General features: G+C 39.9%; 1 protein-coding gene and 1 long non-coding RNA gene across 2 annotated transcripts; both read left to right on the top strand.

The window, feature by feature from the left end:
- The first annotated feature begins 15,372 nt into the window (after nucleotides 1–15,372).
- On the top strand, nucleotides 15,373–23,078 carry LOC144458993 (uncharacterized). The gene is made up of 3 exons (XR_013488308.1): nucleotides 15,373–15,419; nucleotides 18,200–18,253; nucleotides 22,865–23,078. It is a non-coding gene; the product is annotated as an uncharacterized LOC144458993 (long non-coding RNA).
- A 20,932-nt stretch (nucleotides 23,079–44,010) lies between these two features.
- Nucleotides 44,011–123,587, top strand: map2k5 (mitogen-activated protein kinase kinase 5). The gene is made up of 22 exons (XM_033617653.2): nucleotides 44,011–44,496; nucleotides 44,761–44,809; nucleotides 46,369–46,436; nucleotides 53,364–53,433; nucleotides 54,179–54,219; nucleotides 55,802–55,869; nucleotides 55,992–56,040; nucleotides 58,219–58,283; nucleotides 69,681–69,720; nucleotides 69,831–69,899; nucleotides 70,606–70,687; nucleotides 71,902–71,963; nucleotides 74,588–74,636; nucleotides 74,747–74,820; nucleotides 75,879–75,929; nucleotides 76,027–76,098; nucleotides 79,932–79,961; nucleotides 85,888–85,914; nucleotides 86,273–86,305; nucleotides 98,627–98,688; nucleotides 99,806–99,851; nucleotides 121,878–123,587. Exons 1-22 carry the CDS (start codon nucleotides 44,365–44,367, stop codon nucleotides 121,986–121,988), a joined length of 1,350 nt encoding a protein of 449 aa, XP_033473544.1. The 5' UTR covers nucleotides 44,011–44,364; the 3' UTR covers nucleotides 121,989–123,587.
- Nucleotides 123,588–127,793: the final 4,206 nt, after the last annotated feature.

Raw genomic sequence — 127,793 nt, 5'->3', positions numbered from 1 at the left:
TGGAACACGAATAACTTACCGGGGTATCAAGGGATGGACACATATTCTGACTTCATGACCACTTAAGAGGACAGGAGTTACCGCCTTTTTCTTTTCTTCTCCCTTGTTTACTATGGTGGTAAATCTGAGCTGATTATTCTTTGGTGCTCCTGGTTTCAGTAAAATGAATTGAATGATTGAACTGTGGAGAATCTAACTGAGCTAACGATGTGTAGCATCTCCATATTGAAAAAAGATTAAACATTTATATTTGTATGCACGATCTAAACAGCTAACCAACGTGAGCTCAAGTGGGTATCCAACAATCCGGTTTTATTACATCCAAAGAACTTCTATAAAAATGAACTGCTCAGCAGCCAGACCAGGCTTCTAATTGAGACAGGCCTTTATTTGTCAAAATGTGTAGCCAAACCAGGCTAATAGAAGGGACGGGGTGTTTAATTGGGACTAGACTTTTACTTGAAGTTTTACACTGCAGTAGTCACAGATATTTATCGGCTCTGGCTCCGATCAGCAGCGATAGAAATACAACACCCGGGTGAACGCACTAATTTTAGCCTCTTTACCGGTGAGATACAATGACACGCCTGCACAAAATACCGTCCGTCTCAAACTAAGTAGCGCTGAAATAACGTTACAAATTGGTCTGTGCTGAGTTTGAAAGAGAAGCTGAATAGGTAAGAGATATAAAGATGTTTACCCTGGCCTCCAAGCTTCTTTCTAATGTTTACTAACCTGTTTTCTGGCCTGTTTGTGACGTTAGCTTGACACAGTAGAAAACAGAGGGGCATGCTTGTCTGCTGCAGAGCCGTGTTCACAGCTCTGGTCTACTGGCAAGAGGTATATAGGCAATAGGCTATTTTAGCTTGTCTTCCTGTGTTTAAAATACCTGTGTACACAAGCAAGTTTTGGTGGAGAAGGGTTATTAAACACAAAAACATGAGAAAATAGGTCCCAGGTTCAAAAACACCAAGTTTTCCTTTGATGTCAAACCACATCTGTTTCTCAGTAACAATTAAGGTTATTTTTTTACCCAAATTCACTTTGTTGAGCTTAATCAATCAAATATGGAATAATTTCAACATTAGAAAGTGACTTGACTTTACAGCTTAATGAGTTTTGTTAGCATGAAACGTACTTAAAGGCAGTCATTACAGATGTCTCTGGAGACACTTCAGGTTCTTAGTCTCTGTGTTCTTCTGTAGTTTGGGGATTTCCTGGTCTGTAGTGGATAATTTGGCACTGTCCTCAGAAGCAGACAGAAACAGTAATTACAGACCCAAAGCAGACACTCTAGGCTCTTCACTTATTGCTGCGTTACAAGTTAATGCAAACCATAACCGTTCCTGCCGTCACAGAGGCACGACATGGCTTTGAATATGAATGCTGGCTTTGTTCTGATGCCCGTGAGGTAAAGACGGCTGAACAACCTGCGAGGCATGTCAGGAAACACTTCACTGTGGGGACAAATAGTTTAGGTGTGTAAGGATATCGGTTGTTGAAGTGAGAGAGAGCAGGAGGTTTTAATTCTGCTGGTTCCCTCCTTGTAATATCTGTATTTATAACAGTCACTGCAGTGGTAAAAATCTTCATCATGAATTATTTAACATTTTAGTACTATACATATACGACTGTGTGTTGGCATCAAAAGCTGAAGCAGAAACTTCTGCACAGTCAGCTTTTCATTACATCTCCACCACAGTCTCCTGTTGTTAGAGCCCAGTTCTGCCTCAGCTTCCTTCCACATAAACAAACTTAATAATTAAACACACACGGAGCTGAGACTGTATATGTGTACGTGTGTGTGTACATACTGCTGCTGGATAGGAGACTGCTTTGTTTCTCAAAGGATTAGCACACTACTGGAGCTGTTATCTTAAGGTATACGGTGTACAGTCAGCAAAATAAAAACAGTTTTATACAGTTTTTGAACACAGTTTTTAAGCTATTTGACTCATTGGTTTGAAAAGAATGTGTATTCTTTAATATATTGGCAGTTTGTGAGCACTTAGGTTATAGAAACATAGACAGGTGTACACAAAAACTTCTATTCTGGAGATTTTTGTAAAACTCTGACCAAGATTTGTGCCAGAAATACAGTTTAATGTACTTCAACTTACTTATTAGAAAGTCATGTTCTTCTGAAGGGTAGCTCGAGATCACTCTAAACAAACACAGTGCTAAACAGTACCTTAAAATGGTTCTTTGGCCTGTAATCATAGGGGAACCTGTTTTGGTGCGACACAACACTACACAATTATTTTTGATTTTTTGAGCCTAGGGTCCCTTAAGTAATGCCAGAAAATACAATTAACGAGTCAATATGCTTCTAAATGTATATTGACTCGTTAATTGTATTTTCTGGCATTACTTAAGGGACCCTAGGAATAATGCCAGAAAATACAATTAACGAGTCAATATGCTTCTAAATGACACTTTTACTTTAAATATTATTGAAATATTAATCAGTTCTTATGAATCGTTGGACAGGTTATCATGTCCTCTGTTGGAAGCACTGGAATATTTGTCATGTACATGGGGGCAGGAGGTTATGAGCCACTGGTTTAATGTGTTATCCTCACGAAATACACTGTGTCTAAACTAAACTAAATTAAAGCTGAAGAACTATTAAAGTACCTCTAAAGAATAATACAGGGACTTTAAAGGTTCTCTTTAGAGTTTTTCCCTAGTAAAGTAAATAAACTAAGATAAAGAACCAGTATAAAACCTCCTAAGAATAATACAGAGGCTTTAACGGTTCTCTACTTGTTCTTTAGCTTAGTTCAGTGGTTCTCAAATGGTGTGCCGCACCACACTGGTGTGCCGTGGGATTTTGTAATAACCACACATTTTTATTGCAATATTCAACTGGACCTATAAAAGGAGTGAATGAATGAATTTTTAATTGACTGTATCAGTATGTAGTGCGCACAAATTTCCTAAGAAAGAGGCAAAATCTACCTTAAAAAAAAGTATTTAATTTAAAAAAAACAAACAAACCTTCATGGGGAACCTATTTGTGGCCATTCATGCGTGGGAATTTTAAGTGTGTGACACATCCAAAGCCCTGATTGGCAGCCAGTGTGAGGGATGATAACATTTAAAAGGAGACAATGGATCGCTTTATTGTACGGAGCAAATTACAACAAAGCACCAGCGAAGACGACCTGCCACTGAAAGAAAAGAAAAAAACTGTCTGTACAGTACCTGTCTTATTTTTCTTATTTCTATTGTCTTATGTCATGGTAAGAGTGACACGTGTTATAGAAGCTGTTGTGCACAGATATTGCAGGTGTGCCTTGAGATTTTGGCTTGACAAGTTTATTTTAGTTTCCTGGGGAAAGAACCAGTAGAGAACCTGTAAAGAATAATACAGGTGCTTTAAACGTTCTATATTGACTCTTTATCGTAGTTTAGTTTAGTTTATTGGGGAAAGAACCAGTATAGAACCTCTTAAGATCCATACAGGGGCTTAAAGACTTCTTTGTGTAGCAGTGGTGCTATATAGTGCCTCATCCCACGCCAAAGAACCTCTAAGGAACCAACACTTTTTGTGTGTAAATATAAAATAATTTCAGGTTAATGCTCTAAACTAAATAAAGACCTGGATGGATCCTGTCCACAGGGTTGGTCAGTGTATCACAGTCACACAGAACATGGTATCAGGTAGCAGACACTGTTGTTTTTTTCTTGAGAGCGTGGGGAGTGGTTCCTGTCTGAGTGAAAATCATTTATAAATCATGATTTGTTCCACACAGACTGAAGCCTTTTTAAAAATGAGTGCAGAGTAGGAGGATGGGAAACGTGTTCAAGTGCATTATGTTCTGTTATCACTGAAACATCTAAATATTTTCACTCATAATGTTATGTCTGCTAAAACCCTCACAACTCCCCACATTATCTCATAAATAGAACCAACCATTTTTTTTCATTATTATTTGGATGAACTGTGGCGTGGTATCACTCACAGCTCATGTCACAGAGGAGGTACACCCAAAATTTAACATGTGTCTGTTTAGTCCTTACTGTTTTCAATTAAAAACAAATGCACCCATACAGAGGAAACCATAATTCATTCAGCAGATTCAGTGATAGTTACTATCAGCAGCAGCAGGGTTGTTTTAGCTCAACACTGCCATCTGCTGGCTGCAGGCATTACTGATGGGCCTGACACAAAGGGAACTACATTAAAACGAGGAACTCAAGCGTGTTGTAATGGCTCCAAACCATTATTTATTTAGTTAGTTTTGAGATCATTTTGCATTTATTTGATAACTGACACTAGAGAGATGACGCAACACTATTATTAGTTTGAATGTGAGCCCGTGTGCTTGTATCACTGTGATGTGAAAATGATCATCTGTAACAGGACAGATCCAGTACTGACAGTCTGTATTCTCTCAGTCTGTGCAGCACACACTCAGCTGAAGATATTTAACAAACTAAGATGTACATACAGTTCAGACACACTTTAAATACAGCATGTCTTCTTGTATTTTATGTAAACAAAGACAGTTTTTCTAATATTTTCCAGTTGAACTGATCAAGACGTTTTAAAGTTAACTTTTAAATCTACAGTTGGTTTGTGAGGCAAATTTTTTGTCATGCACCTTTCACTGTGCACTGTGAAAAATATTATTAGGGTGCCGATTCAATCACTGCACAAATATCAAACCCATTTAGCAGCAGATTCATATATGTGTACCTGCATTTGTCACTCAAACACTTAAATTAAAGGGACAATTCACCTCAAAATCAAAAATATATTTTTCCTCTTACCTGTAGTGCTACTTATCATCGAGACTGTTTTGGTGTGAGCTGCGACATGTCTGTCTTCTCTCAAATGTAATGGAACTAGATGGCACTCAGCTTGTGGTGCTCAAAGTGCCAAAAAAATGCATTTGAAAAACTCAACAGCAATGTCTCTTTCTAGAAATCATGACCCGGTTACTCAAGATAATCCACAGACCTTGTTGTGAGTAGTTTCATGTAGGAACTATTTTCTTTCTACTGAACTACACCCACCAACTGTATCACTGCACACAATGAAGCGTGCATCTACTGCTAGCTCACCTAGCACCACTGAGCTAGCTAACGCTACAGCTCAGCCCAGGAAGACGCCATTCATGTTTACATCTTGCTGTCACAAGCCTCTCGTCCACGAGTAGATGCACACTTCCTTCTGCACTGTTATACAGCTGGTAGGGTAGTTTGGTAGAAAGAAAATAATTCCTATTGTCATGGCCAGCTCAAAGAACATGACAAATATTGTTTCAGCAATTGAACAAGTACTTTATTTGAGAAGTAACACAAACAACTACAAATGTCAAAAGAAGATGAGGTGTGGCTGTCAGTGAATCACACAGAGTAAGTTAGGTACATATTTAGAGGCCGTTTACACGTTGCCGGCTATTTTCATAAACGGACATTTCACCGTCTCCGTTTTCAAAAAATTCTTCGTTTACACTTACCCGTGTATATATACACAAGAGCATGCCAAACCTGTAGGTGGCAGTGTAACGAGAAGCTCAAGCCTTCCATGTATCCATTGTCACCATAGCAACATAGGTCGCACTCATGGGTCGCACTTTTGACACAGGTGCAAGTTCCGGCGCATACTGTGACGTCGGCTGCCTATAACTCCGTCTATCTCCGTTTATCTCAGTTTACATGCAAACGCGCAACCGGAGTTTTCCAAAATCTCCACTCTGGCCGGAGTTTTTAGAAAGACTCGTTTTCAGAGGAGAAATCTCTGTTTGCGTGTAAACGAAGGGTACAAACGAAGGAAGATGTCTCCGTTTATCAAAATCACCGTGTACGTGTAAACAGCCTCTCATAGTGCTGGGAACACCAGGCCTCAGGTGTTTCCAATAACCAATGACCTGACCACACCTGCAACACAAAGACAAAACAATCAGCCAGCTCAGCAGCCACAAGAGGCAGGGTCATCACACTACATGAAACTGCTCACATCATGGTCTGTGGATTATCTTGAGTTACCGGGTCATGATTTTTTTGGAAAGAGACATGCTGCTGAGGTTTTGTTTTTTGTGTGTGTGTGTGATTTGAGCACCACGAGCTGAGGACCATCTAGTTCCCTTATGTTTGAGAGAAGGCAGACATCTCTACAGCTGATATCTGGATTAATAAACAGCACTACAGGTAGGAGGAAAAATATGTGGTTTTGATTTTGGGGTGAACTGTCCCTTTAAGTGAATAATCATTAGCCTGTTAGTGTTTAGGCCCTCATGGTTACAGCTAATAGTGATTAAATGAACATGAGTGTATGCAGTGAAACAAAAGGGCTCGGTGCATCGACAGAGACGTAGGAAACATGGCTCATGTTGTCTGTTGAATTGATACGACTCAGTGTCAACGAGTTGCACAAAGATGAACAGATGAGTGCCGTCAGCTCTGTCTCCACGTGAAGGTCACACTGGAGCAGGTGTTGACAGCGAGAACATTTGTTGGTAAACAAATCCATCTTTGCAAAGGTCACCATTTGCTTCATGTCATCCTCCCTTAGTCTCTCTTTATCCTCTCCTTATCTCCTCGTCTCTCCCTCGTTGTCACGTCTCTGCCCTCTTCCTGCTCTTTCCTGCTCTCTGTTTACTTCTCTGGCTGCGGCCTGAGTTATTTTCATGAGGAATGCCTGTCATTGGCCGGTCACAGCTCCGTCTGCCAGGCAGGGAAAAGCGCAGACTGCAGCATTATCAGCATTCAGTAGCCACCAACCTGATTGCACGGCCACGGGTGGCTACGTTACAGCTGTCTCTGGACAGCAGCAGGTACCCGGCCCTGCATGCCAACCAAGATGGGCACCCACTTCTCCAACCGGCTGCCGTTGGACCTCTGCCCGCATGTCACCCACACCCACACACACACACACATACACACACCAGCCAGTACTAGCCAACACTCATCCCCCCCGTTGTCAGCTGTACCACCCGTGCAGGAGAAGAAACTGTCACACTGTCTCAACTGAGCAGACGTTTTGTTCCGACAACATTCATAAGCACCTGGCCAACACTTATGTTCAGTGCAAAAAAAACATGCATATAAGATGTTCGAATGCAAGCTGGTTGTAAGAGAATGTTTGGTGCAGCAGGGAACAAGAAAAAGAGTTTAATTTTGCACCTCGCAGCAATTTTCTGCTCTTTGGTGCAGTCTTTTCTCTCCTGCTTCCCAAAAACACCTCACACTATCCAACTTTAATGTGTAGCAATGCTTCTACTGTTGAATCCTGGTGTTAATAATAAAGATCAAAGCAAGAACAGGTCAACATTAAACCCCAAAGAACAGGAAAAAAGAACAATCAGAGGAGCGGTGGAGAGAGTGGGGAAGGAAAGTGGTGGGAAAAAGAGGCAGTGAGGGAAACATATTTACTGACATCCATGGGCTGTCACCACTCTGATTAATGGTGGTTGGAATCCCTGCCTGGTGAAAAGGTGTTGTTGGGGTGTAGAGAAAGCCCAGGCGCTGACCTAGAACTAATAGCATTCGACTTGAACAAGCTGTCCAACCTGAGAGAGCGGGCTCTGCTGCTGCTGCTACAGCACCGGGCTGGAAAGAAGAGGAAATAAGAAAAGTTAGAAACATGGAAAGAAGGTTCACATGGAAACCTTTGAACTTTGAGCACCTAACCTGACTCCACGCTGTGTCCAAAATCACTTTGTTCACTCACTGACTGTTCTCTACATAATACACACGAAATAGTTTACACAAGTAGTGAGCAGTAAATCTCATTTTGTGCTTTCAATTTCAGCATTATAAAACATGATCAACTGATTGCTCGGAGGACTAACTGAAGCATTAATGAGCTTTAAATGCCAGAAATATTAAGTACTTAATTGTTTTGTGGTTGATTCATCCAACCGTTACTTGTATGCTACACCAGTGTTTGATTCATCCTGACAGAGAGGGGCAAAAGTAACAATGTGCAATGTCAATTCCCGCTCTGATTACGTCTGACTCATTTATCCAATGCTTTAAAAAATGGTTGGTATTGGTACAGGACATTTATATGTTGTTCACAAAAAAAAATAGGGTCACTCTAAATAAATGCATCTTTGTGCTAAGGGGAAATACTAAACAGTTATACTTTCATCCCTGCCCTCCTCTACTCAGGTAACAGTTTGCAGGATATTGACTAATGAGCTTAGCTTCCGAAATTCTGGCTATGGTCTTGGTGGTATTCTGCAAAGTAGTGTTTCTTAAGGCTAATTCTGATTTATTTATTTATACCGTTTAAGATTACAGGGACAGGTGTGATAACAGCTACAGAAAAACACATACAGTACAATAAAACAGGGACAGCAGTACTGTACAGAGAACAAAGTGCACTTCATACGAGCACATAAAATACATAAAATCAGGGAGAACAGTACATAAAACATAAAAACAAAGCACAGTTCAGATTTTATCCTCCTGAGACCTTAACTTTTGTTTGGTATGTATTTTTAATTTCTCCTAGCTACTGGGATCAGTAGGACCTGATAAGTATAAAAAAAATAAACATTGACAACGACAATAAAGTCCCAAAGTCTTCAAATGAGTACTTCCTAATTAACAGTGTCTAAGCTTGTTACTGTTGCTAAAACTGGTCAAATTTGTCACCATATCAAACTACAAACATTATTAATCATAAATAAACAAGTTTCAACCATAAAATGTGATCAGGTTTTGGACCTTGTCGACTTCTGTGTCGGGATCGGCTGCAGACTGACTTGGCACAGATGGCTGCCATCTTGTTTTTACACAGATTAGTGTATTGTGCTCTTACTACCACTAGATGCCACAAAAAAGTGTCCACGAACAAGGACAACAGGTGTGAGTTAAGTAGAATGAAGTATAAGGTCCAGTAAACCCATAATTTGATGTCCTCATATGAGGACACGGTCTGAGGTTAAATAAATGGTCACACACTTGATTGTCTTTATGCGGTGATTTTAGATTATTTTCAGATGAACAATATGTGTCACAGTCTCTGATAAGTGTTGACATACTGTTTTCGTGTGTGAACTACTCTGCTGTCTGAAGGCATACCTGCTCATAGGTGTTGCACAATCCCCTCTTGTTTTAGATCTAAATTGTCTTTCGTCAGTTGTTTCCTGTCAAGTTAGGTCTATTTGTATCGCCCACAATGTCACATAGAGATAGTACAATGTTTTAATTGGGGTGCAGGGCCACAGTACTGGCTCCTGACAGCTCAAGCTCCTGGAAAAACTCCAGAGAGCAGGAAAAAAAGAAAAGGAGAAGAAATTCAAAAGTGATTCCCTTCGTCTGAGTGTCCATGTTTAGCCACATGTTAGTACTGCTTCCTTGAAAGCTTGGCCCCGTCATGCACACAGGTCAGCTCACAAACACAATCACCACCAGCAACTGCTCACGCTTCCCTGCAACACAACATAAAAAAAGGTCTTGCTTGAAATAATCTGCAGCGTATTTGCCAGGAACATCATCCTGCAGAAGTTGTTTTTGCTGAGGGCAACAGCAAGCCCAACAGCTGGGACATAATGAAGCTTTCAGGCACTTGTTCTCCCATCGTGTAGCGCCAGCCCCTGTCTGCTTCCACCAGATGTTCCATGTTTTCCCTCCAAAAGGCTCTGCTGCCAAACTGGGACCGATCGTGAGCAAAGCGGGAACCAGCTAGCTCCACAGTTGATTCATGATTATAGGGTGATAGCTGGGTTAATTGCTTGTTTCGTGTTTATTGGGCGAGGCCCTGTCACTTGGTTGTCATCTTTTGTGTAGCTGAGAAAATCAGTTTGACAGTAACTAGAGCTGCTGTTATCAGTCTGGCTGGTCTGGAGTCAGTTGGGAGTAGATAAACATGATGTTATTGATTTGTTTTCAAAGCTCAGGGGAGCTGCCGTCATGAGTAACAGAGTTTGTTGATTAAAGATGTTGGGAAACTGTGTCGTCACGTGTCCTCAAAGCGGGATGTCCACTGACACAGGAAATACTCCACCACGCTAAATTAGTGCAAGATGTTAGGAGATGCAGGAGCAGCGTTATGTGTGTGACTCAGCGCTGATCACAAGCTGCTGAACCAGCCAACTTCACAGAGTTTAGGGATTCAGCAATCTCTCTGATATAAATTAGAGCTGCTGAATCGGAGCTACAAATAAACAGATCACAGCAGGCGTTGGTTAAACTGTGCTGTGTGAAGAGACCACAAAGCTTCATAGAAGTAACTACACAGGTTTACTGTCTTTTCGTAAGTCCTTATAATTTCTCGTTCACATCTGTCCTTGACTTCATGACATTTTCCATCAAGGTCAAGTAAAAGAGTTTAGGAAATATATTTTTGTGGACCATTCGACTGCAGCCACAGACTTCGAGGCTCCTTCCCACTAAGTCCACAAGGGCTTAGAGCTGTCCCACTGTCAAATCACCACATGCATGAAAGCTGTCCTGCAGATTGGTTGTGCCTTTTATACACACTTTCCTTAAGTCCACATTCCTGCAGACTTTGCCTCAAGGACTAACCAACAGTTCATTGGGTTGTGACGTTAAATACAGGGTTACAGATAAAACAGGAACTGAACATGTAAGAATAAACACATGGCTCGCTGGTGTTTCATCACCAGAACTAGCAATTTGTCCCATGATGGCGTGATGATGATTTCCGAATATGCTTTCAGGCAGTCAGTCCCTTAAGCTTCTTGGCTGTGGAGATGGGAACAAACAAAAAAAGGAAAGTAAAACGTCTCAACCCCACAGTTGTGCATCATTTGTAATTTGGTGTCATCTAGATCAGTGGTTCCCAACTGGTGGGACGTGGTCCATTCTGAATGAACCGCAAGTGACTTGGAAACATGTCAGGTTTATTAAAAAAAAAAACACTTTATTTTTAAGTACAGTGAATTTGAAGTACTGTGTCCTGCTGCAGAGTGACTGACTAACGGACAGCTACTTAACAGAGACAGCAAACTAGCTGGACAACATGGCCAAACCTAAGTATGACACTGAATGTATTACACTGTGCAGACCTTGAACGAACGACTAAGGAAAAATCTGGACCCCTTGGCTGGGCCATAAGGGAACCATTGATATGGACTTCCATTGTGGAGATGGTTGTGGTTAAAATATCATTGTTGCCCATCATGGCAGCAACCTAACAACCCGCTAAGTGACACCAGTAGTGAAGAAGGCAACAAGCTGAAGAAGGAGGCCTTTTAGGCTTGGTTGGCCCAGGAGTTTCCTGAAGAAGCAGACAGGTACCGTGCAGCTGAAAGGGCTGCAGCCGCAGCCGTGATGGTCACCAAAACAAAAACCTGGGTGTGGGAGGAGTTCAGGGAGGCCATGGAGATGGATTTTCGTTTGGCCTCAAATAAATTTTGGCAAACCGTAACATGACTCAGTGGGGGAAACTGGAATGCTTTGCTTAGCCTGCTGCCCCATCAACCAGGCCCTGGATAAGTGAAAGATTATGGATAGACGGATGGGTGGACAGATGCTCCTTTAAGGTGAGCCATGTGGGAAATTCTGAAGCAGCTATTTCTAACCAACACAGGCAGCTACTGACCATAACAAACACATATGCCCATATTTCTCAATAATCAGTTTGAAGACATGACAGCCCCATCGGTTCGAGATTTGTCAAAAGAACATTGATTACTTGTTAGAGGGCCGAATGCTTCAAAGTTTCTTACGATGATGAGATATATTAGTCACATTATTCCGACCTCTGTGTCAGCCCTGTTGATGAGGGCTGACACAGAGGTGAGAGCTGTCGTGTTTGCACAACACTCACATGGAGACCTCAGAGCAGAATGGCTGCAGTCACAGAGCTCTGCTTCCTGCTGTTTGCTCTCATCAACATCATTCATGCAGAAGAACTCATCATCATCAAGGAGGAATGGGACTCCTATACCTTCGACCTCCCCAAAGAGGTCAGCTCCTGCCTGATCTCCAGATTTGTTGGTGCGGAGAAGCTTGTCCTGTGGAACAACTCTGACCTCTGGTCCAACAACTCCACAATACCTCAAGACTGTCAGTTGTCAGCAGGGAGAATATTTTCTCTTAAATGATCCACAATCTGATCCATTCAGACTCCGGCCTGTACCAAGAGGAGTGTTGGACTGAGGGGAAAATGACCTGAGAAAAACAGCAGTGTCATAGTTTGTAGGAAAAGTATGACCAGTGTCCAGTGGCGTAAAGGATATAAGAAAGAAGAACTATGGACCAGAGTTTTTGGGGACAATATTGGCAAACATTAGTAAGCAACAATCCTGGTGAAGGTGTAAAAGAAACAAATGTTACAGCCTCTCAAACCTAATCTTTGTCATAATTTATATGTGTCTTAGCTAATTAATGTTAGATGTCTAACGTTAGCACAAATGTAAATTACTGAGGCAAATTGCAAGGCATTGTAGCATATGGTCAAGTCCTAGATCAGCAGATATTTACCCAGCTGACAGACCATGTCACTGAGTCCAGTCATAATAATAATCAGAGCCATTAGTAAATTGTTCTAGTTATAATATGATTATAATCTGTTCAGTGGTAATAGGCAAGCATCAAGTAATGTGTGCATCAAGTAATGTGTGCTTTTCAGTCTGGTGGAAGGATATGACAACATGACAAAGATATGATGAGTCTAACCCGGTCTCACCTGGTCATCGACATCCGACACTGGGGCAGTGACCTCTGGTGTCAGACAGACAAAAAAAGCCGACCTTTAATGTCAGCATGATACGTGGCAGGTCGCTGTTTAATGTCTCCCGTGACATTAGGCGGAAATACAGCGGGACAAGAACGAAAATTAAGGCGGTGAAAGACCAAATAGGTTGAGTGGGAAGGGTCCAACAAACACAGACTTTAGATTATGAAGCCAAACCATATTCTTTTTTCCTAAACCTAACCACGTGCATTAGTAGTTGAAGGGGTGTTGTACCAACGTAGTGCGTTTGTTATGAAAGAGACTGTATGTAAACGATAAGTTTCCTGTGAAAACAGAAGTGCATTTTGAAAGTAGACAATACATGTAACAGTCAGAACTTGACACGGCGTCCCAGAACATCAACAACCAACGCACCCAGGATACCTTGCATGTATCTGGACGTGGAAAGTCCATGACCAAACATCGATATGTGACGAGGTCGGGGTGAGAATGTGTTGCATGAGTCATAGTGTGATTTGCCATGCCGCCAAAAGAACAGAAACCAAAGTCTGGCTCCTGGAACGCTGGCACTAATGACCTTCCTTCTTTTTAGTTTCCTTGGTTTTAGGACTCATTACTGAGGCGCTCTTTGACGTGACGATCAAGCATTTTTAACTTCTTGAACTTGTTGCAACATTTTGTATTCTGTGGCTTTGGTGCTTGGTAACTGGAGGTATCCATAGCAACAGCACTTGCTACAGTTGCGGCTTGCTAACAGTTAAGCTAACGGATATCCATGAGTTGAACTGACTTCATTCAAACTTTACAGAAGTTAAGTTCCTCTTTTTACTTGTGGTAAGTGGTCATAAATTAAGTGCACATTTTGAGGTGTTGTGACCTCAGTACAGGAAACGCCCTTCCCCAGTGTCACTTAGCTGGTTTGGTTAATTTTACATAGTGTAACAGCTAAAGTGTTTAAACTTTGCTGAGCAGCTGTGTCAAAACTTGGGAAATTTATTCACCTACATTTTTGTACTGACTCGTCGGTATCTGACTTATACTCGTACACAAGCACGAAATCCTACGTAAACTTTAATAGGCCGGTGTTTTAGATAAAATGTTGCTGAAACATTATTGAGTCAAAGGGAATAAGATGTTCTTTAGAGCTACACCTAACATTGTTTCAATTGTCTATTAATTTGACCATTATTTTTTGATTGATTGTGAGTCTACAACAAACTATTGACTCAAAATGCCAGAAAATAGTGAAAAATTTAAAATGCTTATCATGGTGTACCAAGGTGATGTCTTCAGATCACAAAGAGCCAGCAACCCATACAGTATATGTTCAATTTACAATGATAAAAAACTGAAAAAAAGTATCCCCAAATTGAAGATGACCTAAATGATTAATCACTTACCAAAAAGTGTTTTGTAAAACGAGTTGATTAGCTAATCGATGAATCAATCAATAATTTCAACACAAACCGTTTTTATTAATACAAGGCCACCAGTTTTTAAGTCAAAACTGTCATCTGTTTGGAAATGCTGATCACTTTTTAATTAGGGTTTACTGTGTGTGTGTGTGTGTGTGTGTGTGTGAGTGTGTATTATGTTGTGATGCATTTTCGGTTAATTACACCAACTCATCTACCCCTTGCCAGTAAAATCATGTTGCAGGCTAACTGAATTAATTGAGACTAGATGTTTTTACATATGTAATTAATTTAAATCATATCATTTATGCTTTGTTCAGTTCCTGTTAAACTGAAGGGGGACGCAGTCAAACCTTGTTTTCTTTTTGGGCAAATGAAGAAATCTCTATGGGCTATCCAGTCACTGATCAATGCACATTTAGATGTTTAACATCTGGCAAGCCACTGGAAATTGGCTTCTATGGCAACATTGCGTTGCCATCATCCTCCCATCATTAGCTTTCACCATTGCCCCGGGGTTCATAATGTCGTTAGCTTACATAGAGTCGCAGTAAAGTGATGTTACATGACGTTTCTCAACTCCTTTTATTGAAGAAGCCTGCCATGCAGCCTGCCTGTCCTATTCCATGGGCACCACAGGGAAATAAGACATGATGAGAGCAGAGGCTTGATGACATGAGGTTTAAAATTTCTTGCGTCAAACATCATTTAATTTGGGGATTAGGCGAATAAAAAGCATCACACAAGCTAGCAGGAAAAGCTTTCTAGCAGTGGTGTAATTTTACGTGCTTGTGGAAAATGGGCTATAAAGGATTTGGTTTGGAGCCAGTTGGCCTACACGAGCTTTTATACAATTTTCAGTCTCACTTCTGCAGCCAGACGTTAATCTGCTACATTTTCTGCTCACATCTGTATGGAGCACAAAAGATTTAACACAGATATTCAAAGTTGCACCATTGCTGCACTAGTTTTAATCGAATGTGCAGTCAAAATGATTAGCCACAATGACTGAAATTATGTAGTTGTAATTACAAACAGATGGGAGGCTTTATTTGCACTTAAGGCGACTGTGTGCATGGGAAATGCAGTGTGAACAAGAATAATTAAGAAGTTAAAGTCCTGTTTTTTCCAAGTTGTGTTTAAATAATCAACGCTATGATGTAAATTTGTTTCAAATTAGCTATATAGTTATATGAATGCTTTGCCTGGAGCGACCATCACCTTCCAGCCTTGAGGTTGTGAAGACAGAGATTTTTTTTATTTATTTATTTATTGAGACCTCAGTTTGTTTGTTTTCCAGAGGGAAGCAGTGTGTAAAGGCTGCGTCGCCCCATGCTGAGATGTTTCACGATACCCGAGGGCTCATTGGGATTAAAGTGAGTCGCACAGTACTTTCTGTTTTACCACTGCATTTCTCTTGATATATGTAAAGGAGAACAATGCTGTTTGATAATGGACTCTATACCATGGGGACCAATTCATTTGTAGTTTAGGAGAATAAACAGGTTACCATAGTTCAATCAACCCCAGCCTGGGAATTTAGACTCCCCAGGTGATCTTGAGATAAATATGAGGGATCATAAAAATATGAAAAGAACTATTAAAAATAAAACATATTTCTGTTACACAACTTTTTCTGATCTTGCTCTGAACCCCTTAACCTGTGATGAAAGGTCAAAAGGTGATATTGCATCATTGCAGCAGGTCACAGGTCTTTAAAAGAAACATAATCATTTAAAATTGGACAGATGTTTTTCATAAAATGGTGTTTAGTTATCTTTTTTTCATGAGCAATTTTCATTATTTTTACATGACAACTAATACACCAGAATTCTTATATAACCCACCTAACTATGAGGGCTGCAATCACCAGTGCACTGATGCAAGTAAAGACGGAAGTAGAGCCACGCTGGGATGGTGGATGGGTCAAACAAGCACAGGACTTTCCCCCAGAGAGACTGGTGTATGTGTCCTGTGTGAAACCAAATTAACTTTATTTTAAGGTATGTCATCATTGTGTTTCTTTACCAATGTAATTTTATGTTAAGTATGTAATGTGACACCACTCATGCAGCACTGATTTATAAAGTGTCATATGAACCGCTGTATGAGGATTACAAGTTATTATGGCTTAGTGGGAATTAACAGTAAATATTGATTTGTGCATGCTCCCTAAAAAAAGCCAAATGTTCTAATATAACTTAAAAAAACTTAAACTTCAGGCATTTTATAAGAATTACACATATTCATGGTCCACAGAGGATTTATGAAATTAACTTTGCACCACAAATAATACAAATACATTCACTTGTACAAAGAAATTGATCAAAATCTAAATGATTGATCACTAAGGAATTGAATGAGCTTCTTCAGAAGATGAACTTCTTGCATTCTGGAAACTCCAACTTTTCTCTGCACGGTAACACCCTCAGGCCAAAATGTCAGCAATGCACACACGATTTTTTTTTTTTATGAAATGTGTTGTGGATAATTATGTTCATCTGAGGACAAATTCTAATAATTTCTGTCACTTCTTCTTAACCTTTATTGAGCTGGAGTCATTTTGTCTCAGTATTTTAGTAACACCTGGCTCATTGTCGGAACCCATCGGCTGTATTCGGCATCTGACTTCCGGCAGACGGCGATACAGCCTCTGGGGGCAGACCCCCGATTTTTTGGCATTCCAGTTTGATTTGGCCGGAGGAGGCGAATTTCCGTTTCCGACTTCCGTTTATATATAAGTAAATATGCTGAACCATTGCAATGGATTTAGAGTTTGCAGTGACGCCAATTATGTTCCGCCTCGTTAGTTCACCGCACGGACCGTTTAACCTGGCAACAACTGCAGCCGGCTCAAACGTGATTGGTCAATATCACGCGGACTACAAACAGCCTACAACTGGAAACCAGGGCTCTTCCACTCTTCTTCCGGACTCTACATTCACTGAATGTAGACTCTGTATATAGAGACTACGCTTGGCTAAACTCACATAACTACAGACATTAATTACTGACACAGCCACAGTCTTCTGTCGGCCACTGAGCAACTACACTGAGGCACTACTCTTTAAACTTTCCTCATCCAGTTTATTTATTTATTTATTCATTTTATTTATTTCTTTATTTTTATCCTGCTGGATACTGTCAAACTCTGACTAGGTCTTCCAAATTTATCCTAAAATCATCTGTACTACTACTCTGTATTACTTTGAAATTTACTGAAAATATTTATGCTGATTATTGCAACCTGTTCTCATTCCCAAATTCTGACGTTTTGTCACGCCCCTCAGCGTCTCATAGCGACACACAGGGCAATCCTTTTGTGTACAGTATCTATGTGATACACTGCTGAAATACATTGTAACACACAGTTACATGTGAATCAGTAACACGCAGTTAATCTTGTAAAACATTGGCAGTTAGGTTTAGGCAACAAAACTACTTGATTAGGATTAGAAAAAAATTCTCAAAATATTTTGGGTTAAAATAAGCACGCTTATTTTGTTACATAACATGACATAAATACATGACATGAAAATACTTGACGTGAGTGAAGTCAGTGTGCAACAACCATTTGTAAATGTAACATTAAAACTACACTGAATATGGTTTTACATGGTTCTCCTGGGAAAAAATCCCAGTTTAGTTTGACCCATCCACCTTCTCGCTCTTTATGCTACGTCAGTTTCTATCAGCGTTAAGTTTTGCTGCGGATGTTTTACACTGAAGTTAGTTGAAAGCCTGGTGTATCTCAAAGTGCTGAGGACTGCCTTTGGGCGTGACTAAGTGTCTGTAGTTGACGACCTGGGAATGAAAACAGGCTGTTTGTTTTGGTGAATTGACCTTTCCCTCCATTGCCACCCTTCAGGCCTTCTACTACCTCAAGGGTCCAACAATCAATTATTAACCAGTACGTTCTGTCCACTCTGATATAGTGTAATGAATATTACCACCTCTAGGGGGCACTAGTGGGTGTAAGACTTTAGTGTTCAACCTGATGATGAGAACAATTAACAAACCAGTTTCATTAACTTAAAACAGACATCATTTTTTTAAACTTTAATTTGTATGATATTCATACATGTGAAGTAATAATCAGAGGCTGATATGAATGTTGTTTTGTGTCTTCTAAAAATCTAATTTCTTGTTGATGCAGCTCTGACTTCCTGTCCCTTAAACCAGTTGGTCGACCACACAGGGCCACAACAGGGTGAGTTGTTTGCAGTTTACTCAGTGTACAACAGAGGTCACTAGAAGCTGCTCTTGCATGAAGCTGGCACATCCTCTCCATCAGAGCTGATGTGTCACACCGACTGCTGTGGACTAAAGTTTCCCAAAAATGCTGCAGTTGTGAAAGTCTTTCTTTAAGCTACCATTAACAAACAGCTTGTATCTTATTTCCACCCTATCTGATTCAGCAAACCTGCAAGCACAGGCGTGCTTTATTTATGCTGGTGGATTTTATGCATGACAGTTTTGCTGAGGGGAAAAAAAGTTCCTCCTCCCCGTCTTCCCCATGTTTCCCCCATTGATTTTGGCGTTGCTTTGATGTGAATCTGCGCCAGAAGTGTCACTTAGATGAATCACTGTTAGTCCAAGCTGGCATAGCTCGGCACTGACAGAAGGGAGAATTCCACGCGGATCAAATAAATACAGATGTGAAGTAATTAGTTGTATTCCCAAGGAGCCTATTGTGGGTATGTTAAAGATGCTAGGGATCAGCTGGCTCTCCCACTAGCAGCTTTTATCAATTTAAAAAGGAACGGAAACTAGGTGGGTCATAACCCATGTGGCTTGGTACGAGTCACACGTCCAACCTGGAAATTAGACGAGGTGAAGTGTCTGTGATGCTTGGAAATTTAAACCGGAGCTGACTTTAGTGATTAACGACAAACTGGCCTCTGCTCTCACAGAAACTCAACAATAAAAACTCTTTTAAAAAAATATTGGTACAGCAGATTCATTCCAAGGTAAATGTAGCAGTGAAGTTCATGCACCACTAGCCTACTGTTTTGCTAAAACTGGCCTTATATTATTCGTAGCCATGACCAGGGGACAGTTACACAGAGGCTTTTGCTTCCCAGTTTTCTTAGTATGTAATAATGTCCTTTTTATTTAACCTTGATTCAGCCAACCTTAGAGCAAATTCTTATTTCCAGTGTCACCCTGCATGACAAAAAAGGAGTCTTAATTAGTGAAACTGACAGAAAGGAGGATAAACATAGTAAAAAGCAGCAAAGCACAGAAAAAACAGGCACATACAGAAACATATGGATTTCTATATCTACTTCATTTGAATTAAAGGTCCAGTGTTTAGGATTTAGTGGCAGTCAAGCGGTAAGATTGCAGAACTGAAACTTCTCCCGTTTACTAAGGGTGCGAGCAACACATTCTCACTCCGACCTCGTCACATATCGACGTTTGGTCATGTACTTTCCACATCCAGATTAGACGTGCAAAGATACCCTGGGTGCGTTGGTTGTTAACGTTCTGGGATGCCGTGTCAAGTTCTGCGTTTTACATGCATTGTCTTTTGTCAAAATACACTTCTGTTTTCACAGGAAATTTACTGTTTACATACAGTCTCTTTCCAAATAAACGCACTACGTTGGTACAGCACCGCAAATTCATGTTTTTTTTTTTTCCTTCAAGAACAAACGCACGTGAACTTCGTTCTTGTCCCACTACATTTCACCCGGATGCCACCAAGTGCCGTTAAACTATAAGGCTGACCTGCCACGTATCATGCCGTTGTTAAAGGACAGCTTTTTCATCAGTGTCTGACACAAGTCACTGCCCACGGAAGATTTTGACGACTTTGGAGTAGGAGAACTACAGTGACCAATGCGATAACGCGAATGGCCCTGTCTAGAGCCAGTGTTTGATTTGACCGCTCAGAGCTACTGTAGAAATTATATAGTGGACTCTGTGACGAGAACCCACTGGATGTGTAAAGAGAACTGGATACAGTGCTGGAGGCAGGGCCCTGTTCATTCTCATGAAAGTTGCTAGTGGTGCGTGAAGCCAAGAAGTTCAACTGTCATGTATAAAATTATCCAGATGATGGCACTACTTCTGCACTGTGTGACACAGACATGGATGGATGATTGAAAGGGCCTACCAGGTACAGGTCCAGGGGGCCCAAAGTGTCAGGGGACCCCCGGGCCTTCACCTGCAAAATGTCACTAAAATTAGTACCGACAAAGAAGAGACTCAAAATGACCACAAAAAGATGCAAATGAACTGCAAAGAGACAAAAAGTAACTAAAAAAAGGTGTTCCGACCTGGATCTGAACCAACTGCAGTCACATGACACATTGTTTGGGTTAAACATGAGCATGTTACAGTCCTGGAGGATTATTAATGTGCACCTCCTCCTGTACTGCCTTAATATGCACATTCAGCACATCCAATGCATCAAAACATTGTTTTCTAGTTGGAGCCGCGCCTGGTTTTCAAACTGTATGGTTTGACTAAAATGAACAATGACAGCAATATAATCCACGATGAGCAGCGCTAAAATCAACCTGTGTAGTTGTCCCTCCATTGTGACATTAGAAAGTGTCACATTTATCTTGCAAGTGTACTCTTCTTCAACATTTGCTTTACTTCCTGGATTTTTCCCACATGGAAATTCTGACCAATCCAGAGCAGCTTTCTCGTGCAAGGCATTTTATCTGGTCCGCTTGTAAATGCTGCCATGAGAACACGAACCAACTCTAGACAATTATAGAACTTTGTAACAAAATTAGTCCCTGATTCAGACCAAAGCAAGACAACTCTAGGTCTGAAAGCACCCTAAATCCTACACACTGGACTTTTACATTTTATACCAAATGCCTCATCAGTTTTCCAACAGACAGCCCCCTTTAACAAGAATCAAACAAAGTACAGTATTCTGATGGTCGTGTATAAATAGATTTTACAAGAAATGCAGTTGTTTTGATGCATTGCAACATTCTGAAAATCACATCAGGCCAGAGGCCTCCAACAATTAATGTAAACCACGCTTTGATCTTCACTCCGACCAAAAACACATTTGAAAAAGCGCCGCTTTAAGTGCATCATCTTATAACAAAGGGAGTGTACGTTTGCCAAACAATACTGCCATTACGATTAATGCCACCTCCTTGTGAAATTGAAACACACTTTTTTCTTTTTTGCTCTCGCAATTATAGGCCCCTTCAGGAGGGGTATGTATTTATGCCCAGCAGTTAGCAATGCATTGATTTAATACGTTTCTAATCAGGACATACAGCTTCAGGGCCTGAAATGTTAATTTTTCCTGCTGCTTACAAAGTAGCCTTTGATTTTCTGTCACGGCAGTAATTACAGTGTTTTGCCACTAGATAGGGAGAGAGCTTTGTCTCGTCTAATTATGAGGTAATCATTGCTGTAGTGCCAGCATGTTGTTCTCACCTTTTTGTTAATACTATTTTAATTTTATTTTTACAGCTTCCGGCTGTTACCTTCCCTTCTAATTCACACTGTGACACTGTTAACACTGTGTGTGTGGGTGTGTGTGTGTCTGAGTGTATATTTGGAGTGTAGTAGCCTAGTGACTGTAATTGTTGTGGTATGGGTGCTGTTAATTACTGGAGTAAACGGTTGAATCGCGGCCAGGGCCCTTTGTGGTTGCAGAGTGGGGGGCAGCAGCAGAGAGAGACAGAGGGCTGGAAAATTGTTTTTACCATCTGGGGACCGAGGGAGAGAGAAGGGGAAGCAGAAAGGAGAAAAGGGGAGCAGCGGCAGACAGAAAGGCCCAATTGGTGGCCAGAGCCTAAGGGTCCGGGGGTCCATATGGAAGGAAACACTTTGCCTTGCGCTTTATTGCACACCTTGCTGTTTTAATCAATGGCAAGCCTGTTCACAGAGCCTAGAGCAGCAGTGGTTGTTTCTCATTGTCTCGCTGCTACTTCCACTTTTCCTGCTCCACTACACCCCAACACTTCTTACCAAATCTCTGAAGAGCTGTGCAGTACTTTCAGGCCTCTCTGGAAGCCGGAGAAGTGGATGTGCTGCGGTGAAAACGTTTGCACTATGTGCGATGTAAAAAAGCTCCTATTTTGTAATGATGATTTGATACGCTTTTGGCTCCTGGCTGCGCTGTTCTAATTTCCCAGCAAAGCAGGGATAAGAATGTAGACGCCTGCTGTGTTTGGAGTCGTTTCTTAAAATGGAGGACACCCATTCCATCTGAATTCCATTTGAGTGTTGAAAGTAATGGGATTAGGCTACAAAAGGCGTGTTAACACCGAGACGCTGGGACGTGTGCTAATAGCACCATAAAAGTGCCAGCCAGCAGTCGTCTGACTCCCTCGTAACCCCACCCTGGTTGGAGGCAGTTCGGGTAATCACCCCCCTCAGACCAAACACCATGTTGAGGAGCGAGGAGCACAGCCTCGGCTTTGTGGGAGGTTGAGTGTTTGATTTCATCACAGAGCTCTTGCATCAATATTTCATTAAATTAGACCCATTTTGTAAAGAACGCACAAACAGGTAGAGCTACCTGTTTGAAATCAAAGACCTGCTGTTTTAATTTTACTGCATGGGAAACATCTTAGATAAGTAGTAACAGAGCAGCAATCAGTGGAGTGCGACACTGTATGTGTCATATCTGATAGTACATAATGACTATGAAGGAAAAATCCATTCAAATGCGAGTTCATGTTGTTTGCCATGATCTACAGCAACAAAGGTGAGCATAAAGTCGGTCACACAACACTAAAATCAAGAAAAACACAAACGATCATTGATTTTATTTAGTTGCACGTCCTAAAATCTGATTTTACATTTTCAACCCTTTCCTTTTTTTCTACAGATGGGGCATCGACAAACACACTTCACCTGACTCTGTCTCGTGCTGACTGATCATGTAAATAACTCAAAATACAACCCATTGAGATGACAGAAATAAAACATGATTTCTGTTTCGTTTGAACCTGTAAAACCACCATGCTGTTGGCAGTACACTGTGCAGGGGCGTAAATATAGACAGTGTAAGCAGTGCAGTTTCACTGGGGCGCGTGAGGTGAGGAGAGAGTGGTTGGACTGGCCGCTCTCTGTAGAGCAGAGAACGGGCCCTTGCGAGTGATTCAACTTGCCACTTCTGACATACACTTGTGTTCAAAGAAGAGAACATGTTAAAATGCAATTGTTGTTATCTGCTTTACATGCCCTCGAGAAGGCAAACCCATCTCCATCAACGTTTCTGTTTTTTCTTTAGTGAAATAGTCAGTAGCAATCTATAAACCAACCAACCAACCAAACCAACACATTCTCACTTCAACCTCATCACCTATTGACGTTTTGGTCATGGACTTGCCACGTCCACATACGACGTGCAAGGTACCCTGGGTGTGTTGGTTGTTGACGTTGTGGGACACCGTGTCAAGTTCTGGCTGTTTCTTTCATTTCTGCTTTCACAGGAAATTTACTGTTTACATACAGTCTCTTTCAAAATAAACGCACTGTGTCATTACAACAACATGAATTGAGGTGTTTCCTTCAACAACTAATGCATGTGCTTAGGTTTTGGCAACAAAAACACGTGGTAGGTTTAGCAAAAAAGAAAAGGGTTTGGCTTTAGAATCTTGCGGGATGCGAGCACCACTCTCTCAGGTGAATGTCATTGTTTGTTGGACCCATCCACCACCACTCCTGCCCACCCCACTAGGACTTTCACAGTCTTAACTTTTGTCCTTGTCCCATGGCGTTTCCCCCTGATGCCGCCTGGCACCATTAAACTTTAATAGCAGCCAGCCAAGTATCATGCCATATCAAGGATGCCTTTTTTCATTGGTTTCTGGTATCACAAGGATTTCGACAACTTCAGAGTGAGACTAGGCTCACCAAACAGAAGTTGAGGTCTCAGGAGGCTATCTCTGTAGGAATCTTTTCTATACTGTTTTCAGACACTTCAACAATCTGAGCCTGTCAGTGGCAAGAACAAGAACTTTTAATTGATGTAAATTTAGGGTGCGTATGCTCCAAGTGGTTTCATTACAGTCTTTTTATGTAGCTGCTGTCGGCTGCAGCTCTTACTCAGGCCTGGACCAGTTTAAAATAAATGTTGTTCACATTAATCATTTCGACACAAAACATGGAAGAAAGGGTCCAGTTTAAAAAATACTGAACTCACATGTTAAGTCATGCGTTACATAACTGTCAACTAACTGCCATTCATTAGAAAATTACACATTTCAACTGTGGGTAACTGAGAGATACACTTTCATTTTTTACTGTGGCACCAGTAGGTTGTTAGTACTGGGGGGTGCATATTGTGTACTGTTTGTATATTGTACATACAATATTCTGTATGCAGCCCCGTGTACTAAAAACCGTCCGCATTGATCACTGCTCATCTTTTGAAGGTCAGTAAAGTACACATTTGAGATTCAAAACTTGTACTCGTACTCGTACTTGTACTCATCGTCCTCCACTTATCCGGGTCCAGATCGCGGGGACAGCAGCCTCAGCAAAGAAGCCCAGATAGTCCTCTCCCCAGCCACTTCTTTCAGCTCTTCCGAGGGAACCCCGAGGCGTTCCCAGGCCAGCCGGGCAATGTAATCCCTCCAGCGTGTCCTGGGGCGGCCCTGAGGTCTCCTCCCGGTTGGACATGCCCGAAACACCTCCTAGGGGAGGCGTCCGGAAGGCATCCTTACCAGATGCCCAAACCACCTCAACTGGCTCCTCTCGATGTGGAGGAGCAGCAGCTCTACTCCGAGTCCCTCCTGGATGTCCGAGCTCCTCACCCTATCTCTAAGGCTGAGCCCAGCCACCCTGCGGAGGAAACTCATTTCGGCTGCTTGTACTCGCGATCTCGTTCTTTCGGTCACTACCCAGAGCTCGTGACCATAGGTGAGGGTTGGAACGTAGATCGACCGGTAAATCGAGAGCTTCGCTTTCTGGCTAAGCTCCCTCTTCACCACAACGGATCGGTTAAGTGCCTGCATCACTGCTGACGCCACCCCAATCCGCCTGTCAATCTCCCGCTCCATCCTACCCTCACTCGTACCCTCTCCTGAGATACTTAAACTCCTCCACCTCATTCAAAACATCGGCAGTAACTGATGATCACTGGTGCAGCGGAGGGTATACACAGGTTTATGGCGGATACCCACCTATCAGCCAAAAATCCATTGGAATATATAGGAGAGTATACACACTACCTCCTTGGTATCATACTCATCTAAATGCACCCACCTCATCAACTACCACTACACCACTGCTCAGGAGGAATCTTCTGGAATAAAAAAAGTGTTCCCAGAACAAACCTCATCATCCCTAAAAATGCTGGACTGTGTGTACCGCACTGTGATTGGCTGGCACAGCTGCACGATGTCATCCAGATGTCTACATGGTGCAATAAACAGGGTGCTCAACAGAAACAGAAATCAGGATTATGTCTACTTTCCAGAAGTGCGACTGCAACAGTGTGCACTGTCTCTCCTCCGTGTTCACTGACACAGCTGCTGTTGTTTGGCTCGTTGTATCACAGCCTTTGCCATTACTTGGATTTGTGATTAAATTTAGCAAAGTGCTGCCGATAGCTGAATTGTCCAGCCACTCTCAATTACCGTCTAGGGAGGGTACCTGAGAAAGCTTAACGCAGCAATTAACAACTTAATTAAGTGCCACAGCCATTGTGGCACTTCTGGAGCCATGCAACAAGGGGCGTATTGATTGCAGGGGATTGCCAGTTGGTCCCCAATTGATCGCCCAATTGATTGGCTTGGATAGGCATTCCTCAATGACTCAGTGAAGGAGTTAGTGTGTATATGTGTGTGTGTGTGTGTGTGTGTGGTGTGTTTTGTCTCAAAGGAAGTAGCCGTCACACCGCTGTGTGACACACTGATAATGACCTGCCAGACTGGCTGCATGGCCTCTCCCAATCCCCCTGGGAGTGACACACATGTCTGGTGTCAATCACTCACTCACGCTCACACACACACACACACACACACGCTCAAACAGAGGCCTCAGGTCTGCGCTTGAATCCTAAGTAACATCTGCAGTCTGTTCATTCTAAATACACCTGACAGGGATGCAGTAATAAATACACACACACTACAGAATACATTGTGAGTGCTGAATACACAGATACAAACTGATACTTTTACACTACAAAACACAAATACACTTTTATCTATTTTATTTCTATTAATTTTCTATCTAATCTTTTTGTTGGAAATACAAAAAATAGTATAAAAATTGTTTTATCGCAAGTGTTTCCTGTGTTTTGAAGCAGGACCCCATCCACCCATCAAACAACAAGACACTGTCTCTGTAAGAAATACTGTAACTGAGGTGTGTATGAGTATTTCAAATATATAGGCATACAAACAATAATGATTAGGAAGATAAAAAGTGTAAGAAAAATAAAAATCCTTGACATAGTTGTTAAAGATGGAAAAAAAAATTGAATTAAAGTCATCTCTTACAGAATTCCATTCACAAAAAAAACTAGCAGAGCTTCCTCTCACTGAAAATCTTATTTTTCTGACTTTAGAAAAGACATAACATCTCTAAGCCACAGGGACATAGATGGTCAGGGTATCTAAGGTCATGGAAAACCTGGAAAAGTCATGGAAGAAGTAAAAATCACTGAAAGTTTTGGAACAGTTATGGAATTTTGTTGTGTGTAATTAAAATTGTTACAGTAATCCTCTGCGGATAACCTTATGTGTAACATAAGGTAGCTCTAATCTGCGTTGATCAACGTTTTCTCCCTGCGTTCCATCTCTTCCTTCATTGTGTGCCAGCTAGTTGAAATTAATATTCAGTACAGTTTCAGTTTCTGGTATGTGTGAAAAACGCAGGCCAAGTAGGGCAAGAAAAAAAAAGAATTTTGTATAATGGGTCCTTGAAAAGACATTGAAAAGTTTCGAAATGTTGTTCATGAAAATGTGTGGGAACCTTGAATGGTGCTTTAGAAGATTTCCATAGTGAAATACATTGTCTTGTCAAAAAATAAAGGCTGATATGTCAGACTGGGAAGAACTGAATTGGGAAGAAGCAACAGAGTCCCCAAATGTCGCAATAAAGGGCCAAATCCTTGAAACCCATATGGCTGTGACATTGGTCTACAACATTTGGATAGATTTTTGATAGTAGTTTTATTTAATTTTTAGATTTCAACCCATTTTTTTACATCTTCAATCATTTATTGTAATGTGATGTCTTGATTTACACTGATCAGATTATTTTTTATTATTTTATTAGGATATGTTTAAGTCACAATTTCCTCAGGCACAGCAGCTCTTTTGGAAAAAACATTAGCCACAGATAAACACACGAGGGCAGATAAAAACACACTTACACACAGATCCAATGATCCCTGGGGAGCAGTTAGGATGCAGGGCAGGGCTGGGTGTAGGAGGGGAGTGAAGTGGTGGTAAGACGTCAAATAAACTGTCATCTCTTATTGTGTCAATGAAGTAATTCCCTTTTAAAGGCTTGACCCTTCACCCCGGAGGAGCTCGACCAATTGCACCGTGCACAGGAGGCGCCATGAGGTGATAACAAATGACTCAACTGAGGGGGGAGGGTGCTAGGCCGGACTCACCCTGGGCCAGTTACACCACTTCACTAGGTAAAGGATGTGTCCGAATCAATTACAAACATCCCACACTCTCACAGTCAGTTGTTTTTATTTGTTTTTTTTTAGTGCTGGTGTTTAAGTTTTATTAAAACTTTAAAAAGTCTACAAGTTCAAATATTTATCTGAGGAATAAAACATTTTATATTAACGCCATTTTTAATTCTGTGGAAGCTCTGTTTCAATTTAACTGCATCACACTCCCAGTCTTAGTAGTTCCTTATTTCATCACTAGGGGGTAGTATTATATGGACAGACTTGAAGATGGCTTTCAAGGAGACACTTTGACTTCCTGGCACACAACTATTCAGCTATGATCAAATATGTTTTTGGCAAATACATTCACAACTTACCAGAGGGTCACATAGAGTTAAGCTTCAGGACGGAGTAATGACACTTGATTCTGTGGATTTATGATGGCTGTTTGTCTGTGTGTGTGTGTGTGAGTGTGTGAGAGTGTGAGAGTGTGTGTGTGCATGTCAGAGTGCTTGACAGGCTGAGCTCTCCCCGCGCCTTGCTGTGGTTCTGAGGTGGTCAACTTATGACCTGTAATTACATTGCTACTTTGCTCACACATCTCACCGGAGCGGGTTGGTCTTGGACACTTCAATTACCTCACTTCAATACCTCTGTTGCTCTCACATGGCCCGCAAAATCATAATGATAGCCCAGGGAATGGACTGATTCAGATTTTACTACATGTGCCACAGGAAATCCTGCCAATAGAAAGCTATTACTGAATGAAAATGTTACCGAAAACAACAAACTAGATTAAACCTGATATTTTCTGGGTGTTACTGCACAATTTGCATATTTAAAAACAGGCATTATTTGTTGGGGGGGGAGAATAAACAAAACCTGATCCCTCGTGGGTCCCCACAGAGAGGCGTGTAAACTCTTGTACCCAATATGCAGACATTTCAATACTTAAACAAGGGAAGCCTGAGAAAACAGCACAGCAAGGCCAATGACAATGCTCGACACATATTCTTTGAAAACGGTCTGCATCAATTTGCATTCAAACTTGTTGCAAAATAGAGAAGAGCGAAAGATCTATCTAGTGGGGCATATTTGAAGGTTGGGTCCAGGTCGCATATGTTTGCCCTTGTATAGCTCTGTCACATTGTGGTGTAACGGAGCCTCAGCTGCACGATTGCAGTTTTTAATGAAAAAGTGGGGGCCGCCACATCCAGGTAAGACCCCTGGAGGTTGTATTTCCAGGGCTTTGTTATATCCCACAATGAGGCTGTGTGGACACACACTCAGACACACACAAACACACACACACACACACACACACACACACACACACACACAGATTTAACCAGACAATGATAGCTACAGTAGTGGCTGATGATGCACGCATATGTTTCCCTGCGAAAAAGAAAATGTATCTTTGATAATCTGAAAGAATTTGGAGCAGGCATCTTATATACATCCCAAAACTTCCATCAAGTGTATAAAGAAACGTCTGCAGTTATTAAATTCAAATGCAACTGTGAAAATGGAGAAACATTTCAGTTATATTGTAAAACAGGCAGCTGGGCATTTTCAGAGTTTTCTGTGGCCTTTTTGCAGGGTTCAGTGCCAGAGGGCTTCAAAAATTATACATTTCTGACCCAAATAAATAATGCTTTTTGTCTGTTTCTCATTTGTAACTAGTTTTGTATCTGTCAGCCTTCATTACAGCAAAGTGATGGTTATCCTCAGACTAGATTTTGTAACTGATAATTGGGTTTTATTAATAATGTGTAAAACAATAAAAGGTGCAAAATGAGTTTTGTTTTTAAATCACTGCATCCATAATAAACACACATGTTTCAAATTGTCGTGGGGCATTTGTTTAAAGGCTCTTCATGCAATATTCAGAGCATTGATATAACAGCAAAAGAATATATGCTATGTAAAGATATGGTGGAGTAATGGCGTCCTGAGCAGAGATGAAATCACACGACCTCTGTGTGTTGTAATCTGAGCTTCTCTGTGGTTTGTTGTGATAAACTGGGGTCTCATTATGAAAGAGTGAGTAGGATTCATATTAAAATGTGCAGACAAAAGCCAAAAATGGCGTGAGCCCAAAAATATTTGACAATTTCTACAATCATGCTTCAGCCTCAACATCTGTGTCACCAATTTCCCATCTCCAAAATGTTCATAAGCATGGGTCTATATTTACAGATCTACGGACACTAGTCACATAGGTAAGTGGAAACGAGGTGTCTATTTTTCCAATGTACTTGCAGCAATTTTGGACTGAAAGAAAAGAAAGGATTTGTCTCGCAAACACAATGGAAATCATGGTTCTCATAGGAATGACTGGATTTCATACATTAATACGTACGCAGAGCTATGTGGAAACATGAGCTTGTGTCTGGAAATGCATGCAATGCCTCTAAGTGGCATTTAACACAGTCTTCAGCCATTTTTCTGCATTCTTGTTGTGAAATAAGAACACCTACTCTTATTGGCTTTTTTTGTCACTGATATCGGAGTTAGTTTGTATTAGTTAGTAAGTAAAACACTGATTCCAGTTTGATCTGATTATGTTGGAGCTGGTCGACGTGGCAGCAGGATACCGAAGGGCTGAAACTGTCTCTAAATCATCAGCAGTACCCAATGGGCATCTCTGTGGAGGGCTCATCAGTCAGCTGTGATGTCCCAGAAACACTCACTGTGCTACACCAGCCTCACTCCTCACAGACACTACAGCCTGTTGTTGACCAACAACATGTCAGCTGGTAATTTTCAATCACACCGTCAATCTCAAACTACGACAGCTGACCATCCCGGCTCTGAGTTGTTGGCTCAGCAGTTCAGAAAGACTGACACTAGACACCGACAGGGCGACTGACCCTGGCAGCTTGAAACGGCCCGCTCAGAAATACCAAAACTGAAATTAGTAACAGTAATGAACAACAGTAATGAACTTTCTCCTGTCTTTAACCAGCTGTTTATTACAATGCTGGACACACAAAGGCAATATTATTTACCTCTTACTGTCGGTGTTTCTCAAATGGGGGTACGGGTATCCTGAGGGGTACTTTGGAGTACTGCAGGGAGTAAGTGAGATTTTTTTCTGAATGTTAATTTAAAAAAATATTAGTCATGCATAATTACAACAATAACTATACAATAATAATTTCAATTAAAAATGTAAGTTCAGTAAACCACATTTTATATTTAATATTCCTGTTTTCAGTGCATTCGTGAACTGCTGTAAACTGTTGACCGCCACAACAAACACAGTCATGTTCCTATTGATGTTTGTTTACTGTGACTGGAAAGCCAGTTTTGATATTTATTACTATTATTTACCACTGTTAAAGGTTATAGCAGCGAGATTTCAAATACGACTAAATGAGTCAGAGAACTCGCTGGCTAGTCACTAACATCTCCTACAGCTAACAAATTACTATACAATGAGTAACATAATAATAATGTGACCATATAATTATGATATTTTTGTATGTGGCTTTCAAATGCTTGAGAATTAAAAAACCATGTTAGGGGCCCCTTTCTCCCAAAGAGACATTTTGCATTTAAACTTTTTGATATTAGTTTGAGACCCAAAGAGGTCGAATTATCTGATATTTCACAGAAAAAATTTGACCCATTGTCCAAGAAATACTGTGCTAACTTTGTGCTAACACATTAATCATCTGATAAGCCCTCCGGTTTCCTTTGTGACTCTTTGAAGGGGCACGACCCCTTGATTGGGAACCACTGTAACAAACTACCAACCTAAGTACATAAAATTAGCTCCACCTCGAGCAGCTACAGCGGTAAAATGCTGTTTATACATTGATGTATCCGTAGTAAAAATCTGATGTCATTATAATTCATCAGACACACAACAAGTACTTTTATTTTGATACTTTAAGTACAATCTGTTGGTAATACTTCTGAGAATTTTTTTGTACATTTCCACAGTGGTACTTTCCTTGAGTTTACTTAAGCTTTTACTGTCAGTATATGATCAAAAAAAAACTTCCTTCATTTTAATTCAATAGGCTTCACAGGCATGACATGTGACACGTGTCGCCAAAGCTCAGTAATAATCATTAGACAATTAATGACATTTACAAAAGATCAATTTAATGCAGCTTCAAATGTCCACTCAGCAGTTTAGAAACTAGAAAACATCTGTCAGAAATCATCATTTACACTGGGATAATATGATTATAGTCTTAGATGAACAGACAAAAATGTTTCTCCAATTAAGGATTAAAACTAGAAAAAAGCTCAGTACAGTCATTACTTTTTGTATGTAAGCCACATATTATCATGAATGCGATTTAATTAATCAGCAGTTACCAGCAGCTACCTATTATTTCATTGGTTTTTCGTATTCCATTCTGCTGAACAATTTTATTTTATTTTATTCTGTTTTAATTCATAGGCACAATGCAATTTAACATAGTTTCAATACAGATATGGGACAGATGTGTTGCACAGAGTTTAATAGCTATTGCTAATTTTAACTCTTGTCTCGATTTGGGAATTTACATGTAAACTTAAAATATGATTAAAAAGGAAAATATTTATTACATTATATTTATTACCACCACTGTAAACAGTCTTTCTCTATCAAGTAATGTCACACTTGCTTCAGTCAATAATGTTTTGGCTTGTGTTCAAGAGTGTATTCTACTGTTTAAACATGTGAGAGGTTTTAATAACTCAAATACTGCCTACAGTAAGAATCTGTGTTCTGAAGTCTAAAGTCTATTTTGAGGAGGATCACTTGATGCTGACAGGATTGCTTAAATACACTGCGTCGTCCAGATGCCACAGAGAGAATTGGAACCATAAAAACACTGTGCAGCCACTATTAGTTATTGTGAGCAGAAGGTCAGACGATAGGCAGAAGGATAAAGATTTTAGTGTGTTGGCAGTGAGGAGAATCTCCTCTGACAGGACGGACCAACACACACCAGCCCCACTACAACTTTCCACTGACTCACCACAGTATCAGGTATGTTGTCTGCCATAAATTAGACCAAAGGTAGGCGGGTGCTAACGGCCTACTTGATTAAAAACCACAACCTGTAAATAATATGCTGTTCACGTCACAGTCTGATCACAAGAACACAATGATGTGACATTTTATTGATTCTAAAAAGAAACGTTATTCCTCCGAGGAGGTCAGAGGTCAAATTAGTGACAGCACAGTTTTCTTGCAGCTTCATTTGAACTGTATATAATGACAGATGCTTTTATGGTAACTGGAAATTAACCAGATATAGAAGGATGTGCAGATTAGATGGGGAATCAAATTAATTAGGATAGATTATGTTGAATACACTTAGACCCAATTCCATTTCTTATTTTAACCCCCACTCTTTGTTTGTGAGTGACCCTTTAAACAGAGTTACAAAGAGTAGTGGTTAAAATCTTCCCCTATGCATGGAATAACTCTTCAAGACTGTCATATGTCATCAGTAGTTGTTGGTACTGTTTACATAAACAGGTGCGACTATGGGAATAACTGTATGATCAGAATAATATTTGCCATCTATCTGATGGAGACAGAAAGCATGGATGCTCACAACTTTTTCACAACTTTAGTTTCATGCTATAAAACCACTAACAGTGCTCTGTAGGCTAATATTAGCAACCTGTGCTCCTATGTACCCTGCAAATACGAGTTTCCTGGGATAGAGAAGGGATGACCCATCCTATTCTCCCTTTGACTGGCTGCTACTCATTTCCTTCATTACTTAAACTGGTTAGATTCAGGCAAGATGACTGGGACTGGTTAGGGTTAGGGTAAGAATATCAGGGTAGGCCAATCAGATGCAGACTTAGGGCAGGTCAGGGTTAGGGTTCGCTATCTTAAAAAACACGTACCCTGTCACATTCTCACTCTAACCTCGTCACATATTGACGTTTGGTCATGGACTTTCCATGACCACATACAACGTGCAAGGTACCCTGGGTGCGTTGGTTGTTGACGTTCTGAGACACAGTGTCAAGTTCTGCCTGTTACATGATTGTCTTCTTTCTAAATACACTTATGTTTTCACAGGAAATTTAACATTTACATACAGTCTCTTTCAAAATAAACTCACTACAACAGTACATCAGTACAACAAAGCAAATTTATATTCTTTTCTTCCAGCAACCAACGCACATGGTTGGGTTTGGGCAACAAAAGCACATGGTTAGGTGTAGGAAAAGAGAACAGGGTTTGGCTTTAGAATCTGAGGGGACGCAAACTCCACTCCCACCCACCCAAGTCGGGCTTTCGCCACTTTAACCTTTGTCCTTGTCCCGCCACGTTTCCCCCTGATGCCGCTAGGTGCCGTTAAACTATAATGGCTACCAGCTGCGTATCATGCGGACAACACCTTTTTTCATTTGTTTCTGATGCCTCATGTCTCTGGCCAAGTGCCGAATTTCAATGACTTCGGAGTTTCCTGGTATAGTGAAATGATAACCCATCCTACTGCCTACTACTCATTGCCTTCGTTAGTTAAGCTGGTTAGGTTTAGGCAAGAGGAGTAGGATTGGTTAGGGTCAGGGTAAGAATGTCAGGGTAGGGCAGGTCATGCCTTCGCTACCCAAGGAAACTGAAGTTCATGTACCCTGCCAGTCTGTATTGATATTCTAGAAGCAATAACAAGTGCAGCGTCTTCACAACAGGACTTGAGTTATATATTTAGGGTATCATATGCCATCAAAGGGGAGGAAAGTGTGAGAGATATGGAGATATGGAGATATGTCAAAATGCGAGACTGTCCATCACCATCAACAATAACAATGTGACGTTAGCTAGATAACTACCAAGACATCACCATACTGCTGTAATTTTTATTTTGTTGTGCTTGTTATAAAGATATGACCATGATTCGTTGAAATGGCATTAAAATGAGAATACAACACGTATTGTTTAAAATCTTAATTAACAAAGGAAACACACTTTTGGGTTTCTTTTCATACGTGCGCAGCCATCTTACCGATGATTTCTCATAATACTTGGTTTTGAGTGTGCCTCTGAAAAACCTACATTTGGAGGGCCATGTAGCCTGAACACTTCGCCCTATCCCAATAAGAATCGAGACACCCTAACCCCAGATGTGAACATGCAAAACAAAGGTGTAAAAGCTTAGTGGCATAGGGGTAAGGGGTGTGTTGGAACTGAGCCTTAGCCTTAAGATGTACACATTGTATGCTGTGATTTTCTTATCATAATCAAAAATTTACTTTTGCATTCTAGCATGCATAGAACAGGTACTCTGTCATATATTACACTAAGATAATAAACAATTTATTTGATATTTATATTGAATTTTGAAGCAAATTCAGTAAATCCACTGTGCTTTGTGGATGTAACATCTAATGTCTGAATATAATATTCAATCATTTAGGAATTCAGCATCATCATAAACACCTGCTGCAGTTTTAGTAATTCAGCATTCATATATTTTCTGAAAGGTTCCACTGACTTAATCAGTGCCGTGGTTCCCAACCTAGAGGTCACAAGATTAATCTGAGGAGCCATAAGATGATTAATGTGAGACAAAAGAATTTTAAAAATACAGCATTAAAAATGTTTTCTGATAAGCACCATTTGAAAAGGACTCATAGAAAATAAAGACACAAAATTTAATCATTGAATGTAAGCGCTGAACAATAAGGTTTTCTTTCATTATATAATTCATCCTCTTTATTACTTTCACTGTTCAGGTCATTGTGTTGGGCTTTATATGACATGTGAGCAGTGACCATGATGAGTTCTTTCACACACCAAAGGTCAGAGGCATCACTTACAGAAAGAGAAGGACCCCCGAATGCTCACTAAGTCATTTACCTCATTCCCTATCAATTATTGACATGCAGTTGTCAGTTGAAAAGCCAGCCAGACTTTCCGTTGATCTGTTTGATGAATATTTCAGCTGACAAACAGGCTACCTGACACTCTGCACCAAATCAATGTGTGGTTAGAGAGAGGTCGCTCGTCTTGGCCACAGTCATGCACATATGCATGCACGTGTATATACTGTTACAGTGTTGTTGTTGTTGTTGTTACTATTCTGTTCTTAATGTTTTACTTACTGTTTATTTACATTGATTTCTCCCTGCACTGAGTGTGTGTTACCTTTTTGTTTTGGCTACAACCAACAAAAATACATAATTTAAAGAAAAAACTAAGGACTAAAACTAACTTAAAACTATATATACAGAGGTGGAAGGTATTTAAGTACCATTTAAAATATTTTATGCTATCATGTACTTCTACACCTACTTCTACATTTCAGAGGTAAATATTATCATTCTCCCTTCACAACATTTATCTAGCAGTTACAGTATAAGTGCCAATTACTTTGCAGATTAATTTTGCAAATGCAAGACAAGTCACAATCATAGAAAATACAATTCATTCAATACAATTCAAAATACAGTTCATCCGGGAGGAAGAAAAACAAGTAGCAAGCCTCTTGCCTCCCGATTCAAGCCTCATATATGGAACCAGGGAATGGGAAATGTACGCTGCCATAGTTCCACCCGACATAGCAGCAACCAACTTACGACCAGACCTGGGGTCTCATTTATAAACATTGCGTTCGCACAAAACGAGGCCTAAGAGAGGCGTACGCTACTTCCCACGCAAAAGTTGTGATGTGTAAGAACAGACTTGATGGGAGAAACTTTGACCCATGTTTATGAACATTTTAGAGACAGGAAATTGGCAATGCCGATGGTGAGGTGGAAGCATGATTCTAGAAATTGTTGAATATTTATTGGCTCATGCCATTTGTGCCTTTTGTTTGTATGTACATTTTTTGTATAGATCCTACGAGCACGGTCTCACTCCAAAGTCATCGAAATCTGGTGCTTGGGCAGTGACTTGCAGCGTCAGAAACCAATGAAAAAAGGCGTCCTCTAACACCGGCATGATACACGGCCAGTTGCAGTTATAGTTTAATGGCACCCGGCAGCATCAGGGGGAAACACAGCAGGACAAGGACAAAAGTTAAGGCGGCGAAAGTAAAACTGGGGTGGACTGGAAGGGTGATGGATTGGTCCAACAAGCACTGACTTTCACCCAAGAGAGCAGTGTTCATGTCCTGTGAGATTATAAAGCCAAACCCTGTTCTTTTTTCCTAAATCTAACCACGTGTGTTTGTTGTTCAAGGAAAAAGAACGTCAATTTGTGGTGTTGTACCGACGTAGTACATTTATTTTGAAAGAGACTGTATGTAAATGTTGAATTTCCTGTGAAAACAGAAGTGTATTTTGAAAGAAGACAATGCATGTAACAGGCAGAACTTGACACGGCCTCCCAGAACATCAACAACCAACACACCCAGGGTACCTTGCACGTAGATCGGAGTGAGAGTGTGTTGCAGACCCCCTGTTCAATATGTGTCCCCACTATTATACACAGTCTAAGGTCCCCACTTAGGTTGGAAGCAATACTTACACCCTTGGTAGTAGCCCAGGCAAAGCCCTCTTGATGCGCTGTTTTTTTCCAGACCCACTGTAATTATCTACTCTGACCTCATACTGATCCCAACATTGCATTGCCTAAAAACCCTTATGTTAAAAAGTGTTTAAAAAATGTTTTATCATCTGAGTTCCTCACAACCTTTCAACACAAAGTGACGCCCTTAGAAGTCACAACCCACTACTGGAAGAGGTAAATATAATAACATATGGACCCAAAGGTCTCCACACGAGGCAGCTTGAGGGAAAAAATGATGCATCACTGGAATCGTCACTACATTTGAAACCTAAACTTGACAAAGCAAAGTGAAATATTTCATGCTTTTAAACATTTTTGTTCATGTGAAAAACAACACTGTGTAGCCACATCTTGCATTCAATAAAGTCACTTGACCACAGCATGAAAGAGGAGCCAACAGAGCTCTGGTGAACTGGTGATGTGTTATTTATGTCAGGCTCAGTTCAAAAGCAGCCTCAATGGAGAAGACACACCCCATAAATTTCTCTATGGCCCCTATGAGCAGGTCAGGAAGGCACCAATATTTCCTCTTTATTAGAAACAACAGAAACAACATGCAGCCATAAAAGAGACCTCAGAGGTGAATCTGAAACATAGGGAACGGCAGTGAAAGGGCGCTGCTCCGAGAGCTGAGAGGTAGTCACACAATCCATTTCTTCCAACCTGCCTTGTCCATATATTGGTGCATTTCCTCATAACTCTCACACCAGTGACTCACAAACTCTCCATGCTTCATCACAGGTCAACTTGGAGATGAACTTTAAAGGAAGGTGTAACAAATGATCGCAGCCTCCCAGGCAGTTCATATCTGCTGAAGTGCCATAACCCTCTACATATCCTGACCTCAATTTGGAGTCTGCGTGTTGAAGGCCCATCTGAGGGAGATGGTATCGATCTGAGCAGGGACTCTGGCAGCATCAATAAACAACAGGCTTCAGGCTTCAAGGCTGAGGAGACACATCTCTATTTCAGCCGGAGGGTTCGCATCTGGATACCTGAGTTGGGACGTGGCCCTGGACAGATGGTGGGACACGCTTTTTCTTGCTGAACTCTAAGCGAGTCCAGCTCCTTTGCGTGACCAAAGCCTGTGATATCGTCCCTACTGTTGGTTATATCAAGGTAAATAAGGCCGTAAGCCACCGCAAGCTCACACATTTTTACTCTTAATAATTACCATTAATGTTAAGGAACATAGTAAATAGAAAGCTACCAAGTAACAGTCAATATCTGCGGGAAACGATCGATGCTTAACCAGCAGACAAATAGTATTTCAAGACCTTCTATATCAGCATTACAGTGAAGGAGGACAGTGCTGACTTTGGCTCATTAATCAATACACACAACGAGCCAACCAATACATTTGACATAGACTAATGAAATAATAATCATCAGAGGATGAGGAGGGAGAGGAAGAAAAGAGGAAGCAAACACAGGCTGCATTTGGACACTTAGTTGTAAACATAAAAACAGCCATAAATGAAAATTAAAAGTAAATAAGTAATGGGCAATCTGACCGAACAATCCTGCTTTTCCCTCCTTGCTGAGAAAGTTAAATAAATGTGCCTCATACATTCAGAGTCAAACTGAGCTCACTTTGCGCTAAGCAGCTTGTCAATAGCAAGAAAAGAAGCACAGGGCAAGAGAGGAGGTCTGATAAAATGGCTTTTAATTACCAGACAGTGAATGCTGGCCTTCCTTTTCCACTTTCTCCTCCCAGCTAAGTCAGGAGTTTGATTTCTGATAATGTGGATTGCTGACTGGGCTTCATCCCAGTTGCCCCTAAAGCAGAAGGACCTAACGTCAAGTCCTGGGAGAGCGTGTTTGACAAAGTGCCATATAGATCCTCTGCTTTTCATCAGAGGGCAGTGCTGGTGGAGGCATTAATCAGAGCCCTCGATAGCCCCGGCTTTGTTTTCCCTTTTACTCTCCTGTAACAATTAGGCACAGTAATAATTTCAGGCTTTACATGGAAATCAGTGGGTCTTTAACCCGGCTGTTGGTACAGGCGAAAGAGATTAGATACGTGCAGAGCGGGTCGATGCAATGAACTTCTAACCTTTGTGTGTGTGCAGTATGTGAGTGTGAATGTGTGTTTGAGACTGTTGACAATACACAGACCAGCAGATAGATAGATAGACAGAGGCAAAAAGCACATTTACTCAAATATGATACTTCAGTACTTGTGATTTTTTACTCCACTACATTCATTTGACAATTTACATGATGAGTTACTTATAATAGTAAGATTTAATATATGATGCATTTTATAACATAAACTACCAATAGAATAGAAGGTAGTTAAAACTCGACAAGCTGCTTATATGTTGACGCATTAATGAAAATAATCATAATTCTTTAATACATATTAAAAAAACTCTGATAGGGTTGATCCTGCATCTGCTACTTTTGATACTTTAAAGAGACAGTTCACCCCAAAATCAAAAATCCCCATTTTTCCCTCTTACCTGTAGTGCTATTTATCAGTCTAGATTATTTTGGTGTGAGTTTTTTAGTGTTGGAGATATCGACCGTAGAGATTTCTGCCTTCTCTCTAATATAATGGAACTAGATGGCACTTGGCTTGTGGTGCTCAAGATGCCAAAAAAAATACATTTGAAAACCTCAACAGCAATGTCTCTTTCCAGAAATCATGACCTGGTTACTCAAGATAATGCACAGACCTTGTTGTGAGCAGTTTTATTTAGGAACTATTTTCTTTCTACGGATTCTGCCGTGGTCCTTCCAGATGCCTCCTGCTGCTGCTGTTATCATTAGTCATACTTCTACTGTTATTATACACATATGATTACTGTCACATATGTACACTATCAAATATTAATATATACTTTCAACATATTGTACCACAACAGCCAGAATTATAATTATAATATTATAACTTTCATTAATGTTGTTGTAAGCTACTGTCATTACCATCTGTCCTGCATCTCTCTCTCTCTCTTTCTGTCTCATTGTGACTTACAGATTACTGTTAATGTATCATGTTGATCTGTTCTGTACGACATCCATTGCACGTCTGTCCATCCTGGAAGAGGGCTCCCTCCTCAGTTGCTCTTCATGAGGTTTCTACCGTATTTTTTTCCCCGTTAAAGGGTTTTTTGGGGGAGTTTTTCCTTATCCGCTGTGAGGGTCCAAAGGACAGAGGGATGTCGTATGCTGTAAAGCCCTGTGAGGCTAATTGTGATTTGTGATATTGGGCTTTATAAATAAAATTGATTGATTGATTGATTGATTGATTGATTGGTTGATTCTACACAGCTACCCACCAAGTGTATCACCATGCAAAAAGGAAGTGTGCATCTACTCATAGACGAGAGTGAGATGTAAACATTAATGGTGTCCTCCTCGGCTGAGCTATAACATTAGTTAGCTCAGTGGTGCTAGGTGAGCTAGCAGTAGGCGCACACTTCTTTTTGGAGATATTGCTGTTGAGTTTTTTAGATGTTTCTTTCTTTTTTGGTGCTTTCAGCATCACAAACATTCTGGGGTGAACTGTCCCATAAAAACATGAATGATGATATAACCTCTGAAAGGGGAGATTTTGCATCTCAAAGAAAGACAGATAGATAGATAGATAGATAGATAGATAGATAGATAGGTGGGTGGATTGCTTCCATTACATTTTGAACACAATGTTAACAAACACTAAAGAAGCCAGAGGTGGAGACTTTTGTTTAAGCAGCCAGTGAAATCCAGCTCACTTCAATGGCTGGCACAGCACACATCTCATTGATATTGTTTTCAAGTGCCACATGTCCAGAGCTGACCTGAGCCGTGGGGACACAGAACAAGCTTTAACAAGTTCTTATTACACAAAACCCCGGTCAACCCCAGTCAACAGACTTGGGTATCAGCTCTGTGAGCAGAGTGCTGTAAATTAACAGAAAAGGAGACTTCATTTTGCCCAGGGATCAATGTCTTGTTCTTGGAACTGCAATCAGAGCTCTCCGGTGAGCGGGCAGGGAGACTGATGCGGCTCCTCAATCATAAGGCCGTAATCAACAACATTTTAAGTGCCCCTTTGTTTTACATTCAATTATACACTAATGGTTCATGCCTAGTGGAAACATTTAAATACTAATGCTGTGTTAATGTAGAGTGAAAGAGGTAGAAAACCTCTTTGAATACTTGAAAAGCCATGGTCATGAGGGCACATACTCCTCTGAACACTCTCTGTTTGTTTAAATGAGTTTAGCTCTGGTGTATTGTTAATACAGCTGAGGAGCCTTGTCAGTTTTTCATCTCTACAACTGTTAAGTTGCTGTTAAAGTTATTCATTCAATATTCAAATATTGAATATGTATAATAGTGATCTAAGGTCATATATGAAAGGAATATTTACCTATTAGATACCCACCAATTACACCTCTAGAGAGCTATTGTACGCTCAATATTGTCAAAAAAACCCAACACTTAACAAACTTCACATCAGTGTCACGTAAAGCAAAAGCAGTCCAAGGTGGCAATAATTTCTTTTGATGAAGCACTCAATAATTTCATTTCAGTATGAAAGGTTGACTTGTACGCAAACATAATGTGTCACCCATTGTTGCCTTCATGAACTTTTCTTTACAAAGCTTTTCAGTTTAACTCTTTCTGTCTTTTATAACTAGGACGACATGTTGGTTTTGTCAAGAGTAAATAATGACAACAATGAAAAACAAAAATATATTTTAAATATTTTCAATCACATTATATGCAATCCAGTATTCACAACGCAGTCACAGTCCAATAAGTTAAATTAAAGTTATGTTTTGTTTTTTGTTTGTTTCTTTTTTTGCATACAACCAGTATGGTCAAAGAAGTCAGGTGTAACTGATATGATTAATATAACTGATACGATTGGGACTTGGATCATTTGTCCTTTTGTTGGGGAGACAGAAGCACAGAGTGTCATTAAGATAATGATTTTACACAGGAAGTTAAAAATATGCTTTAACATTTTATGGAAATATGTGAGTGATATCTTTTAGTGGATTTTAATGCAGGCAGTTCTGCTGGTTAAGTGGGCAGAACCACGAATGAATGACTGAACGGGCCTACCAGACACAGGCCCAGGGCCCCCTGTGGCTTTCACCTGCAAAATGTCACTCAGTCAAGTACAAACCTGTAAGAAACATAAAATGACTACAAAGAAACACAAAATAACTATAAGGAGACACAAAAGACAACAAAGAGATGCGAAGCAGCTGCAAAGAGACACTAAGAGACTCACAGTAAAAATAATGGACGTAGCTACCATGACGTCACCCATTTGGTTAGTGAACTCCTGATTTTTTGGTTTTTCAGAGCCAGAGGTAACTATATCTGGCCGAGAGGCTGGCACTGTGGAGAAGCGAGGAGTGGATCTGATAAAGAGGCTTAAGACACTATCTGCAGACAGTCACTCAAAGTGGTCCGCTCTCAATTATGCGTAACTTTAATCCTTAATAAAATGTAAATGGGTGAGTTATATAAAACTTCACCCTCCATACAGTTGTCATGAAGGGGGAAATTAGCTAAAGAGACCAAAATGTGTTTGTTTTTTTGTAAACATGTTTATTTCTACAGTAAAGTTGGACATTTCAACATAGGGGGTATATGGGGACTGACTGGCTTCTGGAGCTGGTCTCGATTGGTCATTCAAGGAAATGCAGTTTTTGAAACTTCCAAATAGGCTTTATTTTGACACCCTAGAGGTTGCTGCTTGCTCACAACAGCTACAAAAAGGGGCAAAACAACCAGAAAGAAACACAAAATGACTACAAAGTGATGCAAAACAACAACAAAAAGAGACTAAACAACTGTAAAATCTGTGCATATTTAAAGTGAAATCCTGAAGGAGTGTAAGACCCAAATTTTGTCACCTGACAACTGTAACAATGGAAATGAATGCTCTTGCAATTATTGTTCACTTGACAAATATTTGAACTGAGATGTGAATTTTTAAGCTGGTATAGGAAAAGCTCAACGTAACTACTTTACATGCTGCTGGCAGCTTAATAATAATAATGCAGTAGTTGATTGACATTTCATAGTATTAATCTAAATCTGTAAAAGAAACTACGTAGTGAAGAATATTGTCAAAGAAATGTAGTGGAATAAAAAGTAGTTGTAACATTGGCGTCCATAAAGTAGGGTTGCAATCGTGAGAAAATTTTCACAGTATGATACAGTAACTGTTTCAGAAAATAATGTGGTTTCATGGTATCACGATATTACAGAATTATTATTATTATTATTATTATTATTATCAGTCAGAATTACACTCGAAAGAAATAAAACAGGAGGGTTATTTTTGGTTAAACAAACATTTTATTGCTATATTTGAAACTTTTCTTTAATAATGACATTTTTATTATTTTTAAACAATTATTACAGATACATAATACACAGGTGAACATTACTGTAAGTGAAATTGTAAACTCATAACAGAACAAAACAAACACACCAGCACAAAACCCCCCACAAAAAACAACACACAAAAACCCTGAAGGAGAAATCAATAGATAAAATAAAATAAAATAAAATAAGGTGGAAGGGGGTTGTAAAGATGAAACCATTTTTAATGGAAGTGTGTGAAAAAAATATCCCTTTTGAAAATAACTACAGTGAAGCTGAGATTGTGTTATTTTCTTGCATTTTTTATTTCGTAGATGAACAAATATACAGTACTCGGTATGATAAGGTCAATTTTAATATCACGGTGTACCTTGAAACCGGTACATCTGCAACCCTTACCATAAAGTAGCAAAAAAATCAAATACTCAAGAAAAGAACAAGTATCTCAAAGCTGTATTGGAGTACAGTATTTTACACCACTGGTTATAGCAACTTGTGTCTGATCTCTCACCTGACAGTTAAAGTTGCAGTATTGTGAGTGGATACTGGGACGGAGGTCTTTTATTTTGAAATTCCCGGAGCGGATGTTGATTCGGAAACGCTGTTGGAGCAGTTGTGTTTCCCTCAAAACTAGCTTCATAGCTAAATATGTCACATAACTAAACATAAAACTTTGCCTCAGACAGCGGGCGCACATATATCTACCGCTAAAGCTAAACCTCTCATACGGTTATGACGTGACCGTTAACCGACCCCGCCTTTGTAACGTTTTTAAATCCTCCGCATCACTTGAGAAAAGTGTCTGTACTGAGCAGGATGCTAGCATGTGTCGTTAGCAAACCACTGCAGGAAATTAGCTCGTTAGCTTAGACAGCCAGTCAGGTATTAGTATGAAGCTTCATGCTTCCTCTTTATGCTCATACTCGATTTAAATAAGCCGTGCGAAATGGACACCGAGGCGATAGTGATCCGCATCAAGACGCCGTCAGGGGACATGGACTCGGCCGTTGACTGTCCATCTCTTCTCAACTTCAATGACTTGCTGGTGAGTCTTTAAAATGCTACAGAGCTAGCTAACTGTCACTCTTGTTTCCTCTTTATGTTAGCAGTTAAAAACAGCTGTACAGTGGTACAGTTTGGATGTGACACTTTCAGTTTCTGTGTCTGTGCCAGTTATACACCAAACAGTGAACCCACTCTGACCCTACCTTATATATTAATATGTGTGGTTGTTGTTTCGAGGTCTGTCTTTCTTCCTTTATATGTACACAGTGTTAAACTGTGCTTTATCATTGTTCCTGTCACACAGGTCGCCATCAGAGATGTGATGCCTGAAGCCACTGTCACAGCATTTGAATGTAAGTGTCTGTGTCATACTTGTATTACCTTATTGCTGAAACAGGAACAACATCAAAAGTTTACAGTACTGTGTGATCTTCTGAGCGACCTGTACTGTGTTTCTGATTGGTAACAGATTGTACAACAAAACCATAGTCCTGTAATTTACTAACTTTATATCAACTGTCAAAACCCCCCTATTGCTGTATGGGAGCCCTTTGATTATCATATTCATCATAGATTTTGCTCCTAATTAAGGTAATGTGTTCAGATGTACGGTATATGGCTACATCTGGAGAGGGCAGGACAATATGAATCGCTGAAGTGCTATCATTATGAATCAAAATAATATGTATTGTGCTAAGTTTTTAGATTGTTGTATAGCCTAATTTAAAAAAAAGAATAGCACCCCACATGTTTTGAATTGTTGTATATCCTGGGCAGCACAGTGGTGCAGTGGTTAGCAATGTTGACTCACAGCAAAAGAGTACCTGCTTTTGAACCCCAGGGTAGGGGGGCCCTTCTGTGTGGGGTTTGCATGTTCTCCCCATGTCAGTGTGGGTTTTCTCCAGGTACTCCAGCTTCCTCCCACAGTCCAAAGACATGCAGGTTAATTGGTGACTCTAAATTGTCCGTAGGTGTGAATGTGAGTGTGAATGGTTGTCTGTCTCTATGCGTCAGCCCCGTGTTAGTCTGGTGACCTGTCCAGGGTGTACCCCACCTCTCGCCCAATGTCAGCTGGGATAGGCTCCAGCACACCTGCGACCTCCAACAGGATGAGTGGTTATGGAAATGAATGGACAAATGTATATCCTAATAAACTAGATTAATTTATTAAATTTTTTTGGAAAAAGATTTTAAGGAGCATGGATTCTAAACAGTTTGTAGTAATGCTTATGGTCAGTCTTTGTAATTATGTCAACAAATTGGTGGATATAACTGGTGAGTATACTGTAGTTTGTGCTTGGCATTTGGATAAATCATTAAATGCTGACAAAAGACACTTTTTGTCATTTCAACCCAGAAATATAAACAGTAAAATACTGTGTACTCATGGCAGAGATATTTGTGTCTTTGTCTGTTTTGTATATTACATGCTGTGCTGACTGCGTTACTCATAAAACTTTTGCATTGCACGTCATCACAGTTATCAGTTTCTGTCAATTTTTACATTTTGTTTTGAAAATACATGAACCGTCCCCATTTATATACCTAAAATTTTACAAAGGCTTTGTTACTTTTCTCTCATGTTGTTCCTCAAAGTGATGTGAACAGTTTCAGAAGGATTGATGTAAAATGACTTTGCTTTCAAGGTTTTCATGATATGGAGTAAGTTGTATTTGTCAAAGCTCCCAAAGTATTATTAGATGATATAAAATGCAAAATGTAATTAAATTTTGTGTTACAGTTGCTGTAAGTTTGTTATGTTATCTCTTACCTCTAAATCAATTCAGTTTTATGTCAAAAACGCAATCCTCTGCTTTGAGTGCTGCCCATGATGTTGATAGCTGTTTATGTTTTATTGTTTAGGTAAAACGTTTTGTAATCCAAATTTTAAAATGCTGCTGTGTTTTTTTAGATGAAGACGAGGTGGGGGACAGAATCACTGTAAGAAGTGATGAAGAACTTAAAGCCATGTTGTCATATGTGAGTATATAAATGAATGATTTCACACACCCATTCCACAAATTGCACAACATAATTGTATGTTTATGTTAATTTTATGATGTAGCAGTTTTAGCAGGGGGCTGTTTGTTCATCAGCGAGTAGTTCTAATGAAAAATGTACACTTTAAGGTCAAAACGGACTGTCTCAGACAGAGGGTGAATACAGTTCCAGCACAGACAGTATGAGGAAAATTAGGTATTTGGAACACTGAAGTATGTAAACACATTCTTGTAGAATCCCAAAATACAAGTATAAACCTGAAGATTAACATCATAAGTAGGGCTGTACTTAACAATTATTTTCACTGTTGATTATTTGCTGATTATTTTCTCGATTAATCAAGTCGTTTTTTGGTCTAAAAAATGTCAATCTGTGTTTCCCAAAGCAGAATGTGATGTCCTCAAATGAAAACCAGAAAATATTTACATTTAAGAAGCTGGAATTAGAGAATTTTTACTTCTTCTTCTTCTTTTTTTTTTTTTAAACCGATTAATTGATTATCAAATAGGTTGTCTTTGTAGTTCTAATAATAGGTCCCTTTTAAGGTATAAAAACAATCCACAAAGAGAAAAACTTGAAAATATTTTATAGTTAAGTATGTTTTTGTTGCAGTGGTACAGGGTTCCTGTCATGGTCACCAAAACCTTATATAGTGGTGTTTAAAGGGTTCAAGATGGTCAGATTGCCTATCAGATACTGTATCTTTTTAAAAAGGCAACAGTGAAGAAAACACTTGGTATATTGTGGTGTTGGAGGCGCCACTGGTCTGATGCTGATGAATAGACAGGATCGACAGATTTTGACTTCCTGCTTCCACCTCTACACTGACGTTGTGTATCTGCAATTTAGTAACCTGTGAAAAATTTTGTAACCATATAGCCTTATCCAGTTGAGTTTAACCTCAGGTAGAAAATTGTTTATTGGTAGTTTCAAGCAACACACATACACTCAGCCCCATGAATGTACACACTTCCTCTACACATCCAGCTCCCCCACCTAGTGCTGTACATTTTCATATTCCACCATATTTACTGTTCATGCCACGGACAGTAAGAGTAATGGCGTGTAATGGGTTTCTCTACGAGGTACACTGAAAGCTAAATGAACTGTCAATTTTTATTATTTATTATTCAGTACTTAAAGTTTTGCCTCATTAAAGAGCGAGGCCCCCTGGGCTGCAGAATTGTTCAAAATCTACTTTCATCTGTGGATGTCTTTTACCCCCCATCAGCTCACAATGATGCTGCTGGAGCCACAGGCACAATTTACACTCCTTGTTTTTTGTCCATTTTTATCATGCATTCACTTGTGGTTGCTTTTTAATCATTAAGTAGCATAGGGTAGCAGGGTGATTAAGCAAAAAGAGACAGCTGTTGTGCCGATGAGCGTTTTGGAAACAGGGATGGAAAAAGTATTGACCTCAGCCAGCTTTTTTATTCTCAACTCAGCCTTTTTTTGCGATTTTATCCTGTTTGAATTGGTGACGCTTTCAAGGAAATCACAGTATTGATGTACCAATAAGGTTTAAGGAATTTTCTGTCCTGTGGTTCTGGTATCACCACCACCATTTTGTGTATTGTATGCCAAAATTGCAACTCAATATTACCTTATCTATCTATTATATTTATATGGGGATGATACTGGATATCGTCTTAGATTTTGGATATTTTAATATTGTGTTGTCTCTTCCTGGTATAAAAGGCTGCATTACAGTGAAGTGATGTAATGTTCTGAAAATATCACACTGTTCCAGCTTTTCTATTATTTGTCTTTCCCCACTTAGTCATAATATCCACATTACTGGGGATTTTTTAATCTTATTGTGTAAATATTTTGTAAAAACACTGATAGTCAGTGCTACAATATCTTTAAAATATCTTTACAATATCAATATTTAGGTATTTGGTCAAAAATGTTGTGATATTTGATTTTCTTCATATCGTCCAGCCCTATTTAGAAGTACAGTTATGCTGCTGCAGTAGATTTTGATAGTGCAGTGCTACTTTTTTGTTCTTTCAGGACATGTGTGGATGCATAATTTAAGATAATTTTGAAAGAAAAGACCATGGCACTCTAATTCTTAAACTAACTGGATGCATGATCAACCAATTTGGGCTGCACAAAATACAAAAACATTGTATAGTGATTGTTTTTTTTTTGATACTGCAATTGCAGTATGAGTCATGATTTTAGTGGGAATGGTAATTTTATGTTTTCTAAAAAATATATATATATAAAAAGATGAGGATGTGATTTTTGGCTGGGGTCTTTACCCAACAAGCATGTTCCCTTACATCTGAAACAATGTTGGAAATTAAAATCTAAAACCAGCCACTCAGTAGATTACCATTGTATTTTGGGGTGGTAAATGAAGCAAATCCAGCAGCCACTTGCATATTTTACCAGCATTTGGCTGGTGCCCCACACTGGTCTCAAATATGATTTGTAGGCCGGGTTATCTCCATAGCACCGCAATATAGACCGAGCACATTTAAGTCTCACCCCCACTGGACAGGAAAACAATTCATTCTGTTGACTTTGTAGCTAGAGAACATAAAATGCCTAGAAAGCTGCTGCGTGGTGAGATGCACCACCAACATGGTAAAGAAAGCATAACTTAAGTTTTTACAAGCTGCCAAACCACAAAAACTGAGCTTTTAAGCAATATGAGGCATCAGCAGGAATATATAGGAAACTGTGGGAGCCTGACCTTCAATAACTGAGGAGGTTGAAGCTAACTAAGCTATGTGCAGCCTGCTTTTGATCTTTGTTAGATTAAATGATGATCGTACCTGATGATTTGGTCAAATAGTTGTAAATATCAAAGTTTTTCACTTTCACAAGTTCACTGGGATCATTTCTCCAAGATAAGCAAGGTAAGGAGAAGGGAAACTGAAATAGACTCACAATATGGAGTTTGTCAATGTAATGTTCTCTCTCTGGTAGACAAAAGATGCTAACATAATCCGTTCAGACGCTCAGAAATCCAATGTTTTAGCTACCTACAGGCATTTTCTCTGCTTTTCAGCCCTTGGTTGTACACTGTGGCGCCGGTAATTTTCCCCTCCAGTGGGTGTGGTGTTCAGAGTATGATGCATTGCGCTTTGTCTTTATGGTTCATTTATACTGATACAGTATGTTGTGACATATTTTACCTTTATCAAAAAATTGCAGAATCTGTGATTCTGATATTGCCCTTGTTCATTTTGCAATTTCGATAATATTTCGATTAACTGCGCAGCCCTACAACCAATTGCCGGTATACCTGTGTATTTCTGTAGAGAAGCAGAGGCAATACAATTACAACAACTTCAAGCTACAATTGGAACCATTGTTGTTCATGGTAGTCAATTTTTAACTAGATTTTTATATGAAAATATCACTGAACTTAATCTTTATTATGTTAACCTGTAACTGTATATTTTGTACATTTATGTAGTACAACAAGCAACAATAAACATATAGTACTATTTCTTTTTGTAATGTTAAAGGGCAGCTTATTGTCCCAACAGTTATTAGTTCTTTATTCAGATGATGCGACATGTCTTAACAGCATATTAATTTAGGACCCTGACCTGCAGCACAAGTATTTAGTATCCACAGCACTGCACTGCTTCGTCCACAGATTTCAAAAGCCACAATGAATTTTTGGCAAACAAATCCAAGAGCACCGTAATAGCTTTCTACTCCTCGTGGGACAGGCAAGTGCACAAAAAGCTGCTGATCACCTGGAAAATACTGAGCTCACTAAAATATCATTTACACTAACCGAGTACTTTAAATGTCTTATGCAAGGGTTATACGTTTCAGCAGTCATTTGCATTTGTATTCAGAGGATTTTTTTTCATGTTGTCGTTGTTTGCTGTGGTTGCCATTTGGCCTCCGTAGAGACCTCAGTGGATTTTTGCCTCAGTGTTGTTAATTCCAGGTGAGCAGACAGCCATTATGTGAAATTAATAGGAATTAAGGAAAACCAGCATGTTAGGTGAAAGGTGGGATAATTCATTAGAGTCTCTCATGGTTGCATTTCTGTGTGTGTGTGTGTATGTTTGTGATAATTAATTGATATATTTATACCCAGACTTTTAAACATACCGTCACCACACAGTGCTTTTTACAATATCCAAGATCCTTGCTTTAACATTGCCTTGTGGAAAAAAAAAATTATGCTCCTCGTTGCTGAGCAAAATTAATGCTCAAATTCAGCACTTAATTAACATCAGTCTGCAGAGGGCATTTATTGTGAGCAGTATCCCCCGTCACTGAGAACATTGATTGCTACATGCTCCTGTGAGACCCACAAGTCTTCCAGGCATCTCTAATCATTGTTCGACACCTTGAAAGACAGACGCCCCTGTTCAAAGTTAAAGACTGGCCTATGTCAGATGCTAAAAAAAACATGTGACCTCATCCGTTCCTCGCTCAGCTCCCCCTGGAGGTAGTGGCTCTAATTCCACCATTCTTACTCCCATTTTCCCCTTAGCCTGCTAATGATGATGAGACCCACTCTCTGCTCCCGCTCTCCCACTTGTCCCTTAAGGCTGAGCGATGGTATTTGGGATCGGACACTGTTTAGTTATTGGCCAACAATGGAGAATGTCTTTTAATGACACACATACTACAGATTAGGTGGTAATTGCAGCCTTAATCAATAAGCTAGCTGAGCGGAAAATTAAAGGTACGTGAAGCCCGACCCCCCTAACACACCCTCAACACACACAACATGTTTTTTGGTATTAGGCCCATTGTTCAGATGTGGCCTAGTGAAAACGCTGGAGGGCGAAAGCAGAGGGCTAGGAGCGAGGAGGGATCTGACAGTGATAAATAGGCCTTTTAATAACAGCTGTGCCACTTGGGTAGCCATTCTGATCCATTCCCATCCAAGCCGGTCCCATCGTCCTCCCTCCTTTCCGTCCTCCCCCACAATGAGAGAGCAAATTTACATATCACAGTGATGACTTGGTAGTTTATACTGGATTGTAACTGAAGCACAATGAACACATGTATGTGTGGGCTACGTAAAGACATCTTCTAAAGTGTCTAACTGTGTCTTTGTTAAGTCTTGCTGTTAATTTTTGTTGGTTTGAAGCCTCAGAGAGGAGGGGATATAAACAAAACACACATTATGCACACACACACGCTCACAGTTTAACAGATGGTTTGGTTAACTGAAACATCAATTATTGCATTGCCTTGGCAAGCGTCTGCGAGGCTCCAGAGCGTGTGTGTGTGTGTGTGTGTGCACGTGTTAGTCCTGTAGGATATGAGTGTTTGGTGAGCTGTTGACCTGGAGGAGAAAAGGGTTAATGCTACACTCCTCCAGAACAAGCCCACAGGGCATTGGTCCTCATCGGCAACAGATTTCAGCACAGCATGCTCACATTTTTGGGAACACTGTGGATTAATTCTGACGTCATTTAGATAAACAATTTTCTGTGTGGAATACTCTAAAATCAGTGTAGCACATACGCAAATTGCAAATTTACCAAGGCTTTTCTTCATTTGTTTTTTCTTTTAAGTAAAGTAAGTCATTATCCAAACAAATTATATTTAAAGAGGACCTATTGTGCTCATCTTCAGGTTCATACTTGTGTCTAAGGATTGTACTAGAAAATGTTAAATAGGCTTAAATGTTCCAAAAAAAAAAAAATACTGGCAATCAGTGATAATTTAACTTAATCAATGTGGGCAAGATGAACAGAAACAGAATTGAAGAAGAATTCACCCACTGTCTGAAATGCTCTGTTTTAGCGCCAGTCTCCTTAAACGTTAGCATGTAGCTAGCATGTAGTTTTTCATAATCTGCTTGTAAATTCAATACTTTTTTCTTTTATTTGTTTGTGTTTTATCTGTGTAATGTGTAACTGTGTTTTGTACTTGCTGCTGCCTATCTTGGCAAGGTCTCCCTTGAAAAAGAGATTGTTAAGAGACTGTTGGAAACAAAGTATTCACAACAGTAGGAAGCCTGAAGTTTCTGCTCACAGGGATTACTTCTATACACGCTTACTTCATTATTTGAAACCTTGGCCAAGTCAAATATGAACATCCATCATTGTAAAGCTATATATAAGGGTGCTTTCACACCTGCCCAGTTTGGTTCGGTTTAGTCCAACCAACTCAAGTTCGTTTGCCACTTAAGTGCAGTTCATTTTGGCAGGTGTGAACACAGCAGTCACACTCAGGTGTGCACCAAAACAACCAGACCAAGACCTTCTTGAAGAGGTGGTCTCAGTCCGGTTACAAACAAACTCTGGTACAGTTTGTTTGTGGTGAGAATGTGTTCCAACCTCGATTAAAACTACCTGCAGTCACATGACACATTGTTTGGGTTAAACATGAGCATGTTACAGTCCTGGAGGATTATTAATGTGCACCTCCTCCTGTACTGCCTTAATATGCACATTCAGCACATCCAATACATCAAAACATTGTTTTCTAGTTGGAGCCGCGCCTGGTTTTCAAACTGTATGGTTTGACTAAAATGAACAATGACAGCAATATAGTCCACGATGAGCAGCGCTAAAATCAACCTGCAGAGTTGTCCCTCCATTGTGACATTAGAAAGTGTCACATTTATCTTGCAAGTGTACTCTTCTTCAACGTTTTGTTTACTTCCTGGATTTTTCCTGCATGGAAATTCTGACCAATCAAGAGCAGCTTTCTGGCACAAGGCATTTGATCTGGTCCACTTGTAAATGCTGCCGTGAGAACACGAACCAACTCTAAGCAATTGTACAATTTTGTAACAAAATAAGTCTCTGATTCAAACCAAAGCAAGACAACTCTAGGTCTGAAAGCACCCTGAGACAGAAAATACAAAAAAGCACAATATGTCCCCTGTAAGTTCCTCTATATATAATAATCACTATTGTTCTCAACTGTTTATGACTTTCTTTTCCCCTTTAGTACTTCAACACAATGAATGAACAACGCATGAATGGACTGCTGCCGGACCCTCTACAGATTTTTCCACGAGGTACAGAGTGACATGTTACAGTTTATCATAGACTGGTAATGCTGAAAGGCTCAATACGTCTTTGTAATTAAAGTGTTGACAATTAATCACAAGCAAAAATTTAAATATACAAAAATATTCACACTTTCCTAGTTGGAAACTATTAAACCAAAATTTGTGTAAGTCACTTGCTCCCATTTTCATTTTGTTTGAACACAGGGCATTTGGTGGCTCGCAGTAACAATGCAGCCTCTGGAAAACATTAAAATTCAGTGGCTCATTGTGTTTCGTGTTGACAGTCAGTTATAAATCTACATTTCTTTTGCTCCAAGGACATTGAAACTGCAAGCTTGTGTTCAGGCTAAGCCTCGCCCAAATCTCTGGCATTATGCAGTTTCTTACAAAACTGGTTTTGACTACTTTTTATATTCATACATTTTCTATATCTTCATATAGTTTTCTCTGCACCCAAAGTCATACATAATCACTAACAAGCCCCAAGGGCAAAGTTTATAGTCTCCCTCTCTTTTTACTCTGTATCTGCCTCTTTCTATCCTTCTCCTTTCTCTTACTCTGTTTTTCCTTCCTACATACCAGCAGCTGTCTCAAGAGCCCAACATCTCAATCACTCTCTTATCTACAACTAATTTCAGAGTAACCCTCATTTCATTTCACATTTTTTTCCTTACAAAGAACTGATTCCTTTTCAGCACATTTGTAAATGGCCCAGTGATGTGTTCTACAATCTAGTCAATTACTGTTTCAGCCGGCAAGACTCCAGGGATCCGGAACATACATGGCCTGAAGGTACCTATCTCAATAATTGTTTCAGCTGCCTTACACAGAGAACACGGGGAGGGGAGGGAGGGAAGTTGAGGCAAATGGATTGGTAACGCTGTGTTCCACTTATTGAAATGTCAATTGAAGTCAAGGCTCTCCTTTTCTTTCACTCATTCTCTTGCTCCCCTTGTCCATGTTTATGTATGGGGACGGCTGGCTGTGGCTGCAGCGGGGCTTCATCTCTCTCTTCTTCTCTTATCTTCTTACATTCTTGGGTCTTAGTCATTTGAAAGCAGGGCGATATGCTGAATCCTTGATCCCCCTCCGGAGTATTATGATCTCTCATTCCACATGATAAGAAGAACATCAGCACCGGTTAGAGCAAAAGCTAAGTCAATAGGAAGATGTCATTGTTCAACCATGAAATTGTCATTACAAGCCCCCCTCTGCCATTTACAAATGGCCTTCCATAGACCTTCCCATTTTATGTTGGGCATATGTTGCTATTGAAACCCATTGCTAATTACCATGGGTTAAATGACTTGACACCTCCTCCATCTCTCCAGATGATCCATATTATATCTATCTCTATTTCAACAATAATATCAGCCCTCCCTTTCCAAACACTGAAAGTGCTTTATTTAAAGTATCCTCTGAGGAGCTTTGGTTACAACCACTGAACTGTGTCAGTTTTTTTTAAGGTCAAGGGTCCTTGTTTTGATAAGATGATGTTTTCCAAAAACCTTAAGTCCTCTGGTAATCTTTCCCCTCTTTTCTCCTGTTTTAATATAAAAGTAATTGGCTGAGGGGAGTCTGGTGCGCTGTTTAAATTAGGTCTTCCTGGGCACTAATTAAAGAGAGAATCCATGTGCTTTACTGGACCCAACACACCGGCCTTTTGACCTCAATTAAAGGAGTTATTTTTAGTGCACCCTTTTCTTGTCTCTTCTTTTGTGTACAATATCTGGGTTGAGTACAGACGTCTTTGGAGTAAACATAGATGCAGATGAAAAGAACAGGAGCAATAACCCCAGTGAGGCATGACATTTTTAATGTCTTAACGTACTTCATAACCACAACATCCGCGGTTTCGATTCCAGCCAGGGGATCTTTGTTGCATGTTATACCCATCTCTCTTTCCATTTCCAGTCTGCCTCCACACGCTACATCTGTCCAATAAAGGCAAAAATGTCCCCCCAAAAACAAACTGCTTTATTTTCCTGCAGTCCTTGCCAAAATCTGGTTTATCGGTCTCACGTCCTTCAGTTTTAAGCTGTACTTTCATGCAAATATATTTTTGGCTCTCCTCTCCTCCCTTTTCCCCTTCTGCTGCCTGTCATCCTTTCCCCTCCTCTATGTGGACACCTCTTTCTTTCTTCCTCTCCTGCCTCCCTTCTCTCCTACGAAAGCCAATTAACCTCCAGGCTGAACTGAGAGCTTGTGTTTTGTTCTTGTTCATTAGGGGGTCTGGCCATATGTCTGTCTGTCTGCCTGTCTTTTGGCCTTGACCACTAAGTGTGTGTCTGTGTGTGTTTGTGAACATGTGTGTGTGTGTGTGTGTGTGTGTGTGTGTTTTCACATTGTTGTGTATGTGCTTGCACACCTTCAGGTTAATACAAGACCTAACCCAGGCAATGACTGCACCCATGTTGTCCCAGACTCCATGGCCAACAACAGGTGAGCTTTGGCAGGGCATGAGGAGCATGTTACACTGCCTGGAATAAACTTCAGTGGGTTGATAGATGAGTAGAAAGATGTCTGTGGTGCTTGCATCAGCTGTGTTGTGTTCCTTCCTCCAGCTTAAAAAAATCATCTGCTGAGCTGAAGAGGATCCTGACAAATGGGCAGGTGAGCCTGTGTTTTGAGTTTAAGTAGAATTTGACCGTTGTTATCTTGCTGCTCCTGCTCTCACACCTAGTTTCCACTGACTTAAAACACATTCTCGCTAGTGGTAGTTGGCACTTCCATTGATTTTCTGTGATGCCAACTTTGGGCATGTTATACAGAGTGTATATCTGGTTATCGTCTCTTCACTGTGCTACAGTGGGAGCAGGAAGTCTGTGGGTTCGTAGGATCAAGCCTGCTACGGTTACACCTCTCTTTCTCTTTTATAAAACACACTCTCTCTCATACACACACACACACACACACACACACACACACACACACATATGCACACAGAGTTGCTAGCGTGTCAGGGAGACAATTAAGGTAGCGGCCTCTCAGGTTTCTCCTGTAACACAGTGAACTAATAGAGCTGTTCTCTCCCCTCTCCTCTATCCCTTCATCAATCTCTTCTCATTCTCTTCACCTCTCTCCTCTCACCCTGTTATCAAACCAATTAGATGGACTGGGGGGGACATGAGTCGTGTACACACATGCTTACATGTGTGTTGTGATGCGTGCGTCTTTCTGTCTGTACAAAATACAAATTGGCGGCCCCACATTTATATCATATCAATATCAATCATTGAGCGCCACACACAAACTGTTAATACACATGTTGAATGAAGTGCTTCAATGCAGCATGGACTGGGGACGTAGATAATTAGAGAATTATTCACTGGACATTGTAAACTCTGGGCATTTGGGATCCAAATATAAACAATGATTTTCCCCTCTGGACTATTTTGCTTGTTTTGTGTAAATTGAGGGACTTTCAGGACACTAGCATTTTGCAATTGTATAGGCTATTTCTTGTTACATCAATAGCACTTACAAAATATTGTAAATTAAATGGCTTAAAGTTTTATAACATAGTTCTCAATATGTTTATGTAAATGTTTGTTTTTTTACCGTTTTCATTTTGGTATTAGCAGAAGATATTCATAGCATCTGTTAAAGGTCCGGTGTGTAGGATTTAGGGGCACCTACTGGTTGAAATGGTATATAACATTCATAACTATGTTTTCATTAGTTTATAATCACCTAAAAATAAGAATTGTTGTGTTTTAGTTACCTTAGAATAAGCCATTTATATCTGCTTAAGGAGCCGCTCCTCTTCCAAGGAGTCCGTCATGTTGTTCTACAGTAGCCCAGAATGGACAACTTGAACACAGGCTCTAGATAGGACCATTAGTGTTTTTATGTTTTCGCGTCGGCCACTGTAGTTCTCTGACACGTGGGAGAAGTTTCGGTTTTGCAGTGTTATTGCTAGATGCCACTAAATCCAACACATTGGACTGTAGAATGCAGAAATTCTCACTCTAAAACTCGAGACCAGAACAAACACTACAAAAAAATGTGAAAATATTTTTCTGAAATGAATGTATGACTGTTCACTTTAGCTATAAAATAATCCACTCTTACATTAGGATAGTGAAGTAACACTTAACACTTGAGTAGCACTTAAAGTCTATAATGTAACTGCTGAACTTGAGGAGCCAGGAGTTCATAATTATCCACACAATATCATCAGACAGGCAGTGTATTACCCTTCTCCACCATTTAGGAATTTCACACACAGAATGCTATCTCTGTTATTTGAGATATATTTACATGAACTCTAATTAAATCATAACCACAACATTATTTCAGCTCTCTGTTAAAATTCCACAGACGTACAGGAAAGGTTTGACTGGTAATTTCAAAATGGGCGAGAGGAGGAAACTTTTTCCCAGACTAGCCATGTCTGTGTGGACTGTATTAAATTCCTTCAACACTTTTTCCTTTTCTTTTTTATCAATGATAAGTGGAACAATGACTGCAAACAAATCATCATTTAACTCCACATCAGTTACTCCCCCACTCACCCAAGCACAATGTCCTTTTATAAATTGGACAGCAAATGTTGTATTGATCTCCTCTTCTCCTCCGTCCGCCCCTCTGCTTTCTCTCCTTATGCTGCTGAACTTGAAGTGACCTGAATGCCTGTCTTGTTTATAGCCTCCAGTTACAATGTTGTCCCCCTCTTTCTTTCACTCTCCTTCTCTCACCTGTGTAGTTAGTTACACATATCATCCACTGGTTGCATGTCTTCTCATGTTATAACATCTCAGTACCATTATTGTATACCTGTGTCTGCAGATAAATGCCCAAGATATCCACTATCAAGAGCAGCTTGGCCATGGAAACGGAGGCACAGTCTACAAGTAAGTATTCTTAGGCTCTCACATTGAGGCTCTACCATTACAAGCCCATGGCACAATAATGAATTGTGACACTGAGGCGATACCTGCTGAAGCAAGTGAGATGGTCTGAATGATGTATTCAGTGGTGTTAAAGCCTCTATACAGTGCAGATACGGAGGAGGAATGTCTCAGCTAGTGGCCAGTTTAAGACTGATGCTTGTGATACGATTCTTGGCTTTTCATATTTTTTTTTTTTTCAGCTCAGTTTTTATGACAAACGCATCACTCTATAGGGTTCTGTGAATGGTTCTCCATTGTTCACCACCCTTCCTCTGTTCCTCCCTTCAACCCATTTATCTCAGTGTTTTGTGTGACATCTATCAGGCTGGTTTGTGTCTTTACTTTCATTTATTTATTCTGGTTTGAAGGTTGCAAACATATATGATATCGATTTGAGGCTGTAAGGTATGACAGCAATTGACTTAATCCGTCTATAGTTCAGCACATTACCTGCCACGATGGGAGAGCTCCATCCTCCCTGGCTAGACAAATGTATTACCGCCCTGCTAACGTTATGACAAGCTTGGCATTTGTGTTGCTGCCTCTATCCTTCTTTTCCCCACCTCGTGTGTCCTCCCTCCCATCAATCCTTAGCTATTGAGCTGTTTTATTGAGATTGAAGTATTGATCACTGCTCAGACTAACCTTGACTTGACAGAGTGGTCTGCTTTACACAGTCCCCAGCAAAACCAGTAAATGTCCCATCTGGCAAATACACAAAAGTGTCCTTTTTTTATTTTCACCCTTTTCTTTCCAACCACCTTTTTCTGTTTTATGACTTTGAGATAGTTTCATTAAGAGCCAATCTATCATAGTTGTAGGAGAGTAAGATTGCTGATCAGTTTGGCACCAAAAATGGTTACACTGCAGTGGGGAAGGCCAATATTGCAAGCCCAACAACTTCTCAGTCAATTTAGTCAAGGAAAAAAATCCATATGCTTTGGTGCTGAAATTTTTATGGTTGGAAGGAGAAGATAAAAAAAATACAGATTTAAAAAAAACAGCCTGGTTGTTTATACCATGTTGATGCTATAGATTGTTTTATGTCATGCCTATTTTAATTAAGATAAATCTCATTTAGTAAGCAGATGGGCTCAAACATGCTTTTCAACAGTGGCACAGTGAGCATGTCCCTAAATATATATGCTGCTTCCCAAATTCATACTACACACTAATTCTCAAACTGTAGAAGTGACAAAATATACATTTTCAATACACCAATAGAGTTGCGATGTCTGAGAAATTTCCTTGATTTTTAAAATTCTAAATGTATGAAAACTAACATAATTTGGGTTTTTGTTTCATTGTACAAAGCAGGAATTATGGTCTGTCCTAAATATGCTTGTTAAAGTCTGGGTAAAGTAAAATCAGCGATTTCTTTCTAGTAAATACTTGATGAAAACCTGAAAAGACTGGGAACCATGTAGTGCTGAATTGTGGAGTTTGTCCATTCAGCTTTTTCGCCATTTCTGTGTCCTATTATTAGAAATACGTTACAAACAAACATCAGAACGCATAGTATCAGTGTTGTTTCTTTTGCCCACTGTGTGTCAGCGGCGAGTTTGCCACATCCCATGAGCTTTCTGAGCTCTTTCAGTCTAATAAATACACAAATAAGCATCTCTGTCAAATGTCACAATCATATAAACACAACCTAAACAGCTGTCACTATCGTACCTTTCAGTCTTTCTGGCCGAACCAGACCCCCAGCAGTTACTGCTCACTGCTGTGGAAGTGTGCTTTGTGCTAATGTTAGCTGCTGTCAGCTACTGAGCAAGAGGCTACAGCCACACGGCAGCTCTTGTTCCCTGGTTTGGAGACTGTGTGTGCTGCTGGCTTAGCTGCTAACAAGAGTCTGTGGCCGTGCAGCGGCTCATGCTTCGGCTTGGGGGTCATGTATGTTACTGCGCTACTGGGTTGGCTGCTGAGTAGACTCTGTAGTAGTGCAGTGGCTCTTTGTTTGGCTCAGTGTGTTTTTATCCACCACTCTCTTTCGTCACCACCCTCATAATTCACAGCGAAACCAAAGTGGCTTCAAACACCACACCTGTAGGTTATCTAAGGATCTCCTATTTCTGGTCTGGCAATAGCGTCACTAACCATACTGCAACGAGCTAGCTTAGTGTAGCATGCCTCTGTGTATGTCTGCTTTGAGTAGAATCACAGCGTGTTGCCTGTTTCGTCATGTGGGCCGCCTCTTTGAGCACTGTGGCACTGAGAACGTTATATTTCACACAGTTTAACCTGTATATTTTATTTTCCAAATGTAATAAGACAGTTCAGCATATCGTTCAGTTCGTAATGCGTACTGGACCGAGCTTATACCAAATGGTTCAATACAAATATGTGTATCGTCACACCCCTAGTAAAGATATGGCATCCTGAGCAGAGAATTAAGTCAGGCTACCTCTGTGTGTTGTAATCTGAGCTTCTCTGCGCTTTGTTAAAGTAAATGCTACATCATGTGTGTATCCAGCTGGCTAGTGCATTGCTGTCGCTCTGCACTGGGCTCACACATTGGTTACTGCTGATATCGGGATGGCATCATGGTGTAAGCGTAGTGTCCACCCTCCGGTACTTCCTTGTTAACACGATTAGCTCTGTCAGCAGTGTTGCTGATGTGAAGTGCTGTTAAAGGAGTTAGCACTGTTAGCTGCTAGCAGCCGACTCAGTCACCACCATTTTGAGAACAACTAATTCGTTATGAATTTCACTTAGAGCCTTTTTAATAACAATGTTTGGATCATTGCAACATTATGAACACTACATCTACATAATGTATTTAATATATGAGAGCTTCTCTTCCAACGATGTCTTCTGGACAGAGAACAGATGTTAGTCCAGTTTAGGAGCTACTTTATGTGCTCCTTTATCCTTCCAGAATTGTCCCATTTGAGGTCAACATTTCTGCACCCTGCTGAGGACAGCTAGGGTGATGGCCTTTCCTTCTATGTCCAAATGATTTATCAGAAACTTCAAGGGTGCCTGTAAGTCATTATCCAAGCCTCTCATAAGCCCGCACTTTACAACTAGGCTTTTGCTTCCCACACTACCCCAGGTACATCCTTCCTGGCCTGCTGTTCCCTCTCTGCTGAGTCAGCATTAGCTTTGAAAGCTCTGACTCTATATACCCAGTCTCCATCATGACTTGGAGAGGTTGGCTCAAAGATTAAAGCTAAAACCATACTAAATAGATAGAGCAGTGTCACCTACCAACTGCTAATACAGCAACATAGTTACTGTAATTGTAGATCACCGCCAAGATCTGCCCTAGCTAGCCTGTGCTCTGTCCAAATCACAGAAACAACTGCACTTTCTTTCACCATTCTTGACCACATGTTTGTGCACAACCTGGACCTTGCAGGCCTGACTAATGTTTATAAGGTTCTTAAAGAACATCTTCAGTAATCACATTTTGTTCTGAAAAATAAATAAATGTAGTCTGTTAGTCTTTGCGTCTTTTAAACAAAAAGGGCGTAGTATAAGTAGTATAAAGCTAGCGTTTTTGACCCATCTGCCTCTGTATAACTAGACTGGTCATTAGAGCCGGAGGAAACTCAAAATTGTGAATTTGTAACAAAATTGGTGTTAATTGTGTTTGTGGCCTTGACATCAGCTCATAGAATTTTTTGTTAAAACTGTTAATTGCTTCCTTGTTTCTTAAATTTTAATTATTTCTTGTCACAGTCAATATTTACTGCCGCTCTTCCCTTGGCGTCACCTTTAATGTGTTAATGACAGGTTGTTTGTCGGGTAGTTCAAGAATGGTGACGTGCTGACCTTTGAGTAGTGTTGTATTCAGTTTTGCAGGATTTTTCAATTTAACAAGTCCAATGAACCTGTAACAACTTAGATAAAGCTCTCTGTTATTGTGTCTGTAAATATCTCTTTACAAATATGTCATGCCAAAGTAAATTATCTTATTTGAAGAGAAAATCAGTGACACAGTAAGTACATCAAAATAATTATCCAGTCTGTCTTCACAAAAGCTGTATCATCTGGGGATTTTCTTGAGGGTCTGGACAGGAAACTAAGATTATCCAATTAGGTGCACAAAGAAAAGAAAATATAAGGAGTTTAGGTTGAAAGGATCACTGTAATCTGCTGTCCATTTCAATCACTATTGACCCCAGCCTCTGTGTTTTGTTTGTGTGCAGAGACAAAGGGGCAGTGCATTACCATTGGTTAGTCTAATTCTCTCCAACTTATTTAAACGTCTTCATACTTACAGTGTTGGTACATTAGTGTTTGTCAGCTCTGTAAACACTGGAATTGCTTTCAGTGAGATGGGAAGACACAAAACAAGTTGTTCTTCATGGTAAAGAACCAACCTATTGTGTACTACTTGAGATTACAGGCTGCCTTCCTGCGGTGTACCTATGATTTTTATAGGAATAGTTTAATTTCCCAGATTTTGGTGAAGTACCTGCTTTGGTTTGATATCACTACAGCAGTCTTAATTTCAGCATCAGCTAAAGAAACCAAAAAGTCAGCTGTTAAATTATGCTTAAAAGTAAACTAAGTTTTATCGCAGCATTGGTTATATTCTTGCAGTTCTTGCAGTTGGTTCGTTACATTGTACTTTCAAAAGTAATTGCTTAGGTCTTGGATTGAGGCAACATCTCTAAAAACGGATCCAAAAGGAAACCCTAAAAGTCAGACCATAGTATAGGATGGAAGCTACTACTGACTAACTACCCTTTCCATGTGTTACATAGTGTCACGTTGGTGATGCCTGTAGCATACACCAAGGTTGCCATGCAGACAAGACCTGTAGTTAAGGTGGAGTAGCCAGAAGGTTACTGTATCCATGGCATATCCTGATGCATTGATTGACTAACGCCGGCAGTTGCATAGCAAAGAATGAATACAGGTGTTTTGACGCATCACGCTCTGCCAGTGTGTGTTGTCCTCTATTTTGTATTTCTTTCAACTTGAAAATTAATCTTAAAGCTGGAGTGTGGGATTTGAAAATTTACCAAATGAGTACACACAATGCTGATTAAGCCTATCACCACCAAGAAAACTTTTCTGTAATTGCAGTATATCAGATTTGTGGTCTCTGGTGGCTCTGGCAAATTTCCTGCACTGGCACACCAAAAGTTGTGTGTTTTAGGTCCACCAGCTAGAGCTAAAGGGGATAGGATGAGGAGGGAGACCATAGTGATGGAGCATCAGCCAGGACTATGGTGGAAGCTCCTGAGAAGCATCCAAGATGTTTCTAGAATGGATGCTACGGATAAGAAAGGAGCTCTGCATTCAGAGGAAGGACTAAAGTCAATAACAGAAAGCTATTGATGGCAAGGATGAACACGGATCATCATTGGTGTAGCTCTTCCTCATTGAGGCCTTGTTGAGTTGTTCATTACCTTGTCTGACTACTCAATCACTTGGCTTTTTATTTCTCTCTGCCCTTATTTACGAAGACTTTAAGAGGGCACTCCTTGGGAGATTCAGCAAACTCACCTGCAGGCATTTGTCATAAGCTTGCGTCAACAGCGTTTGTGTAATTACTCTCGTTGCCAGAATGGGGAGACAAAAAGTTGCACTGCAGGTAGCAGTAGCTGTTAAAATATGCAAGTGACAGTTTTTTTTTTTCAGCTGACAAATAATAACAATACATTCATGATCGTTTTTGTCAGAGATTAGACAAACATTGCCGGGTATATATTTTCAGTGTCATGGGCACATATGCACTTCTGTTTTGATTTTTCTGTTATTATTCTGATTAGAAAAACCTTTTTTGCAAAACACTTTACCCTTAAATTAATATTTCATCCAAAGAAATTTTACCGTATCAGGCAAGAAATGATCCATTAAAAATACTGTATGCATACTCACAGAGGGCCTTGACAGGTTTTCTGCTTGCTTAAATAAAACAATTCTCTGTCTTCCTCAGCCTCTACCCTTTGGTCCAGCTTATATTAGGCTTATCACGTGTGAAAACACCACCAAAGGCCCCCCACCTTTTCACCTCTTAGCCCGTTTATGACCCAGAGCCATTTAGACTCAATTGGATGTTACCAACACCTCAGCTCTCCATAGCCACTCGCTGACCTAGCCATCCATCAATGTCGGCCTTTGTTTTTTATTACACACTCTCTCAGAGGTCCATCTTGTCCAGCAATCTCAGTGACTCTATGGCGTATAAATACAATAACAAGGACAAACAGGCTATTTTGGTGACTCATGGATCCAGCAGTGCAATTAAAACAAGCACATTTGCCTGACTGTGACTGTGGTGACATGTACTTAGACACCCATGGCTGATCCTTCACTCTCTCAGCCCATTTTCTCCATTGATTTTGTTTTTTCACTTCATTGATTAGACTGTATATTGAAGGGCCAAACCTTTTTGGTTAATTGGTGGTAACCTAGTGTCTTGTGTCCCGATATGTTCAGATTGTGTCTAGAACCATTTACAGTTGAGCATCTGTGCAGCCAAGGTTTTGTCTTCGGTGCAAGACTATAAACTTGAGTGTGGTAAAATAATTTGTATGTATATATTATGTGTATGGGTAGACTTTTTGGCTCTTTACGTATTTATCCAGACAGGTAAGCTTCATTCAACATTCAAGTGTTTTCCAGCATCATTCAGTAAATGATAGTGATATAAAATGAATGAGTATTTGTTATCCACTGGAGTTAAGTCTGACATAAAAGCAAAAAGTTGGAAAATTTCCAAGGGAAATCAAGCTCGGGAATTTTGTAATATTGCACAATGTCAGTGTAAAAGCATACTGTGTTAATGAACTTATTTGGGGGGATAAAAATAAATCTCCCTCCAGTTAGACGCCAACTTATTTAGGTTTCTGAAGTAAAGTAAGGAGGTATCCTGTACGTAATTCCTCATTTTAACGTCATAAATCAGCCGTTCCTTGTCCATTGCGACACTTCCAGTGCAAGTGACAGAATACAAATAGAAACAGGGCGTCTGACAATACCGTCACATTGTGCTGCGCTGTGTCACGTTGCTCACAGGCAGTTAGGACAGTCCAATAGAAAACAATGCAATCGTTCTGATTTAGTTGCTGATACTTGGTTGTGTCGCATCCAGTTAGAACACGGTGTGAGCCAAAGGACTACATGTTTTCAGGAGAGCCTTGTTTATATTACTGAGGACTGAATATATTTGGTGTTTTTTTTTTTTCTCGATATTTCAGTATACCAGCAGAAAGTTGTATGCAGTTTATAACTTGTTAACACCTTCTGCTAGATTTATCTTGCTAGCTGTTACCATGTGGGATGTAGCTTGAATTAGTCTGCTAATCGATGACTTTTAATTAATCTATATCTGTTCATTCTTTATACAGCCTGAAAGCATAACCCTTATAATTCCATGTTATTCCTGCAGTTTCTTGTTAATTCCCAGTGAAAGTTTCCACCTTAAATATACCCAGAATTTTTACACCCTAGTCTGACAAAATTATGTTACTTAAAAAAAAAGGCACATTAACTGTGAAACTGCAACACAGCCATTGAACCAATAAGCATACAAGTAGCAAACTTGTGCTGTGACACTTATTGCCTCTAGGTGTCATACATTTTTCAAAATGTACAGTTTTAGTAGCTCCTGTTGTCCTTACTTGTAGATGACATTACAGACATGTCTAAGTCTGCAGCACTATACTGTTGCAGCTGTTACTTTCCTCTCCTGGAGGTGGCGCAGTGTGGCATGTGTAGGAGTGGTCTGACAATAAGCGAATATTTATAGAACACACTTGAAGAATACAAATCGACAGCAATATTTTTTCTTTGTCAAAGTTGTGATGTTATAAGTTCTTTGTCAGCCACAAGAGGCCTGCACTTGAAAGTGATGCCCATTCATTAAACTAAGGAATATTATCGTACACTTCTTTTTTTTTTATCAAGGCAGGATATAAATATTATTTGAGCTTCTTCTTTGAGCCTTGCTGCCTGTAATGTGCTGGATATTAATTTGGGAAGCCTTTGTGCTTATATGCACGTCTCTCTGTCTGCATTTATCTTACTCTATTCTCTATGTCAGTTAGGAGACCATTATAGCCGTATCAGGTGAGAGAGTCAGGGAGAGGGAAAGGCGGCCCGTCATCCATGTGGCAGTGTAAAAGTACCACGTTAGCCCTGATCCAGGAGGCCAGTCTGTCTAACCCACGGCCCCAACTTCAGAGACATAGAGAGGGGCCCTATGAATACTGCATGATGGAGCTTTTATTACAGAGCGAGCTGGAGTGTAAATAAGATCCAGGCAATGGGGCACGTTTACTGGGGTCAGATCAGGGGAAGTGGCGGGGGGTGGCTATGTAACCTTGTCCCCATGTCTCCCGCTGTCACAAGCCTGTCACTGTAACTCATACAGTGATGCTCAGCCCTGAGGTGGTCAAGGACAGTCTGAGAATAAAGCTTTAACCAAGCAGTAGTCACACCATGTCTCCAGCCCTAAAACATGCCCTTAAAGGAATATTTCACTCCTTGAAAGACCATGGGTATATCAAGTACTCACCCTGTGTTACGTTGAATTTGTAAAGAGAACTTTGCTTGTCTTGCAGGCCACTGAATTACAAAAACTGACAAAATTCTTGACGAATTGAATCATAGGCAACCGTGCTTAACTATAGCAAAACCATATCAAAACATCAATTGTCAAACTCTTACGCAACTCCTGCTGTATAATCCAAGACTTATCTATGGAGTAGTATGTGTGGTACTTCCCAAACAGACGGCCCTTTCTGATAGGGAACTGAACAGAAAGTGAAACTTACCTATGGTCTCCTCAAAGCCAGACTCCATTGACTTAAAATTGCTGTTCTCGTCAATGTAATTGGCATTAAAGAGAGCAGAGTTTTACTTTTCATTTTCATTTAAGTACTGAGCATATGACTGCATAAATATGACTTGGATTATACTGCAGTAGTTATGTGAGTTTGTTAACAGATGTTTTGATATAGTTGTGCTGTTGTTAAATGCGACCCCCATGACTTCAGTCGATCAAGAATTTCCTCTGTTTTTGGATTCGTTATTCACCTTGGATGCATGTGAGATAAACAAGGTTTTCTTCATGATTTCAGTGTAACACAGGGTCAGTAATTGAAATACAAATGGTCATTTGGGGGTGAAGTTTTCCTTTAAAACACATTTGTTAAAACTTAATTTCTCAACCCTTCTATTTTTGACTTAGACATGCATTTGATTATTAACGTATGAAAATAAACTGCTGCTTTGTGAACATGCACTAATATTAGGCCTGTTGTTCACTCCCTTCCTGTCCCTTCACTGAGTGAAAAAGTCCTGCATGTGGATGTCTTTGATATCTGTTTCTCTTGATCTTACTCTGGCCAAAATGAATCGCAGACATCAGAAAAACAACCTTAGCCCTAACAAACAGATGTGATACTTTCCATGACGGTACAAACACACAAAGATTGATCGCGCACAAACTCTCAGATGAAACTGCATGATATTCCATCATATCTTAAACAGGCTGGATATGTCTTTTATCATGTCTAGACCGCTCATTGAGAACTACAAGTTGTTTAGCCTGGCAAAGACTTGGTTTAATCTCTTTTCAGGCTGCCTTACACACACACAACCTGCCCAGCCAGTATTTAACATGTCTACCCCTGCGATCTTGCCTCAATTAACATCTTCATCTTAATTAAGAGGCAGCACTCATGCTTAACTGATATTGATTGTAGCTTAAAGGAAGACCGAGACATCAAAATGGAAACAAGGCCGTCAGCCTTATGTGCAAAGAGCTCTTTTCTAACAAAGATGACACTTATGATCAAAAACACTCACTTACACTCTTGGGGCAAAAAGAAATAACTGTTCTCTTAAGTCAGAAGGAGGCTTATGGTTTGTGCTAATAACTACAGACTTAATTTGTATCCCATGTGTTATCTTATGTGTAAACTTTTTGTTACCTTTTTCTTTTCACAATATCCGAAAAGTCTATAGTTTGTTTTTTGAATTTATCAGCAATGAGACTGTTAAAAAAGATGTGTAGACTACAGCTCGTATACAGCATGGCAAAGCTGCAGCCAGCGACCAGTGTTTGTTCTAACCGTGGGTAAATACCTGACATGGCACTAATGGGTGGCATTAATTAAAGGCCTGGGCCAGTTTTGAGGTGTCTGGCCGAAGAGCAATGCGATACTCCAATCTAAGACACATTAATCACACCTTGCACCATACACATTCTCCCTGGGAGACCCACTGACAGGTGAGTAGCCAGGTATCACATTCACTAAGCCTGCTTGCAAGCTAACACGCCTGTGTGACGTACATGGCCCCCACCTCATCCTCATCACCTGACAGCTGTTGGACAGTATTTGTCCTTGAGGATTGTATGTTGAGAGGTCCTGTGGTGTTGTCAGTGGTGCCGTAAACTAACCTTCAAGGGCTGTAACTAAAGCCGATGTTTGGCATTAAGGAGTTTGATAATTAAATCATTACGGGGCCGGTCTGTGGCCGCTGCTTTACTTGCAACTCAAAACTCTGTCTGGAACAACGAGTCCTAGGGCTGACTGGATCTGGTTTTGGGTGGTGACCTCTGACCTTTAGGAGAAATAACAGAGGCAGTTTGTCATGCTAATTGAGGCTGTATTAATATTACTCAGAAACTAGGGGACCTATGGAGTTCATATTGTATTGTTATTTAGTACATTATCAGCACATTAGTCATTTGTGATTACTTTGATCAATATTAATTTATCAGCCAAATTAGGACAGTGACATTACATCTTTATTTGGAGCAGAGTGCGGGAGATTTTTATCGAACGGACGTGTACTCAGAAGAAAAAAAAACTTGACTAAAAGAAAAACAGCAACTCAAATGGGCAAATACATGAAATGATTGTGAGGCTTTTGTGGACACTAAACCTGCACAAGTAAGACAAAAACAAACCATGTAATAAGCTTCGATGGCACCAGTGTGTTACGGTATACAGTACCAGGGTGTTTAGAAAGTATGATTTTCAATACCACCAAAAATCCAGATGCTCATCTTTCTATTAAACTGATACAGAGATACTGTGGGGCGTCAGTGGCTTAGTGGTAGAGCAGGCGCCCCATGTACAAGGCTGTTGCCGCAGCGGCCCGGGTTCGACTCCAGCCTGTGGCCCTTTGCTGCATGTCACTCCCTCTCTCTCTCCCCCTTCCACGCATGTCTGTCCTGTCTATTAAAGGCCAAAATGCCCCAAAAAAATATTTTTACAAAAAAAAAAAAAAAAGAGATGCTGTGTTAGGATTCTGTTCTTTTTGAATTTGCCCTGAAGTTTAAAAATGAAAACACAATATCTCAGGTTACCATTAAAATAAATTTAAGCAACTGCTTTCAGCAGTTTTGTTTCATACTATCTTGTTTTTGTATCTCCTCAGAGCGTACCATCTTCCTAGCAAGCGGGTATTAGCTGTCAAGGTGAGAACTCCTTCCATGCCGATGCTCTTTATTAAGTGACCCTCAATCCAGTTCATCCCATCAGAACATCAACAGAACTTGTAAGTGTTGTGTTTATTGTTTGATTACAGGTCATTCCCTTGGATATCACGGTGGAACTACAGAAGCAGATCATGTCAGAATTAGAAATACTCTACAAGGTTAGTTTTGACTTGTTACTCTTTACAAAAACAGCTTCTCTTTTCACTAAATGTTGCTGTTCGAGTCTAACTAGTGAGGCGCCAGTTATCACCTCTGGCCTTACAATCTAAGCCAGGGATCAGCGATACCTGGAAACACATGCAACATACACGTGGAGTAGGCATGTAAGTTTACTGACGACAGTCTGTTAATTTCTTTACATGCATAAGGGAAGTATTCTTTCATTGTCTTATAATGTACAGGCCCAAACACAGTGAGCTTTGGAAACTCACTTCAACTGAGTGCAAATGCATTGTCTGTTATTTACGCTGAACATGGAAAAAGAAATTGTGGTTACCCCAGAACAGAGGGAACATCAGCTGACCTGAGCTCAGTGTATTGATTTGTTTCTCCATGGCCCCACTTTAGTCTTCTAGCCCTCCTCCTATGCAGTGTGTGGAAGTAAATCATAAAGAAAATATTTAATTTCCAAACAAAAAAAGGTTGATAGACTTCAATGAAATGCTGCTGAGCACTGACTACAAACTTAAGAATGCTTGATTGTGAGACACTTTTAATTTCGTAGATTTCATGCCACTGTTTCATTCAAATTCCTAATCACTTTTTGCTCAAATTCATAATGAGGATAATGTATAAAAAATTATTTTGTATCTCAGATAATTTTTTGGCATGCTCTTTAATGATCATATTGTCTCTTGATTGCAGTGTGATTCGCCCTACATCATCACTTTCTTCAGTGCCTTTTTTATCGAGAACAGGATATCCATATGCACAGAATTTATGGACGGTGAGTTTCTCTGCAGTTGAAGCCAGCAGATCATGTTTTATCTTCACCAGCCACAGCTGCGTAGAGGAGACTTTGGAGAACTGTCGTCTGTCTCTCTGCTGGCTGTGTTTCCATTTACACTTCTGCAGATCAAGAGGACGTCTTATCGCTGTGCGCTGCTTAGCATGTCTGTGTGCTAAAAGCTACAAGGGCGTGATAAATCTTGACTTAAGTGCATTTGTAGATGCATTTGTACATGTGTGTCTAGATTGGTGTGAGATGGGGGACTGTTTATGTTTTTAGGTGTGTTCGTGTGTGTGTGTGTGTGTGTGTGTGTTTGTCCAAGTGTGTGTTAATGCAGCGATTCCCCTGTTTCACACATTTGCCAGCTTGTTGGCAAAGTCTGTTTAACCTCTCAGCACTCTTTACTTGGTGAAACTTTTCTTTGATCAGTTATTTCCAGTTGGTCTTGATTGTTGCAAACAAGAATTAATGGCGTTGTGAAAATTTGACCACACAGGGAAGCATCAATGGATTTGTATATTGTTTTATTGTTAAGTGGAATTTTATCAAACAGAGAATATATTGATTATAACTGTGTAGTCCATAGAAATAGAATAAATAGATAGACATGTATGTATGTAGTTTTTTGTCAAGTCGCAAGCGTCCTGTTGGTTTACATTACCAAAGGTTTATCACAAAATCACTTGACAACACCTACCTCCGTGTTTGCATATGGTGAGAGAGGAGAGGAAAAGACGCTGTGCTCCTGCCAGAGGAGCCGCTGAATGAGTTACCCGAGCGGTAACTTGCTAAAAGAGTCTGAGAAGTCCGGGGCTGTTCATAAAACTTTCAGGACGCCACAGTTTATTCCACACTACTGAAGCTGACCCTAACCACCGCAGAGTCTGTAATAATTTCACTTTCAGCCAGGTTAGTTGTGTCCGTGGGTAACAGTATGACATCAATATGAGGATCAACAGTTCTTTCTTGGCAAGGGTGCCAGTTTTGGCGATAAAGCATTGTGGGAAATGTTGGTTGGCCTAATGTAGATGTGGATCCAGATGACATTGCAAGCAACAATTTTTGTCAGTTGTTTTGGTAGGTGTTGAATGATTTTGGCTTTGTGATATGCCAATGTGCCAAAAAGGCCATGAGATTATTAGTTAAGAAATTGTGCAAAATGTGTTTTACTAAATACATCTCTGCCTCAATAAATAATTTGTCTTTCACAGGTGGGTCTCTGGACGTGTACAAAAGAATTCCAGAGCACGTCCTGGGGAGGATCGCAGTCGCAGTGAGTTTACATGAAATACTCAAAAGCTCCTAGTTTGTTGTTTGATTACTGAGTGCAAAGCATTTGAATCAAGAGGTGTGTTATTGAGTTTTAAGAAACATTTATTTAAGGTGTATTAGCGTGTGATTGTCCCGTGTGTGCCCGGCAGTCACAGTTTTAAATGCGACCTGTTATTCGTTTGTCAGATACAGAACAGGTCTGGGGGAAAAAACTCACTCATTTTGTAAATGAAATAAAACAAAAGAGAAGCACAGGTGTGAATTTTTCAATTGGCTTCTATTTGGTGAAGTGATGGAAAAAAGTCCGTGTTGTTTTCCCCTTAACCTCCCTTCTCTGCCTTTCTCCCTCCCTTTCTAGTCTCAGTTAAAACTAGATTTTTGACAGAAATGGCCTTGGTGTTGATAAATGCATGTCTCTTTTCCACACTCATTACCCTTCTCCTGTCTCCACCTCCTCTTCTCTGTCTCCCCCCCTTTAACTTTGTCCGTAATCAAACAATGACAGCTATTTAGTCAGTGTTAATTCTAATTCACAGCTTTCCCTCCTTTCCACTGTCACAGTTGTTAATTATCACAGAAGGAAAAGCACCCAAGAGGGTGTGAGTGAAGCTGCACACTGCAGTCGCTGCACTCACACCACCACCTTTTGAGGCAGCAGGACTTCAGAGAGCTTTTGTGCTTTCTTAATTTATCTCAGAGGTTGTCGTGCATCAGAGATGGATGACAGGAGCCTAGAGGCTTGAATCAGCTCTCACATCCCATAATGAAAAAGTAGCATTACTCACTGGGAAATGAGAAATACTTATTTACTTACTTACTTAAACACAATGATTATATGGCTGAATCTCGCAAGAAGGGCAGAGTCACATGAATACAACCGAAGATGAACTTGCAAGGGCTGCACAAAAACATTTCAAATGTCTCTCCTTTCCTACTCACCTAACAAAAATACTTTGCTCTTTCCGGTGGTTCTTTAACTCTGGTGCCTACAAAAGACCTCTAAGGTAGGAGAGCAAGAAGGCATCCTTACTAAGTACTCTCACAAACTTTCACTTTCCCACCGATGCCCACCTGTTTTGCTCCAAGGAAACAAATCACCCTGTGAGGATACATTTTCTTGGTTGCTTTTATCTGCAGTCTTATTATTTCAGTGACTTCCCAAAGCTTGTGACCTCACCTGTGGACTGGAGCAAAGATTGATCGGCAAGAAGAGAGCTTTAACGTGTAACTCAGCTCTTACTTTGCAACCACAGTCTGATACAAAATCTGCAGTAGTGCAGCTGACGCACCTAAACTGTAGTCAATTTCAAAATCGTTTTCCATGTTATTAAGACTGAAAGAGCTGAATTGCTCTACTTGGGGCAATTTCTCCCCCTCACCTGGGTTTGAGTGCGTAGGAGCAATAGGTGGAGGAATTCTTGAATCATTATGTCAAAAATGGAGGACATCACAGTCAGGTAGAAACCATGGTCACAGTCAAAGGAAGCCAAAAGGACAATAGCATAAATGGCAACAGTGTTACCCTAAGGTCACCAAAATGGACCACTTCTAATGGGGGTGACCCTGAGTAGTCGACTATTTCATGATTTGATCTAAGAAGCCTGATTGAGCTGCCAATCAGTCTGTTCGGCTATATGAGGGGGCTGAATGTCTGATTTTACACAGAATTACTCAGTTTCTGCCAGTAAATTATGATATATAATCTGTCTTGGTTTAAATGTATTAATCAGACTGCTGGGATAAGAACGTGGTGCACTTAGAACTTTTTTTTAACTCATTAATGATTCTCTGTCAAAATCATTGGGGGTGGCACATTGAAACAGCTGTTTGTATCGCTCTTTCCCTGCCTCTTAGCAAGAGAAAGTTGACAGGTCTGTTTACAACCACTGAAGGCTAACAGGAAACAAAAGAAGTGATGTGTCTGTGCCTGTCTGTCTGTCAGTCTTTTCTGCTCCCTTTCAATGCTGTGGACAGCATTGCTGCCACCCCTACACACACACACACATACACACACACACCCGGCACACAACAAACAGCACTGGATGGAACATGTACTAGTTATTATGCCAAGTCAAGAAATTAAATTTTTTTTTGGGTGTTTTTTTTTTTTTGTCTGGTATGGAAAAAACAGAACTAATGTTACTGATGAGAATATGGATCAATCAGCAAAAAAAATCCCCCTTAAAAACATGATTTCATTATCAGTCAACGAGGCATGACTTGATGAATCAGATTCGACTATGTAAACTCTTTGTCGGGAACACCCCTACTCTTAAGACCTTGGCTGCTCCTGAATGTCCTGTCCACTCTTAGGGCAACATCAATACAACATTAGAGATCTGTGTGAACCATGACAGCGCAGCAGTATCCAAACCTTTCAGTATTTCAGGGTGAATCTTGGCCAACCCCTTTACCTCTTGAGTGACAAATGCCATGACAGCTGAGTTGTGAGGTGTAAACAGGGTCAGAGACATTTTTCCCCAACCTGTAAGTTCAGTTTGTGTACTTCAGCAGGAGATAACCACTTTACATGAACCAAGACAATTAATTATTCAGCCACATGTGCTGGTTAAATATTAACCAACATTGATGTCAATCTATTTTTTCTTTGGTCTGTGTCTCTAGGTAGTCAAAGGCCTGACGTATCTGTGGAGCCTGAAGATACTTCACAGAGGTGAGTAAGGCAGCGCGCGGGCTCTGTGTTATTAAAAAAAGAACAGAGTTGATAAAGACAAGCTGTAGAGTGCTGATGTTGCAGTTCTATCAAGCAGTTTGTCTCCGCAGATGTCAAGCCTTCCAATATGCTGGTGAACACCCGAGGACAAGTCAAGCTCTGTGACTTTGGTGTCAGCACACAGGTACACTGATTTGTTTGTGTGAGCACGCAAGAGAGAGGGAGAGAGAAAGAGAAAGGATGGAGGAGGAGAAACAATTGTCTGTCGCTGCATTACCCGTCCTGTGCGCAGATCTGTGTGCATATGGTCAACGTTTCAATCACTGCATTCATTTTCAACTCAAAACATCAGCGCTATCCCAAGGGTCTTCCTCTCACATTAACTTTCCCCCCCACCTTCATTGTTCTGCAGCCTCCAAAAAATCACTTGTTATAATTATGACCCGCACACACAACAGCAAAGCCTCATTGATATGTATTCAATAGATGTGGGGAGAGCGTGGGTGGCAGACAATAGCCTCGTCATTGTGTGTATGTGTGTGTGGCAGTGTGTGTTTGCAATGTAATCATCGGGGACAGACCTTCAGCGTTCCCCAAAACATCAACCCTGAGGACTCTGTCTCCCTTTTTAACAAATACACACACACCCTCCCTTTTCTGTGACAAATTGTTATTCATTTTTAACCTCCACTTCCTTGGAAGCTCCAAGGTGAATTTTACACACTGCATGTATAACACTAGCAGCACTGACTTGTCCTCTGTCTTTTCTAACTCTGTTTTTCTGTTTATCTCTCTTTCACACATACATATTCTCCCTCCCCCTCTCACAGCGTAGGGCATTCTCAAAAAAAAAAAAAACAGCCATGAGGGAACAGACACTCATTATCACAGCCCTGTCATTGATGGCATGTGCTATTGTATCCACACACACACACACACACACACACACACACACGCTCACACGCACGCACACACACAGACTCACTAATGTCTCCTTGTCTTACTCCTGTTCCCTTGGGTGAGGGTGGAGAGCAGCCCAAAATATCAACCTGACATGTCAATAGATTTAGATAATGTTAGCGAGGTCCAGCTCCCTTTTTATTCCCTAATATAGAACAATAAAGTAATGGCTCTTAAAAGTTATTTATTACGGTCAAGGCTTATTAAGGTCAGGTAAATAATTCATGTTTATATACAGTGTCATTATTTGCATGTCCACTGTTAATTATATTTCATTTGCAGTTGGTGAACTCTATTGCCAAAACGTACGTGGGAACAAACGCATACATGGCGGTGAGTGACCCCTTAACCTCACTTTCATGTCAAATAATAGTTAAGTTTTACTCTACTTTTGTCCTTACAGTTGTTGATATTTGCTTTTGCTCCACAGCCGGAGAGGATATCAGGAGAACAGTATGGGATCCACGCAGATGTCTGGAGTGTGGGAATCTCTTTCATGGAGGTACGACATTCTGTAACTGGCTTCACGCTATAACTGGGCTTTGTACACCAAAAGAAGTGTGGGAAATATATGGAGGGGACACTCTTCATTTAATATTTTGTAACTACACAGTAAGGCCCCGGTCAGACAGGCCATGTTTTAGTAGTCTGAGGAGGCTTTTTGTAATTGTTTTGAAAGAGAGTGAAACGTTTTGCTTGCTGCTTTTGCATTGCTCAGTGCTGCATGTTTTTCCGCTCTGTGCACCTTATGTTTTTGCTAGGGATGCACCGAAATGAAAATTTGTGGCCGAACCCGAATAATATTAAATGCTTGGTCGAATACCGAGTACCGAATACCGAATGCCGTTTTTTAGTTTTTCATTCGTTTGCAGATGAACCCCCTCCAGATTAGTGTTGTCACGGTACCAAAATTGGGACCCACGGTACGATACCAGTGAAATTATCATGGTTCTGAGTAGTATCAGGATACCACAGCGAAAATGAGGCAGATGTGCCTTTTGTCAATTATGAAAAGATAAATCACTTTTCTATAATACATCAATGATATTTCAATGGAATAAATTACTTATTGACTTATTCATACTTCAAAAACAGCATCAATGAGTGATTAACATAGGGGGGATCAAAATACAAAATAAATAAATGAAATAAGAATCAACCAGCCACCCTCCTCCCCTGACAAGTCCCTTCATAAGTAAAGAACAGTCCCTAAAGTGCGGTGAGGTTTGTGGGCCGTTACCTGCCACTGAAAGACTAAAAGAGAGAAATGTGAACGGCTCGTTTCTCCTCTGATACGCCACATACTGTGTGCCGCCATGGCTCGGCTGTTCAGGTACTTTTGGGCAGTCATGACAACAAGTTATTTACCTGGAGCCGGACTTCTCCGTTGCCGGTAAGCCGTTATCATGCGCCGCCGTATTTGACAGGAATACGTATTCCTGTCCGTGTCTGTGACCCCCGTTCAACCCACAACCGGCGGGATTCGCTGTTTCGCTTCTGCTGCTGGTTGAAATCTGTACTCACACAGCGTGCTGAATGATTTATTTTGCCCGCACAAAACTATTTTTAGTCGCAAATGTGAGTGCGGTGACGGACGGAGTAAAATATCGCCACACTGCCAACATTTTACTCCGTCCGTCACCGCACGCTGTTTGATTGCGTTATCAAAACACCTATTATTCGGCCTTGCTTTTCACTTATTTTCACCGAATACCGAATGTGTGTTTTTTTGCAATATTCGTCCGAATATATTCGGTTACCGAATATTCGGTGCATCCCTAGTTTTTGCAGCAGTGCCCTGAACGCCTTGAGTTGAAAAACTTTAACTCAGAGTTGAAAAGCACCTGAAGTCAGAGGTGGGACTTGTGTGATGGTGATGACAACAAGTAGTAGCGTACAGTGTTAAGCTAATGTTAGCTTATTGTCATCATTGTCCTACTAAAATCAAATCAAGTTTATTTCTGTAGGGCGTCAGTGGTGTAGTGGATAGAGCAGGCGCCCCATGTACAAGGCTGTTACCACAGCGGCCTGGGTTCGACTCCAGCCTGTGGCCCTTTGCTGCATGTCTCTCCCTCTCTCTCTCTCCCCCTTTCACACTTCACTATCCTATCGATTAAAGGCAAAAATGCCCTAAAAAAAAAATCTTTAAAAAAAAAAAAGTTTATTTCTGTAGCACATTTAAAAACAACCACAGTTGACCAAAGTGCTATGCAAAATAAAAGAATGACACACAAATACATAGCAATGTAAAATGTATAGTATAAAACAGAATAAAACCAGTAAGAAAAATTCTATACGTAAAAACAATTATGAAATACTGCAATATTAAAACCACTACAAACAACCAAAGGCCAATGAAAACATGTACGTTTTAAGAGTTGTCTTCAAAGTGTCAGTAGAGGGGGAGCGTTTGAAGTAGTGGAAGGCTATTCGAAAGGTTTGGAGCAGCTACCGCAAAGGCACGATCTCCCTTACCCACCAGCCTCGATCGTGGGACAGTTAAAAGTAAGTGTTTGGAGGCAATATACAACACAATATACAATATTCAATATACTTGGCAAATTGTAGCCACGACTTCTGTCTGATGTTTTACCAACCTTGACTAGGCCAGATTATTGACAGCAGATTGTGAAACTGTCTCTGACTCATCCTAAAATACGCCTTGAACCAACCATCATCCAGGCAAAGCTCCTGCACCAGCTGGTAGTACTCTCTGATTTCCTTTCTTTCTGAGGGTCTCATGGGCCCATACTGAGCTCTGTTTCTCTGTGTCCAGTCCCCAAGTGCCCTCTGTGTGTCCATTTCTTTGCAGACTTTAAGGAACAGATCTGTCAGTGTACTTAACAGCAAAATAGCAGTTAAACTAAGGACACGTGATTTGGTAGTTGCCTAGCAATAGTTTAAAAAAAGATGCAAAAACCGCTCTGTCTGATTGGGGCCTCAGGTTTCATACACCTCACATACACAAATCGAATAGATTGTATTGTATGTCTTGCAACATGTCTGTTGCTGATTTACTGATCATGAGATACATATATATTTGTGTGTCCTCATGTGTGTGCATCAGTATCTGGTCGAGTGCTTGACTTACACCGTGCCTCTCGAAATAACATTTTAATTTTAGTCTAACAGTCCCTGGTCTCTTGTCCTGCCACTGACACTATTGATTCTCCATCTGTTTCTGTCCACAGCTCTCCCTCTGCAGTATCACAAATGATATGGGCTTCTGCCTCGCCTTTGTCTGTCAATAATGTTTCATATCATTACAGTTCTAACAATAATGGATGAGTTCATAGTGAAGGAGCCGTGTCAAAATTATTGACATGATCTCTGCGTGATAAAGATGGAGTTTTATATTAGCGGACCCCCTCCCTGCCCTGTTCTCTTTATTCCTAGCTGTGGATGTGTGCATTAAGCTAAATGAAATGGCTCGCAGTCCCACTCAATGTGGATTGATCTTTAGCCCACTAGTTGGTCTATTTATGTTCAAGGAAAGACCATGAGCGTTTTGACGTTTCAATAACTTAATGTTGCCAATAAGCTGCCCTTGACCAAGATGAAAAAATGCCCACCCCAAAGTGAATTGCCAAATGTCAGAGAGAGCTGTCACACCCCCCTCCCCCCCACCCCCCAGCCAGAATAACACACATTACATACAACCGTCCCACAATCCTGTCCTGCTTCTGTTTATCCCTCTATTTTGTTCTCCACAGGTGGTAATCGTGGGGGGTTATTAACTAATAGCTGATGTTGTTTGATGAGGAAGTGTTGTCAGCAGGTGGGCACTAAGCTTACCTCAAAGACAGAAAGTCTCAAGTTCTGCGTGCTTCATCGCTTTTAGAAGAATTTTCCTTCTGTGTCTTAAATTCCATGTCACTAAGACACTGGAAATGGAAAGATATCTGCAAATACTGTAGATAAAAAGATATAAAAAAGATATATAAATATACATGTGTACATACATTGCGTGTGTATAGGTGGAGATACATTATGCATTAAAGCTTATACATTTTTAAAAAATTACCTTTGTGAAGCATACATTTTAAATGTTAACAGTGTCCCTTTACTGTACACATACATGCTATTTGTTAGGGGGCCAGGTAAAATATTGGTGACAGCCTAAAAATAGAATACAGTATGTACAAAATTTGCCCATTACAAGTTGCATGAATGTGAGCATTGTGGAGGAGCTGTGTAATTGTATTGCATTAGTTTGTACAGGTGTTTACAGATATTGCCACAGGCCTAGTAATGACTCAGCATTTTATTTCATATGTCTCAATGAGAATCTAAAAATATCCTGTAGCACTTACCTTTTCTTTTGTCTCTACACAGTTGGCGTTAGGCATGTTCCCCTATCCACAGGTGAGTTATTATTAGTGTTTATTTGTTTCTATTTTAAGTGTTTTTATTTGTAATTGATCTCAACTTAAAAAAATCCAGATTTATTAAAGATGTTTGGCTGTGATGTTTCCTGTTGCAAGAAAACACTGTTCATGTGCAATGGTTACATTTTAGATCTGATTTTATTAGATTTCTTTTATTATTTATTATATAGATTAAAAAAATATATATTTTTACAAAAAATTATGAGTTTTTTTTTATTTATTCCAAATTTCAAACAGTTCCATTTTTTATTTTATTTTTTTTTTATTATTATTTTGCACTAATCATGCTCAAAGGCCCTGAATGATATTAAGAAATCTGTTAACCCGCAAATTTTTTATTTTCTGTCATCCATATTACTTGTTAGATGAGATGTGCAGTATTGATACACAACCTTAAATGTATAAATCTACTGTTTGGGTTCGAGTTTTTTTCCCCTCATTACACTAAGTTAAAAATCCTGCTCAAATGTAATTGCCGACCTCCGAAGTGACTTCCCAATCCCATCAAGTCTTAATTAGCCCTTTAAGATGGGTTTATCTCACTAATCCCTAGCAGAGCAATCTAAATCTGGTTACCTCAGGTTACCTCCTGGCTGCCTGCCTTCGCGAAATGTGAAGGGAGCAATTTTATCTAATGAAGAGCTTGTTCTTAAAACTACAGTGTGATTGTGTGGAAAATGATGCTTGAAAACCTTAACTATATAATAGAGATGCTGTCATTTTTGATTTCTATTTTAACATACTGACTCTATAGCTTCTCACTGTTTCTTTAATTAACAAAGACAATAAGTCATAAGTAAAATAAGTGTGCGTACTGGCACATTTGTAGTTTTCCTGTAGGCTTAATGTATGCAACACTTGGACTCAGTCAGTCAAATGAAACTCCTGGTTGTGGTTGATTAAAGAAGCCGAGTGTGATGTAACCACTGCCCGATCTGCACAGGGATTGTCTAATTGACTGCTTCCTTTCACTATGCTAACTATCTTTCCTGGGAACGAGGGAACCAGTTTACTAAACGTTGGAGTTGGGTGTCACTTGAGACTTTTAAAATCTCAGCGTTAATGCATTAAAATTAGTTTTAGGCCAGAAGTGTTGTGGATATTTATCTCAGTTACCTCCGTTTGAAGATGTTTTCCTATTATTGTTATCTATTATGTGCTGAGAGGAACCCAAATGTGTTTTTCCAGGAATTAACTTAGCACCTAGTTGCGTACTTCCACAGTTAGTGTGCGTCTGTGAGACAGATTACAGTCGTGATGATTCACTTGTTTTCTGTGTTGATCATTAATTCTTGAGCCACGATGAAAAGCAAGTAGTGAGAGCCTTTGTGTCAGGGAGCAAAGGTGTGTTTATACAGCTCTTAAATTGTATAGTCATGTAAATGCCACACAATGATCATTCTGTGTGTCTACTTGTGTGGAGCGCATGTACGACTGCTGCCCAGGGCGTGTCTGATTTTAGAGTGCTCTCCCTTCCTTCAGTGCTCCCATTATCATGTTAATTGTTAGTGTATTTTTGCAAATGAGTGGTTGTTTAATCTACCCTCATTGATAGAAACACAGTAGACAAAATACTAGAAACACCTCTCAGTTTTATAGTTTAGGCTCTCCGCTGTCACGCAGCTTTCCTCATCTCAGTATTAATTTTCCCCTAACTCCATATGGTACTGCAGACAGTTCACCTGCAGGCTGTAGCAGAGCGGTGTGGCGAGAGCGCTTGGATCCAGCTCGTCAGGCGCAGCCAGCCAAAGTCCTCGGGCCTAAGCTGTCATTTTTGCAGACGCTGGCACAGCTGTCTGTGCAAAACCCCCTGCTACACTTCACAGAGAACATTTTAGTACAGACTGAGGGAGAAGTTGGAGAAGATAAAATGGAGAGAGGGGTTGGAAGAGAACCAACAGCATCTGAGTTTCCACTGTAGACCAGTGGAAGATACTGGAGTTGTTAAAGTTGAATTTGGCTTTGAGGCGTTCGTGATTTGCACTTTTGAAAAGCCAATTTTAGCATTGTTTTGGGTCTTTTGTTTACCCTTCACATTCTGAGGAAGAGTGTGTGTGTTTGCCAGTTGCTTTCTTTCGGTGGATAGTTGATGCATTATCCCTCATTCATTCTTTTGTGTATGCATGCACAGTGGAATCATCACCTCGTGTTTGTCATGATTAGAGATGGTCTCTTTAATTCCATTTCACCACATGTCGGGATTCATTTGCATCCTTTGTCAGGAGTTAATGGAGTTTTTGCACGGCTCGCTCTGAAAGTCTTTGAAGACACCAGACCTGATGTGATGTGTATACAGCCGCCAGCACTATTGCTTCTGATTGATTTGTTTGCTCTGTGGTTGTTTTTGTTTCTCTTTATTTTGTCATATTTTCTCAAATTTGAATGAATTTTTGGATGAAAAACCATGTCAGTTATTGGTGTGTACGTTTCAGGAGCTTCCATTACACATCGCTGCATCCATCAAGCAGCAGAGATGCTTTCCTTTTTGTGACTTTGTTTTTTTTCCTCTCAAATGAGATGGAAGGGAAATGGTACTGTACTACTGTTTGTGTGTTGTAAACAATGTTTGCTGTCATTTGTCAGCTCCCTGTGCCATCTCCAAACTCTTTTATAGTTGACTTGGTCACATGTTCTCCTTTAAGAAATTAGTTAAACATTATTTCAGTGTATTAGGCCAGCCCTGCCTCCTTGAAATTACATTTATATGCAACTAATTTGAAACAGCAAATAGGTTTTGAGGGAAACTAAATGTCAGTTCTTCTCCTTCAAAAAAGGCAATCTTGTATTACAGTATCCACTCATAATTATTACATTTTCATTTACATTTAACGGAAATCACAGTCTTTACCTAACCTTAACGAAAGTGAATTTATTGCCTAAACCTTAGACAAGAGTCTGGAGACAAACCTGAAGTTCTGGTGGCAAAATCTTGCACTTTGTACGCCCACCATACTCCCTGACTAAGTCTTTATGAAGCCTGCGTGGTACATGTAGTGTTTACCTGAAAGAAACGTCTCTGAACATAATCGGGGCAGCGATTACGTTGCCACAATAACATAATTAAGAAAGCAGGTAATTTTAGGAGACAGGGCTAAGTAGGCGTCCCTTGTAGGCTTGAGATTACTTTATAAATTATGTGAATAAATATCGGCCTTTCCTTCCAAATCTTAGGTATGTAAAGCCACACAACATCTCTAACAATTTATTACCATGATAAATATTGTCACCCAAACATTTTTGAATCATGCACACCGTCTGTATAACCTTGTATAAGCTTCCCTGTGCAGCTGATGAATGATACAATTTTTTTTAAATTTTTTTTTTAAGATGCATAAAATCTAAATTTACCACTCAGTGATTCTGTGTTTGGCAGTGTTAAAGCTTTTGGCTAAGAATGAAATGTTTTCATCAGAGAAGCGCTGCATAGTCTCTCGGCAAAGATCTCAGGCAACACAGTGACTTAATTGTTGTCAAGTTAACAGTAAAGAAAAGAACAGAGAAAAAGAACTTTCACCATTTGTCCTCCTCTCATAGTGATAGCTCCATGGTGCCAGAGTGGGACTGCCCTTGCCTATAATCAAAACGTGCGTCTCAACCTTTGTTCAAATCGAAGATTTGATCAAAAACCCTTTTGTAGGAGATTTGTGACCTTTGAAGAAATATCTTTGATCTTTGAGGAGAGAAACAGCCATCTGATCTTTTAGAAGTGTTTATTGAGTTGCTGTTGAAAGGAACAGAAATCATATGACATCTGAAAAGTGTGACTTCTTATTTTCACACTGAGCCCACTGTGATATTTTCAAATAACGAAAAAAGCTTGATGTGGATCATAAATCGTTACAAAGCCACTTGTAAAAGGGCTGTCCAAGTCAGAGGAACAAGAAGCTGATGTTTCATACAACTACAGGCGGTGTTTAGGGATACACTCTCATACACAGTCCTACAGGACCTTCTGCAACATCCTTGTTCATCTTAAATCAGCTATCAGAAGAAAATGTGAAGACATGTATTATTGGCAAGTCTTTTCTAAGTATAAAAATCATATTAACAAAGTTTACCCTTAGGATGAACATGCAGATAATATTATGTCTACCAGATAATCAGCCCGCAGTGATGAGAGACTGCTAAGAGGGAACGATAGGGAGGTATTTTTAAAGCTCTCTTTTTGATATGTGGTCAAGCTACCTAGTACAAGAAGAATAAGTGCTCAATTATGCTTGAATAAGTTAGTCTCCCACTATCCAATTTCAACCCCTGGAGCAGCACGCAATTTTGTCCTAGTAATTATTTCTGAACAAATTAGTTTTCCATAGTTGCCTTTAATGTGTCTGAATCAGGCAAAACTGGATATAGAGGCAGTTTAGGAGTCTCTTGGTATTTGCCGAGTGTGAAAACCTGTATTTAATTGAGTGAATCAATAAGTGCTCTAATGCACTGTCAAAAGACCCGGAGAAATGAGCAATTTATTTACCAAACATTCTCAGACATTTAGCTGAGCCTAGTTTTTAGGCATTATATCACTCTATATGATGAAGTTATAAATTTAGTTGTTTTTTTTTTAAAGAAATTAAACAGGGTTTTTGTGATGAATTCAGCCCTGAGGGTTTTAAGTGGGAAATGCTCTCTACAGTTTCACTGCAGTGTCACTTCCATTTACATTTTAAGACATTACCTCAGAGGCTGTGTCTAGATCTTCCAAATTAAAAGTCTCTATTGTAGCTCATATTTTAAGGACTCAGTCCTTTAATATGTTTTGACTGTGACCATAGAAACACATTTAGTAAGTCAAGTAAGTATTGAATGTCTTAGATGTCGTTTTATGTTATTTGGGGTTATTTTTTGACTGCGAATTCAAAGATGTTTTCTACTCAGATCAAATCACTCTTTTTTGTGTTGTCCAAAAAATTCATAGGTTTACCCCAATAGAGTGGTGCAGGAATGAGTCCTGAAATGCAGCAATGAGTTTGCATTTTAGCACTCCCAGTTGCTTTGTCTTGAAGTCAATGGATATTGTTTTTAGTCAGATGCCCGAAATAACGTCTGTCGTTAACACAAGCTTTAGAGACTTTCACTCTTTGCTCTATGACATAAAATACATCAGTAAATACTCCACTCATGAATTTTAAAGCCTTTATGTGTCTTGAAAAAGACGGTTGCTAATAAGTGGCTAAATAAGACTACGGAACATCATCACTACAAACACAGCTTTACAGCCTTGTTGTGGTGGCGACGTTAAGTTGTGCGACTGTAGTGTAGTTTGTTATAGCCATAGTTAGCTTTTTACTTTATTTACGCTTGAAGTGGTGTAAATTTGTCAAGATTACCTTGCTGAACAAAACGTGTAAGCATCATAAACTTTTGTTTGTTGTAGAGCTTATTTTTTGCAGTAATCCAAAATGTAGTGGAAAAATCCCATTGGCTTTTTGACAGGAGAACCAGGGCGATGCTAACTTCTGCATTGTCCTACAAAAAGAATCCATCCCTGCAGTACTCTATTATCATCACATATGTAGGTAGCTTAAGATGTCCTGGCCTGTTTATTGTCATTGTTGCACCTGTGAAATTGACACCAATGAGCGTGCTCATTACAAAGCTTGCTCATGCTGTTTGTAACAGTTATTCTACATCCCAGCACATCTCGATAACCTGGAGGGTATGAATAAAGTACTACTCTGAAAATTAGCATTAGTGGATCTTTTACCCCCATTCTCCACAAATGAGAACAAGGACATTAACATTTGTGTGTTTTCATTATGTAAATGGTGTTAACGCATACTCACAAATTGCCAACAGGAAAGCAATAATTTTCTCCTAGTGATCATAATGTGTCCAAGTGCATCGTCTTGATTATGACACGCTAATTACATATTGCCTCGTCCCCTCTTCTCTGTCTTGCCCTACAGATCCAGAAAAACCAAGGATCTTTAATGGTAAGTTTTATTGCATTAGAAAAGGAAGAAATAAAATAGAGGTCTCCCACACTATAGTCTGTTACTCTTGGTTGGCTCTCTCATTTGAAAAAAAAAAAAAAACAAAACACTCAAATTGCATTTTTGCAATGAAATATTAGATCATGCTTAAACTGCTGTATTACATTAGGTGCCATTATGGAATAATAAAAACATGCAGGAGCTGAAGGATTGTTTTGCCTGAGCTGGCTGCATTTGATTAATCTAAGTAGATACTTTTTTTATCACACTATTGATTTTCCCTATTGCCTAGAAATTCCATGTAGGCGTATGTTGTTGTTGTTTTTTTTTTCATCTCCCTGTGTCTCTCCTCTTCCAGCCTCTCCAGTTACTGCAATGCATCGTTGATGAGGTGAGTCGTCGTCTTATGTGCTTTTGCATCTAAAGTCAGTCCTAATGGCCCGGAAAGCTTATATTTTGTTTCCTAATGAAGCAAACCACTCAGGCGGCTTTGCTCCCCACTCACTCAACCCTTCACCCTATGCAACTGCCTCAGGCAATACACATATGCACACGCACATTACTGTAGAGGTTGGACCTGTCATGAGTGACACACACACACACACACACACACACACACACACAGTGCAACACAGCTCTGAATTCTGCATGCTACAGAGCCAATACCAAAGCATTTGTTTAACCAGGACTGTTGTTATGACTGCACTGGATGTTCATGTTTCTACATTAAATGGCATAAACTCATACAAATACAAGAAACAAAGAGACTAATAATAAAATGTAAGCACTCAAGACCACGGTGCTTAGCCATCGAATAAGTAGCATCTTTTTTTTCACAATGCACACACAGCATATAAACATACAATGTATCAAAGCAACAGTCAGACCACACAAAAACAAAAAATGGATTATGAAAAAGTAACAAAGATAAACCAATAAAACAGCAACACAAAAAGCTGACATAATTCCATAAGATGTCATTTTAATCAACCTATCTGTCCACTCTGAAAACAGATTCCCTTTTTTGTTTCTGTTTGTTTAAAATGTAACCACACCTCAAGCTTTTATTCAATCTCTTCCACTTCAACAATTCCATGCTTTGACTTGCTATTTGATTGTGTCCGTGTACATGAATGTGTAAGCTCACCACATTTCCATCAAAAGCAGCAGCCTTTTCCTCCTCTCTCTCTTTTTTTACTTCTTTGCTGACATACACTAATAGCAGAAATGCTACAACACCTCTGTAACCTAAACCAACCCCCTCAAACACCACCACCAGCCATATTGCACATTAAACATACAATGTCACTTGTCCTTAACTGCCTATAGATTTGGCCGTAATTAATAATTAAATGCTTTTGGTTGTAATGGATTGACCTGGCTGAACTGTTCATTAGTCAGCTAGACAGAGGCATCACTCAAAACTCTTTTTCCTGTGCCTTGTCCTGTTCCTCCCCTTGGGGCGAAAGAACATTTTTATGTTGTCCCTAGCGAGCCAGCACTGCCTTACTGTCCCAGCTAATGCAGTGCTTTGGAGGTGGAGACAAGAGGATAAGCGCTCTTTAGAAAGATGAAGTCGCTCAGAGAGAATTTAAAGGTTTAGGAACTATATACAGTTCAGTGTGCAGGAGAATACCCACAGAAGTGCTCTATCATAGTGTCACTACTTTGTTGCTAGTTCAGGACATCATTAAAATGACAATGTTTTTCTTACAGCAGATTGTTTGATTTTAATTCTTCTCAATGTCAGCTCTGCATTCGACACAGTTGATCATTGTATTGGATCACCTAGAAACGTGGGTAGGCATCATGGACACCCCTCTAGGTTGGTTTAAAACTTATATATCAAACAGTTTATTCAGAAGTGTTTGGTGATGCCTCCTTTTCTGTGGCATGTCTGACCTGTGGTGTTCCCCAAGTCTCCATCCCTGGCTCCCTGTTATTCTGCTACCACTGGGACATGTCATACATTACAAGGTCTATCCCAGTTTTGCCAAAACATTTTGGTCCCCTGTCTACAAAAGTCAAACCTGAAGCCAGAACCCTGGGTGTAATATTTAACAGTGACCCTTTAATTTGAAAAACAAGTCACAAAAGTCGTTCAGTCATATTTTATCAACTGAGGAGTATCTCAGAAATCAGGTCTTTTCTCTTGTAGCCCATCAGACTTTGGTGTTCCCCAAGGTTCCATCCCTGGCCCCTTGTTGCTCTGCCGCCACTGGGACATATCATACATAAACCCAAAATTCTTTACCATTGTTATGCAGATGAAATGCAAATTTATGGCCCATTTTAAACCATCAAAAAGACAATTTTCATGAGTCATTATCTTCATTATTGTCTGTCAACAAGAAAGTGCCAAACATCCCCAAACATTCTTCAGCAGGTCCTTTCTCTCTTGGCCTGAACTTGAGGAGGTCATTTGTGCTTTTACACTTTCTCCATTAGATTGTTGTAATATGTTGTATTCAGTGTTAAATCAAAACATTATCTTATGCTATAATTTACTACAAAAGGCAGCTTTTTGGCTTTTTTTTTTTTTTTTTTAAGATTTCACCGATTACTTTTAAAGAACTTGGATCAGCTCCCATTGATATTACTGAATTGCTGCTCCCCTGTGAGCACAGCCTCATATCTTCGGGCAGGGCACTGCTGGCTGTACATTAGTCCTGGCTCAAGACTATAGGTTTTGAAAAGTGCTGTATAAATAAAGTTTATTATTATTATCGTACAACTTGTAGAACTTTAGGCATTATGGACTAGCACTGATCCCATGGAGTAGTTAATTTAATGCTAAGGTATTTTTAATTGAGTCAGACACACCTGACTTCAACATCATGGCAGGTGTGATAAATTATACCTGACTCATTGACATTTAGTAAGTACTGCCCATTACGGTAGTACATACTGTAGTTGTGATCCAAATACTTTTTTTTTCTTTGATCGTGATGCTTTGATATTGTGTGTGACTTATCCACTGGGGATTTGAAAGTTGCTTTAATGGCTGAATGAGTAATAGGCTCCTGTGAGTGGATCGTTAATATTATTGTAGCTAGAGGTATGTGTGTGATGGGGGGTGGAGTGTAACAGTCTGCCTCCCTTTTTTTCCCCTTTGTTTTTCTATACACACAAACACACAGCAAAGCATGGCTGAGAAAGACTGAAATAAAGATTTGAGTCTCTTGAGGCTCAAAATAAAGACCAAATAAATAAGGTGAAGAAAATTAGGCTTAGCAATTAGAAGGTAGACACATCAACAGATACAAAAAAGGATTGCAATTTTTACCTGAGTGAATCTCAAATATAAAGATGGCACATGCAGAGCAACACAAATTCTCAGGTAATTTTTATGTGGCAAGGAGACAGGCTTTGAAAATCATGACATCAACAAAGATGAAATGTAACAGAGATGACAAAGAGTGGTCACAGTCAAGTCACAGCTTAACAGATAGATGGACACCTCGAGTGGTAATAGGACACTTCACCCCAATGCTTTTCCTCTTACCTGTAGTGCTCTTCATCAGTCTAGATTGTTTTGGTGTGAGTTGCCAGATGAAGATATCAGCATTAGAGATATCTGCCTTCTTTTGAATATAATGGAACTAGGTGGTACTTGCCTTTGGTGCTCAAAGCACCAAAAAATACATTTGAAAAACTCACCAGCAATGTCTCTTTCCAGAAATCATGACCCGGTTACTCAAGATAATCCTTTGTTGTGAGCAGTTTTATGTAGGAACTATTTTGTCTCTACTAAACAACACCTGCCAGCCGTATCATCACGCAGAAGGAAGCATGCATCTACTGCTAGCTCACCTAGCTCCACTGAGCTAGCTAACTTTACAGCTCAGCCAAAGAGGATTCCATTAACATTTGTCATGAGCACAAGCCTCTCGTCCATGAGTAGATGGATGCTTCCTTCTGTGTGGTGAAATGGTTAGTCCCACATGAAACTACTCACAACAAGGTCTGTGGATTATCCTCATCTAGTTTCATTATATTCAAGGGAAGGTAGACATCTCTACGGGCGATATCTCCAACACTGGGCAACTCACACCAAAGCAATCTAGACTGATAAACGGCACTACAGGTAAGAAAAAAATGATGTTATACATACAATATACTGAGGCCAAAAGAGTGGTACCTTATGTATGTTCAGAACATATTTCAGTGTATTTACTATCCTCCATTTAGGTGCATTTACGTGCTTCTACACAATCAGTAATTATCCAGTGCGTCTTTTAAAATGTTACGTGGTACTAGTGTATGGCAGAAAAACACGCTCACCTTAGTCAGCCTAGGTCTTAAACAAGAAGTTGTCTGTAGTTGTTCCCACCATCTGTCTGCTGTCCACCCTCATTAATGTACCTCTCTGCTCTGTTTGTTGAATAGCAAGTGGCTCCACTAATAAAGAACTCCCACTTTATTTTCAAGCCTGTAATTACTGATCTAATTTTGCCTAATAATTGCTTCATGGCAATGACATGTATATTTACTTGTACCCTTGTACCCTCGTAGTGTGTGTTCTGTCTCTTAGTGGAGCGCTTTGACAACCAGAGGAATAATTCACTCAGACTAGCCACTTTCATCAGCCTGCTTGTCTTTTGTGCCATCGCCTGCTGCCACATCAAAGCTGCAGCGGTGTTCCTCTCAGCTGGAGACATGAATACATGCATAAATATGTGTGTTAGTGTTTGTGCCTGCAAAAAGGTGCATGTCCATGCAAATATGTGGGGAAAGTGCAGAGACAGATTTTGTATCAGATTTAGCCTACACAACACATAAATTAGTTGTGTAGTCGACACTTTGCACAAACCGTGGGTCCAATTGATCCTGTTTTTCTGCATGTGTGTGTTTGCGTATACACCATAGTACAGTGGTTGCAAATTATTTGGTTCTCTCCCTCTAAACGGAGTGTACACTCAGGCTTGTGGTGTGCAGTGCTCAAGGGCATTTGTTTGTGCATGCCTGTGTGTGTATGTGCATGCGCTATGATATATTGCTCATCCAAGCGGCGGCAGAACTGTGAAGTGCAGTAAGATTAGAGGGGAACCCATTCCTTTGTTAATTTAAATGGGTTCATGCATCATGCTTTGCGGGAGCCTGCCGATCAGAGCATTAAGGAATAGCGAACACTGCCCAGAGGTGTTTTTAATGGCACAGCAGGGCTTCAGATGTAAAGAGGTTTAATTCCCTGCATTTGAATAAACGCCTGGTTGTGGACCCAGGCTTTATGATTTTTGTGCATATCTGAGTACTTTGTGTATTTTTGTTCATATCTTTGTTTGTGACATTGGATGTCACTGCTGTGCATATTTTAAATCTTACAGAATTATACCTACTATATACCCACTGGTCATTTTGGTTTCGACAAAGTCTGATATTACCTCTATTTTCTGAGATAAACATTCATATATGGATATCTTACATTTCAACAATCAGTGTCACATATAGGGAAATTTTAGTGATAAAGCGTTGTTGGTGTTTAACTTAAAGCCAGTTTTGCGTATGTAAGGAATTAGCCTGTGTATTTTGACATTTGCATATTTTAGTGCTACAGTTTGTGTTAAAACAACAGAAAACACTAATACAAATTGCACCACCTTTTGCCATATTACTCTCTTAGTTCCACCATTTTATTGTTTTAAAAAAATGTGTAACTAAAACCCTGTCTATCTTATCACTGACTGCGTTTAAATATACTAAATATTGTGGTTTTTGCCCTTATTCCAAAAAGACAATATTACCACTAAGCTGTTTACATGGCTGATGAAAATGAATATTTTACTAATGTTCCCATATACTAATGTTCCCATATACTAATGTTCCCGTTGGGCGGCACGGTGCTGCAGTGGTTAGGGTTGTCGCCTTACAGCGAGAGGGTTCCTAGGTTGAATCCAGGGTGTGTGTTCAGCGTGGGTTTTCTCCAGGGTCTCCAGCTTCCTCCCACAGTCCAAAGACATGCAGGTTAGGTAAACTGGTGACTTTAAAGTTGCCCATAGGTGTGAATGTGAGCGTGAATGGTTGTCTGTCTTTCATTGCAATAGTCTTTCATTGTGATAGTCTGGCGACCTGTCCAGGGTGTACCCCGCCTCTCACCCAGTGTCGGCTGGGATAGGCTCCAGCCCCCCTGCAACCCCTAACAGGATAAGCAGTTATAGTAAATGAAAAAAAAAAAAATTAATTTCCATGCGGCAGTGCATACAGCAATTAACCTGCGTAACATGTTGTATTTTACATCAAAATATGGAAAAGTAAAAGGGCTGGAGCCATTTGCACCATTTTGCTTCATTGCATCAAAATACCATTTTTTCAGTTTTCCCCTGGTGGTCAGTGTTGCCCAGCTGTTCTACATGACACGGTTCATAGTCCCTCCATTGACAACATGTCACAAGTCACACATGCACACACACACCTTACTACTGTTCATTTTGGCCGCAAGATTTATTCTTAACCCTGAGATGAAATGTCTGTGTGAGTTTTAGTCACATTTGGTCTACTCCATCCTCATATTTTGAGAGAACCGTGGACATCTTCGTAATTTAAAAAGTTTTGATTCTAGCTGTAAGAGCCATAATGTTTGGTTAGTCTTGTAAGATTTTCCTTTTAAATCCTTCTTTTATTTAAAAAACAAAATGATAGGGGAAAAAACATATTATTAATCATGAGGAGGCCAGTTGAGCCATGAAACAGTGACAGTAATTTTTTGGAAAACAAAGAAGAAAACTTTCTCTTTCATCACCTAAAATACTGGTAAAAAAAACAATCCACCAAGGCTGCAGTGAGCTGGTGCATCTTATGACTCCTTCCCAGCTTAATACAGCAAAATCCAAAATAAAAACCCTTGTGAACAAAGTGAAAACCTGCATTAATGGAGAAAACAGCGCTCTTTCCCAGAAAGACATTGTTGCTTTGACACAGTGAAACAGACTGCACAAAGCGTTCTCACACACCATCCCTCAGAGTGATAGAGTGAAAAACCACAATGTCAAAAAAAGAAATCAGGAAATGTCTCATACATCCCCACTATTCACAAATTCATCTGAATTAAACATCTTTAATTACCTGTGTCCATGTCCACCCTCAGGTATCTCTTGAGACTGGTAGAATTTACAGCTTTTCCCCAAACTGTGACACACTTTTTTATCTTTGCAGATTTATACTGTAAGAAAAATAGATCCAAACATCCAGCTTTTTTTAATCAAGCCTGCTGTTGCCATCGTTTTACCAGCTATCCTCTCACGTATCAGCATTATTTTTGCAAAAAAGTCAGTCAGGTTTTGTCAGTTGTCATCAAGCTGCGCCTCTTTCCCACCTCCGTCCCTCCTACCTGCGCAAATCGGAAAGAGGGAGGAGAGAAGGCGTGGAGTGGGTTTTACATAGCCGATTCACATCACACCAATCACATGAGCCCCTCTCCTCGCCTTTAAATGCGCCGCACGAAGGCGTAATGAGAGTTTCCTCAATTCGCCATGGCAGAAGAGAGCAGCAGCGTCAGACGGCCAAACTTCTCCCAGGAGGAAACGGATGTTTTGGTCCGGGAGGTCCAAGCTCGCAGTGTCCAAATATACGGAACTGCGAGCAGACCTCCAGGGGCTAATGATGCAAAGGTAGCCTGGGAGGAGGTCACCACAATTGTAAATTAATGTTGTGTTTCTTTTGTGTGCACGCGCTCTCTCTTTCTCTCTCGCAGTCTCACTCTGTTTCTTTTCTTTTGACTTTTCTAAGATGACAGATGCTGAATATATACTCCCTATCTGATGCTGTGGCTGTTTGTGGTTGTCTGAGAGGGATGTGAACTCATTAGTTTGCAGCTGTCTTAATCAAATCAGGTTGGGTTTCCATTACGCGTGCCAAACGGTGCCAATCCCCTTTGATCTGACATCAGATGTGACGGGACAGTCGATATAGAGATACATTTATGTGCTGATTGCAGATAGTTGCATTGAATAGTGTTTTTTTGGGTATTTATTGCATTGTTAATGTGCCTGACATTCTGGAAACCTGCCTGTGAGGTTTTGGTGACGTGTGCGCACTGTCCACCGGTCAGCCAAACTTCGGCTTACACCGGCTGCGCTCCCCCTGCGCTGACAGTAGACCTGGTTTCAGCTGGCGAGCTTTTAGTGCACCTTTGGCGAAGCCTTTTGGCACGAAACTGTCATTGCGCCAAGCTGGATCTGTCGACACCTCCCCCTGCTGCACCGCCACACCCATCTCAGCGCAACTCGGTCTGCCAAACTACCAAACTGAGCGCACCTTGGGTTGCGCTGCTCGAAACCAGCTCTGCATGGGGTTCGCTACCCTGCGCCGCACCGGGAAACTAGAGGCTACAGTGTAGTTTACCTTATATTGATTTGATTGATTTTTATTTGTGTCACGCACACATCAGTGTGCCCAACCCTCATTGGTTTATAAGACACCATTACAATGATGTTGCAGTAACCATCAAAAGTGCATATTATTTAACTACTCAGTCCAGAAACAGAATACTCTGCTCTCTATCCCAGGCCTTGCATAGAAATTCAGCAACAAAAAAGGTTCCCTTTCTGAAACAAAACTCAAATTTTTCATGATCATCCAACCAAAAGAAATCAACATAAATAGAGATAATTTTACTTAAAAGTACATTCCCTATGTCTTCATATGCAGGACAGTAAAACAAGAAATGAACCTCATTCTCAACATCACCTAAATTACACAACAAACAAATTCTGGCCTCCTCTGGGGTGGCTCTAAGCCTAGTGGTAACGTTCTGAGCACAACTGTGCACAAAGTAATCTTTGTCTTTTGTTTAGATTGTACTTCATGTAAGGTTCCACAATGTAGCTATTCTTTATGAGACAATATGTTTGTAGTTGTTCAAATAAAATAATTATTTTAACTCATTAGCCCAGGGATGATAGTTGGAGGCGTCCCAATTAAAAATCTTTTTGGCGAGTCTCTGATCCGACATCTTCACAAGACTGTTCCAAAGCCGAAGCATTTGACATATATACATATAAACAGCATATATTATTCTGGGTAACAGTATTAAGACTTAGATTTAGATTCAGATGGATTGTTATAGAACATATTCCAGCATATTTTTCATTAACAAAACACTAACCTAGACACACGATAATACAGTGACAATGGCCAATAACCACTGGTTTAAAGAAAAACCCTCAATTCTCTTTAAGTATTTCAAATATTCCTTTTTGTCCTCTGAAGACAAATTAATTTATGTCTTCTTTGTGTACAAAGAAGTGAAAATTTATAGTTAAAAAAGAGAGATTTGTATTGTAAGACTGTCTATCTCATGAGTATTTCAGACAGGCTGCAGTTTTTAGTCGTGCTTATTTTGTTTCTCCAGTTTTTCAGTGAGATGTAAATAATATAATCACATAATCACTTTTACTTTTTAAGTGTTTCTTCTTTGGCCAGTAGCATTGATTTGCTCTTTTCAGTGAGTCGTGCATCTTAGCTCAGTCAAAGAAAGAGGCATTCAGCTTTCTTTGATAAACAAGTTGATTATAGGAATGAATCCAAGAATTTGTAATAACATTATGAACAATTATAGATAAATTGTCGTGTATAGCTGTTTCGACTGCCATCTTTTAGCCATTACAGCATGAAGCTCTGTACAATGATGGTGGTAGAAATCCAAACCACGATGATGAACCAGGGTGTCTGCAGGTCCTTAAAAAAAGTCTTAATTGTCTTAAATTCAATTTTATAAATATTAGGCCCTAAAAGTCATTAAGTAGACTTAAATTTGAATTTTTGAGGTTTTTATTGGTACAGATGTTTTATGTGATTTCATTTATTTGTCTTTTTGTTTCATTTTTTCAAAATGAGTCACAGAGTGTGTGAAAGTCCTTATTTCTGATGACCTACTACTGAACCAAATACTGTCTCTTTTTACTTTATACTTGCACACCTGTTGGCAAAATCTTGATTAACCTAACTCACTCTGATAAACATATTTCTACATAAAACCTACCTCTGCACGGGACTGCATATATGCTACTTAACTTCATTCTGCAATGCTTGAATCAGAAAAAGATAATTTTTCCTAAAAATCACTCAAATGGGTCCAAACTATCTCGAAAAGGTCTTGAAAAGTATTAAATTTAAGAGTCTGAAACAGGTAGAAACCACAGTGACAGCTCTAATATACAGTACTTTCTTTTGAATCTGCATTTTTACCCTTTTGAATCACCAGATCTTTTGATTGGTTGACCCTGCGAGCCAAATGTTGTGTCACCCAGCAGGTTTTGTATATTAACTTGATTGCTAATGAATACAGTGAATACAGAGGATAAAGAGTGGAGCATGCAGCCTTGAGATCAGACACAAAGTGCTCCTACAATGAAGGAATTTAACTCTGAACCTCAGCGGATCCAGGGTTTCAATGTGATATACTCTTTGAACGTACTGTATGTTGTATCAGTAATTATATAATGACATAAACAGTGTTGTGTTGATCTTATTTAACTCGTCCACCTTTGGGACCTTGTCTTTTTTGAATAAGCACTAAAGCTTGTAGAAACAGCAACTTTTTGCCCTTTGAAATTCTGTTCTAATGTCGCTCGATGGATGGCAGTTGGTGGCCACAATAACTTGGTAGTGGCTGTGTATCTGTAAATTTATTTCTATGTTTTTTGTCTCCAGTGGACAAAAAACAATTAACTTTAGATTACATCACTTTTTAATTTATTTTCCACAAGAAATTCAGCATTTTATTTATTAATCTACTATTTAATTAAAAACTCTTAATCTTAGTTTTATTTTATTATTTGTTTATTTGTTATGCATTTAATGAAATTATATGACATAGTAATACTGGAGTTACAAATCATTAAAGGTCCCCAAAGAAATTAGAAAGGCCAAAGCCAACTTTTTCATTAATATGATAAGCAAAGGGTACACTGAAATTAATTTGAAAAATATCTGAAAATTCTGTCAGGGAAAACCACTGACAAAGCAAAACACCAAATACAAATTAACTTGAATGGCAACTTAACACAAGACTCAAAGAAAATTATGACCGCTTTTAATACCTGTTTTGGTAAACCAGTGAAATCTTTTACCCAGAGTTTGAACACTAGGCCCACTACTTCTGTGTCTGTGGACGAGACACAAGCAGTCTTTAACTTAACACCCATCACACAAACAGTCGTACATAGGGTGATAGACCCCCTACGAAACTCAAAAGCTTCAGACATGCTTGGACTCTATGTTCCTTAGGAAGTTTAAAGAGTCACTTTCATATCCCATCACCAAGATTATTAATATGTCTTTTGATCAGAAGATATATTATGGGGTCTGGAATTCGGCCATGATAACACCCATTTTTAAAGTGGGTGATACTGCCAACATCAGCAGTTGCAGGCCAGTAAGCATTCTCCTGATTTTGTCCAAGGTCACTGAAAGATGCTCAGCAGAAAAACTAAATGCTCAACTCGACAGCAGCTTCTTTACACTGAACTCCATGCAGTTTGGCTTCAGAGCCCATCATTCCACTGCAACAGCCAAATATCAAAGCCTAATAGGATAAGGGGACGGTTGTTGGAACTGTATTTCGATGCTGTAAATTGTTCTATACTAATCAGCAAAATGGCAAAATTAAATTTTTCTTCTGACACCTTATGCTGGTTCAAATTGGACCTAATGAGAACCCAGTGTGTAAAGGTCAATCGTGAATTGTCACCCATGCTTAATTATGATGTTGGGGTGCCACAGGGCTCTATTCTTGTACCTCTCCTCTTCAGCCTGTATATCATTGATAAGCTATCAGCATGTGTTGGGGCTGACAAATGTATAAATGTATGCAGATGACATAGTAATTTATGTACAGGCAAAACACATGTGCCAACCATTTGGCATATTTTATAATTATGTTTTGATTCATGGTTTTAATTGTTTGCATGCTTTTATGTCTTTCTGTTTTAGTGGCTATCTTAACATCTGGCCAAGGGGAAACACTTGAAATCTTTGGCTAACACTGGCATATATACAGCAACACTTTTTAATGTATACTGTTCCTGTACAAATAAAATAATAAATAAATTGATTAAATTAAAGAGAAACAGAGGGAAAAAAATAAAGAAATATAAAAATAAAAGACGTCAAGACACAAATAAAATAAAAACAAAGGATATAATTTAACTGGTAAAATAGATATCATTCCATAGGATATAATTTACTTACAGTTGATAAATTTAAGTCAGAAGATACATTTTACCAACATAGGACATGATGTTGGGTGCCATAAATACTCACATAAACACACCAAGACACGTGTGTGTTCATGCACATGCACACACCTATTGTCACACACAAATTTTTGAGTATACCCATGTACCAAAAGAAACTACACCTGATATCATATTAAATTATCTTAGTTATCACATTTTACAGATGAGTCATTGGAAATATTGCATGTTCCATACCTCCGCCATAACAAAATCCTTTTCTTTAGAATTAATTATCATCTTTTAATCAATTCCATGTAATTTGTTTATTTATTGCTGCCTTTATTTTTTTTAATCTTTTCTAGTATTTCCCTAAGTAGACGGGCTAATGGGTTTTTGTTTAGAGAAATACTAAAAATAATGGACAGTTCTCTCATAGAATTTTCCCAAAATCATCTTTCAGTCATCTTTCAGTCATGGCATTGAGTTATCGGCCAAGATTAAAATGTTGCTTATTGTCTGAATTATATTGTTCACAGGATCCTCCAGTTCTTCCAGTCGGCCAGTTCAGTGAGAAGTTTGTCCACTTCATAACTCAGTGGTGAGTCAGTCACTGCTTAACATGCTTTCTTTCCAGAAGGACAGACACTGAAATTATTGTATTCAACACTTTCAGATTTCAAATGGAATTGTGTGTGTTTTCAATGGCTGTTGACTGCGTCGTGCATTTGTTTGGGATTCTAGTTCACAATAGCTTAATATGTGTGGCACAGTCGGCCATCTGAGCCCCACGGAGCCAGACTGAACAATTACAAAGACCACAAGCTGCATTTAACATAGATTAACCAAATTATTGTAGGCGAATCAAAGGTATAATAGTATACAATTAAAGTGCATTTGCTTGTGTGTTAATGCGTTGTGGTTGTAATGGGTTTAGCTATGATATTCAGCACTGCTGAATAAAAAGGAATGATTGATTTATCCGATAAAATAGGACAAAGACAATGTTTACCCTGCGTTTACGTCTGATTCATTAGCTTCTTGTAACCTTTACAGTTGTACAAACATGTACATACACACCTAAACCACATGCAAGCAGTGTGTGTGGGGGAGTGTGTGTTTGTACCATCTGTTGTTTATCCCTCATGCCTGCTTTATTTACTCAAACAGAGCACCTCTCTCTCAGGACAGACTGAGGTACCTGCCCTGGCATTATCTTCTCCCAGGCTATTCTTAGAAGGTCATGGCCCATTCATTGTAATACATAAACCAGTTGCATGACGAACTGCATACAGGCTCCTGCACTAATTCCTCAAAGTCCCTGATATAGGTCGTTTTACAGAAGGTGTACAGATACATACTGCAGAGGACACTCAGAAAAACACACATAAATCCACTGCCAATGTGGTAACTGCTTCATTTTTAGTGTTCTCAAGAAATATTAATTGAAATTGGAAATATTAATTAAATGATTCTATTTGAAATAAATGTTCTGTGTTGTTAGGTTATCGTGTTTATTGTCAATCAAGCCCTCTCTTTCAGGCATGAAAGGATTCGAGCCTCCTCTTGAATATTAATTTCTAAACGAAAATTATGCCGTTGAAATAAAAGTTAGAACAAAAATGTCTCTCACACACTTACAAACACAGTTTGAATAGTGGCTGAGTATTGACTGCTTGTATCCCTCTTTTTTTTTTTTTTTTTTTTTTTTTTTTCAGTATGCGACGGCAACCCAAAGAGAGGCCTGCCCCTAATAACCTCATGGTAAGTTAAACAAGACAGTTCCAAGGACCACAAAGTATAAGTTTTGAATAACTCTACAGACAGTGATCATATTCATGCATTCCAATAAAAATTCAATTAAACTGAATTTCGCTATCTCTGTAGCTTTTCAAATACACAATTGTATTTTTCGCAATGATTGAGGTTTTGTGGGTCAAGGACCCTGAAAGTTGGGATTGCTGTGTGGAAACAACAGTAATGAACTTTTTGGTACCAATGAAAGATGTCAGAGAGGTCAGCGAGAAACCTTGAGGTTGGATTGAGACCTACTTCAGTGATAATTTGTTCAATTCACTGCGTTGGAGCTACCCTGAATGAATCAGGCCTAGCTGTTGTAGAAGAGTCAAATAATTCTAGTTTACAAAAATTAAGTGTTATACCCTAATGAAAATTTGAGCAAGGGACAAAAAGGAAATTATTTTTAAGTGTGTCTGCCTTTCTTTTTACATGTAACGATGAGAACGCATGCCCATGAACACTTTTTCATTTTAACAGATATAATTAATTCTCGAAACCCAAAAGTTTGCTGTCACCAGAATAACCTCCTGTCTCATTTAAAAATTAGAGACATGTAGAGACCAGAGCTATTTTCTTCTATCATGAATGTAAACTAGTCAGTTTTTTAATTTATTGTACATTACCTTTACCTTCTGGTGTTCCGTGTTTAACAATGGGAAAACTGTAACAAAACATCTATTTAATTTATTCATGCAGTATAATCCAAGTCTCATTTATCCAGTCATATGCTCAGTATTTCTCAAGCAGACGACCCTTTCCGACAGGGAACTGAACTAAAAGTGAAACTTATTTATGCTCTCTTCAAAGCCAGACTCCATCGGCAAGAACATTTTACCTCACTGAACACGGGAGCTGCTGGTCTACTGCTGCCTCAGTCAGTTAGTTTGTTTATGTTTTATGTGACTTTGGTGTTTTAAAGGGTTAGTTCGGATTCAAAAACACTTACCTTCAAAAATTTAATGAAACACAAGGTGAGTGATATTCAGATGGTCATTTGGGGTAGAAATATTCGTTTAATGATGATATTTACTGAGACTTCCAGTCTGAGTTTAAGGCAGCTGTGGTTTGTTGTTTCACATTCAGATTCCAAAGCCATAGTTCATTGTTTCTTAGCACTCTTTGTGACTCTGGAGCAGTCAGTTTTATAGATAAGGAAGAAGACTTCAGGTTCCAGCTCGTTCTGCGAGTGTGTCTGAATGGTATACACATCAAATCACATGCCTCCCTCCCAACATGGACTTGATGACTTCCTCTGTTCTTGCATTAGCACAAGGCCACAGCAGTTTGCACAAACTGCCTTTTAAGAGTTGCAACACGCTCTGGTTTCTGTGTTAGGACCAAGGACAGCGACAGGTCCACAGAGGGGGGTGGGGTGGGGGGGGTGGGGGGGGGGTGGTTTGTGTTGTGGGGATAGAGGGCTGGAGGGTGTAAATGCAGAGCTGCTAACAGATTGTATGTTCTCAGTCTCACACCAGAAAGGAGGAGTAAAGGGGAATGTTGTCTAGACACTCACTGGGAATTCTTGCCTCAAGACAGAAGTGGTTCTCTTGAGAATGAGACCATGCACTACTTCTCTTGAGGAAGTTGAGCTTGTTGTCTTTGTATTGTGCTGCTCAGTTTTTGCGACTTGTTCACCTTTATTTGAACATAACTTCCATTGTTTGCGTTGAGTGACACCTTTGACTCCAGTCATTAATACCTGTGTGTATAAGTCTCTAGTGGTGAGGATGTGGTTAACGTTTGATGGAAAAATCACATCCAATCCTCTTTTCTCTTATGCTCTGGCAGATGAGTGCCCACTTAACACATCTTCTTGACTGCATTTGTATTCGCACCGTGAAGAAGAATGTTGAAGAATACTTGATGAGACCAATTCATGAGCTCTTTCACATGTCCTCTTGTGGTTTCTCGTGTCCCCCATGACTTGGTTCACACAGTGCTGATTATGGCCGCTATTTAGATTAATCAAAGAGCTAGAGGCGATGATGGCTGACTCTTGGGTCACCTACCATCACCTGTGTCTCAGCCAAAATGTTGCACTTGAACACACTGCAAAGACCACAGCCGATGGCCAACTAGCAGGCGCATTCTGCACCTGGATGAGAGGAGACTCTCCATGCCAGCAGGTGGTGGTAATCTTTATTGGTTAAATAAAATATGGAAACCGGAGGACTGACGAGATGGATTCAAGACGCAGTTAGCACATTAACAACACAACCCAATGTTGAAAGAACAAATTATATTCACCGTGCGCGAGCAAACAATAACACAAACTCTGATGAAGTGTTATTGATAAAGGACTCAATGGCAATAAAAATATTGTCACCTAATATAAGACATGTCTTTTGATCTCACACCCTCTCAACTATAATCATTTGTTTGCTTTCCTCACTCTAGTTTTTCTTCTCATGCACTGAGCTGAACTGCTACTACGGCTGACCTACAGCTTGGTGTGTCAGGGCCTTTGATCGGATGTTTTGCCTCCTTAAACTCATATAATTAGGCTAATGCTTGAATCAAGGTGACAGGCTGTATTAAGAGTTGAACTTCATCAAACAGCATTTCACTCTGTTAAGGCTGTTACTTGTGTTGATAACATATATCAATATTCCTTTGGCAGATAGCATCCCTGACAGTGACACGATACAATTCACTCTTGATTTCTCAGTTAATTCGTGTTGTTACAGTGGTGTCACAGAGTGGAGGTTCTTTACTCTTTAACTGTCTTTGAGAGGTTCTGGCAGCTGCGTTCAGAGAGCAAACTGACAACAGCCAAGTTTAACTTAAGCTTGTTGTCAAGTTTCTGACAGAATCAACAGTAGTTAGTGACAGCTGATATGATGTACTACAGGTGGTTTGTCATTTTAACCACTGAAAGCGACACTAAGCTCTGGCTACAAGAAGCTACTGCTGAATGTTCCCTACACTGCTTTGCTAATAATTATTAGTGTTGGGAGATTAGTTAATCTGTGTGTCTTTCCAACCTCATTTTCTCAACACAGAGTTACTCAACGTTGTGCCCAACTATATTTCACTTCCACACACTTATTCTCACTGAGTGTAGAGCCCCAGTTAGGCTGAGGTGGACAAAAAGAACACAGCAGAGTACAGAAATGACAGGATCAGATTTTGATCTGTATTATTTTAGCTGATACTGATCCTTAAACTGAAAACACACCAAGCACCAGCAAAGTGCGACCTGCAGCCGTGGCCACTCTGCACACAGTGCTGCTGAAAAAAACTAAAAGCTAAGCATAATTTAGTTGACTTTTAGTGGCGAATTGAGGCCAGAGAATACCTGCAGCCAATCAGTAAACAAAGTCCTGTGAATCCTGTGTTGACCTGTGCTACAATTAATTTCTCCCACCTGAAACACATAAACACGCCTCAAAAATTTTTATTATTGTGGCGGCTGCACTTCACTGTTACTTGGAAACACAATTGGCAGAAAATGTTATGCACTTTTCATTTCTGTCTGATAGTACTGCTTAGATTTGAGTCCTTTGTCCTACACAAAAACAAAACATACATTTCATCGTAGTTTTTGTTAATGAGACAGTTTCACAAACAAAGCTTCATTCCAACACAAAATAATGCAGAGCTCGACAGTGCAAGCATTTCACTCACATTTGCGACTAAAAATAGGTGTGTGCGAACTGTAAAAAATATTTAGGGGCACGTGTGCATAAAAAAAACAGCCGAAGCAGCCTATATTTTTGTCAATAAAAAATATGATTATCTAACCACAAATGTTGGAGGAACTCCAGCTGCCTTCCCTCTTCCCTCTTCCCCGTGTGACACGGTTATGGGTGGTTTTCCAAACCACTGTTGGCACAATGAATATAAGTCCCACTGTCGGCTGGGTGGAAATAAGTCAAAGTGTGGAGGAGACGGTACCGGGTTAAGCGGCGGACCTCCGGGGAAGCCTGCTCCATTCTCCCCACAGTTAGGGACCGTTCTCCACGGCCAGGCTGTCGGCTGGGTGGGAATAAGTCAAAGTGTGGCGGAGAAGAGGGACCGGGAAAAGCGGCGGACTTCCAGGGAAGCCTGCTCCGTTCTCCCCGCAGTTAGGGACCGTTCTCCATGGCCAGGCTGTCGGCTGGGTGGGAATAAGTCAAAGTGTGGCAAAGAAGAGGGACCGGGAAAAGCAGCGGACCTCCGGGGAGGCCTGCTCCGTTCTCCCCGCAGTTAGGGACCGCTCGCCACAGTACCGCTGCTGGGCAGGGTGGAAATAAGTCCTGCAGAGTTTCAGAGGACCTGGAGAATGTTTTAGGATAGTAATAACATTATATAAGATAATCATATTGCAAAGATAATATATATAAGATAATAACATTAAAGACAAAATTAAATTGCAATAGGCCTACTTTTTCAAAACTTGATGATTTTACCTTTCTGTACATTTTGTATGCAAATTCATTAAATAATTTTGCTTGTAAATGTCTATTTGCATCACGTTTATTACGGAAAACACATTATTTGATCAATTTACATTGTGCCCCTAAAGTTCTTTGTGCACTCCTTACTTTTTCAACTTAGGAGCACATGTGCTCCTTGGGAAAAAAGTTAGCGTCAAGCCCTGTAATGCAAGGACACAATGAGTGTCACAATGAATATCAGATATCACTATTTATTAGACCTCCACTGATTAATATGCAGTGTATCTGTAATTGATCCAGGACCCTGGATCAACCACACACTGCTTCTCCTTCTTTCTGGTTTTTAAATGCTTTGGGGTCATTGTAGCTCACGTGGTGGCATTTTCATCATAGCTCCTGTCAATGTTTCCTTTTTCTCACTCTCCTCCTCCTCTGCCCCACTTCCTTCACATTCAGTCCCTGTGCACTCTTTCAAATTTTCAGAGCTCTCTCTCTCTCTGTTTTCTGCTCCCACTTTCTCTCCATCCCTCTCGTCTTTCCTTTACCTATATTTTTGTCCTCCTGTAGGCCTTCCATTTCTTCCTTTGCCCACAGTGAAGTGAGATATAAGGTCATGGATGCCTGCCTTTGTGGCACCAGCCCGCTGATTGTCTTTCTCTCTCCTTCTGATTCCCTCTTTCCTCCCCACCTCTCACTCTACCTCCCCGTTCCCCCGGCCTCCCGAGTACATTAAAACTCTTTACCTATTCTATCTGTATGTTAATGCACCTCGCCACAGCTCGCCTTCTCTCCTCTCTCCCTTTGCTTTACAGAACGTGCCACCATTTGCTCTCAGTTTTTTATTTCTGCAACTCATTTCTCCTGGAAGGTAATGTGGGAAATCACACAGTGGTGTAGACACTGAGCAAATAATGTTGTTTTATGACTATACGAACTCACCTAGTAGCTCTAGTTTGCTCATCAGGTTTCAGCATGTGGTTTCTCTAATCACTGGTATAGCTTTTATTGACGTCATTATTTTCACTGGGATTTTATCCTATTAGATGTTCTTTAAAGGGCTGCTGTTAGATTGCGTGCTTGCCGTTGATGGGTTCTGTCCCTGAAGCTTTACACTCTATGCTACAGCTACTTTGGCTGGATGCTTTGTTCCTACCATTAATATTTTCATCCTATTCAGTTAAACCTTTTTATAACTTTACCTGACTGAAAAGAAAACCTTTTTCATTGGTTAATGCTACAGTGTGTTCCCGATGTGAATAAGAGAGAGAACAGTACAACAATACAAAGAAAAAAAGATTAATGGTAACAGACGAGCAAAGTTCATGGCAACAGAATGACCGTTAGGGGTGTAAAGATACACTGATCTGGATTTATATAAAGATTCAGTGATCAACGACCCGATATTATTGACAGAGTGAAAACATCGATACATATTGTTTTAAAGATTGTAGAGGCAAAAATCGGTGCCTGGAAGTGGGCCTGTAGGCTCCCGACCTTGTCCTCCACTTGACTTCTCCGTTGCCCTTTGATGTCAATCTGGTACCTTGGATTCAGCTAAGTAATACTCAAAGAAACACTGGAGACAGGCAGAGTCCGATGCAATCGAGTTTAATGTGTTCACAAGCTTCAACACATACAACTCATGAAAGCTGAAGTGTTTGGGGCACCATTATCTGTTCAGATTCAACTAAATGCTTCAAAACTCATTGGACGATGCTTCACAGTGCAGATGGACATTGACCTGAAGCATATTGCAAAAGCAACCAAAGACATTTTTAAGGCAAAGAAGTGGAATGTTCTGCAATTGCCAAGTCATATCATCTGACCTGAATCCAATTGAGCATGCGTTTCTCTTGCTGAAGCCAAAACTGAGGGCAAAACACCCAAAACACAAGCAGGAAGTGCAGACCGCTGCAGTAAAGGGCTGGCAGAGCATCACCAGGGAAGAAACCCAGCATCTGATGATGCCTATGTGTCCAACACTTCAGGCAGTCATTGACTGTAAAGGATTTGCAACCAAGTATTGAAACTGACTGTTTAATTGATGATTATGTTAGTTTGTCCAAATACTTATGAGCCCTTAAAGTCGGGGGACTGTGTGAAGAAATGGTTGTAATTCCTACACGGTTCATACTACATTTTTGAAAAAAGCCTTAAATGAAAGCTGAGAGTCTGCACTTTAAGCAGGTATTCATTGTTTCATTTAAAACCCATTGTGGTGGTGTACAGAGCCAAAATGACGACAACTGTATCATTGTCCAAATAATTATGGACCTGACTGTATGTGAGTTATCATTATACAGAGTACGATAGGTTATATTTGAATGTGTGTGTTCTTTAGCGTATGGATACAATGTGAACTCATATTATGAATACTTTGTTATGTATGACAGTGTTTTAACACATATAAATGCATCTCACTCAGTTTTATAAGAACTTATGCATAAAACATGGTTATATGGTTTTGTTTCTTGATCAATTTATGCAGTATATCACTTTTACTGGATTAGGGATTAATTCTTACACTACAAGATACACCTTTATGTTGAAATTCCCAAGGTACCTCTGTGTCACCATTTCCATCCAAGCCAGGCCACCAGGAAATGTGAGGACTTTAAAACCAATTTTTGTAGTAGCCGAACAGTGTAATTACATCCATCACATGATACTATGTGGCCCAAGAAGACATTTTCCCCATAGACTGAAATGGCAAAAGAGGTGTCTGTGAGTCAATGGATACATTTGTTTAGCATCACAGCCACTGCAAAATGACTCGTTTCACTATCAGAATTTGATCCAATTGGTCAGATAACATTTCAGAAGTCTAGGAGAGGTGCACATTTGCATCATTTTATCCCCATTCACCTTCATCTGCACCTGCTCTATGGGCTACACAGTGCAGAAGCAGTGCTGATCATTCAGAGAGTTTTAGGTGCCTCTGGTCAACTTTCATAGGAATGAACCAGGCCCTGCCTCAAATGCTGTATTCAGTTCTCTTTATACATCCATGGTTCAGGCTCATCTCCTTCCTGAACATCCAAGTAGTGCTAGCGGCCTAGCACCAGGCAGCCAAGGAAAAGACAATGAGTACATTTACTGATATCGTCTCATATCGATTATCAAATAATCAGTATAATATCATGATGAAACGTATGATTTACACCCCTAATGACTATATGGCACACTACAGCAGGAGGTTTTAAAACAGTAATGCAAAATCACATACATTTGCTCTTTGCTACAATTAAAAATGACCCAGTTTTCTCTGACATAAATTCTATAATTTTCTACACAGCTGTTCAAAAGCTTGGAATCAATTATATTGATGATTTGATTTCCTTTAATAATGTTTTTAACAGAGACAAAAACAGTATAATTCAGACACCAAATGTAATATTAACGTTTGAAATTTGAAAAATTTGAAAATTGAAATTTTCTTCAAATGATTCAAACTTACATTTAGTCAACGTCCCCACAGTGTTGCATGACAGATGAGAATACTGTTTCAATCATTCTTTCCCCTGAAATCCCTTTGAATTTGAATTTGTTTTCAGGTCTAGGTAATCTTAAGTGACCCTCAATCGTTATTTAACCACACAACAGTGCGATAGATTGAAGAGGTTTTAACTATGATTTATCAGTCCATATGCTCCGCTGATATTCCCTGATCCAGCTCCAACAGTGCTAACCCTTAACTAACTTTCCGTTTCTGTTGTGAAGTTGGAAGAATAGCTTTGTCAAAGCAACACATAGCTTGTTAATTCCAGCTTTTTATAGACATTATTGTGCTCTTGACAGGAATATGTTTCTGTTTAAATCTGCATCTATTCGCATCTATTCTTATTTACATGTCACTCAGAAGTATCTTTGTCTCTCTCTGCCCTTTCAGTTACCACTTTACTGCTTTTGTTCTCTATGTACAAAACATCATTCATACAAAATATCAACTATTTGTTAAGACGCCTTTCTACAACCTAAAAGCATAAAAAACCACTCAAAAATATAGACTTGTTCTCTCAGACATCTGACTGTACCCAATCAAGCTTTTGTGGTGGGCAAGTCCAAACTTTTGGACTCCGCTACATGTCTGGGGGGTGGCAGTAGGATGGTCTGAACATGTTTTATGAGGCAGGGGTTAACAATAGAAAACTTTTGAGGTGCTCACTTGATACTTCATGCTTATTAATAAAATCCAAAATCAGTTAAGCACTTTTGATTGTTGCTCTGAAACACCACAAAAACAACCATGTTGGTCCTCTGACGTACCCAAAGTCAAACCAGTTTCAGACACAAGTGTAGTTTTAAGTATAACCGTATAATAAAGGTGTCTTGGTCTTGTAAACACACAAAAGCTATAAACACATTGTTGTATGTCCTTGAGGCTTGACAAACACATTGAAAGCATTTCCTTTCTTGTAAAACATTTGCTTGTTTTGTTTGTTTTTTTTTTAAAATTATGCTTTGTTTACAGCATTGTTTAGGAGCTCGTCTTTTTCTTCACTGCCTTTGTTGGCACATTACTACGTTTCTTTGCATGTCAAACAGCAGAATGCACGCGGGTTGTCGCTTGTATAAACATTGCTGTATTGCTGCAGTGATCAGAGACTTCACAGGGTACTTTAAGTTTTAAACTGAAACAAAACAACATGACACAAACAAAAATCCGTCTTTGCTTCTCGTTCTTTTCACCACAGTCTTCTACACTGACGGTATTCTCCTAAAACATCCCACAGTTAAATTACTCTGATTGATTTGCGCATATTTAATCATTACTGTCTTATTTAAAAATCAACTTAAACCACAGTTAGTATATGTAACTGAGGTTTGTCTGCCTTGTATCAGCAAGAGATCTTTCTTTCTCTCATTTCTTCCCTTTATTTGTAAAGAATCACATGATGAGCCATCAGACAGGAAAGTGAGTGTGTTTTTCTCCCCTCATACTAATGCATCTTTTATTGGGACACTCTATCCTGTCATCATAAGCTAATGACGTTGGTCAGTCGAGGAGACTTTCCATTGGCCTGCTCCCAGGACGTTAGCTGCAGGTATTTGGTGATGACCCATCCTGTCTGAGGTTTCTGGCTTTTGATTCTAAAGACGCTGTCTGTCTCCTCCCCCGTCTCCTCCAGCACAAGGCCCGATCTGTGTGCAGCAACTGTTGACTCATTTATTTTGCGTTACGGCAAGACAGACAGAAAATGCAGAGTTTGGTGTTCTGTGTTCTTGTCTTTCCGTGTCTCTGTGAGAGAAGAAGAAAACAAAAGTGATGATCCTACACCCTCACATTCTGTGATTGTGATTTGATGGACATTTCATTTCTCCCTCCCCCTCCTCTCCCTCGTCGTCCCCCGTTCCCCAGCCAGCAGCCTTCACACAGCCTTTTAGCACCCTTGTCAATGCAGCCCTCCTATTCTGCTTTTCTATTCATAGGCACACATACACACACGCACACATTTTGTAGCCCCCTTTCAACCCCGGAGACACCAGATGAGCCCCACGGTTTGTCACAAAGGAACCCCTCCTGTGTCTGACTGTCCCTAAATCTAGTTTCGGCTCATACAAACACAAACAAACACACAGATAGGAGCTGAGTAGCATCAAGTTTTGACCACTTATAGCACCACTCAAGTGTGGATGTTTCTAACAAACAAACCCTGACTCATTAATGTTAATCTTTATCTGTCCATCAAACATGTCAACAGCTGCCTCATTTAATAATTCATCTTCATTCATTCACCGTGTCAGACAATATGGACGTGTCAACTTACCACGAGGATGACGTGGTCTCTTACAAACTATATTGTTGTTTTATAAAGCAGAGAAATCCTACTGTCTGACTTAATGACACCTCAATGTTGGGGCAGACATGTATGAGATGAGGCATGCAGTGGACTGGAGGCCACAAGGCAACACACAGGCCTTTGTGTTTACTGGACAGTTACAGAATATGGCCGACACTCTCAGAGTATTCATTTTGGATCAAGAACGTAACGCAGTGATCGTCAACTGGCAGCCTGTGGGCCATGGCCGGTCCACCAGAGCCTCCCATCTGGCCTGCAGAATATTAATCATTTCAGAAAATGTGAGGAAAAAAATGTGCTCTATGCAGGATATTTAGCTTTTTACACACACACACACACACACACACACCAGAATCATCAGAATCAGAATCAGAAATACTTTATTGATCCCCGGGGGGAATTTATTTATGTTACAGGTGCTCCTTGCAAGAGAGGAAAGATACATGAAAATATAAGAAATTTAAACAATAGTATTAACAAATATATAGTTAAATAAACAGGAATTATTAACAAACATAAACGTAAATATATATATATGTATATATATATATATATATATATTAAGGCTAACCCAAAGGAATTGAGATGGAAATTATTTTATTAGGAATGATTTACCAAACCCAAATATGTGTGTTTTACCCAACGGTACCATTGATGAGACATTATAAATCCATTTGTCAGCTTATTATTAGGGAGTAGTTATGAGTCATAAAGTCACAAAGCAGGAATCTGTGTAAGTTATTAATAACCAAACTTAAAGTCCACCTTCTCAGCACTCGCAGTGCTCAGTCCCAGTAAACTTGGTGGAGTGGATGCAATCAAACAGGCAAATATCTAAATGCAAGACAAACTCATAGCTTCATTTAGCATTTCAGCTTTTTCACATGTTCTTATGTACCAATATGTTTTATTTATTTATTTTAATATAATTGTATTAGCACAGTGGTGCATTGGTTAGCATTGTCGCCTCATAGCAAGAGGCTTCCCAGTTCAAACCCAGGGTTGGCGGTTGGTAACCGGGGTTGGAGGAGCCCTTCTGTGCCGCGGCTTCCCTCCCACGTCACTGTTTACGTCACATGCTGAGCTACACGTTTTGTTACCTGCGCACGCCCCCCATTGCCCCGAAAAAGGCGCAATCTGTATAAACAAAAGTAGGTAGGCGGCAATTTTCCGCCCTCCCCGATTTTGTTTTTATACTGCAAAAGCTGAAAAAAGACTGATTGGGCTTTCCTGCAAATTTGCACAATTCTTATCTAAAAAGGGCTACTGTGTCAGCTCTGTGATAGTCTGGTGACCTGTCCAGGGTATACCCCATCTCTCGCCCAGTGTCAGCTAGGATAGGCTACAGACCCCTGAGACTCCCAACAGGATAGGCAGTTATGGAAAATGAATGAATAATTGTATTGTATTATAAAACAATTGTTAATGAAATTTTTAAAGGTATACTATGAAGGATTGTTTGTTACTGTTTGTAAACAAGCTTGCCAGCGAAAGTAAAAGTAGAAGCCATCCCCAGATTCTCCCTCGTTTGGTGTTTTGCCTTATTATATGTGCTTTTTTCTGCACCATGCCTCTTGGATGCCTGCTACTTACTGACTGGCACCTGATCACTACCTTTTTTAACTCCTGACCTCACCTGAACGCTGTGGGGTACACGCCCATAAACATAGCGGATCGAGCCTCTCATTTAGCTTCTCTCTAGTTTATTAGCTTACTGAACTCTTCAACAGTGATGAAGCTTGCCTTGTTATCTTGGTTTGTATGTCTTTACATGATGTGGTTCTGGTGAAGAAAAGGTGAACATTTCTGGAGATATTGTGGTATTTGAGTACAAAATATCTGAGCTGAAACCGGTATCGTATTGTGTGTCGTACAGATACAGACTATATTACACGTCTAATATCAATATGTATATTTGTTCTAGCATTGTTTTATTTGGTCAGTGTCTCGCATGAGTTATCGTGTGTGTCAAACTTTGGCAGCAGTTCTTCACTGTCTGAGGAATAGGCGTCTTAATGTTTACAGCGCTGCATGTGCAAAAAGGATTTTCACATGTGTGCTTGTGTATCATTCTGCCTTTTTGGGGTTCCTCTGGTCCCTTTTCAAACTTGTGTCAAATCACTGACGTCTCCCCCTCCCTAAACTTTTCTGTCAGCACCTTTGCTGCCAAATGTTTTCACATTTTACCCTCGGGTCTTCACTGACATGAACCCCATTCACACATACTGCAGCGTGGTAGTGCTACACAACTGTTCGGTCACATCATTTTAAATGATAACTGGAGTCAAAGTTACACTTTAATCTATGTTTAGATCTTGTACAAATGAAAATCAATTTTGCCACTTACATGAAATGTCTTTTTGTGGCCAACATCCTTGATTTGACCGAAAGAAGGTTTCCTTTTACTCAGTTGAAAACTGTAGCTAAAACAACCTTGTCTCATTGTCTTGAAAAGTTAAAAGGTCAGTGAAAACATTATTAGACAGGAATAGTTTGGTTTCTTATGAAGCTGCTTTACTTCTAGAGTGTGAGTAAGTTTAAGACAGTTATTAATTGCTCATCTCTTTCCCCACCTCTTCCATTTTTCACCCAGTTTACAATGACAGATTCCACATAGATTACAGTGCTGGTCACTGCCGGCTATGGTTGGGTACCAAACTCTTTACCGTTTGAGGGCACTGACTGAATTATATTGGAGCTACTGAGCACAGATTCACATCTGTGCCAAATTTTGGTACCTAAGAGAGCATTTGGGTTTAGACAAGCAGTGGAAGTACTGCACAGCGCCCCAAACCCCAGAAGCCAGCAACAGAGCTCTGCAGAGCTGCCAGGTTTAACTTCAGACAGGAGGTGGTAGTGCCAGCAGCCAGGAAGTCGGCAACAGAGCTCCTTCGGCCGCTAAATCGGCTTCCTAGTGAGCCAAAACTACCACTGCAGTGCTAATCTGTAGTACACTAACTCGCAAATACACACACATAAGCAGACAGATAAACAGACACAGAAGATTAGCTCTTTGTGTGATTAGAAAAGAGCAGAGGAACAGAATTGAGTTTCAGTCTACTACATCATGCTTGCACCTTGTTCAAAAATTGCATTTTTGTTATCACAGAGAAGATAAAGTACAGAATAAGGCCCAGATCACACAGAAAGTGTTTTGCAGGTTGCAAAATGCAAGGCGTGTCTACCATTTATTTATATATTTTAGATATACGTATGTCAGTAATTAGTAGCTAGTTCCTAAAATGTTCAGGCAGAGGGTACTTGCTGTCGCTCTGGTTGAGGGTGAGAGGCTGTCAGCAAATAGTTTGTTGGGTGCCGAGAAATGGAGATCTGTGTGGGTACATGAGACCCTAAAAAAGAGGGTGGATCACAGGGAGTATCACCAGTTGGTCCAACGCAAAAAATGCAAGCAAAAACCTTCATTCTCATTAAAACAATTACAAAAATGCGCCTCCAGCTGCTTAAACACTTTCTGTGTGATCAGGGCCTAAAGGTATCGATTGGTACCCGTGCAAAATTCCAGATACCGGAACCCGTATCGGTATCTGTTCATATGTGAACGGTACCTTACCCTACTGCCAACTACGTCTGTTGGTCCACCCTGCTACATCTCTCATCTAAAATACACATAATATCTGCACATGTGCATCAACGCATCTTCACCCTGCCCACAATCCTACCTGGCTTTATGCCCACCCAGTAGGATGTCTTAGTCCAGCAATATGAATCCTGGCTGCTGTTGCAGTTTTTCTCTTTTGTACAATTGGTTGGAGACTAAACTAAGGCATGAGAACGATGGTGCTCTTCCTCTCCTTGGTTCTCATTTTATTGTCTTTTTCTTTTTCCTACTTTTTTTCCATTTCAGTGGCTAACAGTTAGTGTTGTGGCTCATTGGTAGGTGGCTGTCTGGAAAAAGCGCTGCCTCACTATGCAAACAGTTTTGAAAGCAGCAGATAGATTTCAAAGTAGCATTAGACGCTTGGATCATTAAGTTTAGAGCATTGTAACTCTCCTAAGAGAAGTTTCCCTACATTTCCTGTGCACTAAGATTGACCAAAGTGCATGCATGCACACACACACACACACACACATATACACACACACACACACAATGCCAGCCAGTTTCCAGAGGGAGCTTGTGATTAGCATGCAAATCTGTAAAGACCTAGTTATTCTATCTACCTCTTCACCCTTCTCTCTGTCCCACACACACACACCCGTGCGCTGACAAACACACCGCGTTTCTTCCAACACTATTCTAATGAGGTGATGACCAGTCTCTTGTTATAATTGCCTCAAACTCCTTTTAATTTCTTTTGAGCGTATTAATCATACATAGAGTTATTTAAAATCGCATAAATTAATCTTAGATTAAACAGACCCTTCAAAGGCTTCAAACAATTAAAGAGTTAGGTAGAATTTCCCCTGGGTTTAGGCCATTTCTATTTGAGCAGAGCAGTCGCAGGTGATTATCCCATTCTGATGTGGCCAGACGGTGATTAATGTAACTTTTAAATGAGTCCGTCCCCCATCTCACCTCTGTCCACGCACCGCTACAGCAGAAAGTCAAAACACCTTCAGTGACCTAACTAAGGAGTAGTTATTCACTCTGTATTTATAACTCTCCCTTTACAGGTTTCATACTTATTTAAGTTGCAGCTAATTTAATTATTAGGGTATTCTGTGCGTGTGTGTGCATGTGAGAATATATTTCTCGCATAGTTAATACCCTGGTGTGTGTGCACCTGTTTGTGTCTGCATCAAAGCAAGACTCTTGAGGCACCTTATGTCTAATATAAACAAGAGTCAGATGACAGTCTTCGAGCATTATTCCCAACCTGGGGGTCTTAAATGTTGGGTGGCGGGGTCACAAGATAAACCTGAGGGTAATCGAAAGGATTAGTACAAGATGCTTGACTATAAAGGGCCACAAAGGCCAAAGGTACGATGGGACTGGTTCCTATTCCATTTTGTATTCAAAAATACCCATGTTGGAAGTTCTTGTCGCCACCTGCTCTGTAAAGACCAGCGCTCTGCTGTTCCAGAGTATCTGGAGTGAGTCCAGTCCTTTAAACATGCTTTACATTTGTGACGTGCCACAGATTTCGCCACTCTGGACAATTACAGCAGTGTATGGTATGTAAAGTCAAGAGTTATTTGTTGCTCCTACAGGTGTAAACCAGGAGGAGATCATGCGTTTGGTCATATGTAGGTACATGTGTGTATCTGTCTGCCCACGGTAGATCTTGCAAACTATTGGACCAATCAGCCTAATTTTTTGTGTGCATATGTATGCTCAAGAATCTCACGTGGTTGTTATGATTCATAATGCTGAAAACCTGTTTCATTGACTGTTTTATACTGTCACTGCCTCTTCACTCCTCTTAACCTGTCGGCAGGGGCGGTACGTTTTCCAGAAGTCGGTTCGACTACAAACAAGAAGCCTTACCGTCTGTTGCAGGCCACATTCTGGCCTTTGTTATGATTACAAAACTGGCATCTGTAGAAAAGTTTGGTCTTATTCTGAACCAGATTTGCAGATGAACTCCATACCTGAGATTTTATGGTCCACTAAAGTTAGTCACGTTTAGAAATGACTAAGTCAATTGTTTTTGTTAGCTTCACTGTCATTTTAACTATAAGAGTGCAGCGAGGGATCAAAACAATGTCAGAGTCCATTTAGTGGCTATTTAGTGGCTGTTCTGGAGCTCTTAATCGTATCACATGATTGAGAGCAGATTGAATTGCGTATTCTTAGATTTCCACATTTCTGAGGACCTTAAATTTGCCCGTTTTCATACTTGTTATTCCTGTTGTCTAGAACAGTTCAATATTAGTGAACATGAACAACTCTCTTTCAAATCCACAAACCAGAGTGCTAAAACTCACATTTGTGATGTCATAGCGTGTACAGTGTGGAGCTGCTTCGTAGACAGTGAATGATTAAACATGTAATAGAGAGTGAGAGCACCCCGAGGAATGTTCTGAGTATGTAGGTACATTAAAGCTGAGTACAATACAATAGAATAAAGCTCATTTGGGTATTAAAAAGAAAACATTCTGTGAGTCCTCCATTCATCATGACTTCACAAGTTTGAGACTTACTTCCCTTGTTTCTGGCTTTGAAAACGAGTAGCTCCTTTTTAAAAAACATTGATTAAACTTTCCTCGGCCATGGAATTAACATATTGGAATTCTTAATTTACGTGGTGTTCCCCTTTAAGGACCTTTTTAAATGTTTCGTGCATGTTGGCTTAAAAGGTCAGATTGATTCTTGACCTTGGAAACAGTAGTTAACGAACCACACAGGGTCCATTTAGTGGCTTTAGTGGCTTTCCATCAATTTACATCGTCTAATGTGTTTACTAGAACTTTGACTCAAGTCCTTACTTCCTCTCAATGTCTTTATTTCTTCATTTTGAAAACAAATTTACATACTTACCTTAAGTCAGGTAGCGGTGCTCATTTGTGTGCTGGTTGGAAGATTCATTTAGAAAGATGAATATCAGGAAGCAGGAGCATAGTGTGCGTCTGGCCTGAGTTAATGTTGTGTTTCTACAGTGTCTTTGCATGTGTGCATGTACGGTGTGTGTCATGGTGGTATGACGAGCCACGCTCCTTCATCCAGGTCAGATTCCAGCAGATGTCTCCGACCTGTCAGGGTTAATTTGTGGAGCAGAGGTGAAAAGCTGGATTTTAAAAAACATCACTCTGTACTTCCTTCTTTATTTCTGTATCGCTCCCTCTCTACCGAGGCACAGAGGAATGATTGATGAGATGGGTATTCAGCACATAGGGGCACCCAGGAGCGTCCACTCCACCCGTCTCATACTGACACACACACACACGCTCACACTGATATGAGAGTAATTAACCTCAGACTGTGTTAACCCCAGCTGCCCATTAGAAGGACAACAGGATTGATGGGGCTCCCCCCAGTCCTTCACAATCTCTACAGTTTGTGCAGGATTAGAGCGCGCTGGAATGTCTTAACATGTTCCTTTAAAATATGAAACTACAGCACACTAAACATGTGGTGACTGAATGATCACAATAGAAAGTAACAGTAACAGTTCTCCCCCCAGTTTACAATGACCAATTCTACATGTTACAGCAGAATAAAGAAAGAATAGAGGTCTACCAAATAGATTTCAGTAGATGTTGTAAAGAAATCTTGATACTACAACTTACAAATATATTCACCCTTTGTGTGACTTTATATTTATGTACTGTGCATATTCTTCAGTTTAACATATTTTCCAGTGTAACCGCAAATAGACAAGAAGGATCCCAGGAGGAAGAAGTGGACCGTCACTACCAGTCTGTCCTACTTTGTTGCTAATCTTACAGTGTCTGCACCAGTTTGGTTGTTGCTGGGGGGTATTTTAACGTTGAAGAAACAGCCGACAACAACACTGCTCACTTTGAAATCACTTTCTGCATCAAATCTGAGGCAAACTATGTCACTGTTGCAGTGAGATATGGTTTTCATAGACAAGATTTTTTTACTCATGACTGACAGCCCTGTAAATACTTGTAAAAGAAGTCTGTGAATGTTTAAGCTGGCTTAAAAATATTTCAGTGTCTCGTGAGAATGTGTTCTGCATCTTATCCACGAGTTCATTGGTTACTCAGACTTCCCAGTAAGGCTTTTTTTTTTTTTTGTTAAACATAATATTGTGATTGTAGCTCAACTGGTACAGGATTTTTGACGCCAATACCAAAGCCAATATTTGATAATGATATTTCAGACAATATTCAGTTATATAGGTAAACACATAAGACCAACACACAAGGGACATTGTACAGTGGAAAATAAACTTGTCTATTGTTCTATGGTGCATAGAGTTTGTGATAGTGACATTATCTCACATTAAAAGCCGATACAGTCCATATTATTACCTCCTTAGCACCAAAACCTTGGGACAAATTTACCCCAACTAATTTTACAATTTCTGCCAGATTGGTGCTGGTTTTTGATTGATTGATTGCTCAGTCAGCTATTTGGTTTGCACACAATTGGATGGATTTCTTGCTTGTCAGAAATTTTATTTGTCTGTCTTGTAGTTTGAGCAGTTCAGCAGTTCAATGGCTGCTGTCAAATGATTAGTAATAAATTTAAGTGGGCTTATTTTAATATTACTGCAGTTGTATTTTGCATGTTGTGTAGTGTGTTGTAGTGTGTGTTGTGTTGTCTGTAGTCTTGACTGTGCTGTGATATAAAACTAAACTTTGCTGCAGAAGTGACAAACTAGACTGTCTGCATCTTACAGCCATCTGCAGCTCAATCTTTTTCTTTTTACCTTCTATTTGTAGTATGCACAGTGTTATACTCCCTCTCTGTCTTTGTATCAATAGCACCAAACTTGGCTTTGAAGCCAATTTTCATAGTGCCCAAACAATGGAATTACAACTTCTGAGCCCTTCATGTGATGCCATTGGGTCCAAAAAGACTATCCTGTAGATTTCCAATGCAAATAACTGCGAAGTCTGTACATCAGTGGAAACATTTTTTGAGCATCACAACTAATGTGCCTCAGAGGAAGAGCAGGTGGTCCACCTGCATGTATCCTTAGGCAAGATACTGAAACCCAAATTGCTCCTGATGGTTGTTCCATCAATGTGTGATTGCATGTGAATGGTTACTCAGTAGCAGGTGGCACCATGTATGGTAGCCTCAGCCACCAGTGTGTGTATAGGTGAATGTGACTCATAGTGTAAAATGACTCGTTTCTCTATCTGGATTTGATCCATGTGGTGCGATAACAAAGTGCAAAGTTTAGAGGAGGCACACACTTAAATCATGTTTATCCCTGTTCAACCTAAGAGAGTGCTAAACCGAAAAGTCTGTAGTACGCTTGTTCTATGGGCTCCAAGATGCTGAAGATCTGAGTGATTTCATGCCATAGAAATCAAGCTTTTTGGGCTCCATGCACTGCACCTCCAACACTCAATCCAGTGTTAAGCCAACACAGCTGAGGAGGCGGATGTCTGGCCTGAATAAACTCTATTGGAGTTAGCACTGGACAAAACAGAGCAGGGTTTTATGCTAATGTTCAATGTGAGCGCTATGGTTAATTGATCTTTACAGTGTGAGCATAAAAGCTGCAGATTGTGGCCATGTAGAAAGTCTGATTAAAACGAGTAGTGTGAGTTAACACAACGTAGAAGATTAATAAATAAAATGCACAGTGTCCATCCAGCTTAAATTAGGGCTGAACTCCTGTTAACAGTGACAGTCTCTTGTTGTTAAGGATGGATATCGCTGAAATCAGTGTTGACAAGTTCATTTAAACTGGCCGGCCGCAGCGTTGTTTATCTAATTGGACATCTAGACACCACAAATAAAAACCATGGTCAGCCTCGGTTGAAGTGTCTCATTTACAACCTCCTCCCCTCTCACCTCTGACCCCTCTGTGACCTCTGGCTCTGGTTTGGAAAGTTCCCCAGATGAGGCCAGTGATTGGGACTGTTGTCACTGAGATATCACATGTGACATCTCTGTTTCGGTCCTGCTGCAGTAACAAGTGAACACTGCCAGCATTTAACAAACTTGATAAGCTACCAATCAACCAAGACTGGTCAGTTTGTGGTTTTTTAAGAGCTCATTTATCAGCACTTTTGATGAAAATCAGTCGATAATGAAGACTGTATGAACTAGAATCAATATCATATTCAAAAGCCTTCCTTAAATAGTCGACAGTGATGCTCTGTGTTACTGCCTGTTTTATTACAGAGCTCATTTTACAACCTGTTATGAGTCGTGTAGATCATTAAACTCCAAAGATATTTCTTTAAAATGCCCTGACAAGCCATTACTTAAACGTTTAGCATTTAAATCCAAATCTGTTGCACATCAATATTTAAGAGGGTTTAATGGAGTTCCTGTTCAGTTTATTTGTTTTTTATTATTATTTCTTCAATCATGATTGAGAATAATTATACAAAGTAGAACAAAACTAAACACTTCTCGTCAAGGTGTAATAATGTTTGTGGCTCCCATCTGTTTGATAATAAAAATTATATTGCAGCATAGGTATAAACTTTTTTTTTAATAGCTGTTAGAATATATATATTTATATATTTTTGTGCTTCTATGAGAAAGCTCATTACTTGTTATTTTACAGCCACTTCAGTCCAATTTTGCTGTGGATAATTAATCTGAAGGTCATGTGTATGGAGGAAGATTAGTGGCAGCAGATGTTTTTAGTTATGCAAAAATGTTTATTGAAATATGAAATTTAATTGCAAAATGGAAACTGAAAAGATTTTTAGATAAATAAAAAACCTTTCAGAAAAGACCTTTCAGTACAGTTTGTGATTGAATCCAAGACTTTTGACTGAAGGTGATAATGGATAAAGTTTGTCTTTTCAGTCTAATTTCTAATTTGGTTCCTCAATAAAGTAAAAGGTCCAGTGTGCAGGAGTTCAGTGCATATATTGGCAGAAATTGTATATAATATTCATAACTATGTTTTCATTAGTTTATAATCACCTGAAAATAAGAATTATGTTTTTGCTACCTAGGAATGAGGCGTTTATATTGACGTACGGGGGGTCCTCTTCCATGGAGTTCGCCATGTTGTTTCTACAGTAACCCAGAATGGACAAACCAAACACGGGCTTTAGATAGGGCCATTGTTGTAGCATAAGCAGGACTTAAAATAAGACAGGCTTGGAAACAGTTGCACATTTGAGGGTCATCTAACTTGAGAAAAAAGCTGAAGACTTTGTACATCATGACAATTTATAGTGTGAGACAAACAAACATTGTTTAACATGAGCACTGTAAGTACTGTAGGAACATTCCAAGTGGCATTTCCTGCCATTCAGACACCCGGCTTAGAGAACAATTGAGTTTCCCAATTTAGCCAGAAATCCACCAAACCATGACTGAAGTCACGTAGGCCCTTTGGCTTAAGTCACGATAGGATAACAACAACAGTTTAAACAAGGTCACCATCTACACTGTACCATTCACGTTTTCAGCATCCGTTGCAGTAATTGTCCTGCACGCTTTACACACGAGAGAAGTTTCACTTGGTTGCAGTCTGCAACTTCACCACTAGATGCCACTATATCCTACACACTTGACCTTTAAGGCCACATTTAAACGGATATTTACAGCTTAATATCATAACAATGTGGGTAGTATGTGTAAATGAACAATGGTAGACTTCCCTCCATTTTACCAGCACCCAGATCTCCCTACTCAAAACATGTCGTCCCCACTTTAACTACAGATTGTCCTTCCACAATTTATATACCTACCACCACACATAGAAAGAGTGTAAGGGCGGAATCAAACTTCAACCAAACTGAGATCAGTTGGTAAAAAAAAAAATAAGCAGAGCTGATCAAATATGAACCAAGATTCTTTTACTGTGTTGCCTATTTCTCACCTAAAATGTCTTCAGAAACATATTTTAGCTTACCATTTAACTGTAATTTGAGATAGTTTGCTACCAGTTGTTTGGATATGTCTCAGAAATTTCACTCTGAAAAGTAACTGATCAGTAAAACTTAAATAGTCAATCCATTTCCATATCATTATATTCAGTGTAAAAATTTGTAATATAAGTCTGACTTTTGACTTTGTGTATTCACTAAATAACCTTCTTAATTCAGCCCATTAGTGGTTGTATTGCATTCCAAGTTTTTTAAAAAAAAGCCTTTAAATGCAGTAATTTAGTTCTAAAAATGTGTTTTTTTCTATATAAAGCAAAATTAACCCAAACTTAGACTGTTAGCTGTTTTCTCAGTAAAAATTATTTAACACTCCTGTCTTTATCTTTCTCATTATTTTTCAGGATCATGCCTTCATCATACAGTTTAATGATGGTAATGCAGAGGTGGTGTCGATGTGGGTCTGTCGCTGTCTGGAGGAGAGACGAGCTCAGCAGGCTCAGGGACATGTCTGACACCCTCCTGCTGTCCGCCAAGGATGGACCAGGACGTTTGATCCCAAACCTTGAACACTTATCAAAGGCTTCAGGGTCAAGTACGTCCACATGCACTGTACAAGTGACTCGATGTACACGGACAAAAATCACTAGATGTTACAAACTTTATGTGAGTAATTCTTTATTTAACAGCACTCGTGCGTCGTGACAATGAAGAGCTCACACCTTCTGAACTTCTTAATCTCTGCATCCAAAAAGTGCACAGACGTCTGCGCTTTCTTTCTAACGTGGGTCTCCATCCACAGCTTCGTCCCCACGTTATTTGAGAGTATACAGAAATGCAGTGAGCACTTCACGGCCTGATGAATGGAGATAAAATGGTCCCGATTTAAAGGATCAGTGACAAGAAACAACTTCAAAGCATCAGACTGCAATACGCTGTCAGAGCAATGCTGTTTCTGGGATGGTATCTCAAATAACCGTCTTGTGCTTTACTGTTGACAGCCCTCTATTGAATGTTTAAGGTTTTTGCCTGTGAGTAATAGCCCATGTGTGTGCCTGTTTTTCCAGTGGTGTAATTTATTACCTCAGAAAACTTATATTGTCACTGTATTAGCAGAACTTTCCCCAACAGATTACCTGTTTCATTTCTGGACTAAAACATTTGTATCCAGTTATATCCTAATCTTGTGAGGTCAGGGTATTAAAAGAATACTTCGCCTGCTAAATTATAATTTGTATATAAATTACTCACTGCGTGTTACGTTGAATTTGTAAAGAAAACGTTTTTCTGCTATGCTAAGTCAAACATTCTTCATGTAAACGGGGACCATGTTTGACAACAGCAACACTATATCAAAACAACTGTTTACAAACTCTAAAGCGGGATTTATACTTGTGTGTCTGCTTTATGCAGAGCCTACGCACATGGCCTACACCGTTGTGAGCATTTTTACTTGTGCGGTGGTGTATCTGTGTGATTCTGCCGTTACACCTCCAAAACACTAGTCGGCGGCAGAGGTTTCTGTTAAGTGCTGTGAAGTTGAGTTGATTTAGTTAAAACACATTAAACATGGCTTAATGAAGTCGATTTCAAACCCAAGTACACAAATCAGCTTCACTATAACTCACAGCATTCACAGACAAAGCACTCTTTTGCTGGACAAATTTTCCCACAAATACAACATGCTAATGTTTTTAGCACAAGCCTATGGCGTTTTACATACAATTAGCCTAGCGGCTAGGGGACTTTTCCTCTACTCATATGAAGCCAGGGACAACAGCAACATTTAACAAAGGTAACTTTACAAAATTCGGCTCCATTACAACTCACAAGGTGCACTGACAAAAAGGACTGTCTTTCCTGAACACGTTTTCCAAACAAATTTAACATACTAACGTTATTAGCACAAACTTATGGCATTTTAAAATGTATAAATTAGCCTAGCAGAGAGTTCCTCTACTCCTATGAAGCCAGGATAAATAACACACAAGACTTATAATGCTATTTTAGTGGAGGCTTTATTGTCTTCACAATTTATTGTTTCTTATCTGTACAATTAAGGCAAATAAAAGCTTCATTTCCACTGAGGGAAATGGTTTCAGCTTACAAAAATAGACAGGAGGTCTGCATCGCTGTGACATGTTACATTTCTGGGGAGGTGCACATCACGGCGTAGGGTACGGCTTCGATTCAACACAGAAGAATAAAACTCGTGTAGTATAATCCAAGTCACATTTATTCAGTTATATGCTCAGTACTTCCCGAAAACATGCATTTTCGCCAAGACATTACTATAAAAAACACTTCTGCCTATTTGGCAGTGCATGAGACTGTTTGTACTGATGTGTTAAATGTTTTAGTAAAAATAAATACTGAGATTACGGCTGGATTAATGAGACTTGGATTATACTGCACAAGTTGTGTGAACAGATGCTTTTATAGTTTTTCTGTCATTAAACATGGTCGCCTTTTACTTCAATCCATGAAGAATGTTCACCTTTTTGGATTCTCCATTCACTGAGAAGACGTGCCAGAAATTTTTCTTCACAGTTCAAAGTAACATGCAGTGAATAACTGATATACAAATGGTCACTTTGCAGGTGAAATATTCCTTTAAGTGGATACAAAGCTCTGTTTGTCTTCAAGTGATGTTTAGGTGAACAAAGAGCCTGCAGTATCACTGAGTTTGAAGCAGCTCTGCAGTTTTACAGAGTGCAATGAAAAATTGACATGCAACGTTTCTTGGTTCTTTAGCTTATGACCAAACAAATAATTCTTCAAACTCATCTGGACGAACCAGGGTTTCTTTCCATCTAGGTTTTTAGTTTTAACTGGGTTGCATATCTTTAACTTCTGTTTGCACGGACACACCTGACATTGAATGCCACTGAGTGACCTGTTGGAAAGGAAATTATGCTGAAGAAGTTCTTCAGTTTCATTCAGCAGCTATTTGTTTTTCTGAAAATCCATAAGAATAAGAGACGATTGACAAGAAGAGAAATATAACAGAAACCATATCTCTTCCTCCCTGTATAAACCAACACCAACACAAGTTTTTGTTTTATCCACTTTCTCTTTACTTTAGAAAGATATATCCTGTACTATACAGAAAGTATGTTGTTTTATTGGATTGCCAAATGAGATCAGTTGATATGCTGAAGAGGGAAAACATTAATGCAGTGCACTTAACACCAAAGACCACTGACGACCCAAATGGTGAATCATACATATCTCTCATGACTGAGGCAAACATAATGGGTGAAGTGACTAAAGTGATTCGCTTTGGCAAGGTCCTCATGTGCAGCTGTATAAATGTGCAGAGCTCAAGTGCAATTAAAGATTATTTTATAGGCTTTTTGCCTTTATTGACAGGACAGAAGGTGAAATGGGGAGTCAGAGAGTGGGGACTGACATGCAGCAAAGGGCCGTGAGCCGGATGCGAACCTGCAGCCGCTGCAGCAAGGCAATGCCTCTGTACATGAGACCGGCACTATGCTACCACTACGCTACCGACGCCCCAAATGCAATTAAATATAATTTCTCCCACAAAGGAAGCAGTAAATGCACCCTACAGTGACATGATGTGTACAGTGTGAACATCGCTGGAAACGAATGTAACGGTAGTACATAAGCGCAACAGAAAAGGCTTAAAGCACCAGTTTATTATACGTGTGGTGAGTAGTTTCTTCAGTACACTGATCAATGTGCTTTTGTCCTCTGTAACAATGAGGAGACACATGGATGGTAGAATTTAATCACTGGCCTCTTGACTGAAAATCATCGCAAACTGAAAACACATTTGTTTTTTGTAGAACCAAACATCATGTCATTCATAATTTGGGAACTCCTTAAGATATCTTATAGTTTTACATTACCAAGCCCTCAGCCGGTCTATTGCTTTCATCATTTTGATTATTAAGTATGTGATTTCCAGAATAGGTGTTTCATTTAGCATTTCTGCTATTTGAGTAACATTTACTTTCATCAAGAACTGACACGACTCCAGATAGGAAAGAGAAGGAATACTGTATGTGTAGGGAATCCAAAGCTGTGTCCCAGCTCCATACTACATACTGATTCCTGTATGTGCTGCATGTATGTATGCATGAAAAAATTAGCATACTGAAAGATGCAAATATGGATAATAAATTTGCCTGATTTTTTGGTGATCTTGATGGTCACTGTTGACCCACATTGCAATGTTAGAAAACTATTGGAAGATTGTGGTGTGACAGCTCGAGAAACATCTTGAAAACAATAAATCCAATTTCGCAATTCAAAAAAAAAAAAGCTTTGGGCCCTGATCACACAGAAAGCTTTTTAGCAGCTGGAGGGGCCTTTTTGCAAAAAAATTGAAAAAAAAATTCAACTCAAAGCGGAAGCACGCCCCACGTCATCTCTCTTTCATCATCTTTTTTCCCTGTGTCCAATTGGATGATTTGAGAGGCAGGCCATCTGTGGTGGTCACGACAACAAGTTTACTAGCCTCTTACACAGACACCGATGACGTCAGCACGCTGGCTGACTCTGTCGTCTGTGGACATTTCCCATAGGAAAGTTGTAATAGAACTAGCGCTGGCTACCAGCAGCAGTGATGTGATTGGATCCAAATCCGTGTACTTCCGTACTTCCTCGACCAACGGCTGATTAGCTTTGCCTTACACCCGCCTACACTGGAATTGCTGTTCCCCAAATTGTTGTCCGTAGTACAACAGAAAAGGAAGTGTTCAGTGCATTGCAAGAAGAGATTAAAATGGATATGACTTATTTGGTTCAGCTATATTGCAGAGCTGCAACGTCCACAAGATTGGAGAAATTAAGGATTTACAGCGTGCCGTACCTATGGCAACGCCGTCATGTGGTCTGGATATCCCCGCCCATTTCTGTTACAAAACGAAAGATGAATGTCCCCAGACTCCCATTCCGAAGTAAGGGAAGCTGGTCACGCGAGACTACAAGTTTACAGTTGGTAAACATTGGAGGAGAAACTGGTCGCAGCAGTTGCTGGATACCCAGAGCTATATGGCCCCACGATAGACAGCAGGATGTCAAACTGCCCCCGAGTCATCCTAAAATATGCCTGCAAACAGCCAGCAATGAGGAGAAGCTCCTGGACCAACTGGTGGTACTCCCTGTCATCCACCCTCTTTTTAAGGGTCTTGCGCACCCGCACAGAACTTCGTTTCCCTGTGCCCGACAAACTTTTAACTGACAGCCTCTCACCCTCAACCAGAGCTACAGACAGTTCCCTCTGCCTCAACATTTTAGGCACTACATACTGATCACTGTCTTCTAAATAAAATAAATAAAGTGCGGCAGTGCAGCACACCTCGTGTTTCCAACCTGCAAAATGCTTTCTGTGTGATCGGGGCCTAACTCAAGGTCAACTCGAGGCTTTTTCTGCAAACCATGGGTACGTTAAATTTGTGCATTATTTTGTTATGGATATGTTGAAACTTCACCTTTCTCAACAATGCTGTGGCAAAGTCATGGTTAGGTTTAGGCACAAAAATCACTTGGTTATGATTGGAGAATCATATGATTGAGGAATCAGCCACAATGCCGAAAACACTGGTGGAAACATCATGAAGGGTTGCTAAAAAACAACAGATCTGTTGTTTGTTGGTTTTGAACAGTTGTCTGCAGTTTGGCAGGTGTCTTTCACAGGTGACACCCATCCGCCATTTCTTCTATTGCCCGAGGACACAGTCAGCTTATACAATACAACACTTTAGAAACATTGATATGATATGTATGAAACTTGCAAATGTAACATTCTTGTGGTTTGCAGAAACGTACAATGCCAACATTTTCTTCTAGCAACTGGGCTGTCCAGAACTTGGACGATCACAAGATGCAATTGAAAGTTTGGGTAAAAGCCAAAAGTGTAGCACAGTTTTCAAGGTGAAAAATGAACATTTACTCTTTGGACAAATGTCTTGCTTTCTGTTGAAGATTCACAATATTACATTGGCAGGAGTGTTCAGACTACAGTCTAATAAATGTACATCTGTACATAATTTCTACAATTAGTACAAAACATTTTGACTACTACCTGCAAAATAGAAAGTTACATAGTGCATGATATCAATACAGTCTGTAGGATGGAGTTTGGACACAGCACCTCAGTGCGGTGGTAACCACTATTTATTGTCAAATGATTGGTTGGGGTAGTTTAACGGTTGGAGGGAAACCTTTAGTTGCAACCTCTGCTGGTTGTGCTCAGAGCTCATTATGAAAAAATTGAATTTTATATGTGATCCCAGCCTACATTAAGGTACCAGTGTGTGGGATTTAGGTGAATATATTGGCAGAAATGG

The sequence above is a fragment of the Epinephelus lanceolatus genome, chromosome 2 (assembly GCF_041903045.1).
Source record: "Epinephelus lanceolatus isolate andai-2023 chromosome 2, ASM4190304v1, whole genome shotgun sequence".
Taxonomy (NCBI): Eukaryota; Metazoa; Chordata; class Actinopteri; order Perciformes; family Serranidae; genus Epinephelus; species Epinephelus lanceolatus.
This window is presented reverse-complemented; position numbering and strand designations above follow the sequence as displayed.

Bases quoted from the DNA above. Each gene is read 5' to 3' on its own strand.
- map2k5 (XM_033617653.2), top strand. From the start codon at position 44,365: ATGCTCATACTCGATTTAAATAAGCCGTGCGAAATGGACACCGAGGCG. The intron at 55,870-55,991 runs GTGAGCTTTGGC...TCCTTCCTCCAG, and splicing joins GACTCCATGGCCAACAACAG to CTTAAAAAAATCATCTGCTG. The intron at 69,900-70,605 runs GTTAGTTTTGAC...TCTTGATTGCAG, and splicing joins AATTAGAAATACTCTACAAG to TGTGATTCGCCCTACATCAT.